The sequence below is a fragment of the Parasteatoda tepidariorum genome, chromosome 1 (assembly GCF_982258835.1).
Source record: "Parasteatoda tepidariorum strain Cologne lab strain chromosome 1, Ptep-v5.0, whole genome shotgun sequence".
NCBI classification, from domain to species: Eukaryota; Metazoa; Arthropoda; class Arachnida; order Araneae; family Theridiidae; genus Parasteatoda; species Parasteatoda tepidariorum.
Genome location: NC_141755.1, coordinates 33,794,010 through 33,938,188, shown reverse-complemented (window position 1 = coordinate 33,938,188; position 144,179 = coordinate 33,794,010). Strand labels below are relative to the sequence as shown.

General features: G+C 28.2%; 2 protein-coding genes and 2 long non-coding RNA genes across 10 annotated transcripts; 1 reads left to right on the top strand and 3 right to left on the bottom strand.

Annotated features, from left to right (window-relative positions):
* Positions 1-5,018: 5,018 nt before the first annotated feature.
* LOC122269873 (uncharacterized) lies at positions 5,019-10,598 on the bottom strand. Of its 2 annotated transcripts, none has more exons than XR_006225444.3 (3): positions 10,495-10,598; positions 7,176-7,268; positions 5,019-5,186 (listed from the first exon to the last, which is right to left on the bottom strand). It is a non-coding gene; the product is annotated as an uncharacterized LOC122269873 (long non-coding RNA). The 2 variants fall into 2 exon arrangements; XR_011636624.2 differs by lacking the exon at positions 10,495-10,598 and adding an exon at positions 9,487-9,787.
* Positions 10,599-26,208: 15,610 nt separating this feature from the next.
* On the bottom strand, positions 26,209-58,217 carry LOC107446101 (oxysterol-binding protein-related protein 11). 4 transcript variants are annotated; one of them, XM_087161566.1, is made up of 22 exons: positions 58,074-58,195; positions 57,640-57,755; positions 55,758-55,789; positions 53,725-53,830; positions 50,768-50,815; positions 48,412-48,493; positions 48,249-48,328; positions 44,159-44,449; positions 44,037-44,078; positions 41,518-41,598; positions 40,486-40,574; positions 39,690-39,730; positions 38,506-38,630; positions 37,316-37,401; positions 37,148-37,229; positions 35,906-36,062; positions 35,621-35,731; positions 35,376-35,536; positions 33,677-33,790; positions 33,401-33,562; positions 30,564-30,629; positions 26,478-28,358 (listed from the first exon to the last, which is right to left on the bottom strand). In XM_087161566.1, exons 2-22 carry the CDS (start codon positions 57,640-57,642, stop codon positions 28,308-28,310), a joined length of 2,010 nt encoding a protein of 669 aa, XP_087017692.1. In that variant the 5' UTR covers positions 57,643-57,755; positions 58,074-58,195; the 3' UTR covers positions 26,478-28,307. The 4 variants fall into 4 exon arrangements, with proteins under 4 accessions (XP_042900926.1, XP_087017692.1, XP_042900927.1 ...); XM_043044992.3 differs by lacking the exon at positions 57,640-57,755 and having other exon boundaries at positions 26,209-28,358; positions 58,074-58,217; XM_043044993.3 differs by lacking the exon at positions 58,074-58,195 and having other exon boundaries at positions 57,715-57,852.
* Positions 58,218-58,370: 153 nt separating this feature from the next.
* Positions 58,371-93,708, top strand: LOC139425384 (uncharacterized). 2 transcript variants are annotated; one of them, XR_015433181.1, is made up of 4 exons: positions 58,371-58,503; positions 84,063-84,143; positions 87,544-87,646; positions 93,570-93,708. It is a non-coding gene; the product is annotated as an uncharacterized LOC139425384 (long non-coding RNA). The 2 variants fall into 2 exon arrangements; XR_015433182.1 differs by lacking the exon at positions 58,371-58,503 and adding an exon at positions 83,433-83,569.
* Positions 84,655-117,818, bottom strand: LOC107446102 (RUN domain-containing protein 1). 2 transcript variants are annotated; one of them, XM_021148823.4, is made up of 17 exons: positions 117,556-117,818; positions 113,061-113,187; positions 111,643-111,784; positions 110,842-110,931; positions 108,630-108,737; positions 105,747-105,899; positions 104,344-104,434; positions 101,250-101,308; positions 99,880-99,954; positions 97,049-97,188; positions 94,397-94,502; positions 92,637-92,732; positions 91,789-91,896; positions 89,805-89,897; positions 89,265-89,362; positions 88,436-88,530; positions 84,655-86,466 (listed from the first exon to the last, which is right to left on the bottom strand). In XM_021148823.4, exons 2-17 carry the CDS (start codon positions 113,177-113,179, stop codon positions 86,360-86,362), a joined length of 1,680 nt encoding a protein of 559 aa, XP_021004482.3. In that variant the 5' UTR covers positions 113,180-113,187; positions 117,556-117,818; the 3' UTR covers positions 84,655-86,359. The 2 variants fall into 2 exon arrangements, with proteins under 2 accessions (XP_021004482.3, XP_071036132.2); XM_071180031.2 differs by having other exon boundaries at positions 117,534-117,760.
* Between the last annotated feature and the right edge of the window lie 26,361 nt (positions 117,819-144,179).

Below are 144,179 nucleotides of genomic sequence, written 5' to 3'. Positions count from 1 at the left end.
AATAATTTACCAACTGTGTAAAATTTTAAAAAAAATGTAGTTTTTAGCGATTTTTTGATTTACATCATTAATTTCACTACATTAAAATCGGAGTAATCAAAAGTGCTGATATAATACTCACGCAATAGTATTAATTAAATAAATAATAATTATTTTAATTGAATAATTCCAAATACTCAATATCTAACCCAATATTTCAATGGTATGAAAGAAAGAAATTTGAAATGAATATCCCACTAAATTTAATTTAAAAACGTCAATAAAAATTAATCATTAGGAGGGGGGGATGGTATACGGAAATTCGAGAGAGCCAAGCTTCAAATAAATTATTAAATGATAAAAAGAATTATAAAAAGAAAGAAAGAAAATAAGTAAAAAAAGAAATTAATGCAAATAATCCAAAGTTGTTTGAACATTATTAATATTATGAAAAAATAAGATTTCCTAAACACGACATCAAGCTTAAGCAACTTTTTATAGCCAAATTGCCAATCTTAAAATTCAATATATATATATATATGTAAAAAATAACGTTTTTTTCTTTAAAAAAAACTTTTTTCATCATTTAATTTAATGCTAAAAAACTACAAAAAAGCGATATAGCTATTAAATAAAGATGAAGTACATTATGTGAATAATTTCATTCCTTTCAAACACACATGAAAAACGACGCAAATAAAAAAAAAAGCATTACAACATTTTGCAGTTTTGCTAAGCGATTAAAAATGAAAACTTTGCAGGAAATAATTATTACAACACAAAGCGAATACCGCTATTGAGAATTTTATTCAAAGTTTGAAAAGGTTATTTACGTAAAATAACCGTGCTTATAAATGTATATTTAAAAAAAATAATAAGTCTTTTTGTTTCTTTATTTGATAAATGGTCTTAATAATGTATACGTTTAAAATGAATAAAAATTGTAGTTTTATGATACAAACGCTAGCGCTAGACAAGACATTTTTCTCTAATTACATAGGCAATGATATGGTGAATAATCGTGTCTGCAGTCAATTTGAACTCAAAACCTCGAGAAAGATTAACTTTATGCAAAGGAAAAAAGACAAGCTTTTTTTACAAGCTGACTAACAAGTTATACTTGAGATATAATTTTTTTGATGTACAATATTTAATAAGGCTTATATCATGCTCTGTGGTTTTTTATGCCTTAATTTTATAAAAATATCCATTTCTTATAATTTCTAAATGAAATAACATGAAATCGTTAAATAAATTTTATTTGGAATACGGCCTTAGAAGTTACTTTAATCCAACAATACTGATGGCGTTTAGAAATTTCAATCATATTTCAAATTAATTACTCTAATTGCTTTAATTAAGCCTATTTTAATTTCTAATTTTCATTAGTTATTCAAGCATATTTAAAAATTTAAATAATATTTCCAACATTTTTTCTTTAAAGTTCTAAGTGTTTATTTTGAAAGAATTCATAGCAATTTTGAAAGAATTCATAGCAATTTTTAGGCAACTATTTATTTTTTTTTAATTTTAATTTATACTTGATTTTTTTTTATTTATTATTTTTTTTAATGGCGGGCACTTGGGATGTAGACGTGAAATATATAAATAAACCTAATTTCAGTTCAAAAGTACTATCTAGACTAAAATTTTTGCTCGCTACTATTTTCAAAATATTTACAAATGTAGCATAAACATCTTTTTGGTGACCAAAACCATAAAAGAATGTAGGAAATGAAAAACTGCAACCAGTTTATTACTAAAAAATATTGATGTTAGTTGAAGAAAAAGCTTCGATGTTTCCAATGTAATCCAAATATCATTAAAAGCCATTAAAATATCTAAAAAAAAAAAAAATCATAAAATTAAGTCATCTGAAATATTTCCATACTTTTTAACACTTGGTATTTGTATACCGCTGTCTTTCAACACTAAAATACCATATAGCTTATTTGGTGAAACCATGATGTAACTGATAATTAGAGTAATTATTAGTTACGTCATTGTTTCATCAAATGAGCGATATGTTATTTTCAGGCCTAGTGTCAAACCCTCTAGGAGGGAGTACAATTTATCGAAATTTTGAGCAAATCATGAAGTGTATAAAGTCTTCAAAGAGATTCTGACAGCTGAAGCCTGTCTCGCAGGAATCTGTGATCACTTATATGATAGCCCCAAAATTTTATAATCTGGAACATATTCGGGAATCTCGCTGAGCATTCTTCTTTATAAAACTTTCCTATACTCTGTTGCAAGTTAAGGAAAGACCATCGTGGGATAGGTTTTAAGTAATCATCCTCGACTGCTTATAGCTTCGTTTTATTTCGTTATCAAGTTATACAAATATGCTTCAAAACATTATAAATGCTTTTAAAAGTTAACTACGTCTGACAGAAATTTGATTTGTGCTATCTTTTACGATATATGAGATTGAAATAATAATAAAAGGTTATAGTTTCGTAGTCTTACTGGAATCACAGACTTGGCGACATGTTTCGATAATTAAGGAGAACATTTGTTGTTCTTAAAGTATAAACAACTATATGACTTTGCAAGAGTATTGGATTTGATTGGATCACGAAAAGTGACTCGTCTTATGCTGACATTTCTTTGACTAATCAAATGCGAGATAAAGAATTTTTACTTTTGTTTCTCCGTAAAAGAAAATCGTCTGCAAGAAACAATATTTATTATTCTTTCATCAGTTTCTTTAAATGAGAACAGAAAGGCGTTATGATATTTGTTACGATTTTTAGATATTATTTTTAGTAATTCCTATTGCTTTTTATTTGATTATTCAATAAGCCTTGTTTTCTTCATTTCACACGATTTAGAAAGCAAACAAATGTAAGGATCCACAATGTCGTTTCAAGAGTTGGCGATGTTGATATTCGATCACGCTGGGAGCTTGGCATCCATTTGGCGTGCATTTATTAGATGCAAACAGGCTATCTCCATAGGGATAATGGCTTTTTCTTAACTTGCAACAGAGTATAGCACTTGAGTCAGTGTTAGTGAAGCGAACATTAACTTGAATTTTGCCCATTCTTCCAACACAACATTCATTTGTTTATTAAAGAGATTTGGGTTTAAATAATACATGGGATATTTTTTAAAAATTTATTTTATCCCTGATTCAAGAATTTTTTCTTCGGAAAACCAACCCAAGGCTTCAGTCAAAAATATACAGAGATGTTAAAACATCGGTTGACATAGATTTTTGTGTTTCTGTGATACAATGTACATCTATCTCCCTCATAAAGTCTGAAACTATTGTTACCCATTTTTAATATTGGTCAGCTGAAAACTCAGAACTATAGGAAAAATATGGTAGTTTGATTGGAAACACAACATTTTATTAAACAAAGCTAAATCGCCGACCATAAATTTTTGGTTAGCAATGGCGCCGTGGTAATTAATAATAATTGTAAATAATTAATAAATTATTGTAATTTAATTAAATTATTGCAAAAGTGTTCAACCCGCAAAGGTGATAAGGACTTTCTCACAAAATTCAAATAAGACTTCTCTATTTTTTTTCTTAAATAAAATATATTTTTTTAATTCGAATTGCATTTTTTTGTTATCATTTGTGAATACGATGCAAATCTGTCAATTCGTTATGATCGCTATGATCGTTACGAAATATGATCGATTACGTAAATATGATCGTTAGAATCATATTTGTAAAACATTACTTTCAGTTAACAATTGACTTAACTAATCCAGGTAGTGAGCAACCTTACGGCAAAAGTATTTTCATTTTCATTTGGTTAGCATAGAAAAACTGAACAATCAATCCTTTTTTTTAAACTTAGTGGAAATATTAGAATAGAAAGCCTGATCCCTTAAAGATTAATTAAAGCCAAAAATCTATAACAAAAAAATCTCATTTTTTGGCTTTTATTTACATGTATTATAAGACATTTCTTAAAATTTTCATTATACTTTTGTCTAGGCTCTCAAATGCAATATTTTGTCTGAGTTGAAAACTTAATGATCAGGCCAATCTTCACTTTTAAAATGTTAAAGAAGGTATATATAAGCCTGCGCAAATATACCTTGTTTCCATGATGGTCATAAAATCTAAAATAGACCTTAATAAGGCCAATTTATCTTCGGTTTGAGAACGCTTTCTGCTATTGATTTGCGAATGATGATTCATCCTCGATTTCAGAAGACTTTCCTAGCCTTGTTTTATGAAGACAGATTCAATCTCAATATAAAAAGGGTTGTTTTAATAAACAAAATGCGATAAAAAAGAAAAAAAGACATACTTCCTCCTCTAAGCATTTAAAAGTGTACCCTTAAATAATAAAAATTAGCCTTAAACCAATTTACAAGTTATAAGACTTCTAAAAAGTGTATAAAATATTAAAAAACAAATATTATGTTCTTCCTAAAATGGTTATGACGACTTCCTTGATATCCTCTGAATTATTAGACCTGAAAATCAGATATTTACAGGTTACTTCGTAATAACCATCCTTGAAGTAAATTTTTCGAACGAACTCCAAAAAAAGTACACACATAAGAGGTCACACATGAACATTTAAGCTCAGAAAAAAGCAGAAAATGATTTCCATTCGTTAGGGAGGAAGGTTAGACCGGAAACATCAAAACCATTTGATTACCCGATGAAGCTTGGAGATATTTCTAATAATTCCCTATCAACTTATCTTTCATCAGACAATCAAACTGGTTTTGTCCATCCACCCATTCATCCGTAGTGCTTCGTTAGATTTCGATAGCGTTTTTATTGTTTCCTCACTTAAATATTAAGTTCAAACCCCTAATGTCGATATTTTTTTTTCACTTCATTTTTTAAAAGGATTCGTTAATTATCTATTAACGGAGGTCGTTACGATATATTACATTATTAATTTTTACTCTACACATATATTCGTGTTACATGATATGGTTATTATCTTCGAATTTTCAACATGAAAGTAAAAAAGGTAACGAAAAGTTCATCATTTTAGATTTTCAATTTATTAATTTCAATGATTTTTAGAAACAATCTTAATTAGTTTCCGATTTTGCGCGAGCAGAGAAGTTAGTTGATTTGATTTATCTCAAGAGTCGTAGATAATTCTTCTTTTCATGGTTTATTTTGGCTGTATCTTCTCTGCGTCAGAAGCCATTTTTTTCTTTGGACTCCTTGGGCACGCCCAGCCCTATCGTTTACTGAAACCCTTTTCTTTCCTCTGAAAAAAAAAAAAAAAAAAGAATTAATAATCGGAAAAATATTTTCATCAGGTACTGCAAAAGAAATTATGACGATGATAAAATCCATTTTAATATTCTTTTTCTTTCAAAAAAGGTCTCTAAATAACAGTGCAATTTGTTTAAACTGCAGTAGTTCTCTAGTTCAAATAGCAGACGAATTTTTATTCATTATCATATATGGCAGTACCTTTACTTTCGTTACTTGTACCGCCGGTACAAGTAAAAAGTATGTACTTTTACTTGTACTTCGTTACTTTTTAAATTTAGTACTTTTACTTGTACTTTCGTTACTTCTTTAGGGAAAAAGTACAAGTATTTGTAACGGAAATGCCGAATGAAATCGTTACTTTTTTCTAAAACTCGGCAAGCTTTCTAAAAAAAAAATTTAAAAAAAATTAAATTAAAAAAAATGCTTATGTTTTTTTAATTTCATCTTGTACCTTGCATTTTATTTGTACCGTGCATCAAATTTAATTGGTTGGAAGAGAAAGCTAGGGAGGAGGCTGCAAAAAAATTGGAAAGAATTGTCCAAGCTGATAACACCTTGCTATAACTAATAACGTAACAGAAAAAAACCCAGGAATTTTAAATTTTCTAAAGCTGAAAACATCATGCCAATCATCAGCGACAGAAGAATTTATGGCATACATGAGCTCAAATGTCGAAACGGAAAGCATATCAATTTTGAATCGATATCCAATCGCAAAAAAATTATATGTGAAATATAATACTGCAGTACTTTCTAGTGCTCCCGTGGAGCGCTTATTCAGCGTGGCTAAGCACATTCTGAGAAATTCTCGCAGCAGACTCAGTGACACCACTTTCAAAATGCAATTATTTCGCAAAATGAATAAAAATATTAATTAGCAAGTTATTTTCATTCATTTTCGAGTTTTATGCATTTATTTAATACATTTTAAATCAAAAATGTTGGATTTTGTTTTTTCGTTTTTCAATTCTCTTTTTGAACTCACTAATAACACATTTTTGTCTCAATACATTTTTAGCTAAATGCATTTTTACCTAGTACATTTTTTACTAAAATCATGTTTATGCCTGACCTTGTCAAACAACTCCCAGTCAAATCTTTAAGAACTTCAGAACTAGTGCTATTGAAAACTATTATAATTACTATTTTAACTCTTGAAAACTCGAAGGTATTAATTTAGCCGCTGATACTAAAATTCGTTTACAAATTTTAATTATTCCGTTTGGCAGAAATGTTCGGAAAATGATGTTCTCGCATGACTTCAGCATAAGACATTGTTACAAATAAAACTGTAAACTGTTCTGTTTCAACTTATACTGCACATTCAATTACTAGCTCAAAGATCACAAAGCTATTTGAAACCCCGTGTTTGCTTTGTTTATGTTTGTGCTTTTAAAACGCGTTTCTATAGAGTAAAACAATTTTAAATCAATGGTAATTTAAATAAATAAAAATAATAAACTAAAAATTAAAATCAATAGATAAAATTTCTTTTTCGTGCAAATCCATAAAAAGTTTGATATTAAAATTATATTATACGATTATATTATAATATTTTTCCGAATTTAAAAATAAATTAATGTCCGTAACTTTCAAAATTAAAAATAATTATATAAATAACAACAATTTTGCAAAAACATTAAAGAACGTAAGAATATTATTCAATAAAATTTTAGGTTACTTTGAATTTTCGATTTCCTAGAAATGTACTTTTAAATCGTTACTTTTTTTGTTTAGTACTTGTACTTTTACTTGTACTTTTTACTCGTTACTTTTAAAAATACGAACTTTTCACTTTTTACTCGTTACTTTTTTTAAAAATACTTGTACTTTTACTCGTTACTTTTTAAAAGTAACGCTGCCATATATGTTCATTATACAGTTCTTATAAATCTTTTTTATTACTTATATTGTTTAAAAATATTCAACGAACAAAAGTGCGCTTTGTCAAAATTGAAATTGCAGAAATATTAATTACCTTTCACTCTCTTTTATTTTCCTCTTCCTTCTCACCATTTCATTCGACGTCTCTCTGAAGTTTTTGCTTTACAGCTGGCGTCATTTCAACAATCTTTTAAAAGAAACAAAACCTTTTAACGATTTTTGCATTGTTTGGAAGTTTAAAATAATAAATTACAATGGCAATAATAATTTTTTCTAAATAATAGAGTAACAGAGGTTTTTAATTGATTTATATTTTCAGGAAATACTTTAATTTTGTTAGCATTAGATATTTACAATGAAGTTATTTCATAAAAACTCAATTATAATATTGTTAGAATTTTAGCAATAAATAAAACATGTATTCAAATTTAGAGAAACATTAATTTCAATATAGTATTGTCATATTACGGTTTAAGATAGACATTCAGAACAACAAGCACTATTGATTCGGGTATGGTCTCATTCGATTAAACGAGAAAAAATAAATAGGAAACAGCACCGCACTTGTCTGTTAATGTAAGATGTGTAAATAAGTGCAAGCACAAAATTGTACTTTTTGTACATAAAACGCATTTGACTTCTAAATTATTAGTCCGATTGTACCTTACATGTTCAGATAGTTCCTTGGTAGCAATGTAAAGTGTATACATAAATGCGTGACAAAAAAAAGTACATTTTAAGACATATATAAACTTGTACCTTTTGAATTATTTGTTCTATAAACTTGTTTATAGTCTAATTTAATTCAGCATAAAAAATATAATAGAAATAATATTTTACTTTTCTAGATAGCATTGGAAATATGTCCAAGTACAAACAAGTACTTTTTGTACATAAGACCCTTACACCTTCTAAACTATTTGTTCTATTGTTTCGAGTTTGATTTAATTCGATTAAGCATTAAAAATACGTTGAATACATTACTTCATTTGTTTAAATATCAATATTTAAGTTCTCCTCCCGACTACCAAACCCATCACAGAATTTCGTGGGATTTTCATATAATACCTCTCTAAGCAAATCCCAAAGGCTTGTAATAGCCCTAAGAAACGGCTTGTTATTTTGAATGTCTGAGTTTGGTCAAATCTTCGCCTAATTTGACTGTACTAATAAAATTTTTAAGACTATAAGGACAGAGTAACAAGTATGTATTATTACTATTTATGATTTACCCAAAAGCAAATTTATAATTTAGTCTTATGGTTATAAGTACAGTAAATTGATATTTTATTTTATTTTATATCCGTCGTTGAACAGCCGACCTAATTTAGGGTTTACGAATACTAATGTTCAACTCTGCAGCCTTGTAATTTTGAACCAATCCAGAAGACAAGAAAGCTCCTGGATCAGTACCCCCAGAGGTATTGATTTGTTATGGGAACATGGAGGACTTTGCGACTCGACAGATTTAACGTGCATCAGTCACCATTTACTACACCGGATGGGATCGAACCCACGAACTCTTGGACATGGGCCCAGTGCCCTACCAACCAGGTTATTCCGGCCAGTAAATTGATATAAAGAATTACGTAAGTTTTTTAAATAATTAATCAAATTCTGAATTAAGTTTATTCGAAAGAGTTCTTGCAATACTCTACTAAGTTTCGCTGTAAAGAGTTTTTCTACGATGGAGTACTTGCAAGCGACGTAGTGTGGGTATCTCGATTCTGATAGGTTGTTGAAACGGGGCATTTGTTTACGTTATCAACTGCTCTTTTCATTCTATTTCTAGTAAACCAAGCCCGCCAAGTATCAATTTACTCAAAGGGCGCATTCTTTTTTCTTTCACGAAGATTTCAATTCTTTTACTGAATATTTCTTACTTAAAATAAAGATAGGCGCGATTCTTAGTCATGTACGCAAAAGAAAAATATATCACGGTTATAAAAAAATAGCTAAACAGATAATAATCTAAACAGGTAAAAGAGAAATGATTATATTTTAACAAATTCAATGTTCGATACGACGTTGTATTTAATTAACTTCACGTTAATTAACATTAGTGACATAGTCGAGAGACTCAGCTCGACTTTAACACATGTATGGGTATCGATGATCTTCTTCTTGAAGTGCAAGTACCCAATTCCCTAAAAAACTTTTTGTCCTACCTTAAACCCTTTAAATAATGTTCCGTTGGTCAATAATGTCATGTCTGTAAGAGACACTTTAAAGAACAAAAACTCATGAAGCTAAAAATTTCAGCATAGATATTATGTAACTCTATTTAAATACCTATTAGATCGAATTATCACGTTGTGTAAATAAATAAGTTGTTTTTTATATTTACATTTAATTATAGTAATAGACATTACATAATAAAAACAAAAAGAAATAAACTAAAATACTTAAACCACCGAAAGCTTCTACTTTATCAACCAACGTTAAAACATTCCAAATTGCTGTTAGTATTCAAGGTTTGAATTTCTTTTTTTAAACATTCTTCACTAATAAACAATTGTTGCTATTCAAAAATTCCAATTCTGTTGTTTGAAACTTGTAAATGAGTTTGTAATAACAGACATAGCATCAATTTCCGGACAGCTGTATTTATTTACTCAAAAATTAATATTTTTCCTAATTGTTTTTTGTAATTTTTTTAAAATGTAACTTTGATATTTAATACAATTTTAAATTACGAAAAGGTGAAATTTTTTGCTCCGAAAAATAATTCTAAGAAAAACATGCATTTGCGAGCTTTGTTTTCACTTTCCTTTCAATTTTTTTTTTAATGTCAGAAATTTGTCTGAAAGCGTCGACTAATGCCCACGATGAAAGAAATTAATGAGTGAATTTTCTAAGATTAAGAAGAAAAAAAAAATTTTTTTTTGGTGGTTAACAAATTACACTGAATTATGGAAGCGACCCAAATAAGAATTAATAATTACTATTTCAAATATTGGAAATCAATTTAATATTAAATTATATTGCATCATCGATTCTTAAACTAGAAAAAAGAAAAATAAGCTGATTGGATTAAAATATATTATTAAAAAAAAAAAAAAAAAAAAAAAAAAAAAATATATATAGTATATATATATATATATATATATATATATATATATATATATATATATATATATATATATATATATATATATATATATATATATATAATTATTGCACCTTAAAGTATTAAAATGAGAAATGAATATTATGCAACTACTTATGAAGCAATTAAGTTTTTTAATCATCAAATTTGCAGACTTGTGTCTTCTATTATGTTATGCAACATGCTTCACTAAAAGTAGAAAGAATCGAAACATGCAACTCCTTACTGAGGAAATAGTTCTAACAAATATAAGGGAATATATTTAGAAAGACAGGTGTGAAAGGTCATGCATGTTAATACGTACGTTACTTTCATGGTATCATTATCCAAACGGTAAATATTTATTAACTGAACTTCTGAGTTCGGAAAATTCGCAGGTGGTGTGTTAATAATTTGGTTCGTTAACATAAAATGAATGATATTAATAACTAGTTGCCAGGTGCTGGTGATATGGGTTATTTTCAATTTCTGTTCGACTTAATTTCAATAAAATAGAGTCCCGATTCTGATAATAGAACAATAAACTGGGGTTGCATTGAAACATGTATGAAAAGTTTGTTTGCCATGCAAACATATTTCATACAAACTTTTTCTTTGCCTACATGATGATTCCCGATTTATAAATCTCGTATTTGAATTATCGTGAATACAAATCTCTAGTTATTATTTGTAAATAGCCAACATATGAATCATGATGTATCGTTAAAAATTAATCGTTTATTTGCACATTTCACATCAACCCACCCTGATATGATGAATTATGTGAAAAATCGCTATCAAAATGTGACGAATTAGTATCAGTGCCAATTACATTAAAGATGCAGTTAAAATCATCAAAACAAGTTAATTTATCGGATGAAAGGCGTAACCATAGTCATCTTTCTCTCCTTTTTAGCCTTACCCGACAAATAAACTGGTTTTGAAGAATTTAATTTTACCTAATGAAAGTTTTACCACTCTTCTCAAATTATGAAATAGTATGAACAAGATAACTGAGCCATAATATCGCTCAAGGTAGTGCTTATTTGAAACATGTTATCGCACTTATTTACCTTGCTTGCGTGATATTATGTAAGATATGGTTCAATTTAGCTTTTTATTAAAGTTGCCCCTAATTTGCCCTCTATTATAGTTCAAGGTATCGATATTATATCGCTCAATATAGTGCTTATTTGAAACATGTTATTGCACTTCTTTACCTTGCTTACAAGATATTATGTAAGACATGGTTCAATTTAGCCCTCTATTAAAATTGCTCCAAATTTGCACTCTATTAAGGTTCAAGGTATCGATCTTATACGGTTTAACGTAGTGCTAATTTGAAACATATTATCACACTTGTTTACTTCCCTTACTCGATATTATGGTTCAAATTGAACAGCACTTTAGCTCTTTATTTTGGGTGCCTCAAACCACCTAGGTTGCCTTAGGCACTCTATTGTGATTCAAGGTACCGATATTATGGTTCAACTTTGAGCCGGTTTTTCTAAAAGTTAATAATGATCTTTCAAAAATATTCTAAACTTATATTCATCTCATTTCCTTGTGTATTATTAATGAGTGTTTATAAACGTTTATGATATATTAGGTATACCCTTATATAACTTTCGTGACTTGCATGGTATTTCAACATGAATTCAATGATATTGCATGTTTTTTTTTTTTTTTTTACCAGTTCTCCAAATCAAGTGCCATCTTTTATTTCAGCTTTTCACTTTATGAAGATTTTAAGAGGATGAATTTTGGCTGATTCATTAATTAATGTATTACTTTTACTATAGCGAAAATTTTGAACATTAAAAACTCGTTAAAGAATCATTTGTTGTCATTCCAAGTGACTGTTAATTTTCGTATTACGAAATTTATATTTACAGTAAATAAAAAGCTAATTTATGAATGACAATAAACTGCGTTATATTTCGATTTTGAAACGAATGAATGAATACAAAATAGGAAGATCGATTTAAGATTCTAAGAGAGATTCATATTTGCTGCAAATCTGCAATAGTCGAAGCAAATATATGATTAGATCAACGCAATAGTAACGCATCAATTGCAACGGAAGTGAAAAAAATTAATAAATGTCATGACTCAAACAAACTAAAAAGAAGAAAAAAAGTGTAAAAAGAAATTTGGCTAAAAAATTGGATTTGGCTAAGGATTTGAAAGCTACTTCGTGTATTTTTGAGCTTATATTATATTTCATGCAAAATTTCGATGTAGTTTTTATGAGAAATTATTGAATTCAGTTTTTTTGTTGTTCTTTTCATAATGGTACACATTAAAATCCATTTTTTTCTTTTTAAATTTTGAATTCATTTTTAACTGCTTGCAATTTTCTGAAAAACTACTAAAACAAGCGTTTATTCTTAAAACAGGGTGTTTATAAATTCCCGGACCCGGATGCCATTTTGATGCTTAATAACTCATAAAATAATGAAGATATAAACAAACTTATGGTATTTATTGATGGAATAACTCATATATTTTCCTTTTCAGGTTTGAATATCTTTACTTTTGTAAATATCGTCTGCGCGTGTGGTTAATTTCAGATAATTTCATTTTCCAGTCTAAATATCTGTACTTTTCTAAATATCGTCTGCTTATTAATTGCATTTTTCTCTCTTTTGTTTTTGGCAAATATTGCAATGTTATGTTTACTTTTGATGTGTTTCTTCTAAGTAGTACTTTTCTACGTGATGTTTTATTCGAGCGGATATTAAGGAGAACGCATACACCACAAGAGAAAGCACAGATTTTATGGTGGTTTATAGAAACGAGATCGATAGTGCAAGCACAGAGAAATTGCAGAAGAATTTACCGTGCGACGAAGGGGGCACACGTGGAAGTTCATTGACAAGGGTCATGAAACTTTTTGAGTCTATCTAACCATTTATGTTATTAATTTTAATCTATCTTTATTATTTTATGAGTTACTAAGCATCAAAATGGGTCCGGGACTTTATAAACACCCTGTATTATTTATCCCTTATTTCTTTAATAAGGTACACATTCTTCAGCGCTTTTTTTTTTCACATGGGTTTTTCTATGACTTTTTAGTTTTTTTCCTTCAAAGTTGCCTTTAAAAATGGACGTTTATAAAAAAATACTTAATAGAAAATTTTTTTCCCCGCTTTATCTCACATTTCTCTTGATAAGATACTCAATGTCTAACGTTTTCTTTCCTCCTTCTTTTTTTAATATTTTTGTCGTTGATTTTTTAGTTTCTACATTGGAAGACAGCTATACAGATTGCTTGCATTTTTTTCTGAAAAAAAATTTATACCTTAAAACTGTTTTTTTCTTCTTTTTTTTAATTATTATTATTATTCCTTTTATTGTAATTCACATTTCAACAGGTTTTCAGTTGTTAATTTTTCATGTACATTAAAAAACACTTTTTAACAAGCAAAAAAGCCTAAATTGAAAACTTAAAATTATTTTGAAGAACAGAATTAGCTTAAAAGGTTTTCACAACTGATAAACTATTGCTACTTATTTATTTTATTTATTGGTACACATACATAAAGCCCTGGATAATCTATGTATCCAGAGCTTTACACATATATACTTGTGTGCTCAATTATTTTCTTGCAAAACCGTTTTACCTTAAATACCATATTTCATTTCAAAAATGTAAAGATTTTAAAGAGTAAGAACTTTACAACATTTTAAAGAGTAAAAATTTTAAAACTAAGCAAATTTTTAACAGACGATCACAGACTCATTTTCATAGTCGCATTACAAGTTATTAAATTTGAAAACGATTTTAAACAAAGTTTGATTCTGTAACATGAACTAACATTAAAAAATTTCTATTTTATTTTCAAAAATTATATTTTAATTTATTTTATGTTTTTATACATTAAAAAAGGATTCAACCAAATTAACTTTTGCTTGGAAAAAACTTTAGTATTCCTAGTAATATTCTTCATCAAAGCTCATATTTTAAAATTTTTAATATTTATTTCCATATCCAAAGAGAAATCGGCGTATTTTCTTTTCACAACTAAATTTCTAACCTCAAACTCTTAAGTTTCCTGGAACATTAAAATTCTTTATTTCTACTACTGATACTCGACAATTGTTACTAAGAAACTAAAGTTTTTTTTAATGTAATAACTGGTGAGTGGCATTATCAACGTTAGGAATAAAATTAGAAAGATAATAAGAATTTGTACTCTAATATCTTTAATTTTGTACTTCTTATGCTTATTTTCTGAATCTCTTATTTCTAATTTCATAACATGTATAAAATGTCTCTTTCTATATGATCAGAAGATATTTTGCTGGCATATGTTAGAATTTTCCACTTCTGTCATTATTGATATAACAAAAGAATTATTTAATAACTTATAACAACGATAAAAGAAAGAACAATAGAATGACCTTTATATTGAACTTTATAATGAACTTATATAGTTTTGAGCGAACTTTAATGCTGTTTTCCCTAAATGATAACAAAGTAAAGGCAGAATACATTTTCACAATTTTTATACTAAAATATATTTAAACTTTTATATTTTCGAAAATTTTAATTGTAAGTCGAATTTTTTCAACGATATTTCATATCTTATTATTAAATGCCACGAAACTGAATGTTGCCATTTTTCGCAGAATCAAGAGAAACAAATTTGAATACACATTGTTTCATTTGAAAAAAGTCGGAAAATCTGCCCATTGAAAAGCAATATAACAGAAAGTTAAATATGGCACTAAAATCAAGCGATATTCCAGGAAAAAAATTTATTCCTACAATTATATTTACTTAGACGTTTGGCTAAATACAAGTAAATAATTAAATGCTCGCAGCTTGAGAAGAATACGTGATTAGCACAAGCACGTGATTTAAGCCTAATCACGTGGTTGTGCTTGGCCGGCTAGCGTAATAGCAATTAGGCTTGGTTTGTCACCAAGTTGAACCAGTTTTCCGACAAAATTTAATTGGATATCTGAAAAGCGACGTCACACGTGTGTGTTAATCCAAATTGGTTTCCAAATCATGGTATTAACGAATGTCATGATTTACCTGCGATGACGTCGCTTTCAGGTATCCAATTAAACTAACTGTACTTGACGCAGTGTAAAACTATTCTTGACACGGAATAGGAAAAAAAGGTCTATATCACCATTCAAACTCTAGATGAATGCTGTTATTGATAAAATCTAAAAGAAATGAATATTTGAAAACAGTTTTCATATGAATATTTAAAAACAAATGAACTTAAGAATAGTTTGCGAATTTTGATCAATTTGTAATCTAATGTAGCGAAAAAGGGTTGAAATATCATTAAAAAAAAAAGTTAAGTTGCATTTGCTACCATATAATAACAGAAGTTTAAACTTAAAACGATTGAAAAATAAAAAGAAGGCTTTATTTCTATAATCGTTTGATTAGATTATCATTTTTTCTGTAAAATTTGTTTTCTAATTTATATTAGATATTGTAATTAAAATGGAAGATTTATGTAATCAGATTTCGAATAATTAACTAGTTGTTTAAAAAAAGTAATTCTTAGAGGTTTGTCTGAGATAACAAGCAGCTGGCTTAGCTCTTACTACTGCATTATACATAAGGAGGAGAGGACTTAGACCGCAACACCATTTATTTTAAATAACACAAGGAATAAGAGAATAGAAAGCGTATTATAACCTACGCAAATTTAGTACATCAAAATCAAAGACGTATTTCTTTATAGTTTTATAAAAAAAAGTAAAGAACAGTGTCATGTTCCCAAAATAAACGTCACAGATTGTAATCACCCTTAGCTCAGTGAGTGAATACGCCATCCAACAAATTTTGTTTCTCAACAATATTATTATATATATTAATTCTGTATAAAACCGCATCCTCAAAGTATAGCATGTAAAGTTATTTAAACATCCGTCATATAATTCATATACATCTATGCACAATCTCTTTATTATTAATAACAATGATATTTTAAATTTTTTAGATAGTTATTTCTAGGTTCTTCTTATTTCAGAACATCAAATGATTTTAGATTTAGGTTTTAACATCAGAATGAATGCGTCATTCCTTATAAGTGGCTCCGCCATAATATTCAGGTTATTGTCCGAAAGCAAATAAAAATAATTTAAAATCGTGAAATTTCTTCAACGATTTTGTTTGCGTGTGATAAGAAAACACTGCTTAAAAAATGACCTCCCGAATAGTGCTTATGTTTTGAATGATGAAGGCTAAAAAGCACTACGCAATTTTTACGTCCTTTTGTTCATCTCTTAGACTTAGAAAAAAGCAAGTCTGAAAGAAAGAGTTTTCTTTCTTATTAGAATAATTTAGATTGGTCGTAACTGCAACTGATATTTATGGAACTTACGTAACGCAAATCGTCGATTGTTAGTTCCAGTTTATGAGGTAGTTAACTCAACTAATGCTAACAAGGTAAAAATGATAAATATTTTGTAATTTTTTTTGTAGGCTTCTTATGTGTGTTATTTTTAATTTATAGATTAAGTAAAAGAAGATTTTGATTTGTACTATGTATCCGGTGTCCAGATATATTATTAATCGATCTGTTTGCCATTTTTTTTAAAGAGAAAAAGATCAATATATATTATTAGTAACGCATTAAATAATTTTATTAATGTTTTTAACCTAAAACGAAAATTATGTTTTTTTTCCCACTTAAATTCTATGAAAGAAAAAAAAACCCAATTAAAACTAAAAGTAAATAAATAAAATAAAAAAAGATAAAGTAATTTTTATTGTCAAAAACACTCTATTGAAGAATTCGAATACTGAGAATAATTACTCTCCGTGACAACTTCAGTTTTTAATCAGGAATTACCTATATTTTTTTTAAAAAAAAATAGCAATAAAAAAGAATATGTGAGCCGATTAAGTCAAACAACAGATACGAAGCTTATAAAATTACCTAAACTTTCACAATCATTCATTCATTTGCTGTAATTTAACTGTAACTGTTTCTTATTATAATTTCCTGCTTAGATAAGGTTTCCATTACTGCTCTTGTTTTTAGTTTTAATTTGCTTAGATCGAGGTAAATTTTTATCAAAATTGGAAAGGGTGAAATGACTAAAATAGGTTAGAAAATGGTAAATGAGAATTCCAGTAGTTTATTTGTTGTGAAATGGCGGGCCAATAAATTATATCCCTCCAATACATATCATTAAACTTCCTTTTTTTAAATTTTATTTATAAAATATAATCGCTTTGAGATTTCAAAAATATTTTTTGTTTTTGTTTCATAACCAAAAATATGAATGAAGATTTTGGCTACTGAGGGGCCACTACTCTGAGGTTAGTTGGACAGTTTTTGAGAAGCCTCTCTCATAAGCACTGACTTTGTGTAAAACAACTTTCAAATTACAAAATTTATGATAAATTATTATAATTTAAGGTATGCAAATGATAGTAAAGACTCACGATGACGAAGAAGGCATTGCTATAATAAATACGATTTTTAATAGTTGCTATTTATGTAAATAAAGCCTCAAAAGCAGCGAGTGGAATGCTTTGAATAAATGTTATAATTCATTTAAAATTGTTTTATTTTCTTTCTCAATTTCCTTTCCAGAGCAATTTTTGTACGATCTATCATAAATTGCATAAAAAATAAGCAAATCTTCAACAAAAAAGGAGGGGGGGGGTAGAAATTGTTTAGAAAATGAAATTTTCGTTAAATTTGCAAAATGTCTGCAAACGAAAAATTATCCAGAGAATTTTCAATCTTTCTTGTACACTATTTTGTCGTCAATTGTGAATTGAACATCATCCGATTCAAATGAAACGATTCATAGTTCACGAAACACGAAAGTCTTCAAAACCACCTGGGAGCCCATTCGTTTCAATGCAACATCTAGTTTTTCCACTGATTCATTCTATATAAAATCTATTCATTCCGCAGAAACGTTTTCAAAATAAGAAAAACGTAGAACCACACATTGCGATCTTTTTTTGAATAACTAGCATGCTTGCGCCGAGGGATGAAAGTTCTACAAATGAGAAGCGAATAAAGAATGGAAAAAATCGTGAAAGGAAAAGAAAGAAAAAAAAAAGGATAAAAATCGTGAGCTTTTGTGCTTGGCCGCAGAAGCACAATCGCATCTGTTGATCCGGATTACGGTTATTCTTTGTGGGGAAAGTTTGTTTATTATTTTTTTCATTTCGAACACAAAAAAGCGATTTGTTCCGCTAGTGCTGCCATCTGTAGTTGGATGCCTAAAGCAACTTGTATATTCTTAGACATCATTGTTAATTTTATATTAAGTATTAATCTTTTTGTTTAAAATGACAATACAATTCTAGGAACGAAACGTAAAATCTAAATATTTACTTTTATTTTCATGCTTACAAAACAAATAATTGAGCGAAAAAGTTGTATTACAGTAAAACCAAAATTAAATACACATTTTTTCGTCGCTATGACAACCAGTTTCCATTAGCTTAACATCACTTTTTTGTTTAGAGAAAATCTCAAAAACATTGCAACGAGTAAATAAATCACCTAAACAAATCAAAATTTTCTTTTTCGTATGATTCAAAACATTATTTCTAGTTATAATTTCTCATTTAATTTTCTTTATTTCATAAAAAAGCATAAATTAATTGATTGTCAAAACATACGCTTCGTTTGCTAGCATTTTTTAAAGTGATAAAAAAAAAAAAAAAAAAAAAAATGCTTGATTTATAAACAAAATTCACATTTTGGAGCATTTATGTCATCTGTAATATAATTATCTTTCATGAAATTTTCTTTTAGAACTAAAAACAAAATTTCTTTGAAAATGTTATATGTTAAAAGTAACATGTCCTTTGTTTTTCGAAGCATTTTCCTAAAGTTATGTTGTAAATTTCAGAGAAGAAGATCAGCAGGTCACAATGAACAAACTTAGCTGTTCTCTTCCTTTTAAATATGTAGAAAAAGATTTTTTCATGGAAAAATGTTTTTGTAATAATTAAAAAGAAAAAAAAAAATTTGTTTTTGTTTTTCGAGTAATAATAATAATAAAAAACAATAATGTTCGTATATAAAACAAATTTTGGAACATAGATATAATAGAATTGTTTCCTAAACTAAACTAATTAATAGACGTTAACTACACTGCATTTAAATGCTCCCCCCCCCATTCCTTAAAATATATTTCCAAAGGTATAAAATATAATTTTGCTCCTTCGTTAATTTTTACTATCTTGAATCATTTGATTCAGAAAACTGCATTTAATAATTTTCTTCAAACTAAAAAAAATGAGAATAATGTTTTTATAAATATACACATATTTTAAAAAAAAAATACTTAATTCCAGAATTTTCGAAACTCTGGAATTGTAAAATTCCAGAACGGCAAATAACGAAATTTAAAAACATATTTTTATCAGACATAATTATTTTAAAAATTAATCCTCAACATGAATATTAGCATTATTATTTTAATAGAAATAACTTATTTAATCTTCGTTAATTTAATCGATATCTTTAATCTAATACATGTTTATAAAGTTTTTCCAAGCACTAGTTGTTATTACTAACTACTTATAATTTTTCCCCCTCTTTTTTGTGAAAGGTAGTTATGCTTTAGATCAAATTAGACAATTTAAAACAGATTTCAGATAGTGGAGCAGTGGATATTATAAAATTTATTGGGGGACTATCATTAGTAAGTTTTGCAAGATTAGAATGCTAATAAATAAAACCACATTTGAAGCACTGCCGAAATCAGCAATTTGGATGGAAAACACTATGATTTTCATTGGAGCAATTAGATTGCTTCTGTGTGTTGTCCTATTCTTTGGTGGAAATTCTGGAAACTTCTAAAGATCTACCGTTCCCTCTGCATAGAATGCGGATCATCACTATATTGTTTCAAGTACTTCATTTATATTTTTTCACATGAAATGTATATAAAAAAAAGTTAAAATCGTCTAGTATAAGTGTTTTCTTATTTAGATGGTTAAGTTTTTAGCAAAAAAGGGTAGCAGTCAACGCTTTGTTTTAAAAGGATTTTTTGAAAAACTTGGTTAAAATAATAACTGTTTCAAGAAAAAAAAAAGCATTCCCGCAATAGACCATTGTGGGTCAGGGAGGTTAAGGCTCCACAATTTTGAGACCAACGGCATGATTTTGATAATGCGGTCGGCATTGCGCACAGGCCGCTTTTACTTCCTAACCAACATACCTATCGATCTGGGACTAGGTAGACTTCAAGTCATCACGGCTCAACTGTTTTAAAACATCATAAAATTTACGCTTTTGAAAAAACGAAACTTTATGTAAGTTAAAATTAATATGTTTGTTAGGCAAATCCGATTTTATTGATCTTTACATTACTACACAATAGTAAATCGTCACATTTGATTGTTTTTTGGTAAGCTTTTTATTCACTTAATACTTAGATTATCCTCTGTTTTGCAAAGCGACTTCTTAGGATAAGAAATATTCAAATACGAATATTTCTTTCCATAGTTAAACAGAAATATGGCGAAAAGTGAAATCACGAAGAATGAGATAAGGCTTATATTGAATTACGAAAATCGATATCAAGTTATATAATATACATGTGTCATAGTTAACATAATTGCTTTTTAACAAACATTTATCATTAAATTACCTACTGATGAAAAATATCCCACCTTTATAGTAACTAATTAAAGAAAAAAATTATTTCTAACAGGAATCACGATACTGGATTTTAAGAACACAAATTGTAATATTGAATTTTTATACCGCGTTAATACGAATAGCACAATGCTTAGTTTTTAAATCACATATAAATACGGAAATTGATATGACAAACGCGTGAATACGAATCGCTATAATGGATTTTAAAAACTCATGAATACAAATAGCGGCATTGGATTTTTAACTCACATGATTATGAATCGAGATATTAGGTTTTTAAATAATGTGAATAAAAAATCGCGATGTACGATTTTTAAATCGTGAAAATACGAATCGTAACGCATAATTTTTAAATCAGATAAATACGAAAATCGATGTCTGATATTGAAATCGCATGAATAAGAATAGCGATAAAGCAGTTTCTGGCGTAGTTCCAAATATTTAAAATGGTGAAAACCAACCAAAATAAAAGAATCGAATTGGTAGGAAGAATAACATGTATGTATATGTCACGTTAACGGGATTTAACAAAAATTTTCACATTATAAGATTTTGATTTGAGGAAGTCCGCGATATTTGCGGAAAACTCACATGCTCTGCTCATATTTTTTTGAGCCAGACGAGTAATACGAAAAGCTCGGAATACAATCACCGCTGGATAATGGTACAGATACACTTTACAGGTTTATAATTCATTCCAGTTTCCCTTGCCTCTGATTATGTTCTTTTTTCAAAAACTTATGTGAAAAACATCTATTTTAAAGTAATAAATACAAATTGAAACTAATTAAATAATTTATTCGAATTTTTTTGCAGAGAAATGAATTTACTAATAGTACAATTACTGAGACAAATGTATTAAAAATAATGTCTGAATGTACATTATACATAGTTTTAAACAAATACTGTACATTGTATAAGTCAACATGTAGTGATCATTTTACTAATCATACAGAGAATGTTAAAGAGAAAGACAAAGGGACTGTGTATATATAAAAAGAAATTAAAAATTTCAATTTAATAAGTATGCATAGAAATAGTTTTTTTCTTGTGCCTATATACAATGGAAATTTTTATTTTACAAATACATTTGCAGAATTGAGCAAGTGTCTCCATTTACAAAACCAAATGATAAATTGATAGTATTTCAAAATATTGACAGTGATTAAAAATAAGCATGCATTGATTGAGACTGAAATTACAATGGGTAGTAATACAAAAATAATCACATTTAATTTGAACAAAAAATAATAAGCATATAGAATCAAAATAAGACCAGTCTAATTATAGTATGGGTTTAATCATTAATAAAATATCCAGAGTTGGGCTTTTAATCAAATTATACTAAGAATTATAAGATACCTTTTATTTAAGTTTGAGATTTTAAAGAAAATACCTGAACATTACTTATAAACACAGGTGTTTATTAGGCTTTCAAGTGTAATTTATTTATAGAAAAGACATGATAGTTTTATTTACGTCACAATTAAATTTTCTGTAAGTAGTTTTATTACACAAAATTAATTCAATTAGTTTCTTTAATTAGGTGAAGCATTTGTAGTTATGCTTTAAAAGATGAAATTTTTTTTTCATTGAAAGTTAGAAGGTACTATAGGTTAAGTTAGGAGGTTACTATACCAAATATAGCTATGCTATATTTGGTACAGTAACCTTCTAACTTTTTTGCTATAGAAGGTTACTATACCAAATACATAAATTAAAGTAAAATAAATAAAATCTCATTAAACTTGAAGAGCTTAAAGCAATATAGCCATGAGCAACATTTTTTTCCGGAGGTTACATATTTACGTCAAATTGTTCCTTAGTATTGCTATTACATAGATACTTCACAAGTTCCCGGAATTTCTACCAGATAACAATGCAAATGCACAGAAAAATCTTATTGCTTACACAGAAATCATGTTTTTTTTTTTTTTTAAACCAAAACACTCAGGTGAATAATTTCAATATGCAGCTTATCAGTATATTGCACTTTATTTGAAATTTTATCTAAAATAATATTAAATAATGGAATTAGGAATTTTCTAACTATTTTGATTTTGGCTTTAGAAAGAATAATTTTATATGTAGAACAAATTTTAATATAATTGAAAAATATTTACATTTTTTAAAAATTAAATTGAAAACAAAAATGAATACTAATTTTGATATACTTGTTGTACAGGATTATGTTTGGCTTAACAAACTTGTAAAAAAATGTTTCCTACATGTCATTAACTAGTCCCCAAAGCAGAAAATAAGAGAAGAACATTAAAGATTGAAATCTCATAATTAAGTTACAGGTGCTAATATTTATTAACAATTAATAATAAAAATAACAATTTTACTATCTAATATTTTTGGGAATGCCAATTCCAATTTCACTTAAAAAAAAAAAGTTTGTTCTTTACTTTAGAACAAAAATCTAAGCAAATTAACAGTTATTATATCTAAGTGAGTTTATTGGGAGATTGTAGATAAAAATAAAATAATTCAAGCAAAAGTAATTTTGAACGTTTAATATATTCTATTCCCACAAATATGTACTTAAAGATTAAGGAAGTTAAATAACAATTTGACATTCACACTCATGACAATCAAATAGAACTAAATAGAGCTAAAACAAAAGCTCAAGTCATAAGAGAAAAATTCCTTAACATTATACACCTAAATAGTGAAGAGCATAATTGAAAATCACCTGGGAGAAAAAATGTGGTGGCGTTTATTTAAAAGGAGAAATATTAATAAAACAGTAAAAGCTAATTTATACTTTAGCTGCTATAGTTTTCTTTTTATTATACGAAATAAAAGTCTATATTTTTATTCTATTCATAACACAGAATTGATTAATAATTTAAGAAAGCTTTACAATATCACAGTTATGAGTTTTTGAATGCACAGATGATTAATAAAAACTAAACTAATAGCTTTAAAATTCCCATAATCTCTACATTTACAAATCTGAAAACTAAATTTGTTTACAATTTTTAAGTGTAAAGATTAAAATCATTTAAAATTTAACGTTTTAAAAAACATTTATTGCAATTTATTTCATCGTTGATTTTATTTTATTACCATCAGATATTTAATTTTAAAAATGGTTTTGCACTTTATACATATATATATATATCCTTTTTGCAGATATAATCTTGTGTGTTGATGACGAGATTAATTCTTTTCATTTTTTTTTTGTTCTACGGCATTTTTTTAATAATATTTTTTCAAATAAAATTTTTTCTTAAAAAATACTTTATTTTAATGATTTTTCTTCTTCTCTTTTCATTAATCTTTATTACATTATTTTTCATGTTTTCTCTATATTTTTAACTTATAGTGGTCATAGTTTTCATTCATAGTCTTTAACAAATGAATAATTAATTTCATGCCACAGAATTATAATTCAAAAATCTATATTGCAAATATAAATATAAAAACGCAACAAATAATTCTGAGAATATACAAGATACCAAGAATTTAGGAAAATATTTGGACAGATTAAATAATTGACCATCACAGCATTTAAATAGGATTAATCTTATTTTCATCTAACGTTCACATAATAAATTATGTTAACAAAAAGTGACTATAATCATTAAATAATAATATAATAATCTTTTAAATAATAATCCCCAAATCTTTTTAAAAATCATCATATTTGGCTATGCAGTTATTATAAATGCATAATTTTACTTTTTTTCAAAATACTTTGATTAAATTAAACACAAAAAAGAAAGCATTGCAATTGAAACACAAAATGTGTTTATTAATTGTTTTAAAGATAAAAGAAGCAACAGACTAGAAAATAAATAAGTAATGAAGTAGTTTATAAGATTCAAGGAACATTGTAAGCTTAGCTTACACAGCATAGATAACAATTAATAGTTCTAAGTTTAAATAAGAAGTTTCCATTTTATTTTGCTCACCTGTAGTATTGAATTAGTAAGTGATAAAGGCAAATATAGGTTTTAACAAAGTTGAAATAGCACAATAAAAAATTTTGGCGAAATTTAAGCCTAGAACATTGAACATGTAACATAATGGCTGAATTACAAATTCATTGAAAGCAAAGTAGTAGTAAATTAAGAAACATAAAAGTTTTTATTGCAGTTATAAAAATAAAAATGATTTAATAGCAACTTCAGTCATACATAATAGTCATATAATTAATAATTCTTAAAAAATGATATGAAAATTATCAATAGAATTAAAAAAAATGCTTCTAAAAATAAACAAATTATTTTGCACTAAGATTGAATAGTCATAAAATTACAAGTTTTATACAAAAAATCATTGGTTAACTAAATCTCATGTTGTATAAAAATTATAATACATTTATTTAAAATAAGCAATTCTAAATTCATAAATTAAATACAATTTAATAATAATTTTTTTTTACTGTGCACTAAGTGGTAAAAAATATACATACGTAGTAGAAACTTCAATTTCATTGGATGAATAAAGTGTTTTGTTTCAAAATATAAATATATGTACAATAGAAGACTAATTAAATTTAATTCTAGTTATACATATGCAGCTTGGCGCCCTTAGACTTTGCATTTTTATGCTGGCATCTTTCATTCGGTATTTATTCAATATACTTTTCATTGTAGAATCTTTAATTATTTATATACATATATACAGTCTATGTCTTTAAGCATATGGCCTATTACAACAATCCCACCTTTATAAGGACCGATACATTAAGTCTTAATTTGCTATTTCAGACACAATGTTGTTTTAACATCCATTAGAATATTTATATTACACTGTTCATATAGTGAAATATAGAAAACTTTACGTAGAAAATCTCCCAAACTTTAGAGCTGTACTATAACAACAGGTGTCAATTGCATTTTAATTTGTTCTTTAGAGAAAAAAAGTTCTTGAGATTTTTTTAGGAAGGTGTGGGCATTGTTGGCGGTGGAATGAGAGTGATTTTATATGCTCTTCACAATTTTTCAGGCAAATAAAGAAAATTTGCATGAATCATCATTGAATTAAATTCACAAAAATTAAAAACAAGAAAGAAAGAAAATTATATTTTTTAAATGTGTGAGCTATTAAGACTGGGTATTTTAATTTCTCCCTCCCTCCTCTATGAGTGACTGGTTTATTTATAGTCAAGAGGTTTAAATAGTTAGTTATAAAAAAGAAGCTTGTTTTAAAACCAAATGTCTAAACATGAATGTAGATTGTGATGCGCAGACACTTTGCAATATAATTGTTCTAAAATATTTAATATTATAGTCAAAATGTATTATTTTTGATCAAATTTCATGCACTTTGTTTCAAACTTTATAGCAAACTTCATTATTCAAAAGCGTATGTAAAAACATACATTCTTGTAGGTTTTCTACTTACCGCACAAGTGAAATCAAGTCTTTTGAGAAATAATGATTTATTATTTTTTTCTTAAATTTGAACCAAAAAAAAAAAAAGTTTTTTTTAAAAGTAATTTACACTTACACTTTAAAATTTTCTATTCTTATAAAATAGTTGTTTTTATCAAATGAAGCAACTCAAATTGCTTAAAAAAAACATAGGCCACTATTGAAAATAATTTAAATAAGTACTTTTAACAGAATTTTAATTCACTTTAAATACTTCAATTATAATTTTTCAATTAAAATAAAAGGCACAGTTTAAATTATATTCAACAGTTCCTTCAATTAAATTCAAAAGCTTTTTTTTATGTCATTGTTAAATTTAGTCATGCAACTTTTTAACCACTTAATGCAGAAAAATAACATGCTCATTGTTTTTATTTTAATGATTATGCAGATGATTCTTAGATTAAGTAAAATATTGCTACAAAATGGCTCACTGTTTCATAGCTGCCAATTACAATGTTACTAAGAACTGAACTGTACTAAGTGATAATCATATTAGAGCATAACTTTTCATTCTTACGAGAAGAAAATAGGATAGTAATGGAATTTCTCAGCTAAGTAAGTTAAAAAAAAGTTAAACAAAAATAGTTAAGCTTTTTTGAAGACCTTTTAGCAGTGATGTCTTAGTATTTATGTGTAAAATTAGAGAAACTAGAGCATTCATTTTAATTTTGTTCTCAAAAACATGCCTGCAACAAAGAGGAAGTTTTTTAAGATCAGACAGAGTTCCCACTCAATTTCAGAAAAAAATTCTCTGACTTTTCTAGGTACAATATTCAATGCAAGTAAATTTCAATGGAAATCCATACCATATTTTATCTATATCACACAGCTTTTCATCAGGAAACTTTGATTTCTTTTATTTATAATATCAAATATTAGAGTTTGTGAGAAAAAAATGTTGAATGAGGATGAAAACATGAAAAAGTTTCACTATAATGTGGAATTCTTACAACAAATAATTGTAATGGATGCTAGAATAATTTAACTCGAATCTCAATAACTGATTACTGTAACTGACAATTTTAAGACTGGTTATTTTTTGGTAGGTAATAAGATTTTTTCAGGTCTTTTTGCAAAAAATTTCAACTTCCCCTGCTTTTTAGAGTTAAAAATGAACTTTTTTGACAATTCTAGGTTTTTCCTGTTCTCTCTTACCCGTGGGAGCCATGTTAGATGAAGTTAGCTAGCTGGGTTTTCTCTCCTTGACTGAATTCAATTGTCAAAGGGGTAAACGCGAGCAGCTAAAATTATAAATATGCTTATAACCCATTTTAGTTATTTCTCACAAATAAACTGATAGTGGATATTTACTTTATTCGGAAGCACCTTTTGATGCATGAAAAATGCAAAGCCGCCACCGAATCAACTTGAGATATAAAGTGTGCAGAAATTTAGATTTTCTGTTTATTTTTTCTGACAAAATTATACCAATACAGTTTTTTTGAAAGGTAGTTAAAGAGTATACATTCGCCTGGCTATAAATTTTTGATAAATATCCTTGTTTTTGTGCAAATTACATTGGAAGAATTATCCAAATCAGTTTTCATCAGTTTAAATTGCAAAACTAAATCTTAAAAAAATCAAAAATCTGACAAATGGGCAGTTTTAAATGACTAATTCAAAACCAGAAATCACAGGTTTTTATTGCTTTAGAGGTTGGAAAAAAAATTTCATAGAAGCTGGTAAAAATTATCAAGCTCTTAATCTGATAAAATGACCCTTTTATTTTTATTTTCCATCTTTTTAAAAGATATTGCGCTTCTGAATATTACTACATCATCTAAAGTTTATTAAGCACAAAAAACAATGAGAAAAAAATATCTGAAAATTTTATCAGCTCTAAATGTGATTAGCAAGTAGTATAGTTCAGTGGTATAAAATATAAAAACAATAAATGAGGTGTAAAACTCGGTAATGATGAAACAAAATAATTTCATACATTAATGATAATAAGACTGTCAACAACAATGAATGTGAGCATAATATCAAAGAAGGGGTTCAAAATCATGTTTGAATTATAGTATCCAACCTGTTACTTTAGCAGAAGGACTAGAGAGTGGAATAAGCTCCTTTTCAGGCTCAGAAGAGTTTTTTTTTCTTTGTATAATGAACAAATAAGGCTAAGATAAGGGATACTTGTATTTCCATGTCTCATTTTCTTTATGGAATAACTGAAATGATCATGAACATTTTAAAAGCAGAACAAAATAACAATATACAGTCGGACTTCTATTTAACGAACTTCCATTTTGCGAATTTTTTTGAGGAAACAAGAACGTTTTGGAAATTCAAAACCTGTTTTGCGTTGTTTAAGCATTTTAAAGGGCGATTTTCTATTTAACGAATTTTCCATATAACGAACTTATTATCCGAATTTAGCAACTTTGTTAAACAGAGGTTTGACTGTAGATGGAACCAGAGTAAAAAATTTATAATGTTAAAACATATAAAAAAATTTTATACAGCATATTCTCGATATTTCAAATTTGAAGGGACGCTAAAAAAATGTCGAGATAGCGAGTTTTCGAACTAACAAGTTTAGAACTAAATATGTTCTAAAAAGTAGAAAAAATATATTCTAAAATATTACTCTAAAAAGTAGAGTCATGAAACATAAGAATAACTACTATTAAATATGTATGCAATCATACTTGACTATAAGTCTAAATACAAAAATGATAATTTTATTTTTAAAAGTACGACAAAAATAACTAAACAAAAACATTAAACAAAAAATAATTAGCTAAAAATAATTTTACATAGTGATTTTTACGAAAAATTTCAAGATATCAAAGTTTGAGGCATCGGGAGTATACTGCATTTTAAAATGATGAAAGGAAAAAATAAATCAGCTTTATCTAACTAATTTATATTTTTCAATGATAGTTTTAACTTAATACAGTCAAACCCCACTATATCGCTTAGCAAATTCATCGACATTTGTGCAGATACAGGAAGATTGCGGCTTCTTCGATTGGTGAACCTTCAATAATGCTTCTTCAACATCCTTGTGATCTGCTTTTCACAACTTTTTTCTGCCATCTAAATTTTCTTCGTGAGTAGAAATTATTAATTGCCTATTTTTCCATATGTTACAAACTGCAGATATGGATAGTTTTCTGCAAATATCAGCTTGATTGCATCCATTTTCAATTTTTCTGATTATGCCCATTTTATCATCAATGGAGAACGTTTTACGCTTACTGCTCGCCATAGTTAAATTTGATTGACTTGTTTGCAAAATTTTTTTTAACTGAACTGAGAGCAAAAAGGAGTTGAAATGAGGTCCTTATCAACACATATTAGTGTCCAACCCTTTGACCAATAATGAATAATTACTCATTCCCTCTGACAGAAAATGCATATTGATCCCACTGACACCTTACAGGTGTATCGGCTGCCTGGGTTGGAAACATCTGCTTGGTTTGTTTAAGTATGAGAAAGTGAGATAAAAGAAGCAAACAAGAAGAAATGCTTATCGCTACATTCTCCTCTACAGATGGCTTTGAAAATCGGTATATGTATTTATTTTGAAGTAGAAAGTTCAAAATTATTAAAATTTTTTTTAAAAATCAGTCGAAGACAGAAAAAAGTTCATTATATCCAACTTCCTCACTTTTTTGGTTCACTATATCCACAAAAAATAACATTATCCGTGTATAGCAGGGCACGGGACCGAACATTTCGTTCACTATATCCGGGAGTTCACTATAAACCGTGTTCACTATAGCGGTGTTTGACTGTATTTACATTTTTTTTAAAATCAATATTCATAATAAAGTCTATTTAAATTAATGTTAAGTCTGTTTCTGACAAATTAAAATTCAATGTTAGCCAAGAAACAATCATTTTAATGAACCGTAAATAGGATCTTGGAGGTTATAGTATAGTATTCTTCGTAATAATATTAAAAAGAATAAAAATTTAAATTTGAAATAATAAATAATAAAAATTTAAATTTGAAATAATAAAAATTTAAATTTGAAAGAATAAAAATTTAAATGTAAATTTTTTTAAAATCATAATTAATGCTAAAATGATTTAAACATATCATTTTTTTTCAGGATAGTTTACATTTTTATGATAATTTAAACAAATAAACTTCATAATTTATCAATTATTTTTGCAGTTCAATTTTTTATGGTAATTGGTATCAAAGACCATAACCTTAAGAATCTAAATAGTTGAGTTTGAATTATAATCAGTTATATAGTATATTGATAGATCCTAATTTTAAACATTGATTACCTTTAAAACTGATAAAATATCATACGATGAAAAAAATTGTGTTTTAACAAGAGTAGTTTTAAAGAATCATAGTTTACAAATTTAAGTCACAATATCAATTATTTGAAAAATAAAATGAAGTAGTTTACCTTCCCACTATACTCAGTGTCAGAGGATAAAAAATTTCTTTCTTCTTCTCTTTGTAGTTCCTCAAGCTAGGAAAATAAAATAGTTTGAAATTTTTATAGCAAATAATATGAAAATAAATAGTTTTGTATATCTACCTTTTAAACCTTTGACATATGTTTATTTGTGAGACAAATTATTTTAAAACAGATCTAAATTATTTATTCACAATTTAATTAAATATAGGATAGATATTTTTAAAAAAAATAAAGTTTAATAATGATTCAAAACATGGATAAATATTTAAATGTTAAAAATTTACTTAAATAGACAATTCACACTTTTTTTCTTTCTATTATTAACATGTAACTTCATCATATTCCAAAAAATACATTTTTAAATCATTAATTTTAATAAAGGAATATAAATTTAATAATTCATCATTATAAAATATTTCACGTTCAGAAAAAATTACATATGTGTAACTTCATTCATTTTCCATAAATCTGAAACCAGTAAACAATATTTACAAATACGAAATATAATATATTCAAGAAAAATGCATTTTTCTACCAACTGCAGCTAATTTATATTTTAGCTTTGAATTTAATTATTGTAATTAAAATGCTATTTTTTAGCTACACAAACGAAGAAATTTTATGCTAATCATTAAAATAGCATAAACAAAAAATAAAAAAGAATAACAGAGTACATATGATATGAAACATGTGCTGTAAATGCTTCAAATGTGCTAATTTTGTTTGAAATTAGCAGTGTTAACTTTAATAACTTAACTTAATACATCCTCCATTGGAAGGGTGAATTTTGTTGTTGAAACTTCATAAATACAATTCAGAAACCTCATAATTATTGATAAATGTCATTTAAAAATAAAAGTTTAGGGATAGTAATATTTCAACTTTAATGCTAAGTTAAATATCCGTAAAATGTGAAATTTTTGAGTAACTGGACTCAAAATACATTTTGTTATTACAGCTATAGCACGTTTCTTATCAATTTATGGTATAAAAATAATGATTTTAAGTCTCATGTAAATAATGACATAAATGACCAAAATTACTGTGATTCCAGTGCTTGTACATAATAAGGGCTCTGATGGCACAAGTTGGTTAAAGTGTTGCTCTCATTGTTGGTTGGAAAGTTTGGTTAGTAAGTTCAATAATGCCAGACGACAAAAAAATCGGCGAGTATATGTAGCAAGGTGCATGTTAAATCTGTTGTGGCTGAAAATCCTCTGATTGGTTGTGGTGTGGAAGTTCAGAGAGAGGGGTGCCAGCTCTGGCGGTGTCCATGTCATGTGACCAGGGTCAACATTATGTGGCATTCCTATCTTGGCCATTAAAAGATAGAGCCCTAAACATGGTGCTTGGCCATAGTTGAGTGATGTGGATGTCTATACATAAAATTTTTCAAACATAATTGTTTGGTCTAATTTTTTCTTATTCCCGAATAATTTATTTTCTTTTTTAATAAATTTTTTGGCTAGAATTTCTGAATGTAGATCGATTTTAAATTTCTGGGTACAGTTAAGATAATCGATCTTTTCATTGATTTTTTGAATAGAGATATAATATAATAGAGATATTACAAAAACAAAATATCATAAGATATATTTAGGTTCCTGCTTTATTTACTCAGGAGAAAAAATCTTGAAATGCAAAATTCTTCAGTCACACAACACAATAAGAAAATCTGTATGGCTTCAGTCAAAAAAATAAATAAATAAATAAATAAAATAATATAATTTCTTGAGTTAAATAATACCAGGCATGAAAGTGGACAAAAAAAGCAAGAAAAAAAAGCTGAACTTTTACAACATAGAAATTGGGAGGTAGGGATGTATGTAATGCTGTGATATCAATAAGACATATAAAAACATAACTTCGCTGCTGTGAAATTTTCAAAAATATAATTTTAAATGTCTTTGACCACTACTACATTAAAGAAAATTAAGCAATATATGAGGATTAATAATCATCATTTTAAATTAAAACAGTCATCAACTTTCACCTCAATATCTTCTGATAAATAGCTACTAACAATTTTAGTCACTTTGACTGTTTAATTTAACCAAACTTGAATTAATTTTTTTCAGCAGCATTGATCGTACCCACTTTGTGTTTGTCTATCAACCAGCATTAAAATACATTCATCTTAAGATGCATCACGTGAAAAGAATACAAGTAAACGAAAAACAAATGTGTGCACAGACAAACACAGCAAAGGCCCAAAATAAGAACTAGCGGAGGCGGGAGAACTATAATGGACGGATGTGAAAATTCAATATGCGTCGCACCCAGGAGGAAAAACCCTGGGTTAAATATTGGCAGCCGAAACAAAACTGCTTAGAACTCAACAACCAAGAACCTCAAACTTTTTGTTCTACAATGGAAGTCATGGTTGTCAAGTCAACGGTGCACCTGCTCAAGCTCCACCCATTTTCTCCTGACAATATTTCTTCCTCTAGACGCTACCGCAGGCAAAAAGGGTCGTTTCAAGTACAGCTACCATTCGGGTGGCTTTTTCCTCATATTGGTACCCTCAAAAAATTACGCTTTTGGAACATTGTCGGAAATTTTAAAAATCAGGAGAAAACTTTTTCTCAGAAGTCTTTCATCCCTGTTATACACTTGTGACAGTCAAAACTTTGCAAGAATGCAGTTTAAAAGGTTTTCATTGAAACAGAAAGTTACGACAGAACAATTAATCTAAGTAAAAACTTGTTATTTATCAAAATGCTGTAATTATCAAAAGTATTAATGTAAACAACTAAGAATACAGTCATGTGGAATTTTACATACAGTACCACTTTTTAATAAGAATACTATAATGAAATTACCTTCAATTTCTCAGTCGTGGCAATTTCAAAATTTTCTTCTAGAATGGCCTTGGTTACATTTTGCCATAATCTCCTAGATTCAAATGTATCTTGTTGATCAAGTGGTCGCACATGCTTGTGGCATCTTTTTAGATCTTGAACATCCAGAGTTTCAGATACATTCTAACATTTGTAAAGTAAAAACAAATTTCATTTTCAATATAAACAAAAATACTAAATCATACTTGAATAAAACATTTATGAAGGAAAATTCTTATAACAAAATAATGATCTTACATCAACTGAAGTAAAGTTTAAAATATTGTTCCATTCACCAGATATTCTGTAAACAAGCTCTTCTGCTTGTTTTATTTCACCAGTAACTTTATGAGGAATACCTGATTGTTGAGGCTGAAATGACAAGCTTGTTTAATACTTAGATAACTGATAAGAGCAGTAAAATGTATAAGTGTTGAACAAAAACTATAAATATTAAAAAAAATTGATAAAGAATTATAAATTTTTTTTCTTGCATAAACCAATTATAGAAAGGGTAGAAAAATGTATGTACAGTGCGCAAAAAAAGAACCACCCTGAATAACTTTTGATCTAATGATCGGATCTTCACATTCTAGAACTCAATACTAATGGTTCGAGGCTGTGGCCTCAAATATGCTAATTAATAAGGGCAGAAGATATTTTAAGTTACAAAATCAGACACGAAAATGTACTTTCTTTGAATAAGCACACCATTTTTTTCGAAGATTCCGATTTCTAACCATCCAAATATAGGGGGTAGCCCTAATCTTGAAATCCTGATCCCAATAGTTTGGTCAGGAGGGTGCTCCAAAGTTTGGACCTCTTACTGTTAATTTTACTTTTTACGTACTTCATTATGTCTCAAGAACGCTTTAATAGAATTTAAAATTTTTTTTGCACATAATTATAAAATTAATTTTTTTAAAGATAATTTCATGCAAAAAATAACCATTATTTATTATTTTACTTAATAGATGTCGAAAAAAATTTGAACTATCGGGACTTTATTTTTCAGATTGCAATGCCGCCCCCTCTATATTTTGGAGGTCAGAAATTCAAAAACATTTATCGTAAACATTTATCATAACATATGAATATTTAACAACAGTAATCACCTATGCAATTGAGTAAAACTCTACGTTTCAATAAAAATTTGTAAGATATGTAATGAAATTCAAATGGTCTGTAAAATAAATAAATATCATTCTTTTATTCATTAAATATTTAACCCTATAAAAACAATCAAACCTTTTAACTCTATAAGACACAGTTTTGCGTACACATATTTATTTTCATTTTCTCTTCACATCTTTAGACCTAAAAAAAATCTACATTTTATTTTATTTTCAAATTCAAATAATTAAAATTTATTTGTTGGGGAAATTACTTATAACATTAAAGGGTATAAGAAGGTGCATAACTTTTGTAGAAAGATAATGGATTCATAATTTTCAAGCTATAAACATTAAAAATGCAGAAATTTTAAATAAAAAGTCAGGGGATGTATGGCTAAATAACAAAATTATTAATCAGATTTTTTTTTTATTTACACAGAATGCAATTCTGCACAGTGAACTTAAATTTTTAGATCTCAAATTTTTCTAGAGGAAAAATATTTAATTTTACACTTTGTGTTGAACAACCAACCCAATTCTGAGTTTACAAATTGGATCGGTTTTGTAATTCCCAACTCAGAAGAAAAGGGAACACTCGGATCAAACATTGTGACAAACTAGCCTTCGTGGAAGACTTTTTGAATGTTCTAACCCATGATCACTGAGGATCAACAATACCACCGAGGATATTTTATGTCAGCGCTGTGGTCGATAGGGCAAAAATATTAAAACAACAACACAAATATCAAAAGAGATAAGGTAAAAGTAATTGGTGATATATATGAAGAGTAAAAAATTGGTTCACCAAATTTATCCACAGTTAAGCTAGATAGTATTTTTACCTTCATTTGAAAAGTAATTGATGCATTATAATCTGTAGCAGCACAAGATACAGATATTCGCCCTCCTAACTCTATCCAAGGCACTGTAAGCATACAGCGTAAGTAGGCACTAGGAAATGTGAAAACATATGTTTCTCCATATGTTAAAAGATGAAGAGAAACTAAAATAAAAAGCGTATTACTATTTTCGTAAACAAAAGAGAACAAAGATAAGAAGCACAATGAAAATAGGGTGCAATAAATACCTTCTCCTATGAAGTTAACTGCAACACATGAAGTTAAAAAATTAGATTTTAAACTAATAGATGAGCTTAAAGCAATTTTCTTCTTTTCACATTCTACATAAAAGGCAGAAACTAAAAAAGAATTCAATATATTATCTTATGACTGAAATACATATATATTTGCAACAAGGATTGCATTTACTAATTTTTAAACATAAATATTTATGGGTATTCAATCATAGTAATTAGGTTTTCATAAAATGTAATGTATCATAGGCGTATGTATTATCTAACAATAATGCATACCAGGTGGATGATGAGAGACCTGCTCAGCAACATATGTAACTTTGTACAGTTTTTCAAGACTATCTTCTACAGTACTGTCACTGTTTTCATGTAAATTCCATGAACAGCGAAACACTTCGCCAAGTATTGGATTATATGGTTTTTTAGTAGCTGTAGCCTGAAAGCATTGGAAATAAAAATTATTTTATTAATCTTCAAAAAAAAATACCGTTTAATGTTGAATACAAATGTTTGTAAAAAATATGTGATTTCTTAATCGGAAAAATTCTCAGCTCAAATTATTGACATTAAAAAAATCTTTATAATAATAATCAAAACAAAATTTTATAATAAAACAAGCATAAAATAGATAAAAGATATAATATAAAATAAAGAACCAATTAAATATATTGAAAAGTAGCATTAAAATATTTGATAAAGCAATCGAAACACAAAAAAGTCAAGCTAAAATCTTGGCCAAAGCTGTGTTATTCCTTACTTAGAAATATGCTTAGGTTAACTAATTATGAATTGAAAATTTTTAAATCATAATTAGTTAATTGATAATAGTTGTAGTCTGAAAGAATTGACAATAAAATTATTGATTATTTTATTGATCTAAATTTCCAAAAGTAAGAAAGGCTTAAAGAATGTTTTTTAATGGTGAGCATAAATCTTCGCAAAAAATATGTGGTTCTTTATACAAAAATATATAATAATATATAATATAAAATAATGAACCAATCAAATTTATTGAAAAGTAGTATTAAAATTGCTTAAAAAAAGCTATCAAAACAAAAAAAAATCAAGCTAAAATCTTGTCAAAAGTTGTGTTATTCTTTACTTAGAAATATAATTAGGATAACTAATTATGATTTTAAATTTTTTTTATCATAATAAATAAATAAAAATAATATTTTACAATAAAACAAGCATGTAGGAAAAATAAAATAGATAAATAGTGTAACAAAATAAAATATAGTTTTGTTTTTTAAAATTATAAATAAAAATTCATAGAGATAAAAATAATCGCCTAAATAATAGGATTATTGCTTAAACAAGAAGTTTCAATAAAGTAAAATGATATATTCACGTTTTTTATAATTAATATTATACAGTAAATAACATGTTTTGAAATAAAAAAAGTAATTTCAACTATTGTATACTTATTACATAAATTTATATTGCTGAGTATACAAAGCAAGTATGTAGAGAAAATTTGTCTCTAGCTATAAATTTAATAGCAGTTAAATATTAGATTACCTCTCTACAGGCATGAAATGATGTCAAATACCATTGAACAACACATAGCATTCTGGAGGCAGGCGTTAATGCTTCTGATATTCTAAAAATTGAGCAAAAATCCTCAAAATTGTACCTAAATTCATCTGACCTAAATATAAAAATCAAGATAAAGAAAGACAAACTTACTTAACTAAGAGTTCTGGATGCCGAAAGAAATCTGCAAAAAATTCTAAAAGTGATCTGGGCTCTAATACAAATGATGGAAGAGCAACCTAAAAAAAGGAAAAGAAAGTTAAGTATAACAACAAAGTTTGACAATCAGTGATTGAGGATATATAAGGATTTAAGAAAAATAATATATAAAAACTTAGCATTGAGTATAATCTTATAGATCATTACATTATTTCTAATAAAACTTAGTATAAATCTCAATAGAATCGGGAGCTTAATCTAAAAATTCAAATCTGCGTTAATATAATAATAATTTTTTTTAAAAACTTTGAATTGAATAATTTTTAGTTTTGATGCAATAAACTGTTTATACTCAATAAAATGATTGCAGAGGAATCATTGGGGTTGGTGAGCCAAGTGAAAAAGGTAATATAGCCCTTAGGATATTGTTATGCAGCTTTCTGAACCATATTTAATTAGTGGGCGAGTTACAAGATTAGGTACAAAATTAAATAAAAATCATAAATTTACACAATATGCCTATAATTCAACTAATTTGAATTCAAGTAAAATTAACTATTTTCTAAAAATATTAAAAAAAAAAAAAATAAAAAAAAAAACAGATGCAGAGATTTTTTTTATTCTATTACTCCCCTAACTCAAGAAATCCGTAGAATCACAATTAAAAAAATAATCTCACCTCCTTAAAAGATAATCTCCAAACAAGAATAAGTTAAATATGTATTCCAATCAAAAGGGAGAGATCCTCCTAACCTTATTCAAAATTTGGACATTTTAAGGTTAGAAAAAGCTAACTGAAAAAGCTAGCTTTTAATTGAATTAGTTTTTGATTAAATGTATTAAAAAGAAAGGGATCCACATTTAACAATACTTTAACTAATATGTGAGACTAAATTGTTTAGGACATATTAAGATAGTTACAGAAAACGTGGTTTTGGAGTGGATGATGAAAAACAAATTTTTTAGTACAGACTTTGCCATTGCATCCTAAACAAACTTCTGGTAATCAATCGAAGCGCAAGCTATGTAACAAATAAACTTTAAGCAGTTACAATCTACAGTAGAGATAAATGGATATTGATAAATTACAACAGTGATTCAGTATTCATCAAATGATAACTATATCTAGCTCAGGTGCTTTGCATACATAAAAAGCGTTTTTATATCAATAACAGTATCCTAACCCTAGTTAAATCTGTACCAAGCTTCCACTGGGACATCAGATTCATTATAATAGAATGCCTATCACCTTCAACAGACACATCTTTCTCCTCTGTTTCATCGTTGTCAGATACTTCTCCACTAGGATCTATAGGTAGTAAATATTTAACTTTCAGTATCATGAATTATTGTTGCAAAATGAGTTTCATGGAATTCAAAACAATTTTTAAAATTAAATGAGAATTGTAATTTTATAGTTTTTAATTCAAAGAAAAAGTCATTTAAAATTCTACATACAGTAGCAGCCAGATTAAAAGTTTGAGTGTGTTCTGCAACAAATGGTAAAAAGTATAAAAGGAAGAAATTATAAATGTTTGCTTATCAAAAAAATGATTCAATGAGGCAAAGAAAAACGTTCAAAATATTTTCCAGAACAATTTGGAAAAAAGGAAAGAAAAAAGAATTAACATTATATTACCTCTAGACCTTCAATTACAGTAATTGTTTTGGTAATTAAGTGCAGAGATTTTTTTTTTGTGAAGTTACTATTTTGTTTCTAACTGTTTTAAGCAATTTTTGTGAGAACAATATATATTTTTTATTAATATATTCTGTTCACTTTTATAAAATTATTTCCACTTTGTTAATATTAAAGAGTTGGATTATAAGACCGGAGAGCACCAGCTATAAGTCCCCCACAATTTCAAAGACCCCATAAATGTTAAAATAGTACTCTTCCTAGAATTGCTTATTAGAACGGCGAGTTAACAAAAATTGAAATAAATATAACCTCAAATTTATTGACATATTATAATTTCCTTATGTTTTGAATAGTTAAAAAGCATTTTGTATGTAAACAATGTGTAAATTTTGACAAGAGGGCTCCCGAGCGTTCTATTTTTACAGTCCCCTATGTTTCTAAATCAGGCACCGATTTTTAAAGGTAATTTACTTTATTCAGTTAAATGAAAAATTAATGGATGATTCAACGAAAGAATTAGAAAACCCTAAGATGCTTGATAATTAATATAAATGGAATCTTAGGGTTGATTTAGTTAGCATATTTATTTGTGACCTATAACAAGAATAATCAATACCAAAATTTAAAATACTGTAAAGTGTAAGTTTAAAAATTAATGTTTAGTAGTAAGTGTTATTGTGATTATGATGTGACATAGGATTATAATGTGAATACAAAATAACTTACCAATATTTACAGATGGCTCTCTTGACCTTTGAGAAGTTGTACTAAATGAAATAAAATCTAATAAGAGTCATTTTGTTCAAATTAAAAATATTGTCACAACTTATATGAATCTATTTCAGATTGATATTTTTATGATAATGATATGAAAATTCACATCTCTTGCAGTTTATAAAACATGAAATAAACTACAATTTTCAGTAAAGGGGAATTAATAAACTACAATTTTAAATAAATAAAAACATAATTTATAAATTGAGTAAAAAATAATATTATTTTATTATCATTATTGTGAAAATAGGACAGTCTGAATATTCTTAATAATATATGAGAAAATAGATTCTGCAATACAAAATTACAAACACTATTGTAAAATTCACAATTCCAAAAAGCAAATAAATAATTTTATGAAAAAAAAAATAGATTGCAAACAATTAAAAGCAACCAAACTTTTAAGAACTCAAATAAAGCTTACGCAAACTAAACAGTAACTTTTATTTTTTTTAAAATATAAGTATTGGTTTTTCTTTTTTTTAAATAATTTTTAGACAAAATTTTAAACATCACAGCAGTTAATCCATAATTCTTATTTTAATACTCAGATTTTATTTAAGTTTTTTAATATGTTATTTTTAAGAGTCTTCCATCTAAAATAATTTGTACAAATCATAGCAACAATTTGTCATACTGAGATTTGAACTTTTATAACTGAAATCCACTGACATATTCAGACTATGAAATTAAACATTTATTAATATGATAATATAATTTTTATAATAAGTCCTAAAATCAGTGTTACCTCCTTTCAGATAAACTCCTATTTAAGCTTATTCTATCAAATGGAATAGGAAAATGTTCAACAGTTGCTCTTGGAAAATTTACAGAAACCTTGAAAAAAGAAAAAAAAATTATTACAAGCTTGGTTCAAATAAAGATGATTTCTAAGTACATAATAGGAAAAGAAATATTTGCAATAGTAGACAAAAATAAATTTATCAATATTTTTAAAAATAAGTATACCTATTTCTTTATCAAAATAAATAAAAAAATAATTAAGTAGACAAATTTTTATAAAAATAAATAAAACAAGTTTTACTTCACAAATTTTTTAAAATTAATACAACAATTGTTATTTATTTATTTTTTCAATTTTTAACTCCATTATGGTTACAGGCACTGAAAATAGTATTTTGATCAGCATTATTTTTTGTGAAGAAAACCAATTTTCCTGTGATATTAATTACAGAGATAATCTTATATAGCAATGAAATACTCACAAAAATTTGGCCAGAGAGTGTTGAATAACTTAAACTAACATAAAAATGTGTTAACAAGCTTACTTTAAATATACTTAGTAGGGATGTAACGAATAGTGATTTGGCCGAAATTCTGAATATTCAGCCAAAAAAAAGGGTCAAATACCAAATATTCGACAGCCATATAGCATTATTTTATTTTTTTATATTTATTATTTTTTGGTTATTTTTGGGTTTTACCCATTTATAGCAAGTTGTCATACCAATACACTGGATATCCAAGACTTCACTATATTAACATAAGAATTCATAGACAGAGTTAGCAAATAAATTAGCAATACAAGATTGAAGAACCTAATGTTAGATATTAGATTCTTTAAAATAATCATTCAATGATATTTGTTGATGGATGGATGGATGGATTATGGAAAGAATTATTAAAATGCAGCAACTACTCCTTTTTTATCAGAAATATCGAGTTCTATTTAAAAATAAGTTTCTACACATAAAAAAAAAATATTTCAAATACGAATGAGATTTCATATATAATAATTATGTAGTAAAAATATACTTGCTTGCTGGTTTTGAAGAATAGCATAACATTGTTGTAATGTATGCAATGTGGCAGAAGATGTTGCCTTGAGCAGTAACAAGTTCTAAATTAAAAAGAGAAACAGTAAATTTATATAAAATATTGCTTTAAAGCTTGTATTTACTAATATTGGCTATTGAAATAGGATATAAATGGTGCAAGGCAGAACTCTCTACCTATGGCAACACTTCACATCCTTTCACCATTAGCGTGTGGAGAGTCATAAGAGAAGGAAGTATGTCAGTTTCTCTCTGGATTTTCTAACAGATTAAAAACCTTTAAGTTAGTAAACTATATGGAACCGAAAACTGCCTTGAACATAGTTGCAAAAGAAAGCATTGTTGAAATTTTAAACAATATTTGTGTCAATTAAATATGAATAATATTAAGAAAAGGGAAAATATCATGGTACATTCCTATACAACTGAGAAGAGGAGGAGAGGAAAAGGGGGAGTTAATTTAAATTCATATCACAAATAGTAGATAAAATGTAGAGACAAATAATTTACTGCAATAGATTACAATAAACAAAAGTACTGAAATGCTTCATAAATATAGTTAATAGAAAATGGCATTAATTTTAACTAAAAATTTAGCATTGTGTAACTTTTAAAAATAATATTCACAAGCTCATATACAGTGCTTAAAACTACTTTAAAGACACAGAAATTCTATAAAAGTAAAGCATTTCTTCAACAACCAGCCACGGAAATATATGGAGGTTAAATCTCTACAACTATGTAACCAACAGCATGATTGTGGCTATTTGGCCAGTATTACACACAAGCTGCTTTTACTTCCAAACAAGCTAGTACCCATCAATATAAAGCTGGTTAGGCTTCAATCCCCCCTCACAGCTCAGCATAGTTCACTAAGCTATCAGATAGCTCGCCAGAAATTGTAAACAATTTTAGTATTACTTGCATTGCAAAGAAATTGTGGTACCATAAATTGACAACACAAATTTAATAAATTTTTTATTAAATTATACAAGTTATTTTATGAAAATTTAATTGTGTTTGAAATAGAATAAGATCAAACTAAACGAAATTAATAAAAATATTAATGGAGTTAAAATGCCCAAGAAAATTTTTTCTAAATTTTATTTTAATAAAAGTAATAGTGCCATTTAAAATGGAATAAGTAAAAAGGACTTCGAAACAAAAAAGATATCTATTACCAATCATATGCATAATTATCACTGTTTTAAAAAGATTTCAGTTTTCATTTTTGTTTATATATAATAATAATAATTATAAATGAAAATTTCATGTAATCTGGTTTAATAAAAATTTTAAATGATTTTCATCATTTTAGAAAAATTCCTTTTTTGTTTTCAAATCTCACTTTTCAAACAATGTTTTTAAAAAGGTGACAATTAACTGAATCGTTAAAGTTTTATTTTAAGAATTTAAATCAATGGTTCAATGATTTTTTTCAAAAATTCAAATAATCAAAATCATGCTTTAAGTTTCTGATTTTCATCACGAAATATGATTTCATGACACTTTGATTTTAAGCAATTTAGTCTCATAAAACTATACAACATTAATGATCTCATTCACAAATCTCAGTAGACGAGATTACTAAAATTGCCTTTAAGTGCTTTCGGAATATGAAAGGTTCAAAGTGCATTTGACAGCAAATAGTCAACAAGTAACTGTAGAGATTCTGTCTTGTGGCATGGTTTTAAAATGCCAAGAATATTAACGCTACTATGCGAATAGTTTGATTGAGTGTAAAGGACTTTTAAATTTCATCAATTGGAAGCTTGTAGACAAAGAAAGGCGAGGAATAATCTTTATTTCCTTCCATGAAACATTAAGTTATTTTTGCCAAATTCATTTGCATAGCTCCCAACAAGTACTTAAAAAAATCCAGTACATTTTACGAAATACAAATTTCCTGATAATTGCTGCATAATATACTAAATATTATGCAGATAGGGAATTTCAGGGATTTTTATTGTAGTCAAAATAAAAATATTTTATTACAGTAAACACTACAAATAGTCTGCAATATTTTCCATTTATGATTGACATTAAATGTACTTAAATTTCAAATGTTTTTTATGTTAACTCATAATTTTGAATACTAATAAATAAGTAATTTATTAGTGATAGTTGAAAGACTTTTTTAAAATTAGTTTAAAAAGAGAATTCTGAATAAAAATAAACTAAAAATTTGAGAACCAAAAAAATAAATAAGCTTTAAACTGATTATTATAAATGATGCTTGCTTCATTATGTATTAGTAATATTTATTTAAATATTCAAGCAAGCAATAAATTGTGCAAAAATTCTATTTCAATAAGGATTTTTTTTAAAGAAGTTTACTCAGTTTTAGGATATTTTCCAAAGTATGCAAAAGCCAGGAGAATTTTTTATTAAACCAGTAGACCAGGAGAAACTGGCAAAATCCAGTAGTCTACTGGTAGAGTTGGCAGCTATGCATTTAGAACTTTCATTCACTGAACTCAAATGTATGCTAATTATTACTTACATTATCACAGCATTTTGGACCATGACCAGTATGAGGTAGGCTCTAAAAATAGCAAATCAATAAAATAATTATACAATGTTTAAAGTTTCATTTAACACAACACAGATTAATTAAGGAAATACCTCAATGATTTTGGTCAAAGTAGAGTTATACATATCTGTATGACGTAGCATATCTTTAACATTATTTAATGCTTCAGTCACAGAGGCAGCAGTTTGTACAGTTGAGGACTGAGCTGAGTTATTAAGTTTCTTACGGGCAGTTTTTCTTTTAGTAGGATGAGCATCTATTATGCTGCTACCATGGAAACCAGCATACCATGTTGAGTGAGCATCTCCTGTAGCTGCAGATGATCTTAGATCTATAACAGATAAAGGGACTCTGTGTTCTCGTGGTGGCAATGGTGGGTTTTTCTAAAAAAATACAGGAAAAGTTTGCAAGAAAATTAAAACAAAAAAGAATCAATTTTCTAATAATATAACAGGTTAAGAATTTTATTACAATACATAGGTAATAAATTATATTATAAATCAGGATAGCAGTGGCGTACGCAAGGGAGGGGTTTAGGGGTCTAAACACCCTCCTTGAGCTCAGACAAAATGGAAAAAATAAAAATTTTAGTAGAAATTATGTGGGCTATTTTTCAAGACTATATATTTTAATTTGCATTATGCCTACTTTTTTTTCCTCACGGTATTTCTCAGAATACTGAGAAAACATTTACTATAATAGGGTTGTACTTTTGAAACTAAATTCACGTGATACTGTTACGGACTGGTTAATTTCTGTCCTGCCATTCGCAATAGTTTTCGAGACTGGCTGTCATTCGCGAAGTCCTTACGCGATGATTCTGGAATCCTAGACGTTCTGTCGTCTTTGAGACAATTCGAGATTTTTGGAGATGCCATGAAAAATTATATAAAAGGGGGAACGGAGTACAGTGGAGTTAGTACTTATATATAGTGTAAATAATTTTCTTTTATCTTCAATTGTTTCTATTACTATGTACCAAATTGCGATTTTATTGTTATCTATAACCCAGACTTGAATTTTGATTTTCAACTGTTGTACATTATGCAGGGATGAGATTAGCCAAAAGGCAAAAAAGCTGAATTTCCACGATAGTAAATTTTACGCAAGCGCAAAACGTTAATAATAAATTCCAGACAGTTTAAGGTAATAAATAATGTGTTGACATACAATTGTGCACTAATCTATTATTATATAAAGGATTACATTGATACTTAACATTTAGTGAAAATGAAAATTACCAATTAAAAAAATAAAGCTGGAAATTATATTTTTCCTCAGTTCACATTAGAGACAATCATTACTTGAAAAACTACCTGGTTTAGCAAATTAAAACTACTGAGAATATACATTAATATTTCATTTCTTTTAATAAATACTGTTATGTTATTTATAGCAAATATATCAGTAATATTACTTTTTAAATTATATTGGAGAAAAAAAACTTTAACAATGGACCGAATCATTATGTTCATATTATAGTCTAATCTAACTAGAACTCTTTGAACCATATCAATAACAGTGAAGTAGAAATATATACTAACTCCTTAGCATAGAAAAATTGCTATTTTAGTTTGAAAAATTACATGACAATCAGCAACTGTTTAGATAATTGTTTTTTATTTGATAAGAATTTTGCATTTTATAGCATAAATAACAGCAATTATAAATAAAATTTTGATAATGAGCTAATTAACTCTTTTTCCAACAAAAAAAAAATTTAATTAAATCCCTTTTTAAGTGATTGCCTTTGTTTGCTATATCTTTTATGTTTGCTATATTTAGTCGTTAGTCCATCTTCAAACTTCAAACATCTTGTGACATATCCTATTTTTTCTTCTTTGCAAGCATAGAATGTAAGTTTTGAATATATTCCCTTCCAGTTTCTCTGATGTTGTAACACTTACATATACTAAAAATCGTCGTTAGAAAAACGGCCACCTTCATAGTAACTATTTAAAAAAAAATTTACTTCTTACGAGAATCGCGATAGTTGATCTTAAAATTGAGTGAATATGAATAACAATTATGGATTTTGAAATCACATGAATATGAAACTAGATATACGATTTTGAAAATGAGAAAATACAAACTGGGATATAGAATTTTTAAAACGCGCAAATACAAATCACAATTCATAATTTTTAGATCGCGTAAATACGAATCATGATGCATAATTTTTAGATTGCATAAGTAAGAATTATGAATTTTTAGAATGTGTGAATGCGAATCCCAATGTCTTATTTTAAAATAACGTATAAATACGAAAATCAATGTTTGATATTATAAACCGCATGAGCAAATCAAGACATTGAATTTTAAACTTGCGTGAATACGAATGGCTACATAGGTTTTTAAAAAGGCGTAAATACGAATCACAATATCGGATTTTTAAATCTCGTAAATAAGAATCGCAACGTACAATACTAAAATCGCGTGAATAAGAATCGCAACACGCAAATATGAAAAGCTATGTTTCATATTAAAATCGTGTGAATAAAAACGAGATGTTATCAGATTCCAGGCTTGGGACCTCTAAAAGGCTTGTCAGAAGCAGCGTCGATTGAAGTACAAAAATCGGATCTATCTGGAGGGTGGGTAAAAAATTCGGAAAATCTTATCTGCTGTGAGTAATAGGGGAGAAAATAGCTAAAATAAGTAGAAATGAGAAAGGATTGGTAGCTATTTAGTTTGAATTTTCTGTTTCTCTTTGAAAATCGGTGAATTTTCTGAAAAAGTGGAATACTTATAAAAAAAAAAAAAGTGAAATTTTTAGAAAAACCTGAATTTTTGATAAAAAAAAAGCTGAAATTCAAGAGATAAAAGTGAAGAAAGCGGATATCCGCTAAAAAGCGGAAAAATCTCATCCCTGATTATGAGATTTAACTTACTGTTAGCGCAGCACCCCCTTCCCATCCTCCAATTTATTCTTCTACTGCGATGAAAGAGTAGATATTCAACACTGGATAGGTACTCTGATAAAACTTGAATAGTTAGTTAGTGGAGTTAGTTAGTCAGACTAAGAGTTATCTCTGCCGCTTGTCACTAAATCTGTTTTGTTTTGTCTTAACAAAAAGTTCATTCAATCGCCGAGCCCGTCGTCGCCACTATTTCGACTAGTGAAGAAATCTGTAACAATACCTTAGGATATACTGTGCTCGTTGAAGTATTAATTCCAGTTCGAAACTTTGAGATTGTAGCATAGCGGATATTTCTGTTCCAATATATATATATAGATATCTTGTCACAGATCTTGATCTTTAGGATGTCAAAACGCAAGAATTTAACAATTTTTAATCATTTTGAGAAAAAATCACGACCTGAAATTAGTGAGGTGACAGCATCTAATACCAATATAAGTTTTTCTGTTGTACAGAAATGTGATACTCCCGTTGAAGAAAATGTTTCTAGCATAGCAAAATCTGATAAATGTAAAAGTGGCCCTCAAAGTGTTACTTCCCACCCATATGACATTGGACTTTTTTCAGAAGATATTACATGCAAAAAGATATTACATTATGATCTTAAACTTAAAAAATCAAATCAAAATTTAACTAAACAATGTTGTCTAAATAAAAAGTCAAAATTGTCTAGCTGTCTAAATTAGGGAAATAATAGTGCTTTATTACATACTCGAATTTCTTTTAGTAGTTTCAGAAAATTATGAACACCCCCCTTGAAAAAATTCTGCATACGCCACTGCTGGATAGAATATTTTTAATCAAAATAAGGACAACTATGAACTCTGAAAGTGGGCATAGAAAACTATCAGAATATATGATCGAGAAACAAAGGAAAAAATTAGAAATTTCAAATATATAAAGTGTTGAAAATTACTCGAGCCTCTGAAATCTATTTCAGAAGAAAATGTTTTTCTGAACATTTAGGTGATTAGTTTTTGTAATTATTTTTAATAAATGGGCTGAAATCTCATAACAAGAAATAATTGATGAATGGCAAAGCATTTGAATGTGAATTGACTCCATTAAATTGTGTTACTATTATAAACCAGGCATACATTATTTTCTATTCAATTAATTTAGAAAAATATTTTACATGTACAGTTTTAAGAATTTTTATTACCTTTTACAGAAAATCAATTGAGAAAAGTCTTGCTTTAAGTTTTACATTTAAAACTTCAATAAATATTTTTTGCACATGATAATAAAGTTTAAAACTTACTTCTGCAATGCTTTTGGTCTGGTGTTCAGCGACAGCTCTTATTCTGTTTACCCAAAACTGTCTTTCCTTTGCATCATTCGCTAGAAATATTTAAAAATTACACGATTCATTAAGGGAAAAAAAACCTCAAATTCTATAGATGTAATAAAATAGTAAAATATACCTTTTAATTTATAAACTTCTCCACAAGCAGCATTTATAGAAAAAGATTGGCCATCTTCATCACTAGGTGAAACTACTGCCCCCTGAAAATGACACAGTTAAAAGTAATTTGGAAAAATCAGTGAGCTGCTCTCCAAAAAAGTATTATTCTTTGACAGAGATCTAGAAACTTTTAAAAATCCATTGAAATAAAAATTGAAAATTCTAATTGATTTTATATATTCCTTAACATTCATTGAGAGATAATTTTTAAACTTTCTTTTTAAGGGCTAAACAACGTATATGTAGGAATTAAGGAGTAATACTTTCAAAAATAAAATTAATATTCAACACTGTGTCCTAAAACGATGGAGAAAATGAAGAAATGAAAGTTTTATGCATTGATTTCATATATGTAAATAAATAAGTTCAAAATGTAGAGAAAACATGGAAAAATTACAGAACAATGAAAAAAGGGAAAAAGAAAAAAAAATCTGGAAAATAAAGGATATAACCAAAGCTCACTTACAAAATGCTACTTACATGATAGGGTAAGCCAACCAGTGAAGGAACATTTCATATATATTGATTAAAAATAAGAATTTGGAAGTTTTTCTTTAGATTGATTGGTAACAATAGCTTACTGCCAAACAATAGGAAGCCATCTAGCAATGTTTTGGATTACCTGGTCAAATAGACTTCTCTGGAAAATTTTTTGAATTTGTTATTATCTCTGCAACACCTTGTTTCTTTGAAAAAATTATAAGGTGAGTGTTTGTATTTATATGATTGAAGTGGAATTAATTGCATGCAATAGTTTTATTTTTCTCACTGTGAAAAAGAGAATTCAAAATATAGTCATTGAAGTTAGGTTTTATTTTTTTTTAAGTATCATAGCATAATAAAGTACTGAGATAAGGAGGTGTTTATTCATAGGATCACCAAACGCTGAAAAACCAGTGAAGGAACAAGTGATCCTTTACTGGTTTTTTTTTCTAAGTTAATGAAAATAAAAGATAAACTTTAATTTTCTTGTACCTTTAGTGATGTTCCGCATCAAAAGTATGTTAAAAATACGAAAAACAACTTCTAACCAGTGAGGGAACAGGCATGTTTCTTTACTGGGCATAGATTTCCCAGTGAATGAACAGTATGTGTTAATATGTTGACACTTTAATTTTCAATTCATGATTACAAAAAAAAAGTTAACATTTTCCAAGTATTTATATGTTATAATTTCAAGAATAGACTTGTTTTTAAATATTTGTATGGCTTATAAATTCATAAAGAGCATTAAAAAATAACCAAAATTAAGTGTTCCATTACTGGGTGTTCATTCACTGGTAAGAGGTGTTCCTTCACTTGATCTTCTTACTACTTGTTATTTGAACCTCCAAAACTTTAAAACAATATTATGTAAGATCTCTAAAATTTTTTTTACATAATTTGCAATTAGTAACAAATATGTTGACACTGTCATTTAACTAAAATAAAGAATTTTGAAATTAATATGATTATTAAAAGGCAAACGAAGCTTAAGTGTTCCTTCACTGGTTAGTTTACCCTATATGAGTTTTCGTTATTTTTTAAATTTTAACATCACATAAAATTGATGATGTAGTTATGTCATGAATAAAGTATTGACAAAATGTTAGACAGTTCAGTCACATGCTATTCAAGGAAAAATATAAAAACACTTTTAACTGATACTAGGATGTATGATTCTTAAACTAAGGCTAGACATTCTAACATGGTAAGAAAGGAATAAAGAACAAAATAATTTGACAAAATAAATCAGTCTAGTAAAAAAAAAAAAACTTCAAATTAAAACGAATAATTTTATAAAAATTCATTATTTTAAGACCTTAAAATTAAATTAATAAACACTTTTCAAACAGCTGATCATTAAAAGAAAAATTTTGAGGAAAATTTTTGGCCCTGTGAATAAAAATAACATATTGTGAATACTTTACAACCATGAGCTCTACAACAAATCTAAAGTGCCCAACATCGTCCAAATCATTAAAGCATATTGCACAAAATGGCTTTGTCACTTCTAAGATTAGAAGCCCTCAAGTCTGCAAGGAAACTGACTTTTGGCAAACCCTCTGGCTCTAAGAAAAGAAGCTACCCAACCACCAGGTGGCTGGACAATGTCGAAAGAGACCTGGGAGTGTTAGATGTCAGAAATTGGAGAACAGTGGCCTTGGATAGACAGCAATTTCAGAAACTGACTGGGAGGGTTTTTGTCTGTTCTAGGCTGTAGTGCCGAAGAAGAAGAATAAGTACTTTCAGACTAGTTAGACCTGTTATTGATCACATTTAAACTAATGTTTTATGCATACACTTGATAAAATAAAGCACTGTAATCTACTTACGGCTAAAAATATTGCTCCTCTGGGACGTTTTTTCTTAACTTCATCAAGCTATAACAAAAAATATATAATCAGTTTCGGAATAAGTTTATATAATTTATGGTTAAAAAATTAAAATCATTAGACTGCGAAAAGTGTATATAAAACTCTTTAAATATTTCAATTTAATAATTTTTTTTACAACTAGTTGAGCTATTTCAACATATGCACTCAGAGACCTGAAAGCTTTTTTTAATATGAATCACTCATACTATGTACTGATTTCAAAATACTGTACATAAACTTTACTACAACTCAAATATTTTTGTCTTAACTGTACATGTACAACTAATATAACTGTAAAATTAAAATAATCAATTTATCATTAAATTTCAATGTAATTATTACTTAATTACTATTACATTATAAATAAATATTGTTATTTTTCATCTGTCTTGAAGCTTTTTCATCTCAATCAAGTACTAAAATTTTTTGGTTTGAATACTGCGTATCATTCATGTTCATTTTATTACTTTTTTTACTAAACAAATCATATTAATTTTACAATAAAATGAATAATAATTTTATTAGTGGGAGGTGAAAATAATAAATAACTTATGAAATGTCATTACAAAAAATCAAGGAAACAAGAATATTTGAGTAAGTAATAGGAACTAGGCCAAATTTTGAGAAATATTATTTTGAAATGAAATAATCTTTTAATAATCAATTTGTATAATACACTCTCTGTTAAGCAGTGTTTTTTCATTAGTTAACAGAATTTTTTTTTGAGGGCAGGAAACCTTCTACGACAGGATTTTGCAATACACCAGATTATTATTCATGTAGATCCAGTGACTGCGGAAGTACCTCAAGAGTGGGGGGGGGGCTCTCTCTTTCTCCCTGTATGTATATATATATATCCGTATTAATCGGGTCCGAATTATCTGAACCTCACAAAATGGTAATCAAGAATTTAAACTTGTAATTTTAATATCATGATTCCAATTGTTTTAAAATTGAAATAAAATTAATACAAGAAATTAATACCTGCAAATTAATCTCTCATTTAACAATATATTTTTTCATTCTGCTTGACTGCTTTTTTTAAATTCTGTTTGCAGTGACATTTGAAATCAAGAATTTCTCATCGGTCAGCAATGGATGGTGTTTTCAATATAAATGTAAACAGTAACAATCTCAAGCTCAATACCAGCTCTAGTTCCGGATAGAAAGTTTGCAATCGCTTACTACAACTTATTCTGAGAGGCGATATTTTCAAACCAATAATTTTGTTTTCAATAAAAGAAGTAAATTAGATAATTTCCGAGTTCAAATCTGCCGTATTTCACAAGATATTAATGTTATTAAGTAATTCTGGTCAGTTTGAAGTGAAAATTTGTTTTAGTTATTTATAGATATATTGTTAAAAAAGGTGACATGGTTGTTAGCTTTTGAATAATTCACTTTTTTGGCAGTCCTGATTTGGCCTCTTCCCATTTGTTTATTACTGTTTGTTCTTGCTGCAAACTGCGCACCATCTTAGGTTAGTGTTAGCAGCTTTAGCATTGTAAATACAAGTATTGTTAGCATTGTAAACACAAGTAATAAGTAATCAAATACCACATTTGCAAGAGTCTCAAAACATAATAATCACATTGAGAGCCAGATGGCTTTAAAATACACCGGAAACAATATTCGGAAGTATAGGCGGTATGGAGCTTGCAGCATTCACTAGTGTAGAAAACATGATCCATAGGGACGTATATTTTCTTTGGAAGGGGATGAGAAAGGACCACAGTTTTCAAGAAATGTTAAAGCTCGCTTGAAATAAAGACCTTTCTTTTTAGAATTCAGACATAAATAAATTATCTATTTTTCTTTTTAATTATAAATTTGATAATACATATGTTGAGTGAAAAATTGTAATCTTAAAAGGAGCTGTGTCTTCATTTATAAAATGTGAGAGGGATAAAGCCCCCTCTGCCACAGTCCCTGCATAGATCCTAAATGTAATCTAATCTTATTTAAATGCTGAATAATATTTTTAAAATAAACAAAAAATCACAATTTTAAATTAAGCTTTTACTAAGTACAAATTTGCATTTTTTGCTTAAGGAGACTCAATTAAAGAAACATTTCCAGATCTTGAGCTCAATTTAATCATAGTCAGGTTTCAGGTCAATAGTTTAAGAGTTAAAAATTTTTCCTATAAGAAACTAATAGAGAAAAATTAATGCAACAAGTCTTTTAGAACAGGGTGCATAGTCAAATTTTTCTACAAAAATAAGCACCTATCAAGTACTTTTTAAGAATTATATACATTAAGAAAATGCAAACTAATTTTCAAAGACTTTACATGATCATGATAAAACAACTAGTTTCTGACAAAGAACTCTTTTCTTGATTATATTAGCCACCATGATCGATAGATTTTTCGGTTTGATTTCAGAGGGTGGAAAATGAGCAATGAAATAGAGAATAGCTCGCAAAATGCAGCACAGTTGCACATGAGAGTGCTACATTCTCCCCGAACTTAGCTCAGTAGACGCACGTGCAGACTCGCAAGTATTTCATCAAACATGTATAATGATGGACCGATCGTTAGGCCGAAATCGATTGTGGTTAAATAAATTGTGAAAACGTTGAATAGAACAATGTGAAAAGCACGTTTTGCATAATATGTGGCGAAAATCAACACAGTAAAGAAAAAAAATCAGATTTTCAAAAAGGGAAAATTAAGCACTTTTTAAAAACACCTACTGAAAAAAAGCACCTTTAAGGGCTTTTAAAAAACGAAAATCGGAAATAAGCACCTTTAAGCACATTTTAAAAACACTACGAACCATGTAGAAGAATAAGATGAAAAAGAAGAAGAAAGAAAAAGCAGCAGCGAAATTCAAAAACAGTAAACATTAAATTTATAAAAATAAACAAAAATCCCATGAGTGAAAATATCAAGAAGAAAATGGAATAATTACCATATAATATTCCAGAATTCCAGTTTCAGGTATGAGAATAAACCATCGGTACTGCCATCCTTTTACAACATTTGTATATTTGTAAAGTTGTCCCTCTAAGGGTCGGCTGTAAAGAATCATTTTTGGAAATGACTGCATGAGTTTATTGGTTTGCATTATACAACTTAAATACATATTATTTCTAAAGAGGGGTTTTGCTATACAAAAAAAAAAAAAAAAAATTTTTTTGTGCATTTAAAGTTATAAATCTTGAAGTTTAAACCCAGAAATATGAAATTTTAAACACTAGTTATTGTGTCATTAAAGAAATGGCTTCATAACTTATTGTCAAATTTTCTACAATAAAAAAAGATATTCAGACAGTGATAGGACCAGGGGTATGTCTCAAATTTTTGTGTTAAATTTAAAATAATTGTGAAGGGAATTATTCAGGATGCGTAGCCAGTTTTTCAATCAAAAATAAGCACCTTTTAAGTACTTTTCAAGCATTCAAAAAATATTTTTAATCATTTTCCAAAAAAAATCATAATTAGGATCTGTGCAGTAGTAAAAATTATTTTTTCTATCGTTTAAAGTACTTAATTTATAAACATAAAATCAATAAAATTCAATAACATTTTTAAAAACTTTATATAATCATGATGATATAACAAGTTTCTGATAAATATTGCAGAGAAAATTGTGAAAATAATGATTTTTTTTGTAATTTAAAACAATCAATATGGCAAAGAAAAAAAAATCTCTTTTTGAAAGAGAGAAAATTAAGCACTTTTTACAAACACCGAGTAAAAAAAGCACCTTTAAAGGCTTTTAAAAAACGTAAATCAAAAATAAGCACCTTGCACTTTTTAAAAATGCTACGCACTCTGTTATTTTATTAGTTAACAAATATTAAACTGTGAGGGAAATTACCAGAAATAGACGAATTTCGTGTGGAGGGGAGGAAGGTTCAAAGTCTATTACTGTAAAACTTCTATTAGGTGAATTTACAGTAGTACCTATTACTACAATTAATTATCTTACATTATCCAAACTGGAGTGTATTGAAAAACAAAGTAACATCTGGACCATAGTTGCTTAACTGTCAGATTGCGGACCACCGCTAGTAATATTTATATGAGAATTAACATAAATTTTATTTATATTTAATTAGATTGAGGTTCAAAATATTTTTCATAGAAAGAGTAGTTATGTAAGAGTAGTCAGAAATAAAATGTCCAAATGCCATAATTTAGGAAATATAAAAATAACACTAATAGTCCAAATTGCCAACCTTATTGGTTCTCAATAAAACACTGATATATTTTTATTTTATTAGTTTTTCAATTAAACTGGGATGAAAAATGTTGCTTTAGTCTATATAATGTTTATGGCACTCAACAAAAAAACACCAACATATATTACCATAATGTTGACAACATTAAAAAAGATTACTTCCCTGAAATTATGATTTGCAAATTAGTTATATGCACAGCGATATGAAAAACCTTAGGAATGACGTTATATTTATGGATTGAACTGATGACATATTTGTATTCATGAATAATAGTCAATCATCATTGTGATTATGAGAAATTGAATTGTAGGTAATTTAAAGTTACATATAAACTTCTCGGGTATGTTTAGATACAAATGATTCTCCTAACTTAGTACAGATACTGAATATTCTACTATACCTTATTATTTGAAGAAAACATTTCAGATATATAATTGATAAAATTATTTAACAAAATACTTAAGTATTAATTATAAAAATATAAACACAAATAAAATGTTATCAGATGACAATGACGGAAAAGTAGAAAAAAAAAGTAATAAATTTGTTTCCCTTATTCTATTTTAATATAGTAACTGACAGCATTAAAAACCAATTTACTTTGATTTACTACATTTTACTCTTGCAGGCAAGTAACTTAAACTATATCATAAAAGTAGCTTAGAATTTAAATAAAAGTTTGTAAAATTAAAATTTATTAATTTAATAAAAAAAAATTGGTTTTGTTTTAAATAATTAACATATTTGTAGAACTTACCTCATTTTATTTCTTTCTTGAGCATCTAGTTCCTGCAAAAATTAAATAAAGCAAATGTTACTAACTTCCAATGACTTTATAGATAAGATAGGTATCATCAGATATTAATTAAATTGGGTCTACAAATTAACTATCATCTTTCATAACTTAAGATTTAACAATATCTTCTTAAATTTAATTAACAGTTAAAAAATAAAGCAATAAACTAAATTAAACAATAAACAAAATATTGATAGCTTAGCTTTCTTTAATAGTCTCTAAGAAAACAAATGAAATGGAGTGGTCTCAATGAGCTAAATAACTCTAATTTTACATAATTGAGTAAAGGACTTTTTTGTGAGATATAGTCAAATGACTAGGGTTCACACCAGTAATAAAAATTTTGTGGTCCAATAGAATCACCTAGGTAGTCATTTAGTGGTCTAAAAACTTGGTACACAAAATTGAGAAAAAATTTTTTTCTTCAAAACTTATAATTACATAATTTATGTTATGCTACCACATCAAAAATTATTAATTGCCATATATAACAGTTAAAAACCAAGTAAGTTATTTACCCTATAATGATAGCATTTAATGTAATTAAGTGAAAAAAAAAAAGCTAAATTAGTATTCGTAAACAGATTCAACATAGAGATTAAAAAGCTGAGACCAAATAAATGACGAAAACAGAGAAAGTAAGAAGTAACAAAATATTGTATTAAAAATAAATTATACAAAATTATAAAATTTTAAATTAAGTCATTTCTAAAAGATCAAAAATTATTTTATTGATGAAAAATTACGCTATCAGTACATGAATGTAAAGCATAGCAAAATATGTAAATTTGAAATTTAAAGATTTAATTAAAAAATTTTTGTACCAGACACTTCTAGTTAAATTAATTTGAATGAAACACATTAGAATTCCATACCAATTAAATTGAACAATAAAATTAGTATAGCAATTTTTTCAATGCATGGAATTTAATGCCAAAAACTATTGGTTCTATTTTGTAAATTTCACACATATTTCAAGGCAACATATTTGTAGCCCATGCTTGTGATTTCAGATACATTTGTAGAACATTTGGCGACAATTGTTGCCTTACTCGCATAAACCCTACAAATGACAAAAAATAAATAATAATAGAATAAAAAAATAAATAAAAAGGTAAAAATACACAATAGTTTTTCATTTTAGTTATCATTCCAATTTTAAAAAGAGAAATCAAGATAACATAAAACCTTTATTATTTAATCTTTGATTTGTGTAATATAATGTGCTGTTACAAAAACGCAAATTATTTTATTATTTTTAAGATCATACAAATTTGAAAATGATTCTAACATTGATCGTATCATTGTTACAAAATAAAATTTATATCATTGCTTAGTTGTTACAAATAAATTTTTTTAATTAAAGTAAAATTTTACCATTAAACTATTTACTACAAAGATTTAATACTTTTGTATGTAATTTAGTTGTACAGTACTGTTATATTGATAATAATGTAGAAAAAAATTTATACAATTATTTTTTGAACTATTTTAAAATAAACTTTTAATTAAAAACAGTAGTTATTTATTACTTATACAGATAAATATCCACTTTTACCAGATTTATTTAATGTCTTATAAAACAAATTCAGTCTAAATTGAGGATGTTACACTTTTTTATTATAGCTGAAACATTTGTTTAAGTTATATTACACCAAAAAACTAGTTTAATCTAAAAATAAAAAAAATGTCAACTGTGGCTGAACAAAATCTTAAAAATTTAATAGATGATTATAAATAAATGCAATAAAAAACTGCTGCAAAAAAGGAAGAATATATGATTGCTGACTGAAATTTACGTTTACAAATTCTTATCTAATTTCAGATTATATTCAAGAATTACCATGTTAATGAAAGTAGAGGTAGACTGATATTAAATAATCGTTTCTAATAAAATGTTTGACAGAATAATTTTTACTTCAAGCATGGTGAATGTAACTTGATTTTATCTGCTTGCACCTAAGTAAGAAAATAAGAGGAAGAAATTTAACATCAAAGTTGAAGAAAATAACAAGGAAAATATCGGCGGGTGATTGAAGAAACCGATAAGGAGATAATAGGAAGACCCTGGAGTTCCTGATTATACAGGTAAACAACATTTGATTTAATTGAAAAGGAAAAACGTAAAAGATATCAATGACAAACGATCGAAGATAAAAAATGTAAACAACCCATCCCAGTTATGCAATGAAAATTTCACTGATACAGAAACAAGGTAATTGACTTAATTATGTTGATCGTTAAAGAATAAACATTTTTATTTTATTCTTCTTTTACTTGAGCTTTTTTCATTGCTGTCATAAGAGTAACTTTTTCATCTTCAGTCAATTCAGGAACATCGTTAATTAATAAATTAATACTTTCGTCTGCTTTTGACGAATTCGCCATAATACGTGACTACATTGTTGCCATTTTTCAAATTAAAACTTGAAATACAATGTTAAAATAAGGGATTACCAGTTCAGGCATTGCTTACGGCGTTTAAAAGAATAACTAGAATTCTAATAGATAAGCTTTGCGGAAATAAGCTATCAAAAACGTATCGAAACATTTTATTTTGAGCTTAATTTCAAATTTTGAAACAGTGGTTCTTTCTTTATTATTCAACATCGAACTGCATGCATGTTATACTAATCAAGAGATGCAGTTTATATATTTTTCAACAGTTTAAACCTAGTAAAGATTTCCTGAGCTGTTTGTATAGCTGGTAAGTATTGAGGATATTTCCTTTTGTTTTTCAAGATTCATAAATTCACCCACCTTTTTTAGAGATGTTATTTATTGAAGTAAACGTCAAAACAGTTTAGTTATTTAACTGCTTTAGTGAATATTCTTAGATATTATCAAAAAAATTTTTTTTCTTGCAGTAAAAATTTGGAATTTTTAAAGGTTAAGCAAAATAAAGTTAAAAGCTAAGCAAGAAGAGAAAAGATATATAAGAAAGAATAATTAAGATTTTCTGTATATATTTGTACGGAAAGAAATTGGCCTAGTTAATTTTTTTTTTGAGGTTATTTGAAAATATCGCAAAGAGAGGTGTTATTTGCAGATATAATTTCTTTCTTCATTAATGCATTAATTTTCTCGGTAAGTACAGATGTTAAATGAAATAAAGAGGTTTGGTTTAAAACATTCCCACACTAAACAGAACAAAATTGAAATAATCAGAAGTTTCGAATGAAAAGATAATATGGAGAAATATGCTGCTATTAAAAATTTTGTTTTATAGTTATTGGTCTTTAACAAATACATACTAAATTCAAATAAGGCAAATACTTAAATGAATAGGCATAGATGAACGCCTCACTTGCTTAATCAATTAACGCCATAAAACAAAAGGTTGATAAAAAGTCTGATAAATACAGACTCTTGAAATAAAACACCCAGAGAATTTCATTAGTGGCTAACAATTTTTTCTCATTTAGTGATATAAATACTTATTATTAGAGATATTTGTTTTGAATAGTCAGGAGCCAATCAAGTGCTCTGAAATTAATTTTAGAAATAAAAAAAATGGTGTCAGTTGATTTGCCAAGTGAAAAAGAAATTATATTCATGCAACAAAAGTGTTTGCTATGAAATTTAAAAAAAAAAAAAATTATTTGTGATGTTGTCCAAAGGGAAGAAAAGCTTTATTTTTAAAATGTGTGAATTTAAAAAAATATTTCAGTCTCATTTGACTGTAATCCGAACTCATACACGTACGTACACAAAAAAAATAAAAGTTGTGATTTATGCAAACAGAATTCTCACTAACATATCGTAACAACAGATATACATCATTCTAAGAAAAAAAAAGAGCACTATTTGTAAAAAAATTTTTTTCATTAAAGAGCAATTCATGCTGCATAGTGAACGGTAAAAATTACAGCAGTCAAAATCATTCAGTTAGGCAAAGAATTTTGATTTATAACCGTCGTTGAACAGCCGACTCAATTTTGTGTTTACAACTATTAATGTTCAACTCCGTAGCCTTGTAATTTCGAATCCAGTTCAGAAGACAAGGGAACTCCTGGATCAAGTATTGGGAGACACTTGTCTTCCAGGACTTTTTTGATGGAACTAACCCGTATTTGCGTTGCATGAAGAGGAAAACCACACACGGTTAGCCTGATGGCAAGGGGAGTCTAACTCATGATCTGTCTACTACTGAGGATATTTTGCGCCAGTACTATGGTTGGTGCGGAATTCGTATCGACCTGCCATTGATAGGATTCAAACATAGTCAGTGGCGGATCTACTTAAGGGCTTTTTGGGCTGCAGCCCAGGGCCCCGTGGAAACAAAGGGCCCCAATCCCCACTGAAAACAATGGGTGATATTTTGAATTAAAAAAAGTATCTAATATTAAAAAAAAAAAAACTATAAAGTTGGCAACCCTGAGATCAATCAGCTCATGAATGTGCACGTCTATCGAACGGAACGGAGAATTCCCCGTCGCTTGTTTTGGTCAGTGGATTTTTTCGCGTCTATAACGACCGACGTAATTTTTTCCCCCGCACTTCTGTTCTCGTCGTCAAAGTGACAAACTTGTTTAGTTTACTAATAAATGATAACTTAAAAGTTATAAAGACCTGACCTTTCTCTTATTTTACTTATAATTGAAAGTACATAATCAGTATAAGAAAATATTTCCTGCTCTTAGTTGGTAAGTAAAAAGAATTATAAATTATGTTTTTCTTGTTTTTTATGTATTTTTTCAATACTAAACGAACTTTTTAATCGATTTTTAATGATAATTTGTGAATTACTGCACTCATTACAAAGTATTAAAATGTGACGTGAAGAACAATATTACATCAATAATCTCGTTCCCTGTTTATTACCAGAAAATTATCCAGTTCATTGCTTATTTTCAGAAAAAGATCAAAGTCTTATTTTACAATATGTGTGGTAGAAAATATAAAAGTGGAGCTGAGAAACGGAAATTACAACTAGATGGAGAAAAAGAAAGAAAGAAATGTGCAAAAATTGAAACTTCTTTTAAATTAGAACATAAAAACGAGAATGAAATAGCTACAAATTTATTAACAAGCGAAAAGGAAGGGATCTTATCCAGAGCAAAAAATCGCAACACCAAGAAAAAAATACAAGTGATGAAAATGTGCAAAGTCTTGACTACCAGCAACCCTCTGATCCCACAGAAAATTATATTGGTGTTCAGCAAGAGGACGGTAATACAGAGGCGGAAAGAAATTTAGAGAATATTAAGTTTGAGTTTGAGAAATATGTTGACGTGGGCTTGTGGCCAGAATTGCTAAATAATGATTTTATTAATGACATCCTCTTACACGAAATGACTGACTTTCAATGTAAAGATCTGAAAAATATATATTCAGCTTCAATAAAGAAATACAAAGAACAAAACAGAACATTTTCAAATAGGTATTTTATTAAGAAAATGAAAAATGGTCAATCACTGGAAAGATCTTGATTATGTTATTCAACCAGGGTTGATACTGTTTTTTGTTTGACTTGAAAATTTTTTTCTAAAATCCCTTCTCAATACACAACCGGATTTTCTGATTGGAAACTCATAGGAACTTGCTTAGAAAGTCATGAAAATTCTAATGAACATAAGTAATCAATGTTAGTGTGGTTGACACGAAAAGAAAATAGATCTGTTTTAGACAAGTAGCTTCAGAAGCAATTAAGAAAAGAAACAGAATATTATCACTATGTCCTAAAACGGGTTATTGCAGTGGTCAAATTTTTAAGTATAAGGGACTTAGCATTTAGAGGTTCCGAGGAAGTATTTGGTTCTCCACATAATGGTAATTTTATGGGTGCTCTGGAGCTATTGGCGGAGTTCGATCCATTCAATCGTGAACACATTGAACAGCGAGAGCTGCGATCAAAACCGATAATACCGTACTTATCAAAAACAGTATATAAGGAAATAATTGAGATGATGGGTCGACAGGTAATTAAACAAATTATAACTCAAATAAATAACGACGACACAAAGTATTATTCAATTGTGATGGATTGTACTCCAGATCTATCTCACAATGATCTACTAGCTATTGTATTACGATACTGTTTTCGGGGAAAAGAGTATGAAAGATGTGTATCCTTCATTAAAATTAGTAGTCATACTGACTTACATTTATTTAATATTCTACAAGACTTTTTAGAAATAAATGGACTACTACTGGGTAATTGTAGGGGATAATCTTATGACAACGCTGCTAATATGGTGGGTCACTACAATGGTGTACAAGCACTACTAAAACAAAAATAATAAATCCGCGGAATATGTTCCATGTGCTGCGCATTCCCTTAACCTAGTTGGTGAAGAATCTGTTAAGATTGCAACCGAAATTGCGAACTTTTTTGGAGTAGTGCAAAAAATATACGTTTTCGTTTCTAGTTCGACCCATAGGTGGGAACTGTTAAATCGTGAAACAAAACTCAAATTTACGTTAAAAAGTTTATGCCAGACCAGATGGTCTTGTAACTATGATGCTGCCAAAGCTTTGAAAACTAATTATGATGACATTATGAAAATTTTCGAAAGTTGCAGCGAAAATGCGGATGAGAAAGTTGATTTCCGAAAAGAGGCACGAAATTTATTCAATAAAATGGCGAAACTCGATACTGCAATTTTGATTATTTTTTGGGAAGAAATTTTGGGGTGATTTAATTTAGTTCATAAAAAAATATAGAGCCCTGGTTTAGATATTTGTGAAGGCAACAAGTTAATTGTGTCATTAAAAGACTTCGTGAACAACATAAGGCACCAATCAGATCAGAAGCTAAAGGAATACGAAGAGAAAGCTCAAATTAAGGTAGTGTATAGAGTGAGGATGCCTGTGAATCCTCAGGAAACAGGATGATCCCTCAAGGCATGTTTTCAAGCATGCGCAGTATACTAATCATAATGAGTAACGCCTCCTCCCTGTCCTTCCTAGTCAGATGACTACGCGATAGAAAATGGCGAGAAATGGCATTTCAAAAATGTGACTACTTCAAATTTATCCAAAACTAATCAAGGATTACATAAAGGGTATGTGACTATACTTTATTCAAAATATTTATTATCTGCCTTTTCACTAGAAATTTATACCTCCTTAAGAGTTGAATGATCATTTCTTTAAAATATTTGACTAACGAAAATCTTTATTTGATGTCAAAATGTGCAATGACTGGTGGATTACCAGAGGAAACCCGAATAGAGAATGATTTTTAAATTTAAATATGTTTATGCAATCCTTTGTAATAGTATTTAACGAGCATTTAATAATATATAGAGAAAAGGCAGCAATAAATATATAGAATAAAATATATTTACTACTCATAATACTGTGTTCCCTTTTGTTCACTCATTGACTCAATAGAATATTCATAAGATTGCCATAAATGACATAAGAAAAATAAATAAAAAAACATTTCATCAAAGCAATATATTATTTAAGCAATAATGAACTTCTACTCACTGTTATAAAAAAATATTTTATTTTCTTATAAAAAACATTAAATTTTCAGAGTTTATTTCTTATTCCCAAAAATTCGTTTGAAATTAAATATTTATATATAAAAATATAGGGTTTTTTTTCATTAATTTTACTTCATAAAACTTTAAAATATGCAAATTGATGTCTTTAAAATTTTTACTTTAAACTTCAATTTTTTTTATTGCTATTACAATTAAGGTGACGTTCCCATTCTTTATTACTAAAAGCATTCCGAAAACAAAAAATCCAAATAAATATTGAAAAAAAATACCTTTTAATTTTACCTTAATCTAAAAATATAACTTCTTAAGAGACATTTGAAATTTTAATTCAAGTACTTAAAAATGTTTCAATCTTCATAATGCATTTGTTTTTTACTCAAATTTATCAATTTCATTTCATATTTTGTTTTTATACTCTTTCATTCAGTTGATAACAAAATATGTTACAATATAAAGATTTAGTTGAATTAAATCATAAAACAGAGTCTTTGCTAGTGTAGATTATATATTTCTTATTCTGTTAATAGATGGCTGCACCAGTTATTTAAAATAAATAATAATAGTTTCTTTTTAGTCAGTGGAGACGTATATCGCCAAAAGATGGCACTGAGATACATTGGAATTTTACTTTTTGTCTGGACTGTCAAATCTAGTGGGAGGGGAGGGGATGTTTGATGGATGCTCCTAAATTAGTGTGAATAGTTTTTTCTTCTTTTTTTTTCTCTCCGTTTTTCCCTCTTACTCCTTTCGGAACACTTAGCAAGGATATAAGAATGATTTCTCGTACTTTTTGTATCTAAATTTTTAAGATGTCTCATTTCACATGTTTCTGTCCTTAGATTTTTGCTATAATTTTTCATTAATAAAAGCACTAGCATATTATCTTTTGGTTTTAAAATTAATAGATAATGATGTAAAGGATCATTAACTGGAAAATGAACCTTTTATTAATAAAATTATTCTTTATGTTTGTTATACTTTTTTAATTAACATGCATGAGAATTAGTCCACCAACAGCAAATGTTTGTTTCACATCAGTGTATCATAAATATTCATCGTAGAGTTAAAACCTTTGTTTATTTTATTTAAGAAAATATTTCACAATTTTCTCCAATTGAAAACATTTGATGTTGCACGTAGTACTTTCATTTATTATTTATTCATTATTATTTTTTTTTTTCGTTTTTTTTTTTTTTTTTTGCATTCTTCTACTGAAATTCGATGAGTCACGAAAAAAATTTCTTAAAATAGTCTATAGTGATTTTATTTCCATAATTTTACTTTTTACTATTATAATAATGCAAACTGAGAAAAAAATCTGATTCAGGAACTTTGGATAAATGTTTTGCTTACTCTTTTCATTATCTATAGTACTCATTGTAACTTAAACAGTAAAACGTATTTCAAACTGTTAAAAAAATTTTATATTATAACGTTTTATTTATTTTTTATTTTTTTATATATATAAAAATCAACTGCACACATAATATTGAAACTTGAAATATGGTTCTTGCTTGAAATATGGATAATTCAGAGATGCTCTCTGTTTCCCTAATTCCCCATCAAGAGAGAAATCATTAACCCTCTGGCGCTGGCGAAGCTGTAGTGATGCCAGCCGACGCCACTTTCCGTCATTATTAACAAATCCAGAGCCGTTTTTAAGGATGGGCCTGGCCCAAGGCATGTGGCAAATGATGAATTAATACGTTCTTGTAGAAGGGGACTCGAAACTTGATTTCTAAAGGGGTGGTTTGTTTTACTCAATTACTGCACCAGCTATACAATTCTTGGAAAGGGGATTTTTGTATGCCAGCCAACAACAGTAGAACAATACAAATGTTTCTTTCTATACATACATACTAGAACATACTTTATGTTTCTTTTTATTTTTAAAAAATTAAAATTTTTATACGACAGAAAATTTGAATTATGTGTTTCTAATAATACTTGTTTTCTTAAATGTATTGACTACACCTGTTTTTTGAGAAGCAAGTTTAAAAAACGAAATTAGTAAATTGATATTTTTCTTTTATATAAAAATAATACAAAATTATTATTTGTACAATTAAAATAATTATTATGAATATGTAATTATAAATTTAAAATTTTTAAATTTAGCGAATAAAAAAATATTAACGATAATTCTAAATTTATATTGCAAAAATTCATTTATGAAATCAAAATTCATAGCTGCTAATAAATATATTATTATTAAATAAAAAAAATTCCTTTACGATGACATTGTTTGCTTAGAAAATATATTATTATTATTGTTAAATGAAATTCTCCCTAGTGTAAATTCAAAGAATAATAATGAATGAATTATGAGACTGAAATACTAAAAAAAAAATTTAAAACAAATACTTCCATGTAAATAGATGGTATAACAGGTGAATGAAAAACTAGTTTTTGTAAGAAAATTATGAAGTAATTTTGTATTGTAAACAACAAAAATTCTATCCCAACCTATCCTTTATAAAAAATTAAAGCTTCAATCTTGATTCAAATTCTTCATTTTTTTTTTTTTTTTAATTTTCCCACGAAAAATCATCTAGCTTCTCTTTCTCACTCTCTCTACTTTTAACTGAAAAAGATAATTTGGAGTTCAGTAGTACAATTAGTTTTTAAATTTTCATTTTCAATGTGAAAAAAGTGCTTGAACGAAATACTTGAGTAGTGCTTCGAAAACAAAAGGTTTCAGGGCATTGAGCTATTATCCCTTTATATTTTCTTCTTCATACACTTCTTTTTTTTTTGATTTAAAACAGATTTAATTATTTGTCAATCATGAGCATTGAATATGATGTCTGGCAGGAAATGAATTTTAATGATGTGACAGAAGACTCTCAAAAACCATGAAAAGTACTGTTACTTTAAACTTTCAATACTAATTATGTATTAACGCTTTTATAATAATGTATTTGTTTTTCAACCTTAAAGTAAAATAATTTTTTAAAAATGATTTAAGCTAAAAAATTTTTATACTAAAATTAATCATAAAGGACTCCCAAATAACGACAGGCCCAGGGCCCCGAAAAACATAAAAACGGCTCTGAACAAATCAATGACGACAGTCGAACAGCGGCGCTGCCTCACCGATCCAGACTTTACTTATGTTCCCTTATAAAGACTTTACTAATAGATGTTTACAGCTAATCTTTTGTTACTTAATTGCTAGCATGTTATCTTGTTATAAATATGTTTTTTGTTGGTTTTTAAATACACTTTTTAAGTTATGATTCTTCATTTGTCGTCAAAGATGCACACAGTTTAAAAGAAAGAGCGACGTCCCTTTTATATATTTTTTCAGACAGTTTAATTACTAATAGAAACATGGTTTTTTTATTTTTTAAATACATAAGAAACCGTCTAATAGTTACTAAAAAAATCTGTCAGATTATCGGAATTATATTTCTATTAAAATCCAAAAAAAAGTAGTTTGAAAAAATGTTTTTTTATTTACATTCAAAAATTTATCAATAATTAATTTTGAAAATTAAAGAAATTTACATGTTGAATTACTTATGTTCCCTTATGTTTAAATGATTACAAATAAGTGCAAATTTGGAAAGGCATTGTTTGGAAGTGCGCCGTCAGTCCATGCTTCGCAATGGACACTTGTATCCTTATCTACATTTAGTTTTCTCTATTTCATAACCATAAATTATTATAATTCAAAATATTAAGTTTTTTACTTATTTTGACTTTAATTATTACGAAATAATAAAAAATATTTTGAATGAAAATTCTGCGTCAAAGGGTTTAACCTTCTACTCTTCACCTGACTGTTATCTGCCGTGGAATATTATCTCTTTTGCATTTCTGTGTTTCTTTTGTTATCTATTTTGTATTGCTTACAAAATTAAATGGTATCTTTGGAAAGTTCCAGCAAAATATTTTTTTTCAATTTCATTATTATTCTTTAATAACTGGTTTGTTCAAATGTAATTTAAAATTCCTATTGTAAATGAAATCTGCAAATTTAAATATAGAACAGCAATGTTTATATAACGAAAAAACGTTTATTGAAACTGTATTAAAAAAGTTATTTTATTTAGCTCTTTTAAAGTATGTGAATAAGCACAATAAATTAGTCAGCTAAAATGCTTGTTAATTATGGTGTAAGCAAAATATTGATTGCACAGCAAAGATATTGCTTGTATTCAGTATTGTCACCTGGAAGAGTCATTCCACAGTATTTTCAGTTAGGGGTTGAATAAATTCAAATTAATGCAGCGAAAAAGCGAGAAAATTATTACTCTCATGATCATTATCTCCACTATTTTCATTTTATGATCAATAAAAAGCAAGGTCACAGAAAGGGATGTTTTATAATGTATTACATTCTCCTTTTTTCCTGACAACCTTAAATATTTCTATAAAAATTTTAAATAACTACTAACTATTGCTTTTTAATTAAATTGTGATTAACTATTACTCTATTATTTTTCGATAATTACTATTACTTAAAAAATTGCATATAATTTTACTTATTAACTGCTTTTTTAAATAACTATTACTCCACTTAGGCTCCATCATTAAATTCATGCTTGTTTTGTAGAAGGGAAATATGAAGACTGAGTCGCAACGAACATTATGGATCTATATCCATGACCATAATGTCCTCGCAATTAGGCCGTTATCTGGTAAAAAATAATATTGCTCTCGGTTTTTTTTCTTTTTCTTGTTTACATGATATGTTACACGATGTACTAAAAACTGAACTTAGTGGCGCGACAGCCCATAGAGGAATATCTAACTCTTCTTCATGTCAAAAGCAATAAACTATGGTATAGTACATAGGTTCTCAACCTTTTTAACGCTGCCGTCCCCATAAGGAGCAAAAAAAAAGTTTAAACGCCCCTTTTGTGAAAATTCAGTTATTTGGAGCATAGGGTGAGCTGAATTATAAGAGGTAACATTTTTAAGCAATATTCTTACGCGTTAACATTGTTTGGTTTTTTAAAAAAAAATAGTGTGAACGTTAACTCGATACTTTTCTCCCGACAGGTAATCTATTTATTATAATCAAAATAAATACGGTAATGAGAAAACAAACAAAGAAATCTATGCTAAAAAGAGTTATTTAAACTTAATTAGATAATTAAAAAAACATCAAAAATAATTTTTTACACTGAAACGTGGTATCAACCAAGCAATCAAGTAACTATGTCAGTGGGATGATTTTGCTTGATGGTTCAGAGCTAGTTTCTTAACATTCGGTTCAATATTTTCAGTGAGGTGAAGACGCAAGTCCCCTCGTTGCACGATTTCGAGTCGATTTCTCTTTTTTGTGACTAGATCCGTCACAGCACAGTCCAGGGTAGAGACGACTTATGTTATCTTGAAGCCAAAATTCTGTGAGATGATCACCATTCTGGAAGCTAGCTTTCAAAGTTTCATAAGTTGAAAGTTCGACCAATTCCTCCTGAATATGAACCTCTGCTGCTTCAATATTCACGTAAGGGTTCATAACCCATTGAGAGACTTCCAGGGTCAACACATCTTTAAAACGATTAGAAAAGCCCATGTAAAAAGACTCAAGATGTTGACAATATTCCTGTATATCACCAGAGGAAATTTCACCATTCTTTTTAAGATCCGATAAGATCGGAAATTGGCTAAACTCATTCCTACCAAAATTCTGCTTCCACAAAATGAGTTTTTTTAGAAAGGCAGAAATAACTGATTTTGAAGTGATCAAATTGAGTTCGTTGCCTTGAAATTTTAAATTAACACCATTAAATTTTGAAAATAAATCCGTCATGTAGACAACGTCTATCTTAAATTCTAGCAATCTGTCTCTCAGAGCTACATCTTTGTCTTCCAGGAACTCAAGCACAGAGTCGAAAAGATTTCAAAACCTATTGAGACAGGTCATAGCTGTCTGAATAATCGATCGTTAAGAGCATTACTGCGAATTTTGTTCACAGCAGAGATAACGTATTGCAGTGACTGATGCAAGCGGTCACTGAGATTTTTCCAACTAAATGCTGTCTGTGAATCACGCAGTGAACAGCTAAAATATCTGGTACCTCCCTCTTCAAAAAGGCGATAAACCCACCATGTCGACCCACCATTGCTGGAGCTCCATCAGTGGCAACAGACATAATATTCGTAAAAGTAATGTTTTTCTCTTTAAAATAATCTTTGACAGTGTTAAAAATAGATTCTCCTTTGGTATCTATAATCAAGCTTCGTGCAAAGAGCCTATCTAGAAAAAATTCTCCTTCCTCAACAAACCGGACATACGCCAACAATAAAGCCTCATTACTTGGCAAAGTTGATTCATCAACTTGCAGGGAAAATTCATTCGATATCAAAAGTTTGCATAAGGAATCCTCAACGTCTTCCGCCATCTCATCAATTCGTCGCCGCACTGTATCGTTGCTTAATGGGATATTTTTTATTACATTAGATGCGGCTGGATGATGTAAAACTGTTTCTAAGACTTCCTTAATAGATGGAAGTATCAACTCTTCGCCTATGGTATGAGCCTTGGCCAGATTTGGCAATTAATTTTGATATATTATAAGAGGCTATCAGACCATCGTCGCATTTTTGGGACGAGGTTGCTAGTAAGCAGGGTTGGCAAGTTTTTGACGCATGACGGTTTTTACCGGTTATTACCATGGTTTTTACCGTCATGTCAAAAACCTTTCTGTCAAAATCCCATAGTTTGGATAAAACTGTATTTTTATTTGGGTTTAACTGCGTATAATTTAAAATTAATTCATTTTTTTGGCAATAAAATTTAAAACAAAGTTGCTAAAAGATATTTAAGAACAGATTTCTGCATTTTCCCCAACATGATTATATCAAAACATACTATTTGAAGTAAAATATTAGGATACTAATCAAAATTTTCAACATTTCCAAGCATCATTTTGTTTGGCATATTACGTTACTGAAGAATGTCAAGATTGATTACTTTCATTCATAAAATCTTGCTGTGAGAAACACATGTACACATAAAAAGAAAGCCTCATCAAAAAAAAACTTTTCTTATCATTTTTGTTTTCAATATTTTACACAGAAATGAGACATGAAAAAGCCTGGGAAATCCTTTTAGAGTTTCCTTGCAACATTGCACTAACCTTTTGTTATCATTATCCTCAATGATCTCGAACCCTCATTATTCTTGAATTTCAGACTCATTCATACTAAACTCAGAAATCGACTGGGCAATGAAAAATGTGCAAAATTAGTCACTTGCTATCGTATGCTTCGGCACAGTGACCCCGACTACTGAACATATAATTTTGTTTGTAATTAAGTTTTGTTTAATGTGCTTTTTCAACTGAATAAAAGCTTTTAACTTGACAAAATAGCAGTAATTCTTGACATAGAGTTTGTTAGTAGTTAGAAGTTTTGTTTAGCTTATTTCTAATATTTAAGAAATGCCAAATTTTAAATTCTTCATTTTAGTTCCTGAATTTATTAATAGTTCCAAGCTTTTTTGTTTGTTTGTTTATTTCTAACAATTAAGAAGTGCAAAATTTTGAATCCTTTGCAAATCAAGCTATAATGATAAAAGTAAGTATCACTATTTTCAATAAGTATATTACAATATTTCTGTATGAATGTATATCCTTCCATAAGAATACGTGTATGTAGTTGCAAAATCAATAGCAATCATTTACAACATTAATTTATAAAGGCAATTATGTGAAAATAATATATTGTCCACCATATGCCATAAATAAAACAAAACAGTAGGTTTTTGACAGTTTTTACCGGTAAAAACACGGTTTTTACCACTGTCATGTCAAAAACCAGTTTTTGACGGCAAAAACCCAACCCTGCTAGTAAGCCCGAGACCGAAGGTGCCTTCAGAAACTTGTCCTTGATGTTCTTTAAAAATGACAAGTCTTTATTCTGTTTGTCAGGGTGAATTTTTTGCAAATGCTCCTGCAAACGAGAGGGTTTCATGGCCTCATTCGATAAAACTTTGTTACAAAGTAAACACATAGGTAGTTGAGAGTTCGACGGTGATTAAACAAATCCAAACTTCCAGTAAGTGGCATTGTATTGACGACACTTCTTTTTGTTAAATGACATTGTTGGCGGCAACAAAATGCAAACGATGAAAAAAAAAATAACTATTTCTCAAAATTAATGAATAATATACTATGAAAAACTAATTCACACACGTACCTGGCCAAAGAAATAATGAAATCGAATTGAAACCTGGGAAAAAACTGAAAGGAGTGAATGAAAACGATCATAAGAAATACTGATCAAATCAAACATTCTTACTAAAAGAGCATGCACTTCAATTTCGCCAAATGGCTTGAATGAGTCAGAGCTATAGGAGACAGTCTTAGAAAATCCGATAACAGTAACGGCAGCTGTCTGCCAAAATCTTAATTTTGAATTAATAACCCCCCTAATATTTTTGAGGATCCTAATAAAGCAAAAATGGAATACACTCGAATTTTAAAAAAATAATAATAATTTCCTCTCGTTCTAATAATGATTTTACTCTAAAAAAAAAACTAAACAGCATAGCACTTTCGATTTAAAGTTATTAAGCGAATATGAATATCAAATTGACGCCTATCCGTCCAATAGTTCAGAACACAGTAGTCACCCCGCACTAAAATCTAAAAATAGATCTAATGAATATGTAACTCTCGAAGGTCTGTGCCAGTCTAAATTTGATGAAAATAAAACCGCAAATTTATTGCTCGATAGTAAAAAAAAAATAAATAAATAAATAAATAAAGTTTTATTCAAAATAAATAAGCCGTTCCCAGAAATAAGAAATTTATGAATCAAATTTTCGCCAAACGGCTTAAATGAGTTAGAACCATACGCCAAATGGTTTGAAAAAGTCAGAGGCAAAAATAAATGACTCATGCGCTGTGCAATACTGTTTCGAAACGGAGTGAAGTGAGTACGAAATGCGGGTTTCTCTTAAAGCATATTTATTTCATGAACACAAACATCAATATAACATAAACTAAATTAAACATTATGGGTCGTCCTGCGACCAAGCTATAGTCCATTCCACCTTAAGTTGGCACTGGAGAGAAAGGTAGGTAGACCGGATTACATGGAAACTGGGTTACTCTTTAAGTCAGTACGGGGATGAGGTAGCAACAAAGGGAGAGAAAGTGGCCAGTATTGGCGTTTAAGAAAGCAAAACGCCCATTTTTTTTTTTTTAAACCAAGAATCGTACTAAAATTTTGTACAGAATACGAAAAAGAGCACGATTTTTTAGAGCATTTACCATAATTATTATTTTAAGATACTACTAGTTGTGAGCTGATTTCTTAATTAGTATTTAAAAAGCAGATTTTCTTATTATCATTTTTTAACTAAATGAAACTAATTTTAAACAGAAAAAAATATATATATTTAAAAATATTCTTTTTTGCTGAAATCTAAATAAAAAAAAAAATAAAAAAAAGAAATGCATAGATGCGCAAAAATACTTTGTTTTAAATATTTATTTTTATATTCTCATTTATATTTTTTGTAGATTAATGTACATTAATTTATCCCACATTGGTGACTTGTTGGGGAAGGAAAAGTCAGCATAGGCTGGAAATTATTGATAATGAAAAAGATCATACTTATGTTTTATAATACTTACTGTTTTTTTTTCTTATTATTATTTTTTAATAAAACGAAACTAATTTTAAATAAAAAAAAATATATTTAAAAAGATTCTTTTTTGCTGAAATCTAAGTAAAAAAAAAAACGAATTGCATAGATGCGCATAAATACTTTGTTTTAAATATTTATTTTTATATGCTTATTTTTTTTAGATTAATGTACATTAATTTATCCCTCATTGGTGTTTTGTTGGGGAAGAAAAAGTCAACATAGGCAGGAAATCATTGATCATGAAAAATATCATACCTATGTTTTTCTAATATTTACTGTTCTTTTTTTTATAAATAAGAAATTTTAAAAAAATTTTCAGAAAAGTTTTTTTTTTTTACTATAATTTTTTTTTCTTCTGAAATATATTTGCTTCTAAGAGACAAAATAACTTACCTGAAAAAAATAATTAGTATTGTCCATATGGGGGGCATACTGTTTGTTCGCCACCCCCAATGTTTTCAGCTGCCATATCCCACCCTCTTAGACTCAACAGGAACTCTTTGAATAACATGATAACAACCTATCTTGGTGGTTATCATGTTATTCATTTAATATTTTAACAGTTGACAGTTCCTTCTGCAAACTCTTTGTGGGGTAGCCCTGAATTGAATTCAATCCACAATTTCTCATCAGGCGAAATTCTACTTGGATGGGTAGGCACATTTCTTCAAAAGAAAATACATATTTTGAAATATCAGAACTTTCCTTTACTTTTCAGGACCTTTGCAGGTGAAAGGAGGCTTAAGAGAAAAATCCGTATAATTTGTTATTTAAGTACAGTAGAATTAGTTAGTCTCGAAATATTTTGTCAGATACTGAAATATCTTAATATTTTCTACATAAGAGAAAGGATTTCTCAGCTTTTTGGGTTTTCTATTTCAAAAATAATTATTAAAATATTGATTGGTTTAAATTAACCTTTCGATGTTTAAAAAAAATTAATGATTCAAATTTTGCGTCTTTTTTTAAATTATTTCAATTCCTATACATTTTATTAGTTTATAACTAACGGATTAACACTTCTATTATGGAAATTGTATTTTAGATAACATTTAAAAGTCCCTTTAATTGAACAAACTAAAAATCTTAAATTTTTACATTATTTAAGTTCCTATAAAAAGCGAATTGTACTTCAGAACTAAACATGGCGCAAAAGACGCAAAATTTGAGTCTTTACAGAGATCGAATAAAGCGAAAGCAATTTTTTCTTTTGTTGTAAAAAAATAATAATAAAATCACATGTTGAATTAGCTACACAGCAAATATGCTCAACTGTCATCAGTTTAATAATATTTACCTGTCTATTGGGGTGTCTATTTTTTTTTTTTTTTTCCTTTTCATTTATTCTGAGGGGAAAAATTTTTTCATTAAATATTGTACAGATGAGGTTAATATTTAGAAAATTAAATAATCAAATACAAAAAAAAAAAAAAAAGAAAAAAAACGAAATAAGAACTGCACAAGAGATAGGACACTTAAGCAAAGCCAAGGCGAATGGAAAAGCTGCCTGACCAGTGTAGAAACATAGCCAATGAGCCAATTCCTTGTCCTTGAAAACTAATTCAGCGCCAAACTAAAACACCTCCTTCTTCTTTGTACATTCGCTTTACTGAGAAGGTATTTATAAGTTAAATACATTTAAACATGAAAAACTTCTAATGAATGTTTCAAGATATACTTTTCTTACTATGCAACATTTATTTATATTTGTACTCGCATTTAAACTGCAATTAATTCCAAAATAGCGAAGAACTACTTTTCAAAGGCGGAGTATTACATTTCCTACCTTTCTCTCCAGTGCCAACTTAAGGTGGAATGGACTATAGCTAGTGAAAAAGTTGAAAAGGTAAGTGGCTGTTCTTCCTCTGAAGGACAGAATATATATCACTAGGATCACAGGGTTGCTTTTACCTGAAGATCTTAAATCGCCAAGCTGGCGGTAAGACTGGTGAGAGTGGCGAGCACCGCACACTCCCCCCGCAGTGTATCACTTACTATACTTTTTTGGAAAACGCACAGTTCTTCCAAACCTATTTTTGGTCTCCCGCATTACAGGAGTACACGGTATTTCAAACTTTAGAGTCTTAGTTATTTCAGAAGGTTGTAATAATTCACTTTCAATGAAGGCAGGTTTCACACGATCTATGGAGATTGTCGACTTCCGACCTCTAATATCAACTTCAAAAGTTTTATCAGTTCTCTGAATCACTTTAAAAGGTCCATCGTAGGGGGCTTGCAAGGGTTTCTTCACAGCATCATTCCTAATGAAGACGTGACTACATTCTTTTAAGGCTGGATGCACAAACACTGACTGTGTAAAGTGGCTGGAAGCTGGAGATGGTCTGATAGTTGAGAAATGTATCTTTAAATCCTCGACTAGTTGAATTGGGGACGAGTCCATTGTTGTTGAGTCAAAAAATTCTCCTGGAAGACGAAGTGTTGTCCCGTACACGAGCTCTGCTGATGATGACTGTAGATCTTCCTTATATGCTGCTCGAAAACCCAACAGGATAGCTGGTAAGGCGTCTGACCAATGGTCTGTACTGTAGGCCTTGAGTGCAGCTTTCAAGGGTCGGTGCAATTGTTCTATCATCCCATTACTTTGAGGATGGTAAGGTGAGGATCGAACTCTTTTGATGCCCAGAAGTTGTGCTAGCGCTTTGAAGAGTCTACTTTCGAACTGGCGACCCTGGTCGGTCGTTATCACTGAAGGTGATCCAAAGCGAGCAATCCAGGTTTTGAAGAAAGCTTCCGCTACTGTCTCCGCTGTAATGTCAGGAATTGGAACAGCTTCCACCCATCTAGTGTATCTGTCGATCATTGTCAGGCAGTATGAAAATCCTTTAGATGGTGGTAATGGGCCAACGATATCAAGATGTATATGGTCATTCGCTTGGTTTAGGTATGCAATTTGTCCCTCTTAGTCATTAAGTTATCACTTACCTTTTCAACTTTTTCACTAGCTAGCTTGGTCGCAGGACGACCCATAATGTTTAATTTAGTTTATGTTATATTGATGTTTGTGTTCATGAAATAAATATGCGGTCCAGGATATGCGGAGAAAAGGTGTCGTACAAGTTCGTCTTATTGCTGGTGCAAATGATGTATCGAATATTCTTATTTTTTCATTTAATATTAATTTAAGATTTATTTTACTTATTAAATTAATCTTAATTTAATAATTTTATTTGGGAGTTTTAAAACTAAATTTGAATGACTAACCATGCTCATTGCCCCCCTACCGCCCATAACATATCTAACGCCCCCCTACAGCCCAAAACAAGTTCCCTGCCCCTCAGCATACTCCCACCGCCCCCGTAGAGAAACAAGGGTATAGTAAAATAGGAAAATTTGCCCATTTTAGTGAAATACATCAGGAATATTCTGAAAGTGTTATTGATGCGGAAATAAGTTTTATAAGAGTTATTTTAACTCTAAATTAATTTTTTTATTTGCTTTGAACGTGAAAATATTAGCTGTAAAATGATGAATTTTTGAAGCCACGAATTCGAATGGTTCAAATTTGAATTTCTGCTTGTATAAATTCTAAAATATTAGAAAATTAAATACTATAAAAAATTTTAAATATTAAATTTCTTAAAATAATCGTATGCTCATAATTAAATTAAATATTGCAGAACATAAAATTCCGAAAACCGCATTATACGTCAAAACATAAATGATCAACGTCGATGGATAGACAATTGCAGTGTCTGCCTGAAAAAGGCAAATTACGTTTCAGCTTATGTAATGCTATTTAATTAGAATTTTTGGTAACGGTTGGCGTCATTCATTTCGCTTTTTCTTTTTTAGAATTTATCTGTTCCTGATCTTTGATTTTAAATTATTTTAAAAAATAGTTATTTAAAAGTTAAAAAATATTTACATTGAGAAGGAACTATTGATATCTCCGAAAATATTAATTGTAAAAGGGCATTATCTATCGACCTTTTTTTTTTTAAGAAATTTTTACACACTTTTTGTTTCTAGAAAACTGTTTGTCTACTTTAAGTTTTATAAACATATTTATATATAAATATACATACGTATACATATTACGTTCGTAAACATATTACGTATCCATAAATATGTATACATGTGTATAGATATACAAATATGAATGTGTATGCATACGTATATGCATAAATACTTAAAATAAACTAACAGTTTTCTAAGAAAAAAAGGATGTCCCCTCCTATGTGTGTTGAATAGAATGAGATATGTAACAGGAATCGAATAGAGGGTTTTAAGTTTTTATTCATGCATTTTACATTGCTTATTCCTAATCGTATTTAATTATAAATATTGTTCCCAATGCATTTTTTCTTGCTTATTCTAATGGACTAATATTTAAAATGCGTTTTTTTTTTTTATAAAGTATATTTATTTAAAAGAAACTTCTTACAGCTTTAAAACCAATTATGCCACACACTTGAATTTTATCTCATGCAATTAAGCATGAAAAACTGGATCGAAAAATGTATCTAATGTCTTCAGATAGCCCCTATATAGCGAAGCAAAAAGTGTGAATAAGTAAACGTCAAGAGTAGTTTTTTTTATACATGATTGAGAATTTTGAACTATTTGTTCTATAGCTAAAGTAAACTTTATAAGCAAAATAAATTTCATAAAAATTTAGCTAAAACAAATATTAAATTTAGAATAAAGTAAAATATTGATCAATATATTATTACAAAAGAGTTTAAAATTATCTCATGCATTATTTAATATTTTTAATGTCATTTAATATATTAGAACATAACTAAAACGATAAATTAAAATGCCCAAACTAAAATAAGTAATTATTATATTGTAAAATTTATCGTTAAAATGATTTACGTTGCAAGAAATGTTAAAGAAAATATTTCATAAAAATACATAAAATAACACTGCAAAAGAATTAAATATCTCATTAAAGTCCCCATTTTTTATAATAATCAGCGAATCTGAGTTATAACTGTTATAACTAGAACTTAATATAGCTAGACTATTATAAGTTCTAGCTAGAAATTTCTATATAGTATAGCTAAAGAATTGATTTCAGATTTTTTTTATTCCCCTTCTAAAAATGTTTTTCACAAATAATTTCTATCAGAAATCTCTAGGGATGTTTTTAAAATTTTTGTCTATATTTGATATCAAAACAATTTGCTATGCTCTAGAATTGAATGTATTTTAGTTGATTTTAAAACTATAAATTAGATATCCCAAAGTTACTTCACCCAAGGCACCCTAAGTGCTCATGTGGTAATTTTCAGTCACAGAAGTTTTTTTTTTTTTTTCTTATTGTAGGCAACAGAAATCAATTATGTATTTATGTTTTTTTGTGTTATGTTTTTTTTTTTTTCAAGTTCATGAACAGCTAAAAAAATAACTTCATAAACACATCATGGATATTGCTCTAAAAATTTATAATAACAATTTAAAATAATTTGAAACATTAGGTGATTAAGTTTTAATGAGATCTTTTAATATGATACGTATATTAAGATGTCAGACGGTAATAAGTTTTTGAGAAAAAGTGAAAATGACTTCTCCCATAAACTAACATGGATGTAGATTATAGCTAAAAATGATGCCAACAGTCTTAAATCAACTAACAGAAACCAATCGAATAAAACTCTTTTAATTAGACACGCTTTTCTATAAATAGCCTTTTAGACTAGTAAAATTTATGGTCCGTGTTCCTTTTACTTGCCCAAGGGCGCCCCTGGGACTTCATGATGTTTTTGGAAGTGCGAACAATCGAAGGAAAAGAGGGGAGCAAATTGAAAAGGAAATGAAAGTTGAGTGCCTAAACACCTCATTGAAATGTAGAGAATTTGGTTTCCGGTCACTTTTTGAGTATCACAATTTGAAAAAAGAAAAAAATATATACTATTTATTCAGTATAATATATTTATTTTAAAAGATTTACAAGGCAATGTGTTTCTTCGTAGATTTTTGTTTTAATACAATTAATTGGAACTCAAATTTTCAAGAGCTAATCCCACCCCCCTGATTGCCTGGGACCCCAGGCGCCAAAGAGAATTTAAAAAAGAAGAAGAAATAAAAGTACATGAAATGCTCTTGTATGTTCTAAAGCATTCTAAATGGCATTTTCTTTGCAGCTGTCAAATCTTTAAAAAAATAAACCACCGTTTTTGTTTTATGCAAATACACACTTCAGTAAATGAAATAAAATATCAAATGTTCTTAAATACTAATTATTTTAACTAATAACACATCATCTACCACCGCGGTGCGGGGGGGGGGAAGAATACACGAGGTTTAAAGGACGCACGATTCCAGAATTAATAAATTTCATCTATATTGATGAGCTTTCTACGGCCTGCGGTCTTTCTTAAACATATAAATAAAATAAAAACATGAATAAAATAAAAACTATACATTTTTTTCACAAAAAAAGGAAGAAAAAAAGATTAGGAATTTTAAATTGCAAATGAGTCTTTGAACGCGCCAAATCTAAATCATTGTAGTTTTTTTATAGCTCTTTTCGTTGTTTTCTACTACAAATTTTCATAGTTTTTAAAATCCCGATAATTTTACCTCGGCAGAATTAATACGTGAATTTCGAATTTTAGTAATGCTTTTAAAGCTCTTTATTTCAGTCCATTTCAAAGTTAATTCAAGTTATTTTCGATCGCGTTTAATCGGAAGTAAAATTTTCAAGAGCTACCCCACCCCCCTGAGTCGGATTTCCAAATGTTTCTTGTCCGATCTCTTAAATGCAATATTATAACGGCTCGAGACTTTCAAATCGGGCAAGTAATAATCTCTTTTGAAGTACGTTATTTATGTCAGTCTTATCGTAAAAACAGGCTATCTTTCCATTGCTTGTTTTCGGCAATACGCATTTTCTCATGGTTTTGAAAATACCATACTTTTAATATATATTAACACGACACTAAATCGCGAATATGCACTTGATTTGTGCCAAATTCATCAAAAATCTAAGAGATTTTTTATTGTTCTTTCAACTGTTATTGCTAGGCTTCTCCACAGGGTTTCAAAAATCCTGTTATTTTTAATCCGGCAATAAAATGACTTGCAACTTTCGAGGCATTTTAATCATTAATTTTGATGTGTTTTACTACTGCCGATTTCATCGTCCATCCAGCATGTTATTTTACAATCTTTTTTTTTTCTTTTAAAATAGCCATTATTTCCCTTTTTTGATTTTTTCAATACAATAACATTATTACAAAACGCAAAATTCGACTGTAGGATTTAATGCGTTTTTAATTTTTTGAGCTTAATTTCTAATTTTTGGTAGTTTAAAAAAATAAGAAGAAAAAACTTTTATGATTTAATATTCATGAAATCTCTTATAATTCACTAATTAGCAATGTCCTAAGGTTAAGAATATATAGAACTTAATCCTAAATTAATATTAAATCTTATTTTGAGCAATTATGCGTGTTTTTTTTTTAAAATTTTATTTTAAAATTTAAATTACCCCATACAATTTCTTTACTTAAAATATTTACTTTGCAGTTATGTTCTCAAAAAATATTTATCTCTTTATTTTTTACTTTCATTCAAGAACATTACAGTTAATTGATTTTAAATTATACTTCTATGTTACTTGATGTGATATAAAACCGTCACTTTTCCCCCATCTTTATATTTTTCGATAAATCTATCTATTTATTCATTTATTTTTGATAAAAAGGAAATATTTTTATTTATGAGAGTATTATTTTGGTTTTCTTCAGTTGTTAATGCTTAAGAGAATTTAATTTTATGCAAATATTTTAATTTATGCAAATAATTTTATTACAAAGCTAACTGATAAAAAAGAAAGAATTAGTTGAATGAATTAAGATAATAAAAAAGAATTATAATTATTTAAAAGAATTTAATTTAATAGAAATTTATCACTTAGTGACTGATGAAAAGAGCTGTGTGTAAAACACTTATGTTTACATTAAAATTATATCTAATCTATTCAAATACTTGGAACGTAGCCCTTCATTCAGAATGGTAGTGCACTCTACTATAGATGAATTCAATGTTGTTACTCAGTAACAATGTACTTTTCTAAATTTCGCCTTTTCATCGCGATTATTAATTCTTTGCTAATTCATATAAAAATATTTTAAATTAAAATCTATAAATTTTTATAAATTAGAATAAAATGAATGATTATAAATTAAAAATAAAATGAATGACTATAAATTCCCGATTATCTCTTCACAGTGTTCTTGTCTCATATAATATATTTTTCAAAAAATTGTGTTTAGTCTAAGATTGAGTGCATTTATAAATTTTGCTGAGGGGGGGGGGGGCGCACCTAAGTCTAAAACATAATCAAATAATATTAATTCTCAGTCTTTAAGCCAGGATGTAAATATTTCCATTACAAAAATACCTGTTAGAAAAGTATATCAATTTTGAATTTTTTCACATCAAAACTTTAAAATAATGAATGTAATTGAGAAGCAAGAAAATATGGACAATAGGAATTTTCTTTGATCAGTAAAACAAAACTTAATGGAAAATTATTTTTGATATAAATGTGGCATGTGTACATACAGATGGATGGAAATGGAATTTCTGAAGTTGAAAACAAATTGTAAAATTTGTATTGGAATTTTTTTTTTTAAAGATTACGTTACATTTGAATTTTCAACTGTGTAAGATTTAATCACTTTTAATGAATAAAACGTGGAAAAAAATGCAAATAATTATTAAATACAATCTAGTTTAAAGAATAAATGTGTTAGTCGAACAACATTATTATCACAATAAAACTTAATATTGATATTTCAACTGTAACTGTTGTACCTATTTTCGAACTTATTAATTATTCTTACTGTTCATGTATTTCATTTCAATTTTCAAACTCAGCTGTTTACTTGAACAATAGGGCAAAAATCTTAAACAATTTTTATCACAAAACATATTTATAATGAAACTACATAAATTATTTATGCTACGTCCTGTGATTGCTTTTTTTTAGGTGCACCTAAATACTTTTCATTTTTGAATGCTTATAAGTTTAATTTTTTTAACTCTAATCTGAAATATTTAGGATCCTCTCAATCATCTTATCTTTCAAAATTTATTGCTACCAGCTGTCGAGTAAACAGCCTATTTTGTAAGTTTTTCGTTCATGCGTATCCAAAGGTTGGTGAAGGGAAGGGAAGCATCAGTTAAAAAAAAGTTTAGATAGAAAGATAGTGGTGGTGCCATCTACAAAGGCGTTATTGAAATATAAGAAATTTTTAAAATGATTTGTGTAAATTTGTAATTAAATACATTGAGTTTGGGAAAAGAATACAAAAATTTTTGTGCTAATTGATTCGAATTATGTTAGTCAATTTAATGCAAAAATTTCCTTATTTTGTCGATGATTTTAATCAAGTCTATTCTATTTCGCATTGAAGTTAAAAATATTGGCCCAAACTTTTTAAATTCATTACTTTGTCATGAACTCATACTCCCCTCAAATATGACGGAAAATTTACCTACACTCAATAAATAAGTGCCTCAAATTTTACATTATTTCTTAGTCTAATTAAGGAAACATGCATTATATTAGTCACACCAATTGTATCACGAGTATGCTTGGGTCACATTTTGTTATGATTATGAAATATTTCTTTTGTATTTTTTATTAAATAATCATGTGAAGACTCTTGAGTTAATGAAAAACGAGTGAACAAAAGAGATCTTATTATGAGCAGTAAATATATTTTATTCAATACATGAAATGCTGCCTTTTCTTTACATTGAATGATCGTTAAATACTAAGGATTGTATAAATATATTTGCACTTACAAACTATAAATAATTTATTCGGATTTCTGTTCGCAATTTTTGCATTTTAACGTCTTAATCACCAGTCATTACATTGTACATTTAACATCAAATAAAGAAAATAGGAAAGAAACTGAACATAGATTCTTGCAAAGCTTTTTATTTATTCAACGTTAATGAATTAATTAAAAAAGATGATCATTCAACAACTAAGGAAATACATATTTCTAATGAAAAGGCAGAAAATCAATATTTCGAATAAAATATAATTACATACCCTTTTAATAATCTTTTATTATTTCTTGATAAGCTTTGATTCTGGAAATGAGCGCGCCATTTTCTGTTCTGTAGACGTCTGTAAGAAGGACAGGGAGGAGGCGTTACTCATTATGATTAGTATACTGCGCATGCTTGAAAACATGCCTTGAGGGATCATCCTGTTTCCTGAGGATTCACAGGCATCCTCACGCTATACACTACCTATAATTTATATAACATAACTACACATAACCTGTCAATTTCTTTTGCAATAATGTTGTACAGTTGCTGTTTGTATACACAAATAAAAATAAATAAGTAAAAAATAAATAAAATTATTTTATTGTCCTATTTTTTTCTATATACTTATCTACATCACTGTAGAAAACAGTTTTTTGACAAAAGAGCTATTAGGGCCCCTAAGTAGTTTCAGCCCAGGGCCCCACAAATTCATGATCCGCCCATGAACATAGTTCACTTCATTGGAAAGCAAACGCTGTATATTCTGACTACAACTGCTCTAGGCAAAGAATTGTTTCAATTTAGGAAAAAATATATTTATTTGATTTTTACAAGTTTTTCTAAAGGAAAGTTCAACTAAACACTGAAAAATTCATGCTTTTGTGAACCTTTATCACTTTACAAGTTTGTTCATATGAGAATCTGAGATATGGCAGGTATGTTGTATAATATTTTTTTAATAAATGCTCATCTAACCACACCTAACTTTAGGAAAATTCCTGATTCCATTGATTTAGGAACAGAAACAGAGACTATGATTGAAAATAATTCAATTAGCTTTTTCCGAAATGAAAATAGATCAGTAACTTTGTAGATCATACCAACTAAGTGACAAGATATTAAAATTTTCTTTTTTTTTCAAATTGTTTTCTACTAAGTTTGAACTCAGTTTAATGTATGCATAACGAGTAAGTCTGTCCTTGCTTGTTGTGGAGCACTGTGCAAACCTTTTTGATGGACTACTCCATATTAATTTTATCTTGCTCCATAACATATTTTTTCTGTTACAAGAATGCTATAAATTATAAATTTTATTTTAAATTCAAGTTAATGAGAGGCCCAATATTTTTCTTAACTTCATTTCTAATGAACATTCCTCGTTATGAAATTTCAGATCTTTATTATTATTATTTTTTTTTTTTGTATTAGGAGAAGGACTTAGCTTGGAAATATTTTTTGCTTGAGGTGAAGCCAAAATAAAAAAAATAGAATGAACTGAAAACCTTCATGGTAAGCACATTTATATATTTTCTTTCTTTCTATCTTTCTTTTTTTTTTTTTTTTTTTTTGAAAAAAAAAGTATTCTTGTGATACTTTACATTTTACTTTATTTATTTTCATTTCCAAGATAAAATATTTTAAGCACAGCCCTTTTTTTTCTTTACTTTCATTTCCTAAACAGAATTTTCTTCCTTCAGCTCTAAAAACTAGAAAATAGTTTTTTCTACGTAATATTTACTGCAATATGCATGGCATGAAAAATTTAGTACAAATTTGTCCAAGTAGCATATCAATTAAAAAATGGTTTAGCTATTCAAGATTAGTAGTGTAAAATAACTGAAGTCCTATCAGGTAATGCTCTAGGCCCGTGTTAAGGTTAACTTTGAAAATTGGAGAATATGTTAAGTCAAAAAGATCAAAAATCATTTTTTTTTCACCGATAGTTACTAAATCCTTTTTAATTGTGTAGATTTTAAGCTTAAAAATAAAATAATGAAACAAGATAAATAAAAAATAAGAATGATATGCAGTAATTTTTATTCAACAACAAAATGAATACATATATACATTCATATATGTGAGTTCAAATAAATCAATTACAAATTTGAAATGTAAAATAAAACAATTATAAAATTTACACAAATTTGGAAGAACTAACGATTATTAACAATCTTGATTAGTTGATAAAGATTAAAATATTCCACAAAATGAATTTTTACTAAAAATGAACATAATGATTGAAGAGCTTGCTGGAAGGTACTAAGTCGCATCCTACTGAATTTAGGAATATAAGCTGTAAAAAATAAACAGGAGACCTACAGAACTGTTTTTTTTCTTTTACCCTGAGAAAAACTGCATTAATTAAGAAAAAGAAAACACATAATGTCCTTTAGAAGGAATGCTTAACCTTTTTTTAATAGGTGGGCTGCAAGAAAGAATAATTAGGCTTTCAAGGCCCAAATTGAATTTTAAAATTTTATGTCAAACAATAATAGTTGAACTATTCTTTAGTTGAATAAGAACATTATCAAACAATCTAAGTATAGTAAATTGTATAAATTTAGAAAGCATACATCTATAAAATATTTAAGTAACACATAGTTTTGCCCACATTGCCTTTGTTAATGAAAATAAAATTACAGCAAACATTTAATTTTTATAAATTATTTCATTATTTATATTGCACATTATCTCCTTAAATACATACGTTTTAAATATATTTTAAGCAAAAAATTTTCTAAAAAAATTTTAAATATTTAAACAAAATAAATAAAATTCATAACATTTGAATCTTTTGACACATACTTTGGCATAAATGCATTTATGACTTACAATGTTATAATTTCTACATTGTATGCACATTTTTAAATATTGTAATTAGTTTGAGCTTGATTAGTACGTAAAATTTTTTTTTTAATGAGCTATGTAATTTTTATACAATATTTGGTTAGAAAGTGGAGGCTGATCATTGGCCAGTTGAATCACATTGGAAATGGAGAAGAGGATCATTGACCATTCAAGGAAACATATGATCCTAGTTCTTTAGTTTGTGCCTTTTTACTCTATACTCTAGCTATTAAACCAAAAATATAGACGTTTTTAGGATTTCACTTCCACAAAGCTATTCAAATGTTTTTTTTTTTAATTTTCAAAAAGAAAATATTTTTTAATGTACAGTTCATGAAATTTTTGTTAATGATATGACAATATAAATGCTGTCAAATAAATGATTTTCAATAAATAAATTGATTTTTTTTACAGTAAAAGCATCAGTTTTATTATTTTGAAGATACAGTTTTTAAAATTTAACAATTTCTACAAGATGGCCAACAATAAGTATTCAATAATCACACTTTAGAAAAAAACAAACAGATCAACATTGCCTAGCTTTCATATAAAAGTTTGATAAGGATTCAATATTTTTAGAACACTGAAAACACAACTATTGCACAAATAAAATTAATTAAAAAAAAGATATAGATCAAATAAGATCACAGAAAGATCAAATAAAATTAATTTAAAAAAAAAGAAATTTTTTGAACTTCCATTTAAGAAAAATACAACCTTTTGAAAAATGTGCATCATGGCCATGCAAATATTTCAACAATTCATGCATAAAAGTGTTATTGAAACATAAATGAAAATAATCCATAACACAAATTCATACTGAAAATCCTCGATAACAAAGCAATTTTTTAAAACATAATGTTTGAAAATGAAAATGATTAAAATGCATCTTTGATACTTTGCAATTGACGAATTGCTAAATCAACAGGAAGATCAAAATCTAAAATAGTGAGTCTGTCTAAGGACTTCAGAGCATCTTCAAATCCTAAAATAGCAGATTTTTATTTATTTTATATTAATACAATGTGATGTCATCGAAACTAAATCTAAGTCATAGAAAAATAATCATGTTAGATAATATTTTAAGAAGTTGCAAGAGACACATTAGTAATTTCAATAAAATATTAAAGGCAAAAAACTAAAATGAAATTAGGTTAGTAGGGCAATGAATATTATCATTAAAGTGCTAAGTATAAATTATTTGCGGAAATTAAAGAACGGAAGTAATCATAACTTCAAGTTCATTAACCAAATAGTAATAGATTTAAAAAAAAATATTTTACACTTAGAATCTTAGTAATTCACATGTTAGTTTTGTTTTTATTTATATTTCATGCAAAATTTTATGTTCATTTAATCTTATAGTAAACATGGATCAAATTCAAACAAAATAATAATTTCCCCCCCACTTATTTACAACTTAGAAACTTTTTAGAATGTCAGGAAATTACAGATAATAGTTTTATTACAGATATTTTAAGCATACATTATCAAATTTGAATTTTAACAGGTTCAGCAGAAGGAATTTTTCTGCATCAAACAAATCTGTTACGAATCAATGAAAAATTTCCTTCTGTCTTCTTCTATCCTATTTCAAACTAAAATTATGCAGCTGAAGACAAGAGCTAATTTACTGCCACAGTAATAGTTAGTTAATATCAAGATGTAAAAAAAAAATTTTTAGGCACCCTGCTGCAAAATTTTCCATTTTGCCACACAACATTTCATACATATGATCTTGACTACAATCATATTGTGGTTTATACCTTTCTACATTCTATTTGGTACACAGAAAGTCTTTTGGGATCATATCTTTCAAGTGAGCTCCCTGATATTCCATATAATTAAAAAACATTAAGCACTATATCTGTGTTTGATTTTTGTGTTCATACCATGCTTAATTTAAATAAAACATAACCTTTATATTATTTTTTTTTTTTATAAAAATTTAAATGTTAAGATTTTAATTTTATGCAATAATTTTTGTTTAAATAACATTTAATCAATTATTGAAATTATGAGAAAAAAGTTCTAAAGTGGACACTTAAATTTTTTTTTTCAGAATTGCAGAAAATATGTTTGTGGGCAATTCAAATATTACTTATAAGCTCCTAACAGGTGGTTCGTGATTTGCTTATTTATGTTGACAAGAAGGAGGGAGAAAGGTAAGAGTAATGCTCATGTAAGACATTATAATCCTTGTATTTTCAAAATGGTCTTAAAAAGCAAACCAAAAAATTTAACAAAAAACTGAAATGTTGAAAAATTTCAAGTGTAGAATAAAAGTTGAATTCGGGGAAAAAAAAAAAAAAAATTCTTCGAAGAGTTTCAAAGGTCAACATTGAAAAACACAAATTTTTTTAAAAAAATATTCGAATAAAAAATTAAAAAAATGAATTGAAAGCATAAACGTTGTTTTATGCACAGTTACATCCTTTTATTTGAATTTTATCCTGAAACTAGATTACTACTGTAAAAGTCAAAGATAAAGCAAGGGGTGTCACAACTTTCTTACATGTGTAAAAAGGATGGGAGGTGGTTAGTGATTTGCTTACTTTTGCTGACAATGGTGGACAGGGAGAAGAAAACCATCAAGAATATGGCATTATATTATGGCTAACACAATTTTTAAAAAAATTTTTTATACAAAATTTTTTTAAAGTTTCATCCTCTGAAAAAACTTCTGCAGCTACCCTTTGTCATGTACCAAGATGATTACCATTATGATCAGGATTCGCAGTACTGACAGCATTAAATATTACCAATACTATAAAATAAAACTATCAGTACTTAAATTCGAAGCTAGCAAAACTTAACAAATTGTATAATTTTCAAAATTTGTCATCGCTTTAGTTTTATTTACAATATAATAAATACATAAATTTTTCGAATTTACAATTACTAATTAAGCATGAATGAAATAACTATATAAAAATTCAACAGATAATACTAACCAGTTTTGGCTGCATAACTCCATGACTGATAAAAGTTTTCTAATAAAGTTCTTGTCTTATAGATAAGTTTGAGCCACGTTACCAAGCGTTTATCACTGTGAAGAAATAAATTAACAACATTGAGAAATATAACAATGAATATGAGATAAGAGAACATTAAAGAACAATTTAAAAAAATTAAGATTAATAAAGAATAAATATCAAGTTAAAAACACTGAGAAACATACAAAAATACTTAAGTTACGAGAGCAAGTTGGAAACTAACCTCCGTGGTGGCAAGAGCGATAGTATCAGTTGACAGAGTGTAACTATTGTTACAACAAGTTATCTGTAATTCCTTAATTTTCCAGTTATCCTACATAGAGTATTGAACTGCCAGACATTTGCAGATTTTAATATAACAAAATGTGCTATGGTATAGCAAAATGAATTTTCGATTTGTCTAGCACCGAAGGGAGTGCAGTAGCGTATTTTCAAGAGAATGGAATCATTTCTTTTAAGAATGGCCACAATGTGAGTGAATGTCCACAATAGGGTATTGTATATCAAAAGTGATAAGCAATGGCGGTGTAATGTAAAGGGATAGATTTAAACGAGTAGCGTTTTGAAAGGACACATGGTTGGAGGGCTCAAAGGTTCCATTTCGGACTGGCCTCCGGTTTATTTACTGCTGGTTGTGCAAGAATTAATATCAATTGAATGTGGAGAAAGCAAGAAATTGCTTTTCATCATGATGACGCCAAAGGATTTGCGTGTTATCGTGAGAGCTGACAGTTCAATGGGATAATCCCAAAGTATTGTTACATCAAAGCAATGGAATTAAACTTACTTAAGACCAGCACAGACAAAAGCTTTGAAATGAGAGTCTGGTGAACGTTTAAGAGGTGTATGGGTTGAAATAATGTTTCCAATGGCACTGAGAAGAGACTGTAAAATAAATTAAATATATATATATTTCTAACAACTCATAAAATTCAAGCAATAAAACATACACAATTCATAAAATTCCTATATTAAAATGCATGCAATTAATAAAATTTAAAACTTAAAGCAAGAACATAAACTCTTCTAGCAGCTCATTTCATAATTTGTTGAATTTGAGATGGAGTGATAAGGTAGATTATGTGATAGATTTTATAGTGTGGAAATTGCCAACTCACTAAATTTCAATAATGATTATTAGTTCACAGAAATAAAAAACATCAAAATTAAAATGTAAGTTGAATGTTAAAATTTCACAAAAAAAATTAATTAGCCACTAATATAGTTTAGAACAAATTGCAACATAAAACTGCAATTGGAAAGTGAATGTAATGTTAAAAGAGAGAAACATAAAATTACAATAATTAATGTAAACAAATTAACATACTTGCTTAGGAGTTGTGGCCACACCTCCTACTATTTCTAAGTTAAAGCTTTGGCATAATTTTCTAGCTGGTGATGCATTATATTGGTAACCATTCTAGAAAAAAATAATAATATTGATATTATAATAATAGAACTAATATTTAATGCTGATCTGAAAGCAATACTGATCATTTATTGCAATAATGTACGTAAATAGAGAAATAAAAACAAGTTTATTTTGTAAGAATCAGCTTGCACATCACAAATGTAAAATGTTTTTTTGTTTTTTTTTTACAGCTGATATAAATTCAAATTATCAAAGTTAGATTTGATAAAAAATTTTAATATTCAATACTAATTTGTAAACAATATTATTCATCAATTGTAATAACATAAGCAAATAAATACTACCAAAATAATTTTATATGAAGCAACTTATGTACCAAAAGTGTTTAATTTATTTATATAATTGATTTTAAAATAAATTAATTTATAAACAGCACAAAAAAAGAATTTTATTTAAAAATATTTACAATTTAAACAGATATTTAGGTGATTATTTACATGATAGTAAATAAATAAAAAAAACAACCTAAGTTTGTTTATATTATAGTTAGGGTTCACACCAGCAATGGAAATTTAGTGGTTAAATAGGACCAACTGAGTATTCATTTAGTGCTCCAAGAAATTAATGTGGTAGGGGTATAAGCAATAAGCAGAGAGCTCGCCGCACTTAACTATACTCAATACTCAATGTGGTAGGGTAACTAGAGAAAAAAAATATTGAACTTTACAATTGCATAATTCCTGTTATGGTACTCATCAAAGATTATTATTTGCCATTTATAACACCCTAAAACTAATTAGGTTCATTACCCCATATTAATTAAAGATCAAAATTAATTAAAATTAAGTGAAAAAGAGTTAATAATATTAGTAAATAGATTCAGTTTGCAGGTTAAAATGCTGCGACTATATAAATAAATAAAAGAGGGAAACAGAGAAAGTAAAAAATAATAAAATATTATATTAAAAATGATCTAAAAATTCTAAATAAAGTAAATTTATGAAAAAGCAAAAATTATGTTTTATTGATTAACACTTACAATGTCAATACATAAATGCAAAGCACAGCACAACATGTAAATTTGAAATTTCAACATTTAAATTTTTTTTGAAGTAGGCACTTTCAGTTATTCTGTTTGAAAAATATTAAAACTGAAACCTAACCTACGCATAGAATAAAATTAGCAAAAAAATGTTTTTTTCTCCCTCAAATGCATGGATTTTAATGCAGAAAGTTTTTTTTTGTAACGATTTTGTAATTTCTAAACATATTTCAAGGCAACAATTTTGCTGCCCATGCCTATTATTTTAGCGATATTGGTAGAGCATTTAGTGACCAATTGTCGCGATGTCGCCATACTGGCGTGAACCCTAATTATAGTTGAGTTGAATGACCTAAAACCCAGGTTTACTTGAATAAATCCTTTACAGGGGAAATTATATAGCAATAATGCTTAAAAGGAAATGAAACAAAAAATTTTTAATATCAAATTAAACTTTTCAATGGATTTTGAGGGGTTGAATACAAATATTTTTATAAGAGGCTACTTGAATGGTTACTAAGCAGCCTTCTCCCCTCCCCCCCAAAAAAGAATGCTACTTATCCTTACAGTTTAATTTGGTTATTGTAACTAATAAGTCTTACTGGCACATTTGGGAATATGAATAACTTTTAAAACAATGGGATTTTTCATAATCGCCAGAAACTTGTATTTGTTTGTTCTTATTAATTTCTTAATAATTTTTCTGTCCAGATAATTTTTGAAATTCCAGTTTTGAAACTAAAAACATTTTATAATGAAAATTTTATAATTACTTATAAGAAAAGGGAGAGGAAAGAACATAAAATACTTTGTTTATTAAATAATTGATTATTATTAATAAGAAGAATAAATTAACTTTTGATTGATACAAATTTGAACATAATAGTTTAAAATTACCTTTAACTCATAATATTTTAGAATAAGGTCCCAAGCATGCATCATCTTTGGTACTGATGGCTGGACGGCAAAACATCCAAATGGAACTATACTAGTACTTTGCCCTATCTGTAAAAACATAAACAGGACACAATTGAACATGATAATAATTTATATTTTTAAAAATTAACAAAATTAGTAAAGAAAAAATAGTATGAATAAACATCCAAGCAAATAAAGATTACATGAAGTTTAGCTAATTATTTTAAATGAGTAAAATATAATAAATTGAATTAAAAATTGTATTAATAAGTTGTATTGTTGACTAAAAGAAAACATTTTTCTGATGATTTTTAGACAATTCAAAACCTTAATAAGTTCTCATTATTTTCTTTTATTACGAGAGAGATATGTGTATAAAAAATTGAATGTTATTGAAATATGGATAATTTGTGGAAGATCAAAGTTTTAAAAGGGACAATTTTCTTTTTTTATCCTTCTGTTATTATTTTTTAAAATTCAGTAGCTTTGCTACTTTTTAAATAATATTCAGTTACAAAATATAAAAGAATGAATAATTATTTAGAACTTAATTTATTGGATGTTTAATATGAAAGTGATATTACTGTTAATAATGCTATTAATATACACATATAATTATATTATATATAATTATATTATATATACTATTAATATACATAATTTAATAAACAATTACTATTAACAACTTTATTAATAAATAACTTTAATAAATTTTTATTTCAAAACATAGAAGATTTCTTTAGAAGAAGAATAAAAGTTTTATTAAAAAGAAAACAAAAAACTGTCAGTGAGTACAAAATCTGTAACAATTTTTTAAAATTATTTACAGGCATAAGTCCATGTTGCATTAAATCTCTTATTGCAGAAGCAAGGTCTTTTCTCACAGCTGTGGTCAGCTTTTCATTGCATTGAACAACTGGAGTCTGAAAAACATAAATATCACTTTCGTACTTATATAATTCAGGTTTCATATGAAAATTTATAATAACATATAAAAAGATAGTGAAACTTTTTTAATACAGTAAAATCTAGCTAATCCATACTGTTTAGATTACTGAAATTTGGATTGTCAGAATTGTATTGACAATCAATTTAATTCAATCAATCAATTCAAATAAATCACTTAAGTCAATTGTTTTGACAATCAATTCAAATATCAATTACAATTGAATTCCAACTATAATTGATATTTCACACGACTTTTATCACACAAATAAAAGTACAGTTTTGACCTCCAATTGTGTTTAATGTGGCAAAGTAATGAACTAATATAATTTAATTCATTGAACAAATGTAATGTTGAAAAAATTACATTTTTTGCATTTGGGATTTTAAAAAAATGGAAAAGAGTGACCCAAATTTAATTTTCAATGCATAAGTTAAAAATAGATTAGAATTTCTGATTTGGTAAAAACAAGACACGCTGCCAAGGTTTCAAAAAAGAGAATAAAAATTATGGGAGGAATAAAGGCTATTTTAAAAATAATAAAAATTTAGTTAATGATGATAATAAAATAGAAATTAAAGAGAGGATAAATCGCTAATAGTTGCTATTTTGGATTGAGGAACCACCTGAAATTAAACCTTATTTCCGTTAAAACTACTATTAATTTATTTTAATTAATCCTGTATTACTTTATGGCAGCAAATTATGGCCTTTAAATACGAAAAAAGAAATGGAATTTCTGAATTCCACATAATTATGAATGATACGGGAAATTTAAGCAACCAAACATAATTTAAGTTATTAAATTCGACAGAATAAGATGGCAATCTGTAAAAAAGATGATAGTGATCCAGTTCAGAAGCTGACTTTTGGAATGTTTACTGGCAACTGAAAGAGGAAAAGACTAAACACCAGAAGGATTGATTCTGTGGAAAAAGATCTTAAGACCAAAGGCATCAATAGATGAAAAAATCTAGCTTCTGATTGAGCTAGTTGAAAACTAATTGCTGAAATAGCTCTGGCATGTACTACAGGGTTCCCACGGTCTTCAAGAATTTTAAAAAGTGGTAACGAAAATAAAACAAATTTTGATATTTAAATTTTTTTGTAGCTACTACTAATAATTGTCTTCTAAAAGAAGTATATATGCATGAAAATTCAAGCACTTCAGGATAAAATTGTATATTAAAATAAAAAAATATATTGCAGCATAACCCTGAATTTACTACCATTTTAAAATTTTTTCAAGGACCGTGGGAACACTGTACCAGGCTGTCACGTTGATGAAAGAATAAGAAAAATTAAGACAACAGTACCAAACATTTCAGATGGCATGTATTTCTGCCTTATTATTTACATTGTATTGTATTTTTAAAATTACACTAAAAATAAAAGAACTTATAAAAAATGTTATGTAAAGTAAGAACATTATGGAATGAATGGCAACTAGTAAAAACTTGAGAATCGACCACAAATTTTTAGACTTTACATCTTCGTATCTTCCTCACTAGTTTTTATTTTCTTAAAAAAATAGCTGTAAATAAGTGAACTTTTGAAAAATAAATAAATAAATAAAAAAGAAATAAGCTTCACTAGATACATTTTAGAAAAATATACTTTGTTTGAACTGATATTACTTACATCTTCAGAGTCACTTGTGTAATCACTGTCCTCACAAGGAGGTTCACGTTCTAAGACAGAATTTTCAACGTCACTCACAGCAACCTCTAATTTCGCTCTCAAATCCCTGAAAATAATTCCAAAAGGTAATTTTTTTTCTAAGTCTTTAAAAATGAAAACTTTTGAACCAGTGCCTGTTATGCATCCAAGACAGCAATATTAAAAAAAAAAAAAAAAAAAAAAAAAACGAATGAAGGAAAAAAAATTAAGCTAATTAAAAATTATGGTATCTTAAAAAGGAATTAGGAAATTCTGCTATGGTTAGAGCTATTACTTTTGATTTTTATCAATGACTACCATGCTTCTATTCTTTTTTAAAAAAAGTGAATAAATTTTCTGCTTTTAAGTCTTCCTCAGTTCCAATAAAGATTTTTTTAAAAAAAGCTTGTCAAATATGATAAAGTTGCTGCAAAAAATATATTCTTTAACTAAATTATAAAAATCTTTTCCTTTCAAGGAAAAAAATACTTATTTAACCCAAAGCAAATAATTACTCAGATTGAAAAGTAAATGATGGTATTATTCTATTTTTATCATTATTAAGTAGAGATGAATAAGTTTTTTACTTTTTATTTCACTTTAAATGTTGAAACACATTAGTTTCATTTTAATCTAATGCTTTCCTTTCTTGTATGAAAAACATAGATCGACTTTAGTTTCATAGTTCAAATTTTGTTTCATTTGTTTAGCTTCTTTATGCAAAATTAGCACTGTAGTTTTATTATGTAAAATAATTTAAAATATAACATGATAAATATGATTATATGATATGTTTAGATGATAGCATATGATATGATTAATAATATGATTAATTTGAATACAATAAATAATAAAACTACATATCAAAAAAATATAACCTATTTATAAAAATTACTTTAATAATTTAAAAAATTTCATTAATGTAATAAAACATTATAAATTACTTAAAATGTATGCATTTATAAGGTTATCATATGATAGAGATTATTTTAGAAGAGCTCTTGAATTAAAATTCTAAAGAAAAAGAAATAAATTTATTTTCCATATTTTTCTGGCATTCTTCAATGGAGGTTGATTGTTTATATTTTTTAAATGTAAATTTCCTTAGCATTTAAACAGTATAAATTATATTCAATAAACCAATAACTACTAATCTCCTCATAATATAAAATCTCGAAAAGTCACAAAATTAATAAAATAATATTAAATTTCACATGAACAATAACCTATTTATTTAAATGGAAAAAAAACAACTTATTTTAACTTCCAGTATTTATTAAAAAGTACAACTAAAATAAAGATTATTTCTACAAATTGCTCAAAGACAAATTCGGCTTACCAAATAATTGAATAGATCTGCCTATAGAAATGGATCATTTTTTAAATATAATTTTTCTTGACTTGGTCTAAAATTAATAATTAAATCTTTTAAATTATTATTAAATTTCTTCAAGTGGAATTTAAGAATTAATAAGTAGGGCTAGTATTATTAATTTATGTCATGGAAAAAAAAATAGAATTAACTCTAGGGTAAGAGCATATATCCCATTGTAATTAATGGACACAATCTTTTTTTTAAAAAATAAAGTGCAGAAATCATTCTGTACTCGTATTAAGCATCAAAGTGGAAAAAAGAATAAGAAAACTACATTTAATGTTCATTTTTCCAATTGTTAGTATATATCAAACAGATGCGCCACATCTGGTTTTGACAGAACAATAGAAGAGAGCAATATGATGATCAATGAGTTTCAGATAGATTTAAGCAACCCACTACATCTAATAATTTATGCATTAGAAACTCTTTATTTCTTGAAGGTAAAAAAAAAAAAAAAAAAAAAAAAAAAAAAAAAAAAAAAAAAAAAAAATTTTGCAAAAAAAAAAAAAAAAAAAAGAAATAAAATGAAAAAATTAACATTTAATAATAACTAAATTTTTTTAAAATCTTTTTCCCTATGTGAAAAAAGCAAAAGAATAAAACAAAACATTTTTACTTACTAGATAATAATTAACTTTAAAATATAGAAACCAAATAATATCATAAAATAAAATATACGATTTATATTTAAAAGAAATTTTTCATGAATAACACATGGAATTAAATTTATGCCCACTGAAATATTAATTTAAAGAGCTAAATAAAAAATATTTCTAAGCTTTTTCTTAAAAATATTCATACATTTAAAAAAATAAAAATATTACAAAACTAAAACTACTTCTTAAAAGTAATTTTAACTCCTAAGCATAATTTATAGTGAACAATAACTATAAAATGCTAAATAATAATAATTTAAAATAAATATACTAAGTTAAAGGGAATTTTGAATAATATTTAAAGCATTTACATTTTTTGAATTATATGAAGTTAGATACAGCCGTGCAATTAAAAAAACAATGTAAATGCTTCACGATTGCTTCCGAGAAAAGTGGCTAGACAACTATTTACATTCTATAGTTAATGCTATGAACGAAGAAATAGAATTTCAAAAAACTGATAAAGCAACATTTATTTTTGAAATATTTTTTTCTGCAATATGACATACAAAGATGCCACATATATAAAAATCTTAATTTTGAATGTTTTGTACCAATGTAAGTCAAGATCAGTTAACAAGAACAAAGAAAGTTATTCACCCCCAATGATTTCCTTTATCAGATTTTTTCAAGGTATTTTTCTGAAAGTTATTCCTTCCACAACCAAATTGAGTAATGGTGAACACTTGCAACAAAGTAAGTACTCTCCTCATGATGTGAGCAACAGTTTTCTCTTCTTTCTGTAAAGAACATAATTTAGTAAAACATATGTATTATCTAGACCATAAGTAATATGTACAAATTTATTTTAAAAATAAAACTAATAATTTTTGTTTTACAAGTTTATTTCGACTCTTTTAACCATCATCAAAGGTCAGAAAAACTGCGTTTGCAATACTGCAATTTTAGACAATTTGGGAGGTGAAAAATAATATGTGCAATTGTAATGCCCATACATACTTCAAAGCTTTTAGATTTTCTTAAATTCATAAATTTAAAAATTCCTAATCGCTTTGAAAATAAAATTTTTTTTATTTCAATTTTATAAAGAGCGAATACGAATGTTTCTATTCTCTATAAATACAATGGCTATTTATTTTTATTTTAATGCAAGCGTTAAAATAATTATTATTCAATGTCACGACAACTGAACATCAAAATCTATTTTTGATCTTTCTTTTTTTTAACCACATTAAACGTTAGCCTATTTGTTATCAGATTTACTCAAGTTTCTTTAGAATTTTTTGGCCTTAAATCTTCAGCCAAATTATTTCAACATTAACATGAGATTTTGTGATGTTGGCTGAATTGACTTTACTTTTGTGTCCTTTTACGATGACGCACCTATTATGGATCTCTCCTGTATTACAAAACATTAATTAGATATTACGTTTAATCCGGACTGGATTAGGCAGGTTGTGGGGGATTATCTCCCATGGCCTGTCCTTATTCATAGTATGAAAAATTTATGATTTTACTTGAAATGTCAATTAGATAACTAAACTAAACTCAGTGGCATGACAGCCCAAGGCCTACTGTGCCATCTCAGTTTTTTTGACCTCGGGCTCTAGGGTGCAAGAGCAGATGTTCTGGTTAGGTGGTCAGTCACACGCAGAACCCTCAGTGTTTAGTTCCCAAGCATGCTTGGTACTCATTTATCGACCCAATAAAGGGATGAAAGGCAGCAATTAGATAACATTCTTTTTATTTTGCACTTCAAGATCTGCAACAAAATAAAAGTTTTAAAGTGGGAATGATCCTGTTTTCTTCATCTTCTTCAATCAGACAGCTTCCAGTAATTTTTTAATTTCTGCTATAGTCAACAATAATCCATCTTCTTCAATATATACACATCTTCCTTTACAGCAATATATTTTTCAAAACGCAAAAGAGCATTATTTTGAATAATTTTTTAATGTCAAGCTGTTAACTATATTGTTATAAGTAAAAGTTTTTTATAATTTCTAAAGTATTCCTTACAAATCACAAATTTGAAGAGACAATTTCAGGTAAATAAGTTAGATATGGTAACAACACTAGTATGAGCAAGATATTTTTGCAGCTACAAGTGACTTGTTTATGTTTTTAGGCTAATTTTTATATTTATAAACTGTCTGAAATGTAATGACAAATATCAAATTTTCAATGTTATTAGCAAGATTCATTATTACTCTTTATGACCTTTATAGACTATATTATGATCATTAATTTTTAACTATATCCTTTACATTATTTGCATAAATTAAAACATTTGACTCATGCTTTTAAAACTCTACTCAAAATTTTTTTTATGAAAAATAAAATGATATTTAATATTAGTTAACATAATAAACAAAAAAAAAAAAATTAAGATTTAAAAAACAAGTAATATTTATTCTGTTAAGTTTTTGAATCAAAATAAAAAATTTCAATAAAATAGATGATTTAGTATAACCAATTCTGGCACAGATTTAATACCTGTTTAAGTTCAAACATATAAGGTGAATTCTAGCACCAATTGCAACATTGAGAACTTAGTGAGAAAATGCCAAAATCATTGGCATTAGATTTTTAAATTAGTTAACAGTTTAAAAGTTAACAAATGTTTAACAAACAATTTTTTAAATTTGTTTTTATCACATTAATAAAGCCCGGGTAAATTTTTCATTTTTTTTCCAGACAGTTTAAAGGTGAATAACATTGACTAAAATTATATCCACATCATTTAACTAAAGTTTAATGTTTATCAATTTAGATTAAGAGGTTCTTAAACTGAGTTCGCAAACTCTTGGGAATTTGGTCACCAGTTTTGTGGTTTTGTAAAACAATTCTGACAATTATCTAAATTTATTTGGATATGATTTCCTTATTAGAATTATAATGTAATGCATGTGAAACTACAATAAAACGAAACTGAACTAACAAAGTTTTAGTTACTTCTCAGAACAGATTACCCTGCACTTGGAAATAAAGAACTTCCAACATTTCGTTATATTTATATGAACATGCTTTTCTGGTACTGTTATTTATGAAATCATAGTCTAGAAACAAACTCAATATAGAAGCGGATTTTATAGAAGCTTTCATTCCAAGAAAACAACTGTAACATTTTAGTAAATAAAGAAAATATTAAAAAATGATCTCAATTTTTAATATTTGAAATTCTCAGAAAATATTAAAAAATGATCGCTTTTGGAACTTTTAAATTCTTTGAACTATAGCTTTTTATTAAATTCATTATGTTTTTATAAATGTTCATCCCAATAAATGCTAAAAAAACAGCAATCCATTTTCACCAGCATTTATTTTAATACTTATGAGATCATTCAGCCAAAATTAAGTTCAAAAGTGATGTACGGTAGAGTTTAGGTCCATATAAATTAAAAAAAAAGTTTTTTAAAAGGGGTTTTATTATTTAACTTTGCAAATCATGAAATAAGAGAAATACTTACTTGAGCTCGCATGGAACTTTTACCTGAGGAAAATTTTCCACTTCTAGAGCTTGAACCAGAATGATTATGAGAAGTCTGAAATTTAAGAGAAAAAATGTAATACTTTTATATACAACAAGTGCAACTTTTCTTTTAAAGCAAAGGTTTGACAGGAGCAAATTGAAAAGGATATTATATAAAAGGATATTAAAGGTTTGACAGGAGCAAATTAAAGGAAAATTTTTGCATATTAAACGTTTTTGAAAAGCTGGATTACGTATGTAAATTCTGTTACAAAAAAGTAAATAATCACTAGCCTTATCAGCAACAAGTGATTTGTATCTGTCTCAGAACCTTATGTATCTTGAATGTGGCATGCTGCTATCAAATTTCTTTCAAAATGTTAGGCTAAAGTTTAGATTCAATAGGGTTATTTGTTTTCTATACTGTTTGAAAGTTTAACTCTGAAAGTAATATGTTCTACAAAATTATTTTGCATTAATGTGTTTGAGCTTTTCTAAATAAAAACAAAGTAAATTCGATGGATTTTATTGCTGCGAAAGTTAGAATTTGCTATACCACGCAAATTTTAAATAATATTACAGGTTAACTGATAAAACAGTGTCATAAACTAAGCCTGAAGCCACGAAAAAGAGGAAAGATCATTGTTTTCATTATAATTTACAGTGATAAAAATCCATTAAAATGCTTGAAATGGGACTCTTGTAGAATAGTTTATAATTTCCAATGTGCTTAGTAAAAGACAAACTTACATAGAATAAAGAATCAGTAGTAATTAGAGCCTCAGTTTTATAAGCAAAAACTTAAATATTATTAAATAGCATTTAATTCACTAATGACAGAAAAATAAACTAGATTATTTGGTTATCAGGGAACAAACCTTTAGCGATGCTCTCCTGTAGCTGGAGATTTAGACCTTTTTGTAGTAATAATGAAACATTAAATGGCTTTTTTAACTTTTGGAGCATCCAACTTGTATACATTATTTTCTTTTCGCATCACTTTTTAATTGTAAATTTTTTTCCATTTAAGTATACCAACAATTATTTTTAAACAATAATCAGAATTTAATATGTAATCAAAATTATAAATTTACCGTTACTGAAAAAAAAGAGATTTTCCTTCAAAATTGCAAAACAGTCACAAAAATTAAAAGTCATTCCCAAACTGAAATAAAAAATTGTATCAGAATGGTCATTAAAATAAATTATTAATAAAAATTTTGGAAATTCGACATTTTCGATGTTTTTAAATTGCCATTTAATAGCTAAAAACTAAAGTTCATGGAAATGATAGAAAATCTGCAGAAATTGGTGTTTCTGTTTCAAAATAAAATACACAATTGATTTATAATGCTAAAATCAAATTACTTTTCGATGAACTGGGCAGTCACACGTGCAACGCGGTTTGCCATCTGATTCGGCTTCACCTAGTAAGATAAAATTAAAAAGTCATTAAATTTAATTAGTTAATAAATTTTAATTAGGTAATAAATGAGACAAACATTACAGAACATACAGTAGGGCTTTAGCCATAGCTTTAAAGGTTAGTATATTGAGTAAGTTAGTTTATAAATAAAGAAATAATCAAGATATTAAATATCAATGCAAAATGGAAGTTTAAGGCCACTCCTATTACTGAACTTTAAAACTCAAAATTTTTGTGTTTCCTATACATAGGCTTACATCTACTAATAATTTTTTCCGAATTTCAACGAGCTGCAGTCAGTAGCATAACTTAGAATCCTGCAAGCAAAATTTCTGATTTAGTTATCGATAATTTGCTATAGTGCACAAGGAAAAACTTTAATTTGTATACTACAAACTAAGTTTGATTACAAAAGAAAAACAAAATCAGAACAGAATCAAAGAAAAAAAAAAGTAAATTACTAGATTATATTGGAAGTCAAGGGGCCTGCATTTGACTAGAAAAAGACCTGAAGAGTTTTTGTGATTTAATTTAAAATTTGATGATTTAATTTAAAATTTGTTGGATGAAATCTGTCAATCTAGTATAAATGGATATTGATAAATTATCGTTATTTCCTTTCTCCCCCTCGTTTTTATCTAATGCACATCTGCAGTATTTCTACAATCAGGTGTCAATCTGCTCAGTAAAATAAGGAGAAAGCAAGAAAGCGAAAAGTAATAATGGTTCTTTATAGAGCTGTCTATAATAAGTATAGAAATAATCAAGTAGTTTTTGAGGTGGTCAGTATCAGTGGTGTGCCAAAAGAGAAGACAGAAAGCTCCAGGCATCCAATAGACCAGTGGTGCGCAAACTAGGGGTCGCCAAAAGTTTTTTGGGGGTCGCCAAATTTTTATGAAATGCATTAACCCTGCATGCTGCATACTATACAGTGTACATATAAAGAGTGAAGCGCCGCCACTAACTGTTTAATTGCAATTTCATGATGTCCACTCTTTCTTTGACCGTAATGCGTAATGTATTCCCTATCTGGCTATCCGTGGAAAAACAATATCCCGTTTTATGCAAGAATGCCATCAGAGTGTTAATACAATTTGCATCAATGTATTTATGTGAAACTGGATTTAGCAAACTAGTTTCAATAAAAACTAAATACCGCTCGCGTTTAAACCCTGAAGATGGTACGCGAATTGCAATTAGTAACATACATCCAAACATCGATGAGATAATTAGAAACTTGCAGCCACATACATCTCATTAAAGGGCAATTACTGATTTTTGAGTTTTACAAAAAGTATTTTCTTAAAATTATAAATAAAAATTAATATGAGTTAAATATGATGATGTTTTTATTCGATGAAACGAAAGAAATGCGAGAAATATACATCATATTTGTGAACATTTATCTCTAGGGGTCGCCGAAAATTTTCTCTCTACAAAAAGGGTCGCAGTCGAAAAAAGTTTGAGCACCACTGCAATAGACAATTAAGCACATTTATTCCAGCTAACTAGTATTACTCTTATTAGGAAATCAAAATTTTTATTAGATAAATACTTAGTTTAATCAAAATATTTTATGAAAAATAAAATATAATAATGATGTGATATATAACAAATTTAATAATGAATTTTTAGTTTAATAAAACTTGAATATTTTTCACATTTAATTTTAATAATTTACAGAATATAAATAATATATCCACATACATTTATACAAAAATAAATTAAATTTTTTTATCAATTTCAATCCAATGTTTCTTCCTCTTGATTTAGTAAGATAAAAAAAAGGAACATTATAACACTCCTCTTTTTAGGAGCTTCTCAATGAGAAGTTTGTCCTGAGCTTTCACACGCCCCTACACTAAACGGCACTGGGTCATCATCTATAACACTTAAATCAGAGATATCAAACCTATGGCATGAATAACATGTGACATATATTTCGATGGTATGCGAGAGATAGATATTAAATCAGCTTTATTTGCTAATATTCGTTGAAAACATTAAAAAAAATTCCATTGTTAGCAGCCATAATAGACAGATGCACAAAAAAGTAAGATCCTGATGCAATTATGAAATTCTCCAGTAAGGGTGAATATAGTACTTCTCTATGGATGTCCATATTGTAGGTTGGTAAGTACTTTATTTACATCGCACTAGAGTTGCACAATGGGTTATTGGCAATCGTCTGGGAAACATCCCTGAGGATGATCTGAAGACATGCCATCACAATTTTGAACTTTTGCAGAGAAGATGGCTCCCTTGCTTTGGTAGCCCGACAACCTGTGCACACAGTCAAACACTTTACCATAGAACAATTTAACGAGGACCCATACCGCGCACCCTTGGTCCCTAAGCAAGCTGATCAAAGTGGTCACCCACCCCCTTATAGAGCGCAGCCATTGATGCTTGATTTCGGTCTTCTACCAGGATCTTTACGTGCCCACTGTGGGACTTATTGTAAAAATCTAAAAATCCCAATTTCCTTTTATTGCTTACCACAAAAAGTACTCACTTTGAGATACTTCACCTTGATAATTAAACTGAGGTATTTTTAAAATACTTTTTATTCAATTTCCATTTGAAGCAAGTTAAAAACTAAATTGTAAATATAGTTACACCAGGTAATTTTATAGTTTAAAATCAATGCAGAACAGCTTGAGGTTTATTTGTAAGGGGAAAATTAACAAGTGGCACATTTGACTCATGAAAAGAGTAATTTAACTGGCACACTAATCTTAAAAGGTTCCCCATCTCTGATTTAGATGGTAATCTAATGTAAGTTTTTTATAAAAATATCCAGTTGTCAAGCAAAGAAGTAATTTTAACAGATAAAGACAAGGAATTAGTGTTTCTATTTATTTAAATTTGAAAAAAAAAAATCCTGATCATTATAATTTTTTAAATATTAGTACAAAGCTTTTATATACTGAATAACAATAATAAAAAAAATAAATATATGAGGTTTCTTTTGGGATATTTCAATAGTAGGAGTGGCACTTAAAATATATTAGTATGGTAGTAGGATGTTAGTACCTTGAAGGAACTCAATGAATCTTTCCAGATCAGATATTTGAGTTTTTAACTGACTCACAAGTTGTTCTTTCATCTTTGCTGGATTCACAAGCTTAAGTAAAATATTAATAAAAAGAAAGAGAAAATGCATAAGAGATGAGTGAGGCATAATATACAATTGATGCAGTTAAACAGTGTTTTATTATTAACATTAACAAGTTTATAAACAGAGTATTAAAAAAGAAAGTTAGTAATTTCAACAATGATTCAGAAAAAAAACATATTTAGTGAAACAATTTTTTTCCAGTTAACTCTTCAAGAGTTGCGCTGGAGTAAAATTGCACTTAAATTTGCCTGCTATGCACATCTTTACAATGAAATAACATGGAGAAAATAAATATCCTGATGCAGTTAAAAGATTGGAAATAGCCAGGATAAACATTCAGAGAGTTAAGGCACTTATACTAGGACTTTTTTTCTTGACAACGAAAGCTTCAAAAATACCCCTAAAAAAGACAATCATTTCATCTATTTAAAATGCTATTTTTAAATCACCACCTTAGGATATAATCATTTAACAATTTACTAAATTAGTTCCCATAACAAATCAATACCGCTGGGGGTACTGAATTGGAGATTGATCGTTCTCTGGTTCAGGTCAAAATTATGATCTGTGGATGAATGAATGGATCTGTCCTATAAACGGGCTGTGACGTGTGTGTGAGGCTGAAGTCGAATTCTTGGCCATAGATGGCGCCATTGAAAAACAAAAAACGCACTCTCTGCCTTAAATTCGTTTGGTTTCACCAAGCAGACAACAACCAAATTAGAACCATAGGTTAATTGAACAAGCATTTTTTAGAAAATTGTTTTAAATGGAACAAAGACAGTATTAGTATTAAGAATAAAATTAATCACATTAAAAGTAAATATTAAATTTTTTTAACAGAAATTGTTAGAAATAAGCAATTCTTCCCCTACCCATATAAGCATACTTTTATTAAATAAAACTTTTTATTCATGATCAAGAGGAGAAATTGAGATTCGTACAAAGTGCAATATGGATGAAGCTACTCAACATCTTCTGAGTTGTGTTGCCTTGGTGCGGATGACCTTTTAAGGCAACCTGACATAGTGCTGTGGGTAATGAGGACAAATAAACTCACGAATCTTATCTGATTCAGATTAGAAGGATAAGAAAGCAGAAGAATCTTTTTCTTGATTAAATTTCTTTCTATTCAATGATTTGTACAAAATAAAAAGATTTTTCTTTTAAAATTTAAAATAAACATAGTGTTTATAGATCATCTATTGAAAAAGTTAAATTATCACTTGAAATACTTGTCACAAGCAGTGCAACAAAAATACACAATATTTTAAAGGCGAACAAATAATATTTATTTAAACTATAAATAATGTAATACCTCTTTTATTGCACAGTCAACTTGGGAACGCAACTCATCAGGACTTAACTTGTCTAGTTCATCGAAATTTAATTGAAGTTTCCCTTTAAGTTGTTCAATGACGACCGACTGACGTTCAAAAAGCATGCTTTGGGGCATACTTGCTTGTCCAGTCTAGAATAATAGTTTCTGAACTCAATATGTTAAAAAACATAATCAATTTGTAACAAAAACCAATACAATTTAAACAAAATAATCAGTCTTTGAGACCTATATCCTCAGTATAAATACATTATTAAAAATCAAAAATTAATTGTTAAAAAAAAATTGAAATGGAGGATGTTATTTTATGTTCATTCATAAAAATCAAGAAGACTCTTTATAATCTCTTGAAATAATCAGGAAGGGGGAGTCATAGAAAAAAAAGTCAATTAAATAACATAAATTATCATTTCTAATATTCATTATTTCCTGAATGAAATTTTCAGTAATATATATTACAGACATAAATAACACATAAGTACAATTGTGTTTTGTAGACCATTGGTAAATCAAGCTCTACTATTATTAAAAATATTTATGAATACTCATAACACATAAATAAGACATACGAATTACAATTTCATAATTCTTTAAATTTTATATAAAATTTAAAATGTTATTTTTAAAAAAAATTGATAATTGATTTAATTTATAAAAATTTACATTAACTATTTAAATATTCAAAGCTATTACATAATCTTGTGGTTTCAAATGTTGCACATAATGCATCTTGTAAGGGTACAACTTCAGAATTTTTTTTGAAATAAGGCACAAATTTGTATATATTGTGCATAATGCTAGAGTTATTGAACGATTACTTGCACCTGAACATTTTAGCAAATTTAACTTTCACCACAATTGTTAACTGTGTTACACTTCTTCCTCTTCCTCATGCAACATCAAACTAACACATTAAGTAATGATTCAAACTAACAAAGTAAGTTTTTAACTGCATTTATAAACATGGGTTATTATCTCAAGTTCTTTACTTGCATGTAAGCACTAAATGGCGCTGAAGCATTTCAAGGGCTGTAAGTTTAAAGTATAAAAATTAAGAGCAAAATTGCCACCAAGCTTAAGAATGCTGATTCTCTAATGGGAACAATTTGTACAATACCAACATGGATTTGCAGATATACAATTGGTAATAATTTCAGTAATTCCTGTACTTAAATGAAAAATTAAAAAAAAAAAAAAAAAAAAACTAAGATTTTTTCTTTTGAAAGTTACGCAAAAATTTCTTTTGGATTTTTTTTCTTCAAACAGGGGAGAAAATAGTCTAAATATGGAAAATCATTAAGTAGTAGTAAAATAAGAGGATTCTCTTCTGAAAAACAGAGTATGATATAGTGAGAGGGGGAATAGAAAGGTAGGAGTTTTTCATATATTTCTCCCACATCGAACGCTTTTATGCCATCGAATTAAGAGTAATTGTCTCTAATACTGGAAACAGACTAATATTGTACTTGACGGCTCTATGAAGACTTTGTCATTCATTTTGTTATTTACTTTGTTTCATAGCATATAACACAATTTTTGAATTTAAAATTTCTTCAATTCTTTTTTAGATAAATAATATTTATTCTTCCTGTTACCTTCAACAAAAATTTGGAAAATTACAAAAATTCAGGACATTTATTGAAATGTTTAATAACTAAGGACATTAAAAAACACTTTCTCTTTTTAGGGATTTTAAGGACAACTTTGAGCCCTGCATTCCTCAAATATTGGTAAACTTTCATGGCGTGTTCAGTGAAAGGGAATTATTACTTCGAACTATACACATCACATTTATAGAGAAATTACCAGAGCTACTCATTTCCATATGGTTTCAATAGTAAACTGCCATTTATTAGCAAAATTTCAAATTTTTTTTTTTCTCTGATAGAAGACTTCATTCTATGATCTAAATTCTCCACTGTATAATCGATTGGTTCCCAAAAAGTACCCCACAGAGACCTAAGGTTCTATGGAAGGGTCACAGAAGCGCTAAGAAATAAAACTTTTTCAAAACCACTTACGACTTTTGAGACCTGCGGTTATATTTATATTCATCAACAATTTCTTATTTATTTAATATTTCAGTCATTTTTAAGAAATCGCTTACAAAAATTGGTGATGAAAAGACAGTATTTTTTTTCAAAACTATTTCTAATAAGAATATATTAAATAAATTATGAAAGAGAATGGCACTTACATTAAAACTTTTTAATTAATATTTCCCATCAAACTTTTCAATTCAAAGAAAAGTAACTAAATTCAACAATAAAGAAATGAGTTTCTTTGATAACCATTCTCAAAATTTATAACAATTAATTTATTCCACAATCTTAATTCATTTTTATCCCAACATTAATTCAGCTTATTTTATTCATTTTGATCTTATGCTAAACAGTTTCAAAATTAGACTACACACCACTCAAAGTTTGTGAATTCAAATGTCTAAAATAAAATTTAATTTTAAAACTATTATTTATAAAATGATGAAAAAACGAAAACTAATATTTTCAAAATGATTAGAAGCTTTTCTTTGAATAGGTTTACAATTGTTAATAAACTTTATTCGTTGTTGGGGTCAGCAGCCAGAAAATGTTTCAAATTGCTTATCTAAATAAAATATATTTGAAGTTTCATTCAGACGCGTTTAGTAGAGCTAATGCAACAAGCTTTTGAGTACCACCAGTTTCATTTTAATCACCCTATGTATGTCAGTAAGTTATTCACATTGTATAAATAACTAAAACCATTAAAAAATCACATTATTAGGTAAGCAAATATGTGGAAAAGGAACTGGAGGTTTTAAACCCGCTCTAAAGAAAGCCAATAATTTAAGAAAATAAATGATAAATTAAGTATAACAACCTCGTAGGCATAGTTTTCAAGATCTTCAAGTTGTTCTTTAAGTTTATCAATTAACTCTTTTTGACGAGTTCTTTGTTGTTCAAGCTTTACCTCCTGATTTTGTTCATGCTGTAAAACAATGTAGCCATTATTATATAAATACTTGTAAATTGAAAACATTTTACTCTAAAAAATTATAACTAGCACTACACTCCGTATTAAGCTTTAAACTTACACATGAATACTCCTTTAAAATTAAGGTTGCAATAAATGTTTACTTTTATACAAATCTAGTTCCAAAAAAGAAATTTGAAAATTTTTATACCTAGATATATTTTTTTAGAAAAATAATTATCAAATTGTTTTTTACACGTTTTTTTTTAAAGAGAAAGCAATTCTTTCTTAAATTTTCCAGTTCTGTTTCAGAGTTTTTTTTATTTTTAAAAACACCAAGGTTCAGTAAAACACCAATAACACAAAATGTAAATTGTTTTTAATATAAATACATAAATTATCATCAATGATTCAAATGATTCAATGATGATCAAATGATTCAAATCAATGATCAAATGACTCAATGATTGTCAATGATTCAAATTAAGGAACCAGTGGGAAAAAGAAAATTTACAACATATATTTTTTTTTCAAATTTGATGTATGTTCATAGGAAAACAATAATGTAATTACTTGTAAAAACAATGAAGAAAATAATTAGCCATGCTTTAGAATTTGTGTAGTAACAGGACAACAACTGCTTCACTTTCTACTCAAGTTTTAACAAATTTGTAAAGAATTCAATAGTAAAGCTTGTAAAATAAGGATAATTACGCTCACTCTTTAAGAGATTCACTGTAAGTTAACTGCAATAAACTTGCATTTCTTGCAGATATGTATTTTTGATTAGTAGCGGTGGAAGAATTACTTAAAATGAAAGATACTAAACTAAAAATAACTTTAATATAGTTATCATAAGAAACTTTTTTTACAAAGTAAAAACAGAAGTAACTCTGTGGTAAGAATAAAAAAATATCTTTCTAACGGAAAAAATTAAAGTTTTTTTTAAATAAACATATAAAATTTTCTCACAGATAAAGCTGTAAATTAATGCATAAGAAGTTATAAATGCCTCTTATTGTACTGCAATCTGCTGATAATAGAGAGAACCTCCAACAGGAATAAGGTGAATAAAAAAAATAACCACAAAATTGGAGAATTTCTGCCAATGCATACACGCACAGCGAGCATTCATATTATCTAACTATGAATAATAATAAGTAGCACATTTCAATACAGAGCTGCATAATTTGAGATTTGATGAAATAATGACATAAATCATAAACAGCTGAGTAGGAAAAAATTGTAGCAAGAAGGCACAGGCTATCATTTTGTGGTGTAACTATTATCACAATTATCAAACATCAGTACACTAGTATATAAGACATGCTAACTCGATTGGATCTGGAGGTACCTATAGATATATGACAGTTGATAATGTCGGTAATCTAGCCCCTACATTGGTGACTTTTGGACAATATCTGAGCATGCCTACTTCAACAGAAAGGCCTTCTTTGATGGCTGGAACACAGTGAACAGTTGACTTGCTATTTGAGACTGCGTCCTCCTTGCGGTGTTGCTTTTCAGCCTCATTCACACACAACAAAATCCCGCATAAACTAGACTGCTAATAGCAACACAGGAGAGACTGACCACACACAATTGTGAACTTAATACATCTCTCACGACAAACCCTCAAAACTCTGTGAACTTAACAAAGCTCTGCTAAACTTACGCAAATACGGCAACTAATGGTATCCGTTCATCGAATTCCATTCCTGATAAAATTTTGGTGGGGGAGTATTTTGACGTAACTACCATTACAATTATCAATTCACTAGTATATAAGGCATGCTAACTCGATTCAATCTTGGTATACCTTTTGATAGAAGAAGGTTGGCATCGACTATAACTCTTATCCCCATAACTTTATTTTTCTGTGACACATCCTATTACCAGCTACTATTACCAGCAACCTATTACTTCATTGCATTGCAAAAACTCATGCAGAAATAATTTTGCATTAATTTTAGTTGTAATTAGCATTTTATAGAAGCAATGGCAGAAATAATGGCAGATCAATACTGTACCACTTAAAAGAACAATTTATAAAATAAAATAAAATGAGATACAAAAAGTTATAAAACTTGATGATAAATATACATATAAAAATGCTTACAATGATTTGAGACAAATCTAATCCATTTTCATATTCTCGAATATCTGGAATACCTCGAAATGCAAACTCTTCTAATTCCTTTAATAAGTTCTAAACAGAGAAAAGCTAATTTAAGAATTCAGTAGCTCTACAATTAAAATTGTTCTACAATGAAAATTAAGAAAAAAAAAAATAAATGAATAATTAAATTCATTTAAATGACATTTTGAAGTCTTTTATCTGCAAAATCGTGATAATTTGTTATAATTGTTTTCTCAGCATTAATGGAAATTAGTTTATGTACATTTTCAATTTATTTTTAGCTCTAATATAAATGGAAAAAAAGCAAAAACTTTTTGGTATTTATAAAACATTGATTATCTTAGAAAATATTGTAATGTGTTGTTGTCCAGGTTGGAAATAACTATCATGCTTTTATTATATTATCATATTTCCACAACACAAACTACATCACAAACAAAAATAACAGTCAGACAAAAAAAAACAAATAATATAAAAATTCCGAGAAAGAAAATGTTCAAGGCATTGTTCTCAATTCCAGTTTTAGGATCGAACTCTCTCTCTCTCATCACAAAAAAATGGCGCCTTTCTCCAAGACTTTGGCATGCATAACGCTCACAATATTAACAATATTTGAAATTAAACAGTTTTGTAATAAGATAAGTCTTTTATCATAAATTAAATCCTAAACACACTATTACTTGTTAAATTTATTACTTGTTAGAATTAAAATACAGCTTATTGTAATAGTAAATAAACTGATTAAAAATTTTTAGAAATAAAACTATAATTAATTATAACCTCCTTTTCTTCTTGTGAAGCATCAACAATCTGTTTAAGTCGGAACTGCACTTGAGCAAAATGTGTTGTAAGGGCAATTAAAGATGAGTTGAGTTGCTCCTGTTCTTCTTCAAGCCTTTGAAGTCTTTCAGCTTCATTAATGCTAACAAATAAAAGTTAAAATTAAAAAGAATTTTCTTTTAAAGAAAAATTTACAGGCGAACATCAATTTTAAAACACTATATATTCAAATTCTAATTTAACTAAATGGGAATAATTTAAAAAATTTAATCAGATCATTTTCAAACATTGTTTGGTGCTTTATAGGATCAATTCTAATAGTTTAGTTTATAGGATAAATTCTAATAATTTAGTTTATAGGATAAATTATAATAGTTAATAATTTCTAGTTTAATTATTTTAAAGTTCAATTTAGATTTAACAGATTACACTGAATCATAGAATGTTATATTTTCTGCTCTTTAGTTGTTTGAGAATAATTTAATTTTTACTATTTAAAAAATTAAAGAAAATTGATAATTCAAGAATTATAGGACAAAATCATTTTAATCTAAGATCAAAATGATTTTGTCCAATAAATTCTTAAAGTTTTTGAAATATATTATAAGATTGATTTATTACAGTAAAACATGAATTTAAGGTTAGAATTTTGGTGCATTTTTAATTAATGGAAATTAGTCTGGAAAACAGTTATAAAATTTTTAGCTAGTCATATAGTTTTTCCAGTTCTTGGTTAAAAGGCAGATGATTAGACATAGACCTTTCAAGGACCACACTCGACCTATGAGCCATAAGTTGTACACCTTTTCACCCTAAAACGCCACTTAAAATCATTAATTTTCTTTTTTTAAATCTTCATCTACTCAGCTTTTCAATCAAAGATTTCGGTAGAAGTAACCAAATAATATATAATTCGTAGAACATCAGAATCAGAAAATACCAATGTTTCTGATTGAAAATCAATATTAACCTACCCATAATTATGAATATTATCTTCTCAACAAAGCTCACCAACTATCACAGAGATATTACAAAATGATTTGAATCAGATATCTACGCACACCAACAAAAGGTTAGTTAACGCAAAATAATAAAAAATTACTAATAAAAAGGATTGACATTGAGAATATTTAAATTAAAAATATGAATTTAAAGTATGGTTAAACACAATTAAAAAAATGGATAATAGATTTAAGAGAAGGAATATTTTTTAAAACTATTTATTAAGAAAGAAATTATAATCAATCAAACTACTCAAATGATATAGTTAAAAATAGAAAGGTATAAAAAAGACAGTTTTAAAATTAAAGTACTTTTTCCCTAAATATTTTCAGATCCATTAAAAAAAAATCTTGATTAGGTGTAGTATAAAATTATTTTATAATTACTTAATATAGAAAAAAAATGAACTAAATTACTTTTCAAAATCTGAACAAGAAGTGTACATCAAATCATCAGAAGGTTGAGTATCATCATCATTAGATAGATATTCACAATCAGAACATGTTAGAGCAGGAGTACTACGGCATTCATTCATTTTTCTTTCTAAATAAAGAAATGCAGATCGATAATTTACAAAATGCTAGAAAATATTCAAAGATAATGCTTCCTGTTTCACAATGGTTTAATATCATATAAATATTTTTATAAACAATATTTACTGCATGCAGTACTTTAATCATAAATCATCAATTAAATCAGCAAAGAAAAAACAAATATAAGATTAAATAGAACTCTGGATGGTCAAACAGTTAATAGACTAATTAATGCTACATATGTTAGAAAAATTTCTTCCATTTTGAGTTAAGAATTATTTTTAATATACTAACAACTAGGGCTTCGACATTTAATTTACTAGAAAATTACACAGAAAACATGAAAAATTATTTATTACTGAAGTACAGTTTTAAAAAAAACCCCATTGTAATGTTTACTTTAGCTCTAACTCAGTGGTCAGAAGTAGCGTTCTAAAAATAATGAGATTATTGCAGTTGCTAATTTTTTATAGTTTGCAATTTTTTGAAAAAGAAAAAAAAGAGCAGAGTAAGTAGTGCGATAAAAAAGGTAGTAGGCTGTAGCGATTCCAGGCAACTACTTTTAACGTTAGCTCAGTAAAGAAAAGGTTAAATCTCAAAGATTATTTTTAATCTTATTGGTACAAATCTTCGTGGGTCCGTCTATGGCATAAGTCACCAAACTTTTTTGATCATCGACCCCTACATAATTTTTCGAAATCTCCATCGACCCCCATAAAAGGTAATTATCTGTTAATTAAAATAAAACTCTATTAGATACTGTGTGATACATTTATTTTATGATTTTAAACATTTATTAAAGTAATAGTACATTGTGTAATAATAGTTTTATGAAAAATATATTAATGTTGAAATTTAAATACCTTAATATTTATTAAATAATAAGTAATTATGAAAAAGTAGAAATAATAAGTAAAGTAACTACAGATTTATTGCTTCTTAATCAATGAGATGGGTGTGTCTGGTGTTTTTTTTGCAAGGTGTGCTATATTGGGTTCAAAATTGGTCAATTTTAATCTTAAATCCCCTCGAAACTCCACATTTAATTTATTTCTGCACTTAGTTAAGATTGAATTTACGTGACTGAAACCGGCTTCAACCATATAGGAACTTGGAAATGCTACCATAAATGGCTGAGCTATTTTGTAAAGTTTTACATATTTTCGTATTATATTTATATTTGTCCAAAATTTGCTTATTGTTAAATTTTCAAAAAACGTCTTTGCTTCAAGATCCGATAATAATTCAGCAAGCTCATCTTGCAGGTTGATGTCCACGTTTTCAATTTGAGTAGAAAATAGCGCAATAATCCAATCAGGGATGTCAATGTTTTCCAAATAAACAAAGCGCAGTTTAAAATTGTCGCTCAATTTTTGAAGATGATCTGCACATATTTCCAAGTCTTCTTCTTTTATTCCATCTGTATCAGATTTGAGAAATACTGATAATCCTTACGTAGCAATGAAGATCTAAATAAATTTAATTTTACTTGGAAGCCTAACAGTATTGTTTGAGCTTCGATAATTGTCTAAACAAAGTTGCAAGGAAAAGATGTAACATCATTAAATTTTCCAAATAAGACGGCTAAATAAAAAATATGGTTCTCATTGTTTTGGAGTTCATCACTCAGAACAGGGTTTATTTCGCTGAGAAATTCAGCAGTGGAGTCAAATAACTTAACGAGCCTTTGCAAGCATACACCTCTAGACAACCATCTAACTTCGGTGTGCAGAAGTAATTGGTTAAATAACTTGTCGTTTTCTTCACAATGCTTGGAAAATATTCTTGATTTAAGAGGTTGGGCTTTAATTTAATTGATACACTTAATACAAAACTGTAAAGCTTTAGGTAAAGCCCATCTGTGGCTACCACTATTTTATTTTCAAGTGGAATATCATATTTATTAATTTATTTAAATATTCTTGTAAACATCTAAAAATTGTCTCTCCTTCTCCATCAGTTTCAAAATATTTAACAAATAAAAATTCATCAATGACTTGTCCTTTAATTTTACTGAAATATCTAATGTACATCATAAGAATAGCAGAAACGCCAAAAACAGATGCATCAAGTTGAATAGAGAACTTTCAATTTTAAATACGTAAATACTTGTTTCACCCCAATAAATATACGTTTATTAATTTATGTTCTATAAAGAAGCTAATATTAAGTCAATCATAAAAAAATTCACAAAGTTTACAAACTCAATTAAGCATGTGTGATTTGCGTATTAAGGACTGTTTTTTCTTCGATCCCCAATCTACCCTTCCGATTCGGATCGACCCCCGCTTTTGTTAAATAGACCCCTGGGGGTCTATATAGACCACTTTGGTGGAGCCCCTGTGGTGGAGCATTAATAAGAACTAAGTATTGGTCAAATCTTCAAATGGGTATGTACCCTTATGAAACATCGATGTTATTTTAATGGAAGACAATATTTTTCGCTGCAATTTTTAATGTACTTCATTCCATAGGAGAAATAAAAGAGCATCAAACACTTAATTTGCAAATATTTGATAATTTCCTAGAATTCCTTAAATTAAATATTAACGTAAAAAGTTGATGGATAAAAGAGCACATTTGTAAAAAATGGTTAGTTATGGTTGTGTAATGGTAATGTTTTGGTTAACAAGCTGACATTAGATAAACACCAATAAAATTTTCTTACAAATATGACAAAATAGCCAATTTTTTTATAATATAAAACTATTTTTAACATGGGTGTAAACTAAGTTCTCCAGAAAAATTTGTATCCTAAAAGTAGTGAAGTAGCGACTAGATTTTGAAAGTAGTTTATAGTTACGACATTTTAAAAAGAGTAGAGTTGTATGTAACTACAAAAATAATGTAGTTTTTATGACCATTGCTCTAACTAAATTGGTGATTTAAAACTGGCAGGCATAATTAAAATTTTTTTCAAAAATAAGTCAATTAAAAAAAAAAAAAGATTTTTAAGGATAAGCAAACAGTAAATTTTATTGATGTTCTGTTATGCCAAAATAAAAAAACATTACAGCTCATACACATAAATATACAAATGCATGCTGTGCTTTTAATATACAATCAATTTTGAATGTATTCATGGTTACTGGTGGTATCTCAAAAGTACAATAACAGAGGTGTAAAATTACAATTTTATCCAGTTTAATAGGCCAGGGCTCCATTTCCTAACATTACGAGTGTCGAGTTATAAAATAGAAGCCTTGAAAACAGTTTTTATGTACTTTTAGATAATAGTAACACATGTAGCTTATTAACATAATTAATCAGTTTATCACATTATTTTCAAGATATCTCCTGGGAAAATTATAATTAATATTCGCTTTGCAGGAAAGTTTTTAAATGATTGCATGTTTGTTGTAATACCTATTTACAGGTACGGTAAATTTACGAGTTAATTCTTCAGCTCTCTTTAAATATGTATATAAATAAGCATATGTATATTTATATACACACATTTAGATCATATACAGTATACTTTTGATATCTCAAAATTGAAGGGATGTTAAAAAATTTACTAGCGAGTTTTCGAGATAACAAGCTCAGAACAGAACTAAATATGTTCTTAAAAGTTGAAAAATCTAATAAAAAATATTGCCTTAAAAAGTACAGTCATGAAATATAAGAAAAGCTACAAATATGTATGCATAGATTGTTGACTGTAAGTCTAAATGCAACAATGATAATTTTATTTTTAAAAGTAAGAAAAAAAAAAAATTATGCATTAAATAGAAAAGAATTGGTTCACAATAAACCTACATTGTGTTGACATAACAAGGTTTTGAGAAGAAACTCTTCGACTTGAAAATCAAATAAATATTAGGTGGATATATAATGCAAAGGGAAAAAATATTTTTTAGACATAAAAAGGTTTTCGAGATATCATGAGTATACTATAAATATTTATTTCAGAAATCTGTTTATAACATGTAAAAACTTAGTGTTCTTGAACTAAAGGGATGGTGATCACCGTAAATAGATGACTTATTAAAAAATCCTTATATAATAAATTTAAAGAATGCCAATTTTTGTTTCTTTCCCTGAAACATAGTATTAGTGACCTATGACATTCATAACATCAACATATTGTTGTGTCAATGACATATAAACCATTGATGACATAAATACAAACATAGCATTTCAATTTGGAAACGTTATTTAAAATTGCGTTTTTTGTAAATGTGTTTATTCTTTTTTGTTTTTATATATTTGCCACAAATCTTAAATATTATGGTTATGTGAACGTTTTTATTAACTAAATACTCTACAAACAAATGTGTTCAAGCAGTAGTTTTTCAAGAAAAGTAAATGAATAGAATGATTTTAAACACTTAAAGAAATATAATAACGTTTTACTTTAAATGAAACAATATTTTACCGGAAGGGAATACTTATTCAGAAATTTTTGATGTTTAATTCAATACTGTATCTTTCCATGAGCCGATATTTTAGTTGAGGATACCATTAAAAATAACACGTGTAAGAATTTTAATAAAATAAGTATTAGTAATTTATCATTATCTTAAAAGTGACAGGTTGAAACAGTATCCATCTGTAAACAAAAACTACAGGTGTTTCAATACATATGTAGATGTTGCCATATCATTAAAGTACAATCTTAGGTGAAAAAATTTTCCGGTTAAAAATATTTTCAAGACTTCCGGCTTGATTACACTAAAAGCTGCTGCCATCTAGTGGCACTGTTTCTCAACTTTTGTGCCTCAAAATTTCTACAATAATAATAAAAAGATGTCTTCACCGACTGTTTCACACGTTCCAGTTTTACAGGATATTTTTTTTCTTCAATTTTTTCAGAAAGTGGTATTTACTAATACACCGATTGTTTGATTCCCTGGTACGCAAAATCATTGATACGTTAATTTACTTATGTATTAGTCGTGAATCAACAAATAAGTGAATCACCGTAGTCAATCAACAATTTAATTAATTGGCAAAACCACTTGCAAAGAAAAATATAGAAACTAAAATTCTTGAAAATTCGAATTGATTTATTCATTCTCTGATTCTTTTTTTTTCTATTTTAGTCAATTCCTATATAAAGATTCATTCTTGGTAATGATTGGCGTAGATGCGTAAGTGCCTTGCCCCCAATTATTTTCTCAAATTTCAGAATATTTCGAAGGATACTACTTTTCTAAGCTCCAAAAGCCCAACAGATAATTTTCAATTTAAAAGTATAAAGTATGTTAATATCACTTAAAAAATTCGGTAGTTTACATATAATTTAACAAAATAATTTTCGCTTTTATATAAAGGCTAACTTAAAAATCAGTGAAAGATTTTTTTTACAAAGTTGTTCTGATATGAACTCAATGAAACAAAATTTAAGAACAATGAAACAATTTTTCAATGAAACATAATTTAAGTAATATATTTATTTTAGAGTATAATTGTAGTTAGCGGCTATTTCAGTTTCGTTTATCCACAACATAATTTTTTCAGTTCTCTTGGTTATTCATCAACACTTTACACTACTGTCAAAAGATTTTTAATATCACTTCAATTTAGTAGGAAGCTTTACTCACTAATCCCCGTGGTTGCCTTTCGATCAACTCTGTTTTTTTTATATTTAAAAGACGATATTATTTAAAAAAAATATTTATAAAATATGTAATATTAATAGTTTTGTGTAAAAAAATTTTGTTAACATGTTAATCACAACAAAATGAACGATTACCTTGATTTCCAAAATTCTCAATTGCACTTGAAAAAAATAATTAGAAATACAGAATATGTGCCACAATAAGAACTAAACGTAAAGTAATTTTATTTGTTAAATATACGTAACAATAGCCTACCTGGGTTGGATAAAAATATGGAAACACTTGCAAACTAACTGTATGTAAACAATTGTTTTTATCAGGAAATATTTTAGCAGGTTTTACAAAGCAAATTTGTCGGTACAATTCGAAAAATTCCTGTCTCCTTATACGATAAAAATTCTATCTATAATTTTTGGAAGATAAAAAATATGCTAAAACTAGTAGCTGAACATACAAATTACACCTCTGAAAAAAGTTGTAGTCCAAAAATGTCTCAATATACCTTATTTTAAAAATTAAGAAAAAACAATTTTTTGATGATTTTTAAAACAGCATGGTTTTGGAATCTTTTTTACAATTTTCTATCTTAGAGTTTGCTATTTAACAAAATAAGATGTATCGAACATTTTTCTGACATAATAATATTGAATTTTACTAAAGTAGAGAAATAATTTTAACAACTTTTTGAAGTTAATTTTTTCAACATTATCTTTTTTAAAAGACAATTTTCTTAAAGTTAGAGGGAGAGAATTAGTTTGAATATCAAAATGAAATAGCACAGTTCCAGAATTTTTCGTCCATTTAAAAAAACATCGCAACCTGTTGTATTTTTTTGTGCTGCACATATATGCATTTGCATTTGCTTTTCATTACACGAATAAATACGAAACAATAAAAAACAAAACAAATAAAACAATAATTTATCTTAATTTTTCGAAAGAATAGTATGCTAAAGTAAATAGTCAGCTGTTTGGCATCGAGTAATTTTAATACAGCAGAATGTTTTTAATTTCTTAACAAGTTTAATTATTTGCAATTTTAAACTTTCTTTTGCTAAAAACTTGACAATAATTTTAAAAAGATCGTTTAATTTAAAGGAAAACTTAATTATAATACTAAAAAAATAAATTTGTGTATTATTTAAAAAATAATCTACGTGGTAGCGTAAAGAATGAAATTTTGAAAAATGAAATAGTTGGTAAAATAGTCCTGTGAAACAAGTGCGACCAGGTAATTAAAAAATTTTAGACGATATAGGGTAAACTAACCAGTGAAGGAACACTTAAGCTTCGCTTGCCTTTTAAAAAATCATATTAATTTCAAAATTCGTAATTTCAGTTAAATGACAGCGTCAACATATTTGTTACTAATTGCAAACTATGCAAAAAAATTGTAGAGAACTTACATAATATTGTTTTAAAGTTTTGGAGGTTCAAATAACAAGTAGTAGGAAGACCCAGTGAAGGAACAGCTCTTACCAGTGAAGGAACACAAAATTGCCCAGTAAAGAAACACTTAATTTTGGCTATTTTTTAATGCTCTTTATGAATTTTTTAGCCATACAAATATATAAAAACAAGACTATTTGTGAAATTATAACATACAAGTACTTGTAAAATGCTAACTTTTTTCTGTAATCATGAACTAGAAATTAAAGTGATGTTAAATACAAAATACCCTCCTCAAAAATGAAATTGCAACACCAAGAAATAATGCACGTAGCGTCATGCAAATTTCAGGAGCGATAGTAGTGAGATGGATATGCAAATGATTAAAAAAACAGACTAATAAAATCATTATAAAGCAATTTGTTCAATATCTAATGTGGCCTCCTCGGGCAGCTATACAGGCCTCAATCCGGCGAGGCATGCTATCAATGACTCCATTGATGGTTGCCTGAGGTAACCTTTGCCAAGCCACATCCACTGCTGTGCGCAGATCATCGATGGTTTGCGCCATTGGTCCTCTGTTCATGCCACGTCCAATGAGATCCCATAGGTGTTCTATGGGATTCAGATCTGGAGAGGCTGCCGGCCAGGGAAGGATGTCAAATCCAGTCAGGCTGTTAAGACTTCGCCGTGCGACATGCGGCCTGGCATTTTCTTGCTGGAATACCGTGTTGGGTGCGCCCTGCAACAAGGCAGAACAACGGGATACACAACTTGTGTGACGTAGCGGTCTGCTGTCAAACTGCCGTGAATGTGTACCAGGGGCGTTCTGCGATCAAACATTATGCCACCCCAAACCATGATGCCCGGTGTAGGACCGCTGTGACGCTCGGCGTAATGGGCTGGTTCGTAGCGTTCTCCGGGTCGCCGCCATACCCGTCGACGGCCATCATTTCTCCACAGACAGAAACGAGATTCCTCTTTGAACAATACCGATGCCATTGGATGGTCCAGGTACGATGATGATGACACCACACCAGGCGTCTAGCCCTGTGTAAAGCGGTCAACGGTACCCCTGTTGCTGGTACCTGTGCACGTAACTGTACTTCATGCAATCTGTTGCGTATGGTTTGGGTGGACACAGATCCACCTTCTCCTGAAGGCAACCGGCTTCGGATGGCACGTGCCGTGGAGAAAGGGTCTCGAATAGTCAACTGGCGAATACGCCGGTCTGTGCGCTCTGACGTGCACCTGTGCGCACCACTTCCTCTTCGACATGCACGTAGACCTTCCTGAATCCATCGTGTGACACAACGTTGGATGGTACTCACGTTGTGCCCAACACGAGTTGCTATTGCGCGCAGCGACAAACCAAGTGTCATGGAGTTCGATAATACGGTCACGTTCCCCATACGTTAACTGATGGTATTGAGCTCGCCGCCGTCTCAGAGGCATTTTCTACGCTTTTTCGAAAGTCGCAAATGCTGCGCAAAACCTCAGATGCCGTTTATGAGAAGGGAAAGTTGCTGGCCTTTATAGCCCGAATATGCGTGCCGCGTGTTCAGATGCGTGCGCAAATTTAATCATTTGCATATCCATCTCATTACTATCGCTCCTGAAATTTGCATGACGCTACGTGCATTATTTCTTGGTGTTGCAATTTCACTTTTGAGGAGTGTAAATAAAAAAAATCATTCTTTCCTATAATTTGACAGTCAAATCTAAATCATTGTGTCATCCGATGCTGCTTATTATCATTATTATTTTATCACCTTTTTGTTTACTCTTTTTCCTCTTATTTCTTGAAGCTTTTTTTCTTTTTTAAGTATTTTTTCCTACTTTTTCTTTTCTATGTTCTCTTGTTTTAACTTTTTTTTAGATCTTTCAGCCTCTTGAAATTTTTGCCATTTCTCTGAAGTTAGTGCAAAAGGTAATTTATTCGTTTTTCTCCTTATTTGACCTTTCTTTTTATCATCAATATTTGGCCAATGTAAATGGTTCTTCCAAACTTCTTCTGATTTTTCAGCAACATTTCTAGAATGCCTTTCTCGAAAATAGACGGCGGAAAGGTGTCTTTAAGTTTGAGGCCAAGCCATCTCTTGTTGACTTATATCTAGAGGATCTTTAGAAGTAATGATTTTACTTATGGAATCATTTCTTTTTTCAACTAAGAGAGGATCAGCATGAGGACTCATTTCAAATTCGATATCTAAGATGCGTTCATTATCAATACTAGCTTCAGTTCCTAAGTTTGACTTAACCAAGTGGTCTTCTTTTAATACGTACTTCTTCCATATTGAAAAAAGTACAGGCTCTTGGATATTTTCGATATTAGACTCTTCAGTCAATGCTGCGTTAAAAATTTGCAACATATCTTGATGGATTTTCCTCTCAAGCTTCTGAACGTTTCTGTTTAACTCTGTTTTTTATTGAGGAGCTTGCTTCTAAATTCTAAAATTGTAAAGTTGTTTTTATAAATTATATAATTACTTTGCTATCTTATAATGATAGCTTATTAGGAGTTCTTGGTGCAAAAGCCAGCGAAAAAATGTTCCATTCAAATTTTTATGATTATATTTAATTAGTTTTCGATTTGCAAACATAGTTTATTAAGCTGCCTAACATTTGATGTAACTATACACCCCATTAATAAATATAAATTATAATTTTTTAATAAATTTAGCTATTAAATTAACATTTTGAACTGAAATTATTTCTGGAATTATTCATACAATTTTTAACAAAATTTCGGTTGTCCTCTATATAGCAGAATTACTTATCCTAGAGTAATCATATTTCACACATTAATGTAAAATCATGTTTCACACATTACTGTTCATTCACTGGAAGTATTCCCAGTGAAGGAACATGCATGTTTCTTCACTGGTTAGAAGTTGTTTTTTGTCTTTTAAGCAGAATTTTAATGTATAATATGACTAACAGTACAAGAAAATTAAATTTTTTTTTAAATTTTCATTAACTGGGAAATGAACCCAGTAAAGAAACACTTGTTCCTTCACTGGTTTTTCATCGTTTGGTGATCCAGTGAATAAACACTCCCTTATCTCAGTACTTGATTATGCTATGGTGCTTTAAAGAAAATAAAACGTAACTTCAATAACTATATTTTGAATTCTCTTTTTCACAGTGAGAAAAATAAGACTACTACATGCAATTAATTCCACTTCGAACATATAAATACAAACACTCACCTTATAATTTCTTCACCGAAACAAGGTGTTGCAGAAATAATAACAGATTCAAAAAATTTTCCGGAGTGGTCTATTTGACCAGGTAATCCAAAATATTGCTAGATGACTTCCTATTGTTTGGCAGTAAGCTATTGTTACCAATCAATCTAAAAAAAAAACTTTCAAATTTCTATTTTAAATCAATATATATGAAATGTTCCTTTACTGGGTAGTGTTCCTTCACTGGTTGGTTTACCCTATAACATGTTGAGAAATTTTAAGATGTTTTAAAATATTGGCTACGTATTCGGTAACTCTTTTCTCCTAGTAGTGTCATGAAATATCAAAACATAATTTCACATTGTTGATATTACAATTTCATTCAAGATGTAACGATATATTTTATGAAACTTTTACCTTCATTTAGTAGGTTGTAATTGCTTGATAATTAAACAATATAAATGGAAGAAATTGATAAATATAATATTTCAAATCAATGCATAGGTAGGGATATTAATGAAATTGTATCGATTATTCAATTAATCTGCTAAATAAAATTAAAGGAAGCAGATGTATACTATAACCACATTCTATTAGAAACATGCTTTTATAAAACTCAACATTCTTTAAATATAATGTTTTACTCGAATCTCTTTGATAAATTACGAATAAATTTTCAGACGACATAAAAGGAAACATCGTATTTCACAGTTAAAAAAAAAATTAACATTCGGCTATCAGTGGAAGGAAATTTTAATAAATCAAATAATAAATGAATAAATTAATAAAATGAATGAAATGAAATAAATAAATGAATAAATTAATAAAATGAATGAAATGAAATAAATAAATGAATAAATTAATAAATGAAATTTTACGCTACGCGCGTAAGTCAAGTTCATCATAGATTAATTACAATTAATATCAATCGCCCCATTAAAACATTTATACATTGTCACCAAATTATTTTTTTTAAAAATAATTAATTTTAATTTTTCACGACTTCTACTAAATAAAAACAGTCGAAACTTTAGATTTTGCAATAGAAAAATACGTAGAGTTATATGGTTAAAAAAAAAATTGTCTCATAATTCAAAACTTTTTCATCCACTATTAAATAAAATAATAAAAGATAATAAATAATTATAAGAAACTATTGTTTGCGTGAAATTGTTTTTGGTTAAATTAGAATAATAATAAAAAAGCAACAATTCTCTTAGCTTTAAACTCTTGAATTAAAAGCGCGTAGGAAAATAACTTTAAATTAGGGATGCAAAAATATTCATAGAAAAACAATACCTTTGGGAATTTTATTAATTTTAACTATGAATTTTATTAATTTTATTAATTATGACTTTTATATGATGACAACCAAAATAACATGGAAATGAATGAGGAAAAACTGGATCCTACCACAAGATTTTCCGACCGATAAAAATGCACGGTCAACAATGGAAAACTGCGACATCATCATTAGAGTTTTTTTTATATAGTAAGATATATAAGCAAATTATGTCCTTAGAAAATCTTATGCACCTCCCCCCCCCCAAAAAAAAGTTCTTTCACGCGGCGCCTATGAACAAGAGATCGATGTCTGTTGGCAACATAAGTTTCAGCTCAGACCTTTACAAAAATGATTTTTTACCATATTATTGCCAAACGTAATTTATCATGACTCCAACTAAGGGCTAAAATTTTAATGGCGTCACAATTTTTAACTATTGACCGTTTTATTTTTTGACCGTTTCAAGTAGCACCTGTTGCCCCATCACCGAACTAGAGTAATCGTTAATAGAAATGATCATTTTTCGCCCAACTCAAGTGACTAAGTTTCAACAGGAGTTCGATGTCTGTTGACAATATAGGTTTTTGGTGGTTTTTTTTTTGACTGTTACAAATAGAATTTATCTCCACATTAAGTTGGTCGTGACACTAAGTCTGTAGACAAATGCGTCGCTGTTGGTCATGCTTCAAGTAAACACTTGCATATGCCACAAACAACATGGTCTAGCACTTAGTCATGTCTTCTGGGTAATAGCAAGAACGCTTTTAGAAATAAAACGCTCACTCTGGACGATTCGGCAATCTTTGAGCTGTATTTGGTTAATTGTGAGAATCATTTCACCATGAAATCATATTATTTGTAACAAAAGATGGACTCTCAAATATATGACGAAAAAGTGTCCTCAACTCGAACCTCATTGCAGTGAATTGGGAGAGATTGCTAACTAGAATGGTGAAACTAGAATAAAGATTAGATGAACGAAAGTAAAGTAAAAAAAACTTACCGACCGACTGCGAGGTAGTCAAAGATGTGGCCTTGTATCAGAAAGATCACAGGTTCGAATCCCACTTCGGGCATGTATGTAGTTTATCTCTCCGTTCTATCTGTCCTTGTGTTGTTTGGGCTCGTATCGGTATGTAAGTCATATGACATTTTAGCCTCTTCACGAGGGTCTAATTGGTCGTTATTTACTCTAATTGGTCGTATATAATTTGGCATCAGTTGAATTAATTCAGGGTTCAGTTCAGGCATTTAAAATAAGCATTTGGGTTAAAAGAGAAATGTAAGGTTTGCAGTAAAATCAGAAGAGAATAAAAAATAAACTTTCATCACTACTTTTTAAAAAAAAAAAATATTTCATTAAAAATTTTACTACAAAAATCTCGTTTCTGTATGTTAGGTTTAAACATAAATTTTTAAGAAAAAAAAAATGTTTTTTAAAGAAATAATCAAAATTTTAGATAATTTCTTCTTAAACAAAAAGTAGAATATTTTTTCATTATAATTATGATACTTGCAGAAATTTTAAAATAAGATGTAAAGGATATAAGAGATAAATAAAAACAAAATTTTAGATATTTTTTGACCGACACAATTTTTATTATTATGTATGATTCTAATTGTCATTTTGAAACAAGATATAGATTTTGAAAGAAAAAATAAGCCTTACGGCAGAACCAAATTGTCACAAGTTTTTTCTTTTTTTAACATTTACCAGCACTCAAACTACAATCATAATTATTCCTTTGTTATTAAATTTTCTGTAAGCTTCTTAGACGCTTACTTTGTTTGAACACGAAAAAAATCTTAACTTTTTTTTCTAAATTATTCAGGAGAGAATAAGAATTGTTCCATCAATTATTCTTTAATGTAATAAAAATATTTTTGTTTCATTTTCCACTAAAGGTTTTTTTTTATATTCTTGGAGAGGAAATATTGAAAAGAAATATAAGTTATTTTCTTAATTAAATGACAAAAATGGAAATTTTATGCTTTCAAGAGTATTTCACAATTTCTTTTTTTCCAATCACGAGAGACCTCATTTTTGCTCAGAATAAAGCTGAATAAATGCCTGATATAAAAAGAAAAGAATTTTTTCAATGACAATGATTTCTCGCCTAAGGTACAAATAAGGAGTGCGAATAATTATATTTGACTTAATCTAAAGAAAAAAAGTTGATTTGTATTGTTTCGTAAAACAGAAGAAAAAAGGACAGGCTTTTTATAGGTTTATTACTTTGAAGAACTAATTTGTGTCAATATCTCAACCAAATTGCAAATATGTAGAAGGAGGATGTTACAATAATTTCTTTTTGTATTTTCTTTAGAATAATTTCTTTTTGGATATAATTTTTTTAAAATGAAGTTTGATTTATTTAACAAAATAAAGCGATATAAGTTAAAAAAATTTATTTTGAAACAACTACATTCAACTTTTCCGAAATTTTTATAAATAAAAAATAAATAAATTTTTTTTTAAAATCTCGTTTTGAGAAAAGCAAAAATAAAGAATGAAATTGCTATTACTACAAGATAGTTTTAGCTTGTAGCAATAGGGAGATTTCGCACTTTTGCATTACATTCCATACGTAAGATTTGAAGTACTTGTGGGGAGTTTAATCTTAGACTATGCCAACCTTCATCTATCAAAAGGTACCTCGTGATAGAATCAAGTTAACATGTCTTACATTCTAGTGAATTGGTATTTAACATTTGTAGTGGTAGTTACGCCACATTACTCCCCTTCCAGAATTTTATCTGTGATAGAATTCGATGAACAATTACCACTAGTTGATTAATGCTGTTTATTTATTAACTTCAATTTTTGCTCATTATATTTATTTTTTTCTTCCAAGCATTTCGCTAGTTATTATTATTTATTTTTTTTATAGCTTTTCGCTATTTTTTCCCATCATTTTTTTATAGCTTTTCGCTATTATTATTTTTTTCTAGCATTTCGCTCATTATTATTTATTAACCGGGGGACTTTATTCACTTCACCGGATTTCTTTTCTTTTTTTTTTTGAGCAGTATATATATATTTTATTTTTAAGCAAATCAACTGTTTAATGTGGATTCATCCATCAATATTGACAATTTCTTATCACGTCCGTAGGTCACCAATGAGGGGAATTTAATCTTAGACTATGCCAACCTTCATTTATCAAAAGGTACCTCGTGATAGAATCAAGTTAACATGTCTTATATACTAGTGAATTGGTATTTAATATTTATAGTGGTAGTTACGCCACATACTAATTGCGCTTGCGGACTTCAAGCGCGCAGGTTTCAGCTCTAGTGGATTTCGAATGCTCCCCTGAAAAAATATAAAATTTACGCCATAAATAAAAGATTTAGCAAAAACTCGCAAGGTAAAAAAGCTGACGTGGTTGAATATCATCTTCCACCACAAAATGAAAAAATAACAGCAAAAATATCTACTTCTTTCTTATGGACCTAGTACAATTAGATAACCATGATTTCAAACTAAGACCAATATTTTTTTGATAACTCAAACAATTGTAGTAAAAAATTTTGTTATTGTAAGATACTTGTAATTGCTAAAATTTTGTAATAATAAATCCTTCATCTTCATTTTGTGTTGGTGTTCTTCTTGATGTATCTGTAACTTGTTCATGTTGTTAACTCGAAGACAAGTTTTAATAGAAAATAACAATCAACAGCTATGGACAGCGTGCTTGTAGCTCTGTAAAATCACGCCAACAAAACGTTAAGGTGAGTAGGATCTAAAAAAAAAGTGCGCATGCGCAGTCAATCTTATGTACGGGAGCGCATGGAAACTAACGTAAATTTGGGAAATATCCCTAATAGTAATAAGTAATAAAGATATTTATAGTTATATTATTTATTATATTATTTCTTATAGCATAAATATATAAATATAGGAAGACATATACACCGAAGAGCCATTACATTATGACCACCCTCCATCTATAACAATGGGCTCGCCCAGGTTTTCATGGTTTCTCGTCCAGGAACAATGTTTTCATGGGGCACATTAGGACCCATGATCGTCATAGAACAATCCCTGACGTCTGTAAGCTACTTGAACATAGTTGCAGACCAGGTTCACCCATTCATGGTAACAGTTTTTCCTGCGGAGGATGGTGTTTACCAACAGGATAATGCACCATGTCATAAGGGTCGAATCGTCATGGATTGGTTCGAGGAACATTCCAGTGACTTTCAACTCATGTCTTGGCCCCCAAATTCACCTGACCTTAATCCAATAGAGCATTTGTGGTCCTACTTGGAAAACCAAATTCGTGCTGCCACGCTACCCCCTCGCAATGTGAGGGAATTGCAGGACCAGTTGGTGAGCGCTTGGTACCAGATACCTCAGACTACCTATTAGCACCTTGTGGAATCGATGCCACTGCGGGTGCTAGCAGTTTTGAGGCCTAAAGGTGGTCCTACAAGTTATTAGCAGGGTGGTCATAATGTAATGGCTCTTCGGTGTATATAATAAACCAGAAATGTTAATACTGAGCACTGCAGTAATTTTACCTCTTCTTTTTCTCCGTATGGTACAAATAACTGATTTTTTTTAAAAATAAAGCTTATTATATCTTCATTTAAAGGATAACAGTATAATTCGTTATAAATAGATGTGAACAATTAATTATTATAAGTATTAGTAGTTCGTATTAAAAAGATAGAAATACCGTTTGGCTGAATAAGAAAAAGCATATTTATGTCTAATATTATCACTGACAGTAAAATAAAATATTTCTTCAATTTTTGATAACTAATGTTAGCTTGCTCCAGTACGCTTACTTCTGCACATAAACTATTAGTTTAGAGAGCGTTCAGGATGCTTAATTTTTTTCCTGTGGTTGTCTGCTTCTATTTCTTTAAAAAATATTTTGTAAAAATGCTGTTATCATGACAGCTCTCGTCTTAATCTATATCAATGGTTTTCATTGATGACATTTCTTATTTTCGATACTGCCCCCGAACCACATTAAGTCTGGAAGAGGTGATTGCTTACAAATCATCCCGTTGAATATAAACTCGTATAACGCTCTTTACCATATAATTAGAAATAATATTTTTAGTTAAAGTAAAACGTATGTTGATCTATTACAGTATTTAAAGCTGGTTACGATTGTAATTATGCTAAAAGAGAAATATACAACGACAAATTATATTGGTAGCCAAGGGCGCCGGCAGCGGGGTGCAAGGGGGCACACTTGCACCCCTGGCTTTTTTTTAAACAATTAAAGAGTATAAATTTTCTTTTTTATTAAAAATATTTTTATTCAAAAACAAATACTTAAGTAATTATTGATACATAACAATTAAAAAATTGTTTAATCAAACAAGAATTGTAATAGTCTTGTTAGCTGTCCAAATCTGTTTATAACGTTTTCAATGAATTCTGAGTCATCTTTGATTCTTTTCTTATGCACACTGAACATACACAAACTACTTAATCTCTCGTGAGACATCGTAGACCGATTCCATGTTTTGATGTTTTGCATTGTACTAAAAGTGCGTTCAATAGTGCACGTAGTAGCTGGAAGAGTTAGGCCAATTTTGCTTGCCTCCGCTACAGCTGGATAAAACGGTGTGGCCTCAATAACTAAATCGATGTATTCGAGGGATTCATAAGAATTTTCTCTATTCCTCCACATTTCGTACCACGTTAATTCGTAATTTTTTTAAAATATCTTGTTAACAATCATGAAATGTATCTTGAAAAAAATTAACAGATGAAAGTATATGTAACAAAAAACAAAATGTAATAACAGAATATTTTAAATTTTTTTTTGGGGGGGGGAGGGGTGTTAGTTTGCTAGAGCATTGCACCTCCTTTTATATTATTCTGCCGGCGCCCTTGTTGGTCGCAAAATATCTGGTAAACAAAATATCCTGTTGATATGCTTTTATATTATGGTAGTATTTCTTTTCACAAAGATGTAACAGGAAAATAATGAATAACAAGCCGTAATCAAAATCATTCAGCTAAGTAACGAATACTTTTGTTGCTTTTAGATTATGGCAGAATATTCTTTTTACAAACGCGTAACAGGAAAATAATGAATAACAAGACATTTTAAAAATTATCCAGACACGTAACGAGTATTTTAATTGCTTTTAGATTATGGCAGGGCAGTATTTCTTTTTACAAACACATAATAGGAAAGAAATTAATAACAAGACATATTCAAAATCATTCAGGTAAATAACGGATACTTTTATTTGTAAATTTATTGAGAGTAATTTAAAATGGAGAAGTTGGTTCCCTTTAACAAATCGTCGTTGAATGTGTGCTTAGTTCAGTATAAGTATGTCTTCTCACCGCAATTATGAAATTAAGTACTTTATCTTCAATAATCTCATTATAAACATAGTTAAGAATTGAGATAACAGTATAACTTATCGTAATAACTTATCGCTTATTACCAAGAAGACCCAATAAGTTTCAAAGATGGAGTTAGGACAATCCTCCAAATGTCCTTTTCGCATGCATCGAAGACACCTAAATCTTTATTTATCTGATGATATATTTCCTCATTTAAAAGATATTATTACTTTTAACAATGTATCGTCATAAATAGTACTTTAAATATCATTTTAATAAAAGTTTGAAATTTAAATTTTAAATTGGCAAATTAATTTCTGAATTCTATGTTGTTCAATTTAAGTTTTATTTTGAAATAATTTAGTTTCTCATAAATTATTACTATTCTTTCTTTATTTTGTTTATCACAAGTGTTCAACAGCCGATCCATATCATATTCCATATCAATAGATTCAACTCCACAAACTTGTAATTTTAAACCCAACTCAGAAGACCAAGAAATTCATGGATTTGACAAAATCACCTTCTAGGATAATTTTTAAGGGAACTAACTTTCGTTTAAATAAATGGATCACATTTATCGCTATAAGCACTCTAGCCCAACAAAAAATTTAATCTTCTCAAAAATCGAAGAAGAGTTTAAAAGAGAAAAATCATTCTCCAGTTGGCGTTAAAGAGTTGAGAAGGATTTAAAATTTATAGGAAATACTGCGCAGAAAGAATCAGATAGAAAAAAATTACGATCAAAACTATCAGAGTATGGAACATTTATCGTGTTTCTGACTCTATACTAGCGTCATAAAACCAGGTAAATTTTACCGAATCGCTTTGGTAATGATTTTGGTAAAATTACCAATAAAATATGGATAGATAATATGTGATAAAATTTGGTAATTTTTGCATGATACCTTAGATCATCGCATAAAAACCATTTTTTCGGTTTAATTTATTATCCAGGTTTGTATTTTAATGCGTGGAACTGTAATTAAATACTTGGAACTGTATTAAATGCGTGGAACTGTAATTTAGAAAGTCAGAATTTCCGTAAACGGATACTATATGAATGGGAAAACTTTAAAATCGTTTATTTTGGTTTTATAACCCAGAATTATTTTTATTTCTGTTAATTTTTTATCTATTTATCCGAAATGTTAATACTAGAATTTTTTTTCCTTGTACTGATAATATATTACGTCCTCATTGAGATCGGGGCAAGATAGGAGCAGTATAGGAACTAATTAACCATCGCCAGGATTTAAACTTATATCTACTTATTAAATAACCTCAAATATCAAAATCAAATAATTGAAACGCTTGTAATGTAAAACGAAACTTTTTTCACTTCATTTTCAATATCAGCCAAATTTATGCTAAATAGTTATGTTTAAAATATTTAGAAACGTATCCTAAAAATAATACAATCTAGAAATCAATCCTAAATCCAATTAATAAAGTTAGATTTATTACAGTAAAACCTCGTTATCACGATCTCTAAAGAAGATACAGGAAAATTCATGATTTCGGAAATTTGGGGTGTTGAAAATTCTATAACTAGCTATGTTGGCCTTTTAAATTTATATAGTACGTATTTGCTTTGAAAACAGAAAACAATATTCAATTATTAAAGAACATTTTCTTTTGAAAGATTTAAAGTGTTTCTTCTAAGTCTATCAAAGCGTTCCTTTTTCTGAACCCGAGAAATTAAATTAACGATTTTCTTCAATTTTTTGAATTTTCTCAAAATTTCAGAGCATCTATCATCTAAATCATATTTTTTAAAAAATTAATGATTGAGGTGGATATAAGATATAGTGTCATAATTTAATTGCGTTAGACATTGCACACAACATAAAATATGTCCCTCAAAAAAACTCTTAAAATATGCCCTAAAGAAACTTTTTTAAAATATACTCCCAAAAAACTTTTTTTTAAAATTTTATTTTTAAAATAAAGACTTTTCTCTATTTAAATTTATGACGTCATCAGCTCTATTTTCTTTATTGTGACTTTGCTCCAAATATGGAAAAAGACATTTTTCCTGAACTCATCGTATCGTACTACGTTCCGATTCACGATCTCGAGCATTTTATGGAAAATTAGTCCAAATAATGCACGAAAAATGTCTCACATGTTTTGCTTGTGAAGTCCAAATGACTTTGAATATATTGCCTCGAGTAAAAATAATAGTTAAGAGCCATTTTTTGCTATTGTGTTGTTTTTATTGGCACTTGCCAATGCCATCAAGCCTGTTAGAAAAACCAAGTGAATTTTAAGGTAGAGGGTGCTTTTTTTCTATTTCAGTAGCACCATTTATGACCAAGAATACGATTTCAGCTTCACACACCCACACATACACGTCACCGCCCGTTTTACAGAGTGGACCCACACATACATTCATTCATTTATTCACATATCATTGTTTTGACCATGACCAGAGAACGATCAATCTCCAATTCAGTACCCCAGAAGTATTTATTTGTAATAGGGAAGGATTTTGCGACCCCGACAGATTTAACGTGCACCAGTCACCATTTAATACTCGTTTCTTCGGCCAGGGAGATTCGAACTCATGTTCTCACGAAAACATTATCCTAGCCTCGTTGAACGTAGTAATAGTACTTATTTCACCGTTTTGAACACTGTGAAAACTGTTGTACAATATCTCTCTGAATAAAATGTTGAACAACCCAAAAAATTGTGGGAAAGAACACTTTATTTCGAGTTAACATCAAATTGAGAGTTTATATACCATCTAATGCAGTGTTCCCCAACCTTTTTATCACCGTGGACCTGTCAACGTTTAATAATTTTACCGCGGCCCGCTGGGGGGGGGGCGTTGATTGTTTACATTCTAGATTATTTTAATTTACTAATTTTAATTTAATTGTATTTAAAATGCCATCAAAATAAAATACAGTTGCACCAAAATATAAATATAAAGTGATTTAACATTTTAGCTTACTAGAACCTTAAATCAATGAGAACCCTGAGCTTGTTTCTTTGCAGTGAGACGGTTCCATCTGGGGGTAATCGGAGACAATGATACATTACAAACATTAAAAAATTTATGTCACTACCTTCGGGGGCCACTTTTTTTAAATAAATAAAATTTTAATGGAACACAGATATTTTTAATTTGGGGTTTAAACCTAGGAATTTAAATTCCGTTTCAATGGAATGGGCGGCCCGGTACCATTTGATCAACGGACCGGTACCGGTCCGCGGACCGGGGGTTGGGGAACACTGATCTAAAGGGTGCAATTTAAATTTGAACACTTATAATAAATTTAACTTCCACCAAATTTTCACCCATTCGCACAAAACGAGAATCATTTCCTCATCTGAAAACACCGATGTTTTGGAGTTTTTTTTGATTGCCAGAAGTTGACGTTTGTAATCGAAAATTAATCAGAGAGACTTCGCTGTTAGAGGTTTGTTGTCATTTGAGTGAATCATTTGTGTTCGTCAGGCTGGAATGGCCTGGTTGGCAGTGCACTTGACTTACCATCGTGTAAACGGGAGTTCGAATACAGCCGGTCGAAGACTCCTGTGTAGTAAATGGTGACTGGTGCACGTTAAATCTGTCGGTTCACTAAGTTTCCATGTTCCTATACCAAATGATACCTCTGGGGGTACAGAATTGGAGATTGATCGTTCTCTGGTTTAGGTCAAAATTGAGATCTGTGGATAAATGAATGGATGTATGAATGGGTCCACGCAGTAAACGGTTGTGACATATGGGTGTGTTGGAAGTCTAATTCTTGGCCATAGATGGCGCCACTGAAAAACAAGAACAATCACGCATCTTGCCTTAATGGCCTAATACACCAACAACTACATTCGTGTTCGCTGTTAAAATAGATATCTTTGTTTTTAATTGTGTTATAAGGATAATTGAATTTCATTTTTTTAAATGTCTGTGTATTAAGTGATTTTAACTCTGTGCTACACGAATGTTTGATTTACAAGCTAATTTTATTTTGAAAATTAGTGTATATATCGTTTTAAATTAATAAATTTTATTTTATACTGTTTCGTAATGATACATTTATTGACTCTAATATGCATCTTATTTTACTTTTATAATAAATTTTAGTGCTACTGAATGCAGAAAATGTTTGTTTACTACTTCGCAAGTAGTGTAATAGAGCATTCTTGGTGTTGTGGAACACTATTTTAGTGTAAAGTTGTTGCCACCTTTTTTGGTGTACATGCGCGAAAATATTTTACAATGTACCTACAATTGTGTTGGATTTTTAAATAGAAAAAAAACTCAACTAATTGATTCTATTTATTTTATTGAAAATGACATATTAATCACTCTTAGTAATATTTTAAATAAAAGTAAATTTAAAATAAAGTTAATAAATATTTAACTTTGAAAATTGTTTGAAAGTGAAACTACAAATTTTTATTCTTTTAGTAAACTATGACAATAACTTGAGCGAAAAGCTTATCTGGTATACAATATTGGCAAACGATATTTTTTATAAGTAAATTTACGGGCAAAAATAATCAATAAAAATTAAATCGAAGAAAGAACTTTTTATAACATAAAATTTTAATGTAAAAACTATTTCTATACGTTTCATTTGAAATAATATTTTCAAAAACTGAATAATGTAGGGTGTCATTTAAACCCACATTGAAAGTTTATTAAATTGGATAATATTGAAATATTTCTTCGAAGCTTCTTCATAACTAAAAGAATTTGAGTTGAAAATTCAAAAACTTTTTTTTTTCAATCTTCCGCTGAATTAAGGGTCAGAAGTATTTGAAAAATGTTCAAAAATGATTCAATTTTTCCCCTCGGAAAATAGCTTCGGAGACTATCTTTTTCCCTCACCATTACAAATAGAGCTCCGCAGCAACCAACTTTTTTTGATGAATTGAGAATATATTTCCTTGAAAAAGTGATTTATGATTTGGAAAAGAAGGTTAGGTAATGATGTGGTGATTGAGGAACGAAAATTTTGGAAATGCATTACGTTGCAGAAAAGAAGAATATGAATTGCGAGACAGATCAAGTCAAATATTATAATAATAATTGCACAGATAATAAAATATTACTCATAAGGAAATGGTAAGTAATGGCATTCACATTTTATATTTAATAGATTCTTATTATTTTATATCTTTTTGCGAATAAAATAAATTTAAATGGCCAATATATTAGAAGGAAGGATGGCAATCTGGATGGCAGAAATATTGGTTCGGTTTTTATTTATTGAAAAAAAGACCAGATTTTTTAAGAATGAACCCTAATGGGTACTTTAGTTTTATATTTATTTTTATTTAACTCTAGGGGGCTATGCCCCCTGTTCGCTGCCGCTCACCAACCCCGATTATTGCTTCGCAATAATTGTCTTTTCTTGGCAGAAAGCAGTTTTTCTACTAAAGTTAAAATTATTCACTTAACATATATGCACTAAAAGGAATTCTGTTTGCTTACTCTTGTGCCTCTACTTCCCACGTCAAAATATTACTATCTAATAGTATTATAAACATTTAGATCTCTTGGTGAACGGAAGTGATTTTTCGAAGTAATCATTCTTTAAAATAACATTTATATTTTTGCAACATTATATTGTTCAAACAAATTTGATGAGTTCACAACCATAATTTAATAATCTCGCTAATAATAGCAGTACTCGAAAATAAGTTTAAATTAGGGATACAAAAATATTTAAAGAAAAACAATACCTTTACGACTGTTATTAATTTTGTGCTGATGACAACCAAAACAATATGGAAATGAATGAGGGAAAACTGGATCCTACCACGTGATTTTCTGGCCAATAAAAATGCACCGACAACAATGGAAAACTGCGACACCATCATTAGAATTTTATATAGTAAGATACATGCATTTAAATGTATTTCATTGATAATTGTTTAATAAAAAGTATTAATTTAAATATGTCATGAAATTAGTTTGCTTGTGCCATCGGATGTTTAATATATAACACCTTATACATTAAATAGCCGATGCAATAAAAGCAATCAGTGCTGCTTTGATTCAAAAGACTAGGTGGCTCCACCCCCTGTTCGATCCACTCATCAACTCCTGTAATTGATTTTCATTCAGCATTGTTTTTGTCTTCTTAATGCCAATATTTTCCACAAAACTTAGAACATTTTGGTTTCAAGATATACAAAAATTTTAGCTTTATGTAAGAACATTTTGTTAACACGAAATTTCAAATTACTTCGATATTTAAATAATAGTCATCTGAACTTGAAATCAATATTAATTTAAAGTACACAGAATGCAGAATGCGTGACACAATAAGAAGAAATAAATGAGAAAAAACTTACTAATTGAAGAAACTTAAAAGAATTCAAATATGGTCATTCAAATGGAGGTTCAGTCGAACCTCCATTTGACGAAGTCGCTAAATCCCGATAGTAAGTTCATTATATGGAAAATTCGTTAAATAGAAAATCGCCTTTTAAAATGCTTAAACAACACAAAACAGGTTTTAAATTCATAAACACTGGACATAACTAAAAAAGTAATTGATGCACCTTTATCTTGTAAACTAGTATCTATTATTTATTTTATAAATCTTAGCCATAAAAGAAATCTACATGGAAAACAAGAATAGAGCAAAACATTATCCAGTGTTACACTATCATGCTACATACATTTTCAATTAAAAACAGCTAAATTTATACATAACATTTTGACTGTATTTATTTGTATAAAATTATAACTGCATAGTAATTCTAAGTAGGAAAAGTGGAAGTTAAATAGGTAAGTGGGAAATAGGGGAAGTGGATCTCAAAGAAAAATTCGTTAAATAGAAAATTCACTTCGCTATTTGGAAGGTATTTTACGAAGAAATTTCCAAAATGTTCTTGGTTCCTCAAAAAAATTAGCAAAATAGAGAAATTCGTAAAATGGAAGTTCGTTAAATAGAAGTCCGGTACATATGTTAGATTTTTATAGTTCTTTATAAGGAACTTTTTTTTTTTTTAAAATTTCAATATAACAATTCAAATATATACAATTGTACACAACAATGTAAATATATATTCGCGACAAAAATTCGCGTAATTATGTGACATTACAAACGGAAATGAGCACTTACTATTATTATTATTTTTTTGTTCGCTATTAATGAAATTAAAACACTGACCTAGAAAATTTTGAAATAAATTTGGTGGAAAGCTATGCAGCTTAAGATTGCCGTATTTACCGTTTATTTGTCACTGGTATTGCACTTTCTGTGCGCATAAAATGGATGTATCTCCTTATTTACTGAAAAAGAGCTAATATAGATCTTAAAAAATATAATTATTCGTACAATGAATATAGTTTCCTAGAAGAAATTTGAAACTAATTCCTTCAGAACAGATAACAAAATTTTTTAAAGATGATATGAAATAAATAAACTGTAATTAATGCAAATAAATAAGAAAAGTTTACTTGCCTGCAAAAGAAATAGACAATTTCAAAGACAACTTGCATGAGATGATAGCAAGCTTCAATAACAAAATTGCTCATCAGTCAACAGTTACAAAATAAGTTACCAGTCACAGTTAAAGCTTGTGCCTTTCATAGTGCGAAAGTTTGGTGTAATCGATTGCACCATGAACGTATTTCTCGATCATACTTACCAAATTATGGTGCAACCTAAATAAAACAATTTTTCATTTAACCAATTTATGATGCAATTAGAAACTTTGCACCATGTATTGGTTAAGCATTTACTGTTTTTTTTAACAGTGTATATAAATTATGATCTAATTTATTCTAGCTGTGTTTATGTATTCCAGCTCCAGAATTAATTTTTTTCGTAAATTTTTCTAAATATTTTGAATACTATACTCTGCATTTTCTATAAAATTGTACTGGATTTGTTATAATTATTGTAATATATTTTTTGCAAAAGTGGGTAAATTTCTAAATTATTAAATTTCGTATTATTTACCTATTTATGCTGCTTTAAAAAAAGTTTAACTTCCAGTTAGAGTTCCAAAATATTTAAAATTTTGCTCTTATCAATTTCAAAATTTAAGGCACTTCCTTCCAATTGTTTTCAAAGCGAAAAATTGCCGCTCCAAATACTGTAAAATTTTCCGGATCAAATTACGGTAAAAAGTGCCGGGTAAAAGTACCGGGTACTGTAAAAACTCCGGGAGCCGGTACTTTTTATCATGAAATCCCTTTTTATCGGCACATGTTACGGAGCTAAATATCTGATGCAACATGAATTTTACAGCAATAATTATCGTAATATCGCGGAATCACTCTACTTAAATAAATACTGTTGTTAAAATTACTATATAATATTTTGTGGTAAAAATGGGTTTGGTCGTAAAATAAATTTCATGGATCGCAAGCAAAGTGCTGGTATTTTATACTGTAATCTGATCCGGAATTTTTTACACTGCAGTGCTCCAACAATTCCATTACTTCACTGTAATTAATAACGAAAAATATGTCCTTTCCATTTTCTAAAAGTGTTTAAAAAATTATTTTTATTAAAAGTCAGATTTTTTTTTTATTTCAACAGGTTTTTGAATGGTTTGAATAGAAAAACAAATAAAAACGACCGGTTTTTTTGACTGATTAAAATCCCACAAATCTGATTATAGTTGTATTTGCTTAAAAGGATTACATAAAATCAAAAAGCCTGATTTTGTTTTTCGCCGTTAAAGCTAAAAGATGAAATTCTACTAAATAAAAAATGCCCTTTAAGTTCTTTGTCTTGAAAAAAGTTAATGCAGACTTTTCGAAAAAAAGATTTTTCCTGAATAACTCTCAAGTTATAAAAGATTAGCTTAAAATTTCTCAAATTTATGTCTTTTTTTCTAGAAAAAAAAATAAAACTTTAAATTTTCAAAAGAAAGAAAATTTCTTTTCTTCCAAAATTTCCTTTTGTAACTTTATTAGCTCTAGTCTTTGTTCTTATTTGAATGAATAGTTAAAGCGTTATAACATTCCTTAACATTATTTTTAATTGCATAATTAGAAATAATTAGACTTTTCTTTGATCAGGCATTTTTTCATATGGAATTAGTTAATTTTTTTATATGGAATTAACATTGTCTAAAATTAAAATGCAAACTGCTTATATTAACATTACTAATGTGCTTAATAAGTCAAATTGTTTAAATAATTTAATTTGCACTTATAAATAGGTATAAAAAAGTATTTTGCGGCTCTTACCACTTATTTCATGTTCATTTGGCTTTTTCAAACGCAGGAAATGACTAGAAAATGTCATTTAAATTTTTTGCGGTATGTTTTTCTTTCGTTAATGACAATCCGTCCATAAATAAATAAAATTTCTTCGCTATTAGCTTTATAACAACATCATCAACAAAAAAATATATATTCAAAAAGTCAATTAATTCTTTTTTTCTTTTTAGTGATGCATATCATTAAGAAGAAGAAGGCTTAAAGCTTATTTAAAAGATGCTTGAAAAAAATATTCTGTAAAAAAAACTTATCCTAATTGAAACTCTTGTTTTGATTTCTTTAATTACACTGGAGCTAACTGCATAAATAAATTTTTTGTGGAACAAAGTGTTCCATAAGACATGTTCTACAAAAAAATTTGATTGAAAGCAGTATTTTTAACTTCGTGTCATTTGAATTTTAAACCTCTGATGATAGAATTGATTATTTTTTTCTTATAATTTAAAATCGAACCTGAATGAAATATTATCATTAACTTCTATAAACACCGTGAAAAAGTGTGCATTGCCTCTTTTCAAATTTCAAATTTAATACGTTTATGACGTTTGTTTTTATCAAATTGAATTTCCTCTAACTTTTTATGGCTGCTATAAGTTTTTTCCTCATTTGTAAGCTTTTGTTAGAAACTTTTAATGCTACTGATTTTATAATAATCTAATGGGGTCGCATTCATTTAATCGACAATCACTTCATCGACACACCATTTCATCGACACCACTTCATCGACAGGCCGTTTCATCGACTAGGTCATTTCGTCGACAGGCCGTTTCCTCGACAGGGTTGTTTCGTCGACAGGCCATTTCGTCGACAGGGTCATTTCGTCGACAAGTCATTTCGTCGACAGGGTCATTTCGTCGACAGGGTCATTTCGTCGACAGGGTCATTTCGTCGACAGGGTCATTTCGTCGACAAGTCATTTCGTCGACAGGGTCATTTCGTCGACAAGTCATTTCGTCGACAGGGTCATTTCGTCGGCAAGTCATTTCATCGACAGGGTCGTATCTTCACCTAGGTTATTACATCGACAGGGTAGTTTTGTCAGCAGGGTCATTTCGTCGACTGGGTCATTTTGTCGACAGGGTCATTTCATCAACATGATCGTTTCATCGACAGGGTCATTTCATCGACAAATCATTTCGTCGACAGGCCGTTTCGTCAACAGGTCATTTCGTCGACAAGTCATTTCGTCGACATGATCGTTTCCTCGACAGGGTCATTTCATCGACAAATCATTTCGTCGACGGGGTTATTTTGTCGACAGGGTCATTTCGTCGACAGGGTAGTTTTGTCGACAGGGTCATTTTGTCGACAGGGTCATTTTGTCGACAGGGTCATTTTGTCAACAGGGGTCATTTCGTCGACAATATTAAGAGAAGATTATTTTGTAGGCAAAGTCATGCGTAATTTTGAAACTAGTCTTATGATTCTTTTACAATAGACGTTATGCCCCTTGCACTTTTTTGTAATTTAGTATATTTCTGATGAAATTTTTTAAGCCTAGCCTGATGCAAAATCTTAATAGTATGTTGAAGTTGCCGGAAAAAAGCATTTCATTTGAAAATTGCCTACTCCTCTATTCATATCACGTTGCAAAAACGAAACATTAATTGTATTTTACACATTTAAGTTGTATATTACACAATTTTTTTCTAATCATATTTAACACATTTGTTTCTAAGATTAATTTTTAATGTACATTATTGTAGATTATCATCGCAAAAGCAATTGCAACAACTATTGTGAATGATTCTTGATGTAGGGAGTGAATGACGGGTGAAATTAGGAAGGAAAAAAAGACGGTATAAAATGAATCTGTGAGATAATGAAACCATGTGGTCGATAGATAATTTCAATGACAAGGCTTTTTCGTTAATAGGCCATTTCAGCTGCAAAAATTTTCTGTCGATAAAAAAGAAAATTATACTTATATAACGTTCCCCCGCAATGAGTAAAACGCATTAATACAGTTTAAAATCTTGTCCAAAAAAAAAAGAGAAGGAAAAGGAACTAACTTTTGCAATGATAACAATGGTGATGTTTACGAAGAATTTAATCCGAAAAATACAAACCTTTTAGATAGTTAGCTAGTAAGATTACTTCTTGTTTTATCAAAAATTTATATATCGGTGTTTAGATATTTATTTTTTTCAAGCTCAGTTGATTTTTTTTATATGCAAGTAATCGTTAATTTTGTTACTATTGACATATTAATAAAATTTTCTTACATGAAATTTCAATCTATATATATATTTCTCTTACACGGCGATAAAAAAAAGCCTCATTACAACTCTCCGAATGGCAACGCTAGAAAATCAACCAATAATTGCCGCTGAAAATGTCACATGCCAAATCTAGATTGGGTGGCTCAACATATAGCGCTTCTAAAAACGGAAACTGAAATAACCAGAGTGTAAAATATTATGTGCTTATGCGCATCGTATTTTTTGTTAAATAATTTATTTATTATATATCAGTTTATAGATGGCAACGAGAAGAGTTTTGTGGTTGCTATGGTGACTAATTAGAAGGTAAATTGTTTTTTTGAGTGAGTGTGAGATTTGTTTTTTGGAACTGCGATGCTGTAATTTTATTGTTTAGTTAATAAATCTTCGTTTTATATTAAACGTGATAGTAGTTTCCTTAATTATTTGATTCGAAGTCCTTGAAGTTTTATTTGAGGTCAGTTTATTTTGTATTTTTTGACAAGAGAGAGCATTCTCACCAAACGATATTTCTTCCGAAATTCAATGTTTTGTTTATGCAGGGTTTTTCCATTGCAATTTCTCTTATTTCAATTTTTAAAAGACTTAATTATAGCCAAAATTTTAACCTTTTTAAAGAGATATCAGTTTTAGAAATTTTATCTTAAGATTTTATACTATAGCAAATTTCTAATAGGTTTAACGAATTACATGTCATTTATTTGAATTCAAATTTATTTTAATGACTTAGTATTTAATAAAAAAGATGTAATTTTTTTTTTAAAAAAAAGTTGTTATATGGATTTGAGTGATTGTTTTGAATTCTTAGAATTTTGTGCATTTGCAATGTACCTAAGTTAGTAGCGAGCGAAGCGAGCTTGGTTTGCGAAGCAAACCATATAAGATTGCGTAGCAATTTTCGGGGGTTGGCGAGCGTTAGCGAGCAGGGGGCACAGCCCACTAGTATTTATATATTTTCTCTTTAAAAGAAAGATCGATATAGGAAAAAAACAAGCTAAGTTGTATGAGTGGCTATTACGAAGGTTGGCGAGCGAAGTGAGCAACGGGCTGAACTTTATAGTATTATAAAAATCTTGGGAAAAAAATGCATGAGGGGAAAAATAAAATGAAAATCCAACTTGGAAAACATATTGGGAAATAATGATGATAAATTTTTTGTTCTAATCCTCTTCCTCATGTCTTTGTAAGCTATTCTGCTGAAGAGGGAAGTTTCTGACAATTCTTGTGAAATTTAAATGAAATATTATTTTAAATAAAAATCTTGTTCTCGCATTTCCAGTTTATTTTATTTCTTATTTAATTAATTATTTATAACGTTGTGGCGTTTAATATGTATTTTATCCTATATGTTCCCTAAACATTTATAAGTTCTTTTACCTTATAAAATAAACTTCGTTAAAGTAAAAAAAAAAAAAAAAAAAACTCACAATGACTCCACATCCTCGGTATGCGATGCAATCGAAATGATATAAAAAATGGTTCTAAATCAGAGGAGGGGAGGAAACCTGTCTAATTGGTTTTTATGATCCAAAACATTTGGGGAAAAAACGCAATTTACTACGATATAACAAATTAATTGACTTTTGAGTTTATAATTGAGGAGAGTTATCTATATGCATTTGATTTTATTCCCATTAATGTTTTATTAAAATAAGTTCAGCAAACTTGTTTTTTTACTCAAATATTAAAATGTTTTTCTTTTCGATTTGCAAGAGAATAAAAATTTATTTAAATTAATAAAATTTGCAGGGAGAGTATATATTTTAAAGGCGAGCAATAAGTCCTTTAAAAAGTGTAAAAGTGTAAATTTTTA

Coding starts and splice junctions, on each gene's coding strand:
- LOC107446101 (XM_043044992.3), bottom strand. CDS start 58,184: ATGGCGAATTCGTCAAAAGCAGACGAAAGTATTAATTTATTAATTAAC. Junction 53,831..55,757: donor CAAGAAAGAAATAAAATGAG/GTAAGTTCTACA, acceptor GATTCTTTACAG/CCGACCCTTAGAGGGACAAC. Junction 44,450..48,248: donor AGACCAAAAGCATTGCAGAA/GTAAGTTTTAAA, acceptor GTATTTTTTTAG/AAAAACCCACCATTGCCACC.
- LOC107446102 (XM_021148823.4), bottom strand. CDS start 113,179: ATGAATGAATGCCGTAGTACTCCTGCTCTAACATGTTCTGATTGTGAA. Junction 104,435..105,746: donor TTGACTGTGCAATAAAAGAG/GTATTACATTAT, acceptor ATTTTACTTAAG/CTTGTGAATCCAGCAAAGAT. Junction 88,531..89,264: donor TTTGTCTGTGCTGGTCTTAA/GTAAGTTTAATT, acceptor ATTTCTTCACAG/TGATAAACGCTTGGTAACGT.